The sequence below is a fragment of the Vanessa cardui genome, chromosome 14 (genome assembly GCF_905220365.1).
Source record: "Vanessa cardui chromosome 14, ilVanCard2.1, whole genome shotgun sequence".
NCBI classification, from domain to species: domain Eukaryota; kingdom Metazoa; phylum Arthropoda; class Insecta; order Lepidoptera; family Nymphalidae; genus Vanessa; species Vanessa cardui.
In genome coordinates this window covers 5,367,459-5,511,637 of record NC_061136.1, presented here as the reverse complement: position 1 = coordinate 5,511,637, position 144,179 = coordinate 5,367,459, and the positions used below count along the sequence as shown (strand labels likewise).

Sequence of the window (144,179 nt, the reverse complement as noted above, 5' to 3'; positions counted from 1 at the left end):
TCTTTATAATTCATCTCGTGCTCAGCGGTGCAGGAAAATATCGTGAGGAAACCTGCATGTGACAAATTTCAGAGAAATTCTGCCATATGTGTATTCCACCAACCCGCAGTGGAATAGCGTGGTGCAATATGTTCCAAACCTTCTCCATATTGGAAGAGGAGGCCTTATCCCAGCAGTGGGAATTTACAGGCTGTTGTTGTTGATGTTGTTGTTGTTGTTCGCTGAACTACTTTATCGATCTGTTAAATTAATTTGACGTATAGCACTGTCGCTTGCTTGTTATAATACCACAATCTAGTTTTTCCTTAAGGACACCTAGTGAGTAAATAAAGCTTTTAATATGGCTGTCGAGGAGTTTCTTTATCTGGGCGTTGTATCAGGTCATAATTTGCACCAGAACTGAATCAACCTGTACAATTTAATTTTACTACACACACTTGTGTTGGTGAAAATTAAAATGCTTGTAAAGAAAAATTAGCAGAAAAGGTTTTCTTTTTATAATAATCAATCACTAAAAAGTGCTTCCTAAGAAGACGTCAAATGTTAACTTGACTTTTCTTAAATAATTAATAAATTATTGTTAAAATTACAATGTAACAAATAAAAAGATATAAGAATCTCTACACATAAACTCTAATCAAACAAACTCTTATACAGTCCTAAATGATAAAATCCTATATCATATTAAGTTTGAAAACAAAAATAGTTGAAAAAGTATTTATTAAAGGTTTTATTTTTTAGGAGGAAACATTATAAAATATTCTCGTAAATGTATTTCGAGTTTAAACCATATATTGAGAACAACTATTCGGAAGTCATACATATTTGTAAGCATCCTTGTCGCTTTCGTTGGTCTTCATATCACGTATGACGCTGGATTCTAGCATGTGCGCTATGAGTTAATCAAAGATAATCTGATTATTATTTTGACAATGAAACGAAAATGTATAACAATTTCTCATCTTTCCCTGACTTTGAAATTTAAATCAGAGTTTAATTTAGAGAATTATTGTAGTTGAAAAAAAGATAGAATAAAAAAAATAATTACGTAACCATTTATTTTAGGAAAGATTACTCTTCCATTAGTTTCACTTATTGAATGCTCTTAATTTGATCCTAAACGGTTCCCAAACCTTTTACCCGGATCTGACACGCATCACCAGTAAAAGTGAGCTTAATTTAATATATGGTATACGTCTACCTAATATGAAAGAAAGTTTTATTTTTCTTATACTAGCTATCGAACTTGGCTTTGTATGCGTAGAATAAGAACCAAAACAAAACATTTATATTGCAAAAAGTTTTGAAGTGATAACTTCCTATGTGTCGGTAAACCGCTTGGTTACGTAACGCGTTACGGCTCTAGTCTGTCTGGCTTCCCTTTCTCTTACGCACACGGCAACGGTAGGAAAACTTCTTCTCTCTTACTCTAACTTACAGCGCTATCCCTATTCTGAACGGTCTTTTTTTAAAGTTATCATTTCAGGAGGGCGTCCCGAGACGCACACATCTCTATTTTTATGATACAGGTGAGTGACCTGTGCGGATCATATCATATTTTACAATCATAATCATATTTTACCAAAACTTTAACGAATCATACGCATGAATCAGTCCAGTATATCAGTCTATCAGTAAACACCGTATAAAAAATAATTTGTGAGTTTATTAAGCGGCAGTAAGAATATGAATGATTCTTATTTTATCAGACAATGCTTTTACTCACCTAGATATTACAATAAAAAGTTTAAACCTTAATAAGTTTACTTTTCTTAATTAGTGCTGGCTATTAAAAGCAAATACTTTAATCATTTAATTCTGATAAAATACTATATTAAGTTTTTTTCTAGAATAAAACAAGATGAACGAAGCAAGGAATTTTATAATAATGTTTAACGATCGTATTAAAAATTCTATTATTTACGGAATGTGCGGAATATCTTGTCATAAACTTAAGGACGCCGCGTCGGTTAGATATAGTAATTTGTCGTTGCCCCGGGAGGAAACAGGAATCTTATTTAAGGGCAACATTAATTACATTAATTTTCTTGTGTTTTCCATCTATATGATAATTTTATTGATGTCAAGATGTCTCCCTAATATACCATATAGTTATTAGATATTTTATTTTTTTATTATTGGAATACTTAGATGTTTACACAGTTTGGCTTTGCTGTATACATAAAAGTCAATCTACCGTCAAAAAGGAAATCCATTGTGTTATAAGGTTTACAAAGAAAATCAGATGCCGTTTTTGACAGTTATTTATTTCATGCATTTCACACAATAGTGTATGGGATATGGTGTAAAATTATCATAAAATAAAAAAAAATAAAAAAATTGTTTCCAGTCCAAAGTCATTTATTCATTCTATTAGGTACATCATTATTAACTTCATATATTACTGTATTGGGCCAAGTTTTCATATATATATTTTTCATATATATATATAATTTAAAGAATCATTCTTTTACATTCATATATATATATATATATATATATATATATATATATATATATATAAATATTATAAATAGTATGTTTTTTGCCAAATTTTAATATATCAGCTTCAACGTAGTCGAAGATAAATTTTCAGTTTTCCGGTATACACAAATTGATACGATTTCAGTACAAGCGATTCTTTGTGAGTACATAATATCGATCATGTTATCAATCGAGTACTTTACAATCCAACATTTTTAATATTTTCTACTAATTCTAATGAATCGATCTTTATAAAACTTGATTGATTAATGATGATTCTAAATTTAAACTTATAGCGAGAACCACTGGATAAATTTGCTTAATTTTTATTTCAAACATCGTGAGGAATTGTGCACGTAGTAGACGAGAATCTGTCACCTGTATTCGCCATCCTACTTTAAAGCCACGTGGAGTTAATAAGAAAGATAAACGTGGAGAGATAAAATGGAAAAATTGAAAACGCTTGATACGTCAAAAGTAAAAATAATAAAGCGAATACAACGCGGATATAAGTGAAGAAGTTCTACTTTGTTGACGAGATAAAAAAATATTTCAATAAAAATTGGCGTATACTCACTGACAAAGTTAAATATTCACAATTTAAATTTAATAAAATAAACATTGTAAAATAAGATAAGGCGTGAAGTTGATTTTTCCGAGCGACTTGACACTCAAGCGAGCAAATTTATCAGTTGTAATTCAATTTTAGTTTTCTTGTGCGCGCACATCAAAGAAATTCAATCTCATTATATTAAAAAATATTTTTTACAAGGACTTTCGAATTAAGCTACCACCAGTTCCAAATTCGATGAACCAGCAAGAAACTCAGTAGTTACTTTACTTTAACAATTAAAATTCAAAGTCATGTTTGTTCAATACAATTATATTGGTATACTAACTTTTGGGCATTAAATAAACGTTACATTAACAGCCTGTAAATGTCCCGCTGGGCTAAGGCCTCTCTTACCTTTGAAGAAAAAGTTTTGGTGCATATTCCACCACGCTGTTCCAATGCGGGTTAGTGGATACAGATGTCGCTGAAATTCATTGAAATTAGACACATATAGGTTTCCGCGCGATGTTTTACATAACCGCCAAACACGAGATGAATTATACACACAAATTAAGCACATGAATATTTAGTGGTGCTTGTCTAGGTTTGAACCGCCAATCATCGGTTAAGATGCACGCATTCTAACCATCTCGGCTCATGTGGTCGGTGGACATTAGTCGCAGCATAATAAATTTTTAAATTTTCACTTTGCAATGAATTTATCATCATTAAAATTGTAAAATAATTAAGGTATTGGTATTTAATACATCTTGCCTGGAAGTCAACAAGTATTAGCTCCACGCTTTTTTATACACCGAAATAAGTATTAAAATTGATTCATAAATAAAATACAAATCCTTTTAACAAAATACGAGTTTCGATTAAAGCATAGAGAATAGACGTTATGCTTTTCTGAATCGATTCTTCATATTGAACTGACGTGAAACATTTATATAATGACAATTCAAAAGCGGTTGTGTGTAATATGTGTGTAATGCACATTATGATTGATGATACGAGATGTCTGACGTTTAATTTATATAGTTGCAAAATGTATCAGAAGCTTTAAATTTTTCTTCTCATGATAAACGTAAACACAATGGAGTTTTTGAAAGGACGAACTTAATTTACAAGGGAAATTAAATTAAGTCATTATAGTTTTAAGGATACATGTATCAAAATTTAACTTATATCAAAGTTTTTTAGTCTTTATATTCGGCAACAGCTCTGCGTAACAAAAGTAACAGCCTGTAAATTCCCCACTGCTGGGCTAAGGCCTCCTCTCCTATTAAGGAAAGGGTTTGGAACATATTCAACCACGCTGTTCCAATGCGGGTTGGTGGAGGAGGCCATTAGCCCAGCAGTGGGAAATTTACAGGCTGTTACTTTCTGCATAACAAAGATGTAACTCACATAAATGTTACATAATAACTTTGTTGATTATGAACTTGAGCTGCAGTTACATTAAATATGAATTTTATCAACTGGTCTGTAAGAGTATGATCACCTCTATCATTCCTTAATAATTTGAAATATTCTATGAGTATTATAAATTATTAAATAATAGTTAAACATTACCTTGAGCAGTCAAAGAGGATACAACTATAAAGTGTAATAATGTATTACAAATCACGAAAGTCAAATTATAGTATTTAATTAGACTGAGTATAAGAAATAAAAATGAGAACGTAAACATTCTACCTGAACTAATGTATACATACTATTGGATATTAAAAAAATAGGAATAAAAGAGGTTTCATCATTTTAACGCCAAATGAAGATGACTTGATGCAGTATCAAAACGAAATATATCATTGGTTTCGAATTTCCTAAAAAAATTTTTGAATATACGCGAATATTCGCGTTTGATCTACTAGTGTTTAATCAACTTTATATTTACCGTTAACGAATGTTATCATACAAAATATTTAATATATTTTATATTTGCGTATTTTTAGCAATATACTTATCTTCGTAAATAGCGTTACGTCATAACATATTTTATAAGAACATTTACGTCAAATTAATAGTATAACATTAAACTAGAATATCATTTATTCTACGGCTTTATCGATATTCAACACACGTCGCTTCAATCGAGGTAATTTGTAAATGTCTGAAGCATTTTATGTACCAATTTATAAATTAATGTCAACAGTCTTAAATCTGCCTTCAATATTCTATTAACGTATGATTAATGATAATGTTTTATATTACCTATGTATATTAATATCATAAATGCGAAAATAGCTGTTACGTGGTTTAAACCGTTAAATCGATTTACATTTAATCTGGTATAGGTCACTTTTTAATTCACCCCTCAAAGGAGTAGAATTCTCTATTTTACCCCCTCAAGGAGAGGATGAGTTGTTTGCTATAGGTAAAGTTTTAGTGTCACATATTTCTTTACGACTTCTTTGGCTAAATACTAGCTTAGAAAGCTACTAAGTTTATTGCGGTTCATTGCCGGTTGAGACACATAAAAAGCTATCGCATTATTTAATTTGTTACTTAAAATTATCACAATTAAAATGTCAAAATAATAACAATATTTAAATGAATACTTTACGAAACCGAAAACCAAGTAAAGCAATTTTAGATAAGTTAGTGGGGTTTACCATCCTTCAGATCACTTTAAAACTCAATTTTAGTCTGTCACTTTTTCAAAAACTAATTGCTATTATCTACGCTTTAAAACGTCAGTAATATTTGAAAATACTATTGTTACTTACATTTATAAGATAGTAAATAAATAAACTCTAAGGTGCCTGTTCCTTGCTAGATATTTAGACGAGTGTGACGAGTTTTTTTTTTCTAATGGTATTAGGGCTTTGTGTATACCCGTTTGGTGGTTATCACTCATCAGATATTATATCAAATATATCTATATCAAACAGCACTACTCAGTATTGTTGTTTTCCGATTTGAAGGGTGAGTAAGGCGGTGAAACTGCAGGCACAAGGGAATACCGTAGTTCCCAAGACTGGTGGCGTATTAACAATATAATGAATGGTTAATAATACTATATGTATATTACAGCGGTTAATAACCTATATATTAAAAGGTTTTTATTTTATAATTGTACCGATGTTTATACTAATTTACGATACTCAGTGATGGTGAAATCTGTTAATTGTGGTTTTAATAAGAATTCTGAGGATTATTTGAAGAAATTAGTCTTACCGAGCGGAGAAAGTAATTACACGCAGAGCGAATCGCAATTCTTACGGTTATTTTGTATCCTGTGCGTAGCAAGCGTGTAGTGGAAAATCATCCATTAAAGAACTAAGCTTAAATGGTATATATCCTATATACAGCTCACTTTTTAGTTATTTACTTAATTTGTACATAGACGACGAACATCCCATAGTACTTATATATACCACTGGATATAAGATAAACTGGAATTTGATATACGGTTACTGATTACAATATTTACTTAATTAATCGTCATGTAGCTGTCACCTGTCTATTAGATAATTTTACTAATTACTTTTAGGATGACATTTCAACACATCATATGTTAATTTATTTATTTACTCAAAAACAACAACAACAGCCTGTAAATTTCTCACTGCTAGGCTAAGGGTTACTCTCCATTTTAAGAAGAAGGATAGGAACATATTCCACCACGCTTTTCCAATGCGGGTTGGTGGAACACTCACGTGGAAGAATTTCTATGAGATTAGACACATGCAGGTTTCCTCAAGATGTTCTATTTCACCTCCGAGCATGAGATGAATTATAAACACAAATTAAGCATACGAATAATCAGTAGCGCTTGCATGGGTTTGAACTCGAAATCATCGGTTAAGATCCACACGTGATAACCACTGGGGCATATTGGCTCATATTTTTTTATTTAGTCTTAGATATAAATTAGTGTTGCTGTGTTCAGATAACTTGGAGAACACAAGGATTAAACACAAAAAGGTATATTTAAAAAGAGGTTGTATTGGTGTTTAATTCTAAACCAATAATTTAATTTTAGTACTGATTTAGTACGTTAATTTAAGCAATATGTTACTAGCGGTTCTAACAAATGCCCACAAATAACATAGAATATTATGTAATTATTCATACAATCTGCGTGTTAACATAATTCATGTTTTGTTGGTATGGCCTAATAATTTGCATCTCAATTATGTTTATTATAACGGGAGTAATGTTGGCAAATTGCACTAAACATATGAATTTTCCTCGTGAAATTGCAAACATTAACTTATAATATCTCATAGTATGCGCCTTCAGATAATTTATTCACGGAGACCTTATTAAAATTGTCATGAACGTAAGACATTATTATTCGTATTAGGCAAGATGTATCTTGTTTTATTTTGATTAATAATATTCATTTTGTACGTGAGCGTTTAATAATGTAACACTAACAGAATTTAATAAAATCAAAATCAAAATAAACTTCATTCAAGTAGGCTTTTACAAGCACGTTTGAATCGTCATTTTACAATAAGGTTAAGCAACCACCGGTTCGGAAAATAGATTCTCCTGAGAAGAACCGGCAAGAAACTCAGTAGTTACTCTTTTTCAACATTTAAAAAATACAAAGTCAAGTTAGTTAAATACAATTACTGAAATTAATATATCCTGCTTGAAAGTAAACAGGTATTAACTCTACGCTTTTTTATCATCTATAAAATCTTGTATCGAATAGTAAATAAAAGAAAAGATATATTATCAAACAAGTCTGTTGTAACGGATATTTATCCGATTTTCACAAATACTCAACAACAGCCTTTAAATTTCCCATAACTAGGCTAGGGCCTCCTCTCCCTTTGAGGAGAAGGTTTGCAACATATTCCAACAAGCTGTTCCAATGCAGGTTGGTGGATACACATGTGGCAGATTTTCGTTGAAATTAGACACAAGCAGGTTTCCTCAAGATGTTTTCTTTCACCTGCGAGCATGAGATAAATTATAAACACCAATTAAGCATATGAATTTTCAATAGTACTCTCCTGGGTTTGAAATCGCAATAATCGGTTAAGATGAACGCGTTCTACCACTGGGCCATCTCAATACACAGTGATGTCAAATAAAATTATTCCAAATGGGAGATGTACAAGCTTTGGTTAGACCGACATTATTATGAGCATAAAAATATATTAAGTACTACGGAAGTAGTATATAATATTTACGAAAATTCAAAGAATTCGTCGTTATATCAAAGCAAAGTCCATAAAATACTGGGAGAATTTCTTCTTAAGGAACACAATAAAAATATTATACGCTAAAAATATTTGAAAGATATGAAATACAGACAACAAAGAGGTACAAGAGGCTGCCTTAGCGCTAAGGCAATAATCTCTTCTTTAAGGTAGAAGAGAGAAACGAAAAAATCTATTTATGACGTTTACGTTCTCTTTGTATTGTTATGCATTGACCGAAAGGGCGTAAGGCTCTAATTGTAGAGTTGAATTGACAAATAATTTTTAAATTAGCTTAAATAAAAAATGGCTACCAGTCCCGGAAATCACTTCAAACGAATGTTAAATTTATAATAAATACGTCAGCTATGAAATCTGTACGTCTGGAATTACTCTAGCTCATTCAGTCTTCATACCAAATTATAACAGTTTTATTATATAGTATTTCTAGATAGATTTACATAAAGCTCTACCACGAAGTTAATGAAGCGATTACTAGTTTTCTTACACTTACGAAAATTTTAATAAAATGGTAGGCATTAAATTATAATATGTTTCCATGAGTTAGTATAGACTTAAAAACAATTCCAATGCGGGTTGGTGGAATGCAAGTGTGGCAGAATTTAAATGAAATTAGACTCATGCAGGTTTCCTCAAGATGTTTTCCTTCACTGCCGACCACGATATGAATTATGAACAAAAATTAAGCAGATATATATAGTGGTGCTTGCCTGGATTTGAACCCGAAATCATCGGTTAAGATGCACGTGTTCTAACCACTGGGCCATCTCGGCTCGATGTATAGACTTATTGATTGTATATAACTAAAAAAATATATTTGTTAAATAAGTTTAACTTGACAAAATTATCTGCAAGCTTGAGAGAAGCAATGTCGTTCAAATATGTTTCAATATTCATATTAAAACTCACGTGCAATAGGTACAATTTGTCGCGTCGTTAAACATAGATAGACTTTGCTTATAAAGTGTTCTTTATTTTCAACAATGAATGTTATTCAAGTTTGAAAATTTATTAAAGTGATATTTTTCTTCCACTATAATTACAGAACTTTTATTATACTGTACTATATACGAAAGGATATTTGGATGCTGTTAGTTAGGTTTTGTTTGTATTTTCATTGAGTTCAATCGAATCGATAATGTTCCTTTTAGTTTATAGATAAATAAATAAATAAATAATATGATGATACACAACATCACATACTTTAGTCTGATCCCAATATAAGTAGCTATAGCACTTGTGTTATGGACAATCAGAAGTAACGAAGGTACCACAAACACCCAGACCCAAGACGAGATAGAAAACTTATGGTAATCCACATCGACTCGGACGGAAATCGAGCCCGGGACCTCGGAGTGGCGTACGCATGAAAACCGTTGTACACACCACTCGACCAGGGAGGTCGTCGATGGACGAAGCCTGTATGATTATATATTGTATAATATTTTGAGACATATTCTGTCAACGTTGTCGTAAATAAATTTGTCAATCCGGTTCCTATCCATGCGAACGTTGCCAAAAATTTAACCGATACACGTAAACTTTGTACGAAAGATTTCTCGTTCTATATCATAAATTCTCATACAATAGCAAGTGCCTATCGTGAACGTGGATGAGAAGTACCGAGGATCGGGCTCGGTGGAATCATATATGCTGATCATGATAATGACGTCACGTCATTCGATTTACTGGACAGCGAGACATCTGTATGTCTGCTCTATATATGTATGTAGTATATATATGTATGTAGCTCTGTAGCTACTTTATCATTTGTAATCACTAAATGTTATAAAAATAGGTCCTAGGGCAGCGTCTATCTGTCTGTATGTTCGCGTTAAACTCCAAAACTACTCAATGGATTTTTATGCGGTTTTCACTAATGGATAGATGAATTAATAAGAAAGGTATATAATTGATGGTTTTGGGTAAATAAGTTGAAATACATCGACAATTGTTAAAAAAAGGCAAAAAAAAAATATTTATAAAAAGACGTATGTCCACCCGTGCGAAGCCATAATACAAATATACGCGTATATACATATTTGGACTGTACAAATCGGATAAATCAATTATGTTTAAAGTCGGCTCGAGAGGCAAGTTCAAAATTAATGTTTCAGATTTTTTCACGTCCATATTTCTTCATACTTTTCCGTCACAAGTTTATCGAACTTTAAAAGAACGTTTAAAGACACATAGTCGCCAAACTTGTATAATTGTGGCAATTTGCTTTATGGCCGTATGCCAAGGACGCGGAAACTTTTTTAATAAAATCTTTTGCCACCTCCCTACTGAACATAAATTTGGATATGACATATCTGTTGAAAAAGTTCTAATAATTTATATATTTAGGACAATAGCTCGGATGAAATGCTTCGAATAAAATCGAAATATTTAAATATCTAATGTCATAATATCATAAATATTTTTTCATCTGATTGATGAGAGAAAAAAGCAGTTAATAGTTTTAAAACACTCACAAAATTTGGTACCTGGAAACAATGAATTAGTATAATATTACGGAACCTTTAATGTGGAAGTGTAACTTACATTGTTTAAAGTACACTTCTCAGTAATTTTGTTCTCCTTTATAAAAAAACAATACTAAAAAAATAAACATTAAATAAAACTACAATATAGAAACAATTCTTTTTCAATAACATTTCGTATATTCAATTAATTTTGATAAATATTTTGCTATTAAATCTTATTTATTTTCTTCCATTTTCTGTTTTGTAATTCGTTGTAAAAGTCATGTCGGATATAATAATTGTCTGACCCTTATTATCGAAGTCCTCGTTTACGCAACTGGCCGAGTATACTTTGACTTCTGGTCCAGAAGTCAAAGTATACTCGGCCAGTTGCCTATTTTTCCAGCCACGACAAAGCACTATTACTTAAATACCACGTTTCTATATCCAAATGAATAAAGTCAGAATAACAATACCTAAAACAACCTCAAAAAGGAGCTTAATTTTATAATATAAAAACGAATTAATAAATAATTTATGCGCATTGATAAAAATCACATCAATTTCCCTCAAAGTAAAATTGCCGATTAAATACGTTTCATTTCCCTCGCAGAAAATACCATTAAAATTCTTACTTTTTATTATATTTCTTCGTTTTCTCAAATAATCATAAATTTTGCTCCAACAAACTTCGCAATTTAAGACCAAATGATCTGTATATCTGTTAATTACGAGGTAAGAATAATCACCAACCTCGGACCGTGCAAAAGTATATTCTTATTCTTGGTTATATAAGTGGCGCTCTACTGGTGTTTGTGAGAATAGTTTCATAACAATATTGAAAAAGTAAAATGTTTCAGACGCAAGAGTTTTGTGTATATACACGTGCTTAGTCGGGTCACGCGTCCGCAGAGTTTATCTAAAAAGATTTGGTCCTTGAGGACCACGAAAAAGGGTAGTACCAAACGAACTATAACTAGTTTTCTCACACAATATCTTTATAAATTATAGTCTATATATTATTCTGATATATAGACGAGGTACATTATAGTAAAGTTTCTTTACATTCTATACTATATTGTGCATGTATTATACATATAAACCTTCCTCAAGAATAACTCTATTCGTTAAAAAAAATAAGACAAAAAAATTAAAGATCTAAGCATACAGACGAACAGCGGTAAGCGGTCATTATATGAACACGGTATATTTTGAGGGCTTGGGTTAATATTCTAACTAAAATGTAGGGAAATAGTTTCCTTTTAACTCTTTTTTTCTTCCTTGTCTGTGTATATAATAAATCTACTGCTTTTATTGTGAGCCGAAAGTTAGGAAGTTTGACACGACGCCACCATAAGTTTTACTCTTATATTGGCCAAATATTTTCCAGTTTAAGCAACAAAGTATGGATACGATTAATTTACAATTTATTTAAATTAGCGTTTATATTTTAAACTATGGGATATATGTAACTAATTCCCAATTTATTTTCCTTGATTCACAGTAATAATTTTCTATTCAATTACTTTATTCATAATTAGCTTTATTATATAAAATTATACACAAAATAAGCGAACAAACGATCCAAATATAAGACTATTATTTCAAATTATCTCTTTGTCTCATTTGCAGTTGGACCTTGGATTAATAGTGCTTAATTAAAAGTATAATACCAACTTATTGCCGTCACTGGTGACAGGAGGGCTGGTCTATTTTTTGCCTAGAGGATCGGAATTGCGATTCAACGGGAAAATGCTGCTGGCTTTCTTGCTACAACACCACTATTAATTTATATTTTTATAAAGCTACTGTTTTTTATAATTATATTAGTATTTAATTAAGGCTTCTATAATTCTATTATAAATACATATTAACAGTTACAACCTAGAAGCAATTGTCAAACTATATAATCCGTCACGATATTAGTAAGTAATCAATATTGTTAATTATAAAAAAAAAAAAATATTATTATGATTTTTTGTAAGATATACATCTTACAAAAATCTAAGATTAAATATAATATACAAACCACAGTATAATGAGCCGAGATGGCCCAGTGGTCAGAACGCGTACATCTTCACGGATGATTGCGGGTTCAAACTCAGGCAAACACCACTGAATATTCATGTGTGTAATTTGTGTTTATAATTCATTTTGTGTTCAGTGTGAAAGAAAAAATCACGAAGAAACCTGCATTTGTCTAATTTCATAGAAATTCTACCACGTGTATTCCATCAATCCGCATTGGAACAGCGCGGTGGAATATTTTAAACCTTCTTCTAAAAGGGAGAGGGAAGGAGGCCTTAGCAGCAGTGGGAAATTTACAAGCTGATCTCATTAAATATAAACCAGAAAACTAAAATTAATTTCCCATTGAATTGAATATTAAAATTTAACCCACGAGTATATTTGAAAACCATAATGAACGAACCGCTCTCGTTAAAAAGGGCGGTCACAGCAAAATAATACAAAACACTGTATCCGCATTGCATTCATTACTAGAAGTTTTAATTAATTGTTGATTAATAGGCTCTCGTTGTGAGGGCAACATTGGCAAAAAGCTCAACAAAGTTCGTTTGATTCTCAGGCCGTGCACAGCGGGGAAACAATATAGTTTGATGCAGAAGTTGCACCATTGCATTAAGGTTTAAGTGAGTTATAACGAAGTATAGAGGTTGTATATTTTCATACAACTGCCAACTTTGGAACATCCCTCGGGGCTAAAAGGGATGCATGAGAAGTTACGAAAGTTTGGTAATACGGGCTCACTAATGTATTGTAAGAGAAAAGTTTAGTTATTGCTAAATGTTATGTCCATATGAATATTAAACAGCTATTGTCATGTTGGTTAAGTCTACTTTGGTTTGTTATTTAATAACAATATATGTATATTATAATCAACGAACAGACTGAACTAGAAAACTTTATAGATTTATAAAATTTGGATGTGATTTTCGTTAAATAAAAATAGGCATAAAGCAAGATTGACATTTTGATTTTAATGGTACACGAGACTGCAATATTGAAATTATATTCTTTAAGCAGAACTGGGATAGTAAATACTAGTAGATTTTAAATACGCCCACCTAACTTAAAATTGTAATAAAGAATCAATCACAACAAAATTGTAGAACGATATTAAAATCCCAAAAATAGTGTCTATTAATTTTTATTCGTTAATATTAATTTTATTTTTAATATCAAACCTTTTTTTAACCTTTCAAATCACAAAGAAACTCAGGCAAAAATCACATTGCGTCACAAAACTCATATCCACTATTTAGTATGTACGATCAACAAAAAATAATTTTATGTAATTAAGAAAATAAGAGTCTATAGTTTCCTTTTAATTAGAAGATTATCTTGTAGTTAATTCGGCCTCTTTTTGTATTTTACGAGGCAACAGCAATAAAATTAAAAGGCTTTAAGGGCTTTAAAAGATTCGCCTCGATTGATAATATAATTTTAGAAGGTGAACCTTTGCTCTCGCAAAATTTGTGATCATTACGCCTTATGATAATTTTCAAAGGAGTATTTATAAACAGTTATATAAGACATATAAAATTATCAAACTGGTTTTGTTTTCAGAAATACAACTGTTAATTTTAATAAGAGTTATTTTCATATAAAATGTAATTAATCGTTCTGATAGAAAAGGTTCATTTATTTTACTTTTTTCTGATTTGGGTATAAGACTACAGATTCATTTAGATTTTTGTATAATGTTAAATTATCTACTGAAAATGAGGTACCCATTAAAAAAATCATGAGGCACTTTTATGTCTGTTTTAAATTAATTGGAGTAAGCTGCCTTGTTAGAGCAGATTGTGCGATTCAGGAATCAAGTTCGGATGTGAATCCCAGGTGGACTGATAAAAGTGTTTTGGTTTTTCTGCCAAGAAATTTTCAATAGCAACCTGAAGTATGGAAGTTATCTCTAAGACATTCGGTTACTTCGAAAGTCACGTACTTGTGTTGGTTCTGCAACTGATTTGTTTTCGATCGTGTGCAATTGCACTTACATTAACCTGCGAACAGACAAACAATTACTGTACTTCTTGGTAGTTGGCTAATCTTTTCTAAGAATTACCGCTGTATATAAAATTGCTCAAGACTTCATTTTATATTCCTTTGTGATATAATTTCAAAGACAAGGTTATAATTTTATAACAAAATCAAAAATACTTTATTCAAGTAGATTTTTACGAGCAACTTTGAATCGTCATTTAATAAACTACATATATTAAGTGAAGATACCACCGGTGCGGAATGCAGATTCTACCAGAAGAACCGGAAAGGAACTCAGTAGTTACTTTCTCAACATTTAAAAATACAAAGTCATGTTAGTGAAATACAATTACCTAAATATAATATATATATATATAATCCCTCATGTATGGATCCCTCTGATATGAGTATGTGTCATGCTCAGTAGAGAGACCCAACCTTAAATATGCTACATAAACTGTGGTATAAAAATAAAAACTTTAAAACATATAATTAATCCTGCCTGAAAAGCAATATATTAGCTCCACGATTTTGTATCATCTATATAATCTTGTATTGTAATATACCTTCTATACCAATGTATTTATTACAAATGATTTGAATTTATGAAACAGCAATGTTAAAAATAGTTACGTATAACAAATTGAGTATTGTAAAGAAAATTGTTTTTAAAACTTTGTGTGTTGGAAAATATTTATAGAGATATGAGATCTTTGAAAGAATATGAGGAAATCGAATCCCGTTGCTTGTCACATTCATACAAGTACTTCTGTGTGGGTTTAGAGCGGTCTAAGTGAGGACGGAGACCGATCGTCGTGATAATACAATACAATTTATTTATAAAAGAAAAATAGCGGTTTCTTTTTAAATTAATATTGATTTTGAAACCTTTTGAAAATTAATATTACGTTTTCAGATATCATCAATTGTTTCAAAACCTATTAATTTATCTCGCTTTTCTGTTTTCGTATAAATATCATGTACGTGCTGAGCTTTTCTTTTCATTAATTTAATGATTTGTATAGAATTTTATGATTTGTAAAATTTCAGTCTTAATTAACAATATTGCATATAACTGCTAATATCATAGTTGTGCCTCAATATCTCGGTGAGGAAAAGGTTATCGCATGAAAATAGTTATAAACAAAAATAAAGCAAATTAAAATTCTGTGGTACTTGCACGAGTTTTTACCCACAATCATTAGTTAAGACTAACGTTACGTGTTTATGTCTTAAAGAGTTTTTACCACGCAGCCACCTCTGCTCAATGTCGAATATACTAATATATACTTGTGTACAAATACAAATCAATAGTAAAAATACCTTATGTACAAATACTGAAAGCGTGGAGAGGAGGCAAATATGAATTACTTCTTTTATTACTATTTCTTTCTTCTCAGGGAATCAATATTCTATACATTGATTCCCTGAGGGAAAAGATAAACCAGCCAATTTATAATCGGTACAAGCAACAAGACATATTATCAATACAAATTATGTGTGTTAACTTTTTTTATAGAACAGTTACAGTACTCCAAGATACAAATGTTTTATGACCAAGTATTTATACAATAGGAACATAAACAATTTTCGTTTTATGTCACGGAAATGCATTAAATCTATTTGCAACAACGTTTCGCAAAATCATTTTACATTGAGTATATTTGCTAAACACTCCATCTCCTCTCAAGATTTTTACTTTAAAAATTTTCAACTTCCATTTTTCACCGTCCTTACAAAATACTTTGCAAGTCACTTATATTATATTTAGAAAGTTTAAGAATTGTTAAGTTTCGTTTTACGCAAGTTTTTAAGATTTAGTGCGGTTAAGTTTTCATATTTGACTACCAGTAGGGTTATATTTTTATATAACATACGTCAAGGTAAATAAGGAACATTTTCAAAGTAATTTTCTTAATTATTTGTCAAAAAAAAATTCTTAAAGGACAGTATAAATGTCATTATACAATTTAAAAACGTAGTAATGCACATTTTAGATATAGCCCACAATATTAGTGAGTTTTTGAAGCGAGTGAACTAAAATATATATTTCGGAAAATAGAGTGACGTAAACTATATGAATATTTTCCTATCCCATTAATAAGGTACTGAGAAATGAGTGGGCGTAATTTTAGGCTTATGTGATTAATAGTCTATTTTTGTAATGATCAATCATCAACCATCAGTTTAGTAAAAAATTCAGTATTTGTATTATGTTGTAGAACGCATTCAAAAATAAATAATTGAAATTAATTATATTTGAGTAAATGAAAAGATTGTCAATTGAGTAAAATACGATACAAACTTCAACCGACATCACTGTTGAATCAGAGTTTTAATATGCGTGTGTTCCTTTTTCTCAAAGCAAAGTTCCAAAGCCTTACTTTTTAAAAATAAATAGATTTACATTCACTCCCGAATTTACACATAAAGGGACTTTAGACTTTTGTATTTACATTTTGACTGAATATTTAAATTACATCGTCATAGTAAACATTGAAGGACAATACACTTTTCTACTTTTATACACAAAAGACAGTTTTAAATTAAGAGCTCTTCGAAAGCTGGTCCAATTTACTAAGTGATGAGATTTGTGAAAGGTGGCTATGGAAAATAAACACAGAATGTTAAATAATATCGTAGAGATTTATCAGTCATAATATGATTAAAATTACAAGTTTAATGTAGACATTAATCCACTTCTGTTCAAAAAAAACTAATAACGAATGACTTTATAAAGGTCAACTATAATAATAATTTATAATAATAATAATTTATTTATTTAAGCATCCTTTTGAACAAAAACAAGATGTGAACGATAATAACTGCGATAGTAATAAAACTGTGATAAACTATTATTTGTACAAAAAATAAAATATTAATTTAAATAACGTTGTTACTAATAATTAATATATTTTTTTTTATTTCGATTCCTTCAATAGTTAATTATAAATATCAATTAGATTAAACCTTCTGAATTAGTATAAAATAAGTCTGATAAATATTTCAGAGTAAACTTTTTTTTTCATATCAATAAATATGAAGAATATGATTAAACGCTGGCAATACTTAAAAAAATAAATTTCAGAATCTGTAATGTATAATCTGCCTTAATTTGAAAGCTTTGAGTACTTTTTGATTTCCCCTAATTGGATTATAGGATCCCTAATGCAAATTCGATGTAAAATGTGTAAGAGATATGAAAAATCCAATTCGTACATGAATTATTCATTCAAAGATTAATTGATTGATTTTAAATTAGAATATTTTGAATATATCGATTTAGCGATAAATATATTCCACACAATAAATTTAACGTTGGAGGTTGTTTATATTACATGTTTGTAGGCTGTGCTGTGCTAGATAGGTAAAGTCCATCAGTTTCTTTAGCACGAAACAGCAATCAGCAGAGCCAAGATGGTATAGTTGTTAGAAAGCGGGCATCTTAACTGATGATTGCGGGTTCAAACCCAGGGATGCACCACTGAATTTAAATGTACTTAATTGGTGTTTATAATTCATCTCGTGCTCAGCGGTGAAGGAAAACATAGCGAGGTAACCTGCATGAGTTCAACAGTTTCAACGACATTCTGCCATATGTGAAGCCAGCAGCGTGGAGCATGGTGGCATATGCTCCAATGATGATAGAAGGGCTTAGCCTAGTAGTGGGAAATTTATAGGCTGTTGTTGTTGTTGTTTGTTGTAAAACATTAATATTCTTAGACAGTAAATAATATCGGTTAATATCAGATACATCTCATATTTCATTATTAGGATCGCAATCAAATTGCCTGTCTCATCCTGTTTAACTGGTTGGGAGAACTGATTCTTTACTACTGTGAACTACATCATCATCATCATTATACTATAAATTAACAAAGAAAATTGTTTCAATAATAATTATTGTTGTGGTGTTATTTTAACGATTTGTTAAACTACTCTAGATAGCTCTGTAGCATACATTTATGTGTAAAAAAAACTACCACGCCGTTTATGTACATATAAAACTTCAGTATCACACTTTTAAAGGGTCTTCTCTGTTGGATATGAGAAGGATAACAGCTTGTAACACGAACAGACTTTAAGATAATTAACATACAGAGATTATCTCGACGCCAAGATCCGTATGAGAAGGGAAGAACGTTGTACGTTGAAACCATAATAATATGTGTTCGGCATAAATTATATAAGCGTAGGAGTATTGAAGTATTCAAATATGTTTATTTATTCTTTATTGCTCTTTTGTTAATAAAACTATGATTATAATGATTACATAAACGTGACATTAGTGTTTGATTTTGGATTGGAAATAAACATTCGTTCTCTCATCAAATTCTATATATATATATATAGGTTATATAAATAATATGATATAGGTAGGCTTACGCGCAAATGGGCCGCATGATGGTATATAAGTGGTTACCACCGACAATGACAATGTCGTTGTAAGAAATATTGATCGTTTACGGTGTCAATGCGGCACCAACCTTGGGAACTGAGATGTTATTTCCTTTGTGCCTGTAGCTCCACTGGCTCACACACTGCTGTTTCGTGGTAGAATATCCGAATAACGGGCAATACTTACCCAAACAGGCTGGCACAAAGTCGTAGGGCTTTGCCCTTAGTTTACAGTTCATCACACTAAATTTAATGTATATATGCTTATAAATAATATATATACTAAGCTTCAAATTATTATTATGTATTAAGTACTTGATTTCAAAATAACAAGAATTAATTGACTAACATGTTTTTATCTTCCGTAATAGCAATAAAAACATTTTAATTTTACAAAGATCTGTAAAGTTTAAATAGATATAGTATATCATCGGTTCTAAATATTATATCTGCAGACATTTATAATCTGCTCACCGCAAAATAGTAGACAACAAAACGACAGCGATAAATAACGTGAAAATTGAAAGAATCTTGAAAGACATTAAGCCGGTTTGTCAAAGAAGCGGACCAAAGTTGTGATATGAAAAAGTATTACAATGTTCGATGTTGAATTTTCTATCCGTCCGTCCATTTGCGGTTAACCTGAACAGAAACCGGTTAGATTTATGGTGTTTTCATACGAGATTTATGATTGTCGTTTATTATTCAGTATTCACGTTACAATCGGATTTATGACGCACTTGTATGAACTATTTCATATTGTTTTATATTAAACATGATTCTAAAACTGGATCGCGTGTTGATAATATTGTTTTATACACATAAGGTTTCTGAACTAAGTATTAAAATTGATTTGAATATGATAAAGAAATTTTGTCATTATTTTCACTTTATATTTGAAAAAAAATAATATTAATAAGTTTATAATTTATGATCGAATATATTTTTGAAAGAAATAACTATGACAAAGCCTCCATATAAATATCGAATATTTACTTGGTTTAAGGAATAAGTTTTTAATTTCTTTTTTGTGACTTTGACGGTAATTTAAGAAGTCTAAATTATTATATTTGGATAGTTTTTTTAAAGTGTTGTTTTTGTTATTAATAATTAAAAGTTACAAAATATAGAAATAGTAGTACATTACTTAGATTACTGTTTATACAATCATGAAGGTCATAGCTACCCAAACTTACGGTTCTTTAATTCCACAAATGGAATAAAAGATAATATGTTTATTTCATAGCTAATATGCAATCCATCTCCAAGAAATTGTATTACGACCACTGGCTTTTGTTGAAAATTTTAGGTTATCATCCATGAAGATAATATATATAATTTAAATTCAAGATGGTATGATATCGTTTGAGTAATTATTATTATTTCAAGCTAAAATACTATGATCCTCTTTTAATTTTTTTTTTTAATATGAGACAACATCACAATACATTACTCTAATCCCAATGTAAGTAGGTAGAGCACTTGTGTAATGTAAAATCAGAAGTAACGACGGTACCACAAACACTCAGACCCAAGACAACATAGAAAACTAATGATAATCTACATTGACTCGGCCGGGAATCGAACCCAGGACCTCGGAGTGGCGTACCCATGAAAACCGGTGTACACACCATTCGACCACGGAGGTCGTCAATCTCTATTCGTGGGAATCGAAATCTTCAGGTTGAGAAACTCTGATTTAGATTATTTAGCGAAGTATCACCATTGAACGTGTAAGGCTTGAAGAATATTATAAAAGAGCGAGATAGTTCTTTGACGTCTGTACAAAGTGTTATGACACTTCAATCCGAAACGCGTGATTGGACGCTCTACAAAATTACATTTTTTTCTATTTGATCTTTCGGTTGATTCGTTACACGTACAACACATTTTTTTAAATCGATTTTTGGTTGTCGTGATTTACATTATGTCTAAGTTAAGGAAAAACAATTGAATTTTATATATTTTATAAGGAGGTCAAATAATAAAAGTATTCCAGGAAGGAACTGGTAAATGGACCGAGTAAAGATATAGATATTAAAACTGTAAGACATATTAACCCTTTCTTATGTCACCAACCTTGGGAACTAAGATATTATGCCTCTTGCACTACACTGGCTAACTCAGTCTTTAAATTAGAACGCGACACTACTAAGTATTATTCCTTGGTAGTATAATCTATGACGAGTTGGTAGTGACTTTGCTACTAATCATATGAAATAATTAAGTGTTCGGTACTGTCCATACAATACCGCTGTAAGAAATAATTACACACAATATATGATGAGTGGGTGTTATACCCAGACGGATTTGCTCAAAGTATTACCACTGAGACACATGCATAACATTCATAATAATTTTACTCACATTTTTATAAATGATAAATTATCTACTGAAAGGTATTCTGCTGTCTTGCTGAGAAGTATTGAATAGAAAATTTCAGTCATTCCTTAGTCCGGCAATGGTCTGATATTTGTTACACATACTACTACTGACCACTTATTTCTAAATAAAGTAAAAAAATCACACTCAAAGCTTTAGTAGCGCAATGGTTTAAGGGTCGTGTAGAGATGTCGACAGATTAGGTAAGTAGCAGGATCGCCTCTGATCGCCCCTTGGTTTATCGTCGTCCACACTCTTAACATAAGTTTGAAGCTTAAATGGAGGTAAAATGCAGTAACAGTAATTCGTTGGATTGCAACAATTATAAATATAAAAAAATATATAAGGCGAAAAATCGAATTTATACACAAAAGTCAAAAAAAGTTATATGTTTTCAGGGTTCACAAATCTATGTATTAGGTTCTTTAACCCATCATAACTACACATAATTCCGTGAACACACTTGAATGTTTTTATTGCATGATTCTTTACATCATCTCTAAAAATACAATAACAAATCAATATCGTAGGGAAAATGAAATTTTTGAATTGACAAATTATTTACTAATTTTTACATATTACATTTTGATAATAATGAAAAACTTGAGTATTACTTGCTAACTAAAAATTAACGTGAAAATAAAGAATAATAACTTGGTGGTAAGGCTTTGTGCAAGCTCGTCTGGGTAGGTACCACTCAAGCATCAGTAATTCTACCGCCAAATAACGGTACTCAGTATTGTTGTGTGTCTGGTTTGAAGGGTGAGTGAGCCAATGTAACTACAGGCACAAGGGACATAACATCTTAGTTCCCAAGGTTGGTGGCACATTGACGATGTAAGGAATAGTTAATATTTCTTACAGCGTTATTTTCTATGGGTGATGGTGACCACTTACCATCAGGTGGCCTATATGCTCGTCCGCCAACCCATACATACCATAAAAAAAGTAAATTATGGGCGTAGGTAATTAATAAATGCACTCCTTAATAAGTTAGCAATGTTTGTAGGAAGCTATTGCTGTTATAATTTCACATTTGACGTGTTGTATTTTTAAGGGTCGAGTTTTTTCTACAATTTTATATTAAACCACTTTTGAAGTTTTCAAATATCAAACATATTGCGCAGCAAACACGCATAAACAGAGTTTATAACTACTTGTAGTATTCCGTTAAAAATTTAATAAAATTACTAGTATCAGAATTTTATTTCGATATCCGATGCAAAGTAAGGTAACCTTTATAACTATCCGTATAATAATCAAATCAAGTTTTACTTATAATTTATTTTCATTTTTGACTTTCAATTCTATTAAATAGATAGAATATTTTACAATATATATTCGCTTTAAAGCTTCGGTTCCGTAAAAGCCAAGTATACGAGCTCTCTCAAGATTAAATTTTGCAGAATACTCGTAGGTAAATAAAATTCTATTCATTTGAATAAAACGCTACGCAGATTGTTACGTTCGAACAAATTACAAGGCGAAGATTGTCTACTTAAAACTTTTGTTTGAGAATGATTCTCACAATTCTTTTGTATAAAATTACATAAAATTACGAAGCTAAATATGTTTACTAAGATTATTCTATTTTGTACACGCAATCGCTCTATTTCCATATTACCTTTACAAATTAAAATGATGTTTATTTCATTATATACTTTCTTCTACATATTCATATACTTCCTACCTTCCGTACATCGGAGATTAATAATTTGGGAGCGAATAATTTAATTAAATATTTCTTAAATAGTTTTGATAAATTGCTATTTATTTATGTAGTGTAAACTATTTATGAAAGATTGCTCCCATTGGGTAATGTTTTACTTCGCAATTTTAATATAGAATCAGTGGCGTAACTAGGGCAAGGGCCCGATGCATAGGAAAAGCATCGGGCCCTCACATCCTCCTTCCGATCCCTATTTAACTTATATTTCCCTTTACAGTTGTAGATAGAAAAAAAATCTTGTGAGCATAGTAGAGGTTTTCTAGCTTCAAGAGCGGATGAGTTAGTAGACCTGATCTATTCAAAGCTTAGGTTACAGGTCCCTCTGAGCTCCTAGTGTCCTACACCACCTGACCCTACGATAGCTACGCCACTGTATATAATGTTAAAAGACCTTCAATCGTACATACATTTTTTTAAATAATTATTATTAAAAACAAAACACGAACGCATTATTTTTAAAATAATATGCGCGGATCTTAATGTTGTTCAGAACAATTTATGTTAGCATCGACCAATGGAAGATGTATGCAAACGGTGATATAATAATGCAATATATGAAAACTCTAAAGGGAAATTGAGGTATTTTTAGCAAGATGTCCCGTTGCAATTTATCATGAAATTATCTTTTAAACCGAGTAACATCCGAAGCAGGAAATTAAACGTAGATAGTTTCGCTCCGCTGTAATTATCCTCACAGTTTCATCTCAACTTAAGTACGTGTTATAAATTTTTGATGCGGGTTTAAAATTTGAAACGTATTTTTCTTTTCGAATTAATAAAATGCATTTAGAAAAATATGTTGTTCTTATTATTACTCTTATCTTATTTTTATTTATCATTTTGTTTTTCTTAGCTTTTGATATATTATATTTTTGTAGCATCATAATATACTGACATCTATGTAACTTTTAAATAAATTATTTTATCTTAAATACTAATTGAACGCAGAAAACATGATAATTATTACATATATAAAAGATAAAACATAAACTTTTTTTGGATTTTGAATAATGATTGCAAATGTACATATTTCGATCGTACCTGTTTATAAATCGTGATGCAATATGAATATATAATTATTAAAAATATTTAAAAGTATAATGTTAATTGATTTATTAATGTACATACATAAATATATACAAAAAACACGCTTCTGAAAATATCTATACCAATAAATATTATTCGAATAGTTTTTGAAATATCAAAGCAAGTTTTTTCAATAATATATTATTTATAAATTTCTTTGTTATAATGCTTGTATAAATGTAATTTACATATCACATAAATGTTATTAATGATAGTTCTCACACTTCACGAACAGTTATTATAGTTATTCTTGTACCCTTTTCCATTATAGCGGGTTAACGCATTTAATAATGTTGACAGTATGTTAGAATTCAGATACACAAGAGCCGAGATGGCTCAGTGGCGCGTACATCTTAACCGATGATTGCGGGTTCAGACGCAGCAAGCGCAACTAAATTTTCATGTGCTTCATTGTGTTTATAAGTCACCTCGAGCTCAGCGGTGGAGGAAAACGTCGTGAGGAAACCTGCATAATTATGTCTAATTTCAACAAAATTCTGCCTCGTGTTAATCCTATTCTTCTAACCTCGTTCTCAAACGGAGAGTAGATCTTAGCTCAGCAATAGGAAATTGAAAGACTTTTATTACAATTTATTATTTATACATATTATTAGTATTTATTATGTACAATATTCTTAACATAATTAATTACTTTTAAGATATTTTGTTTATATTTATATAAAATTAATTAATAAATGAAGCTCATGAAAATGTAAACAATAAAAATAAAAATTGACATGCGAATTGGCATGTCATTATTTGCACCTCGTATCTTCGCGGTTGAATTTCTCTCGGACTTCTGAACCTGTTTTCATTTGAATATAATCTTTATTGACATACTCATAAGATTGAAAGCTATAAACTATATTTTGTTCCTCGTACTTAGAGCTGGAGCGCGCTAACTCAGTTATCAGTGTGGCATGAACGCGTTAGCGGGTGGACGTCTACGTCGTAAACGTGGTCGTAGCTCGTAGCACCACTACGTAATCCATATTAACTACACTCGTAGACAATTGAATTTAAAAACCCTCTCGACAACGTAGTAAAAAGTATTGGTAATTGAAGTTTCTGTTTTCTATCAAGTTAGGAGTTTTAAAAACTTTTTTGTTATTAAGTTTTTAGTTTAATGTATTCATTTTAAGTTATCTCAGAGATTATTAAATGTAATTCCAATAGTGTGTCCTGATCTTTAAGAAATTCGGATATGAATGGTGAGTTTTTCAAATATATTATTTAAACTTAGAAAAATATATTAGTATTAATCATTGATGAAATTTATTTAGTCTAATTAATTATTTTATTTATTTAAAATCGAAAGTCAAATCATAACGTATAAATGTTAATAAGCGTTAAATACAGTACTTTTTTTAAATTTATTTTACCTAATTCATGTACATATATGCAACTGATATTAATTACTCCCTCGTGAGAATAAAAGCAATTTCATTAACGCGAATCGTCAACTGCGTCAATCTCATGATTTCCAATAACAATAAAATTGCAACGTTGTGATGTTCGCGACACGAATGAGTGATTGACTCTTAATTAAAAGGCCGGCTCTTATTATTTTTAATCTTCGTTGCAAAAAGATAAATAAATAGAATTGATGTCAACGAATTAAAAATTTTTCGAGATTTTTTTTTTATTCTACAATTAAAATTTTTATCGAGTAAAATTTTACTATCTATCGTTAAGCAAAGTCGTATGATTTAATTACACAATAAAAACGAAACGCTTTAGTAGTAAATAGAAACACTAAAAAATTTGAAAAAGCGCTCTAAGCGCTTCAAATGTTTGTACGAATGAAAGGAATTTTTAAATATATATATAATTTTTAAATTAAATCGTTAAGAAGACTAGAATGAAAGCCACACGGATTTAAAAGGATTAATATTATTATGTAATAATTAAATTAAATTACACAAATTAAAAAATGAATGTAATTTCAATGAACAAACATAGTGAGAAGAATACAAGTAATGCATATACGAGAATTATTAGCGGTTACAGCCGCAAAGGAAGCCTTTTATAATACTCTAACACAAAGCTAATTGTGGCTTTGTTTTAAAACTAAGAGTAACAAGAGTTCAGTTATTAAGATAGACTTGTGTGTGTGTGGTATCTTTACATATCTGTGTATGTGTTGTGGTAATTATTTCTGCAGCGAATGTCACAAAAAATGTGACTCTGAATTCGTAATAGTTATAATAATTAATATGTTCCTCACCAAAACAAATGCTATGATAGACAATTTTCACTAAAAAAATTAAATCAAAATGAAAATTCTAAATAGGTCTTTGATGTATGAATTATTCATAAATATTACTCTCCGGCTTTCTAAGTTGAGGTATGATGCGCTGCAGAATAATGCTTAAACCAACCGTTATTAATTACTGGACGTTATGTATGTATGTATTAAAGTGCTTCTAAGAGAAAATTAAAGATACATTGTCATGGAAATATAAACGTTGCTTCTAGCTATAAAGTATTTTTTTATACTTTATAGCTAGAAGCTACAGCTAAGCTAAGCTAGCGCTATGTTAAATAGCGCTCAATAATTAATTTAAAACGAAATAAAAAATAAAATATCGAAAATAACATTTCCAGAAATCACAAATTGATTCAATCAGGCTTGAAGGGTGAGTGAGCCAGGGTAACGACAGGCACAAGGGACATAACATCTTATCATCAACATCAGCTCCCAAGGTTGGTGGCATATCGACGATGTAAGGAATCATTAATATTTCTTATAGCGTCATTGTCCATGGGTGATGATGACCACTTATCATCAGGTGGCCCTTAAACTCGTCCGCCAACCTATATAAAAAAAACATTGAAATTAAATAGATATAAATTTTCAAATTATATAATACTAAATTTTCAAATTATATAATACTAGTTGTTGCCCGCTTCGTTCGCGTTTAAGGAGTTGGTTATCATGTGTCAGGCAAAAAATAGAATGCAAGTTGGCTTCATACCGAATTTCATCAAATTCGGTTCAACGGTTTGGTCGTGAAAGAGCTTAAGACATACATACAGACAGAGCTACTTTCACATTTATAATATTAATATAGATTATTCATTAACGCTAATAAAGATAATATGAGAGATGACGTGAGAAAACGCGTCACAAACGCTCTGACGTCATCCTGTTAAAGTGCTTATGGTGTTAAGAGCGAAAATAATCACTATCATATTCAGCCTTATATCATAATGAGCCTTGTTTGTTTTGTTCGTAATAGTTGCATACTTTTTTTGTGAATATCATGTTACTATGTGTTACAAGCGAGGGCTCTTAAAACTATAAGAGATATACAACAATTGTTTTTATATAAGATATGTAGATATCCAAACAATATTATATAAAAAGCTCGCTACTATACGTAAATATAAAAACATTTTATACTAGTAGTCACTCACGGCTTCACTCTTGTTTTACTTCACGGGCGTTGGTTATCATGTCTCAGGCAAAAAAGTAGGCTATGTCCTTTCTTGGGAGTTCAACTTTGCTTCGTACCAAATTTCATCAAATTCGGTTCAGCAGTCTGGTCGTGAAAGCGCGACAGATAGACACACAAAGTTACTTTAACATTTATAATAATAGTATAGATTAATGTATTTTATCTCTGGTTAATGAAAGCATGTGTTTGTAATTACTGACTAAAAAAAAACTACTAAAGAAATATACATTACATATAATAAGATTAGATAGAGCGCATTTCAAAAAAGGTAATAAGGTAAACTCGCTGTATGGTCTTTCATATACATTGATATGTCGCAATAACTATATTACATTGTAATGTATAAGGTATTGACGAACACGTGACCTTATTCGATAATCTATATTAATGTAGATTATTTAGAACAAGAATGCAGTTAAATTAATTAAGTTCATCCATGCGAGGTCAGGCCGGTTGCCAGTTAATTTATAAACGATATAATATGAATCAACTGTCCTTAATAACGTTGAGGTACTTTATAATGTGTTCAGAAAACTAAAATTATTTAGAAATATAGATAAACAAATATTATATATTTCAACAAATATTCGGTCTATCATACGCAATACTTATACATGTGATTTTATTTCTATCTAAGTATCGCATGCAATCATGCATTTTATTTGAGTTGTCTGGAAGAGATGGTTAATTAAAAGTCCGTAAGTCCGCCCATTGTATATCATTCGAAATTAACATTTATTTTTTGTTTTTGCAATTTACTAATTTTGTTTTATTTTGACATTTTCAACGAGTAAAGCCGTTAAACCACAGTCAACACACGTTATCGATGAATATCATTTGATACTGAACTGGGTCCACAAATTAAGAGCCAGCGCACATCTCACCAAGCATAGTATATACATATATGGAAAATACTTGTACAGTTTTAGCGAGCAAACGCGCTTAAGAAAGTGCGCAAACGTGGAGAAATGCGCTTGTGCGTTACTTCTTGTATTTATCTCTAAGCAGACAGTAGTACAAGAAGTTCTTTTAAAATATATTGGTTTTATATTATCACTTAGAAATTATTTAGATATATACATATAAGTTGTTAATTAATCAATGGACTTTAAAGTAGGCTGCCATTTGGAATATTGCGAGATTAAGTAAAAGTTATTGGGTTTTACGAAGTATTCTCGAAGGGACAACCTGGTGTTACAAAATTGGCAAATACATTTGCGTGCCTAAGAATATAAATATATGACAATTTTTATGAAAAATAAGGTATAGTTTAAATGGATACCGGTTTAAACATATAAACTACACCATTCCTGTTGCAAAAATAGGAAACGTTTAAAGCTTATTATATTGCACCATAATCCTCAAACATAGATTGGTGAACATTATTAATAAATTTAAGATTCACAAATGAATTTCTGTATATACGATCGATGCTATAATTTCATTTGACTAAAATACCTAATGACTGAAGTTTAGGTATGTGTAAACAAAATAAATGAAAGTGTAAACAAATTAATGTAACATTATACTAAAGCACAAGTAAAATCGAATACAAAATAATAAATTAATGAAAATTTCCGGAAGTGTGAAACGACCGGTCTTTCTGTTAATACATCAAATGTCCTGTGTCATTAATTTTTTTAATTATTAATTTTGATGTATTAACAAATTGTTAATTATTACTACACACACTACTATGAATTATTTGAATTTTGTTGCTTCATTTTAATGTTCCACGCTCTCCACCTGCCTTTTGTTTCATAATCTTAGGTATTGTATAAAATATTCCTAATTTCAATAACAGCTTCGTTCGTGTGGTATCTAGCTTATAAGACTGCGGTATTGAAGAGCCTGCAGCTCGGGGTAATTCATAGTTTTGGCTGTGCAGTAAGCACTCAACAACTCTCCTGCCTCAAAGGCCGCTGGTTCTACGAGATATACCCTGTCTGCCACCTACAATTCGGCCTTTCGTCGAGCTATTTTGATGCAGATTTCGTCAATTCTGGTTCGGGATAGGGAAATTCCGAGTATAGCCTTCTCTACAGTTCTTTAATTGACTTTGAGCCTTGACACTTAGTAAGCGAAGACGTCTCTGTTTCGTAAGTCATTACTGGCATCACATACTGGTAAAGACTCTTGTCTAGAACCACTGTGACATCTTCTTGCTCCAAAGCAAGAAGATGTAACGTAGGTTCCTAGCCTAGTTAGATTTAAAGATTAACGTCATTAAGCATAGTGCCTAGGTCTACTTTATTACTTGTGATAGTATTACTAGTATAATTATACAACGAAACTAGTGAATCAGACTAGTCCTTGGTATTAGCTACAATTATTATAATTCTTTAAATAGGATAACTCGAATTAAAATAGTAAATATTATTTTAGCAGTATTCGTACATAAAATATGAAAATATTTTTGCTCTCATTTAATTTTATCACGTTACATTAGTGTGAATAAATGAAAAATATAAATTACTCGTGCGTGTAGTTTTAAAAGATAATGGTGGGCAGGCATAGAAATGCAGAGCGATTCAACATGTCCCCATTTCAATACAATGCACATAGAATACGAAGTAAGCAGAAACGCTATGTTAAACGGAATATTTTATGCGTATATGTATTTTTTTTATAAATTAAAGTAGAATAAACAATGAGCCAAGGAGAGATTAATTTTAAATATAGAACAATTATTGTAGAAGCAAATATTTTGAAGTATTTTGAAGCAAGCCTTTCTGTTTATTGGTCTATGTCATTATATAGGATTTATATACATAACGCGTTCTCACAACAGTACAATACATAATATGTATGATAATACTTGTATGTATAATATGTAGCAAGTACTACGCGTTCAAAGTGTTACCCACATTGAGTGGCTTCCACTTAGGTATAATAACCTAATTTTAATCATAACTTGCAACATATTTAAGCCTGTATTTTGCTTAATCCGATGAATATTCATAATTGTTCCATTCATAGGTGATTATGGAAACTTGCTGGCATTATTCGGTTATGAGTAGTTATAACATTATCATTAAAATTATTTTAAAAAATCAACCTTATGGTAAGATACACTATTTTAGGTAGATTTTTTAAGTCATAAATTTATATCAAGACAAAATTAAAACATTACAAACATTAAAAAAACTGAAAATGAAAATTAAATATTAAGTAGGTACGTATAAGTTATACCGCGCCTTTAGTTTTCATTAAAATATTTTTATATCGATACAGATTATTTAAAAACAGAAAATATGACTTCGTTTCATAAAAACTTAGTATGTCGTAAAATAAATTTAACCCCGTATTGAGGAAACGAGACGACAAAAGTGCTTACCCTCGCATAATGGCCACTACTTACTGTAGATGGGGCACTTAGAATTTATTAACATTGATTTCAATGTTTCAAATGAATAAACAACTTACTATAAAGGACCAATGATACAAACTTATTATTTTACATTATAAAGAAACTAGTAGTAGCTTCGCTCGTATTTTAGAGTGTTGATCGTCATGTTTTAGGCAAAAAAATTAGTATATCCTTTCTTGGAGTATCTTATATAATATATATAACTGGGCGAGGTGACTTTGGTTGTGGATTTGGATAATCAATGTATTGAGTAGATGGCAATAATGTTTGATGGTTGATTTACTTTTAAGAGCGGGTCACCCCGAATGGAGTTGTAAGTGTCACGGCAACGCGAGCCGTTATGTTTTGAAAAGCGTCTTGCATGCGATGGTGGCTTGCAAACCCATTAGCTCTTAATCGAGATGATTATTGTGATGTACGAGTATTGTATCAATGAATACAGTAATCAGGCGATATTAAATACGTTTTATATTTATATCTCCATTGCACGCCCACATAGTATAACTGGATCTATCCCCGAACCCAACTGTTCGGCATCCTGTTCCTCTGACATATTTATTGGGGGATCATAAAAGCTCCAATCCTTCATTTCAGTTCAATCAGTCGAAAATCTAAGAAGATTTACACAGACAGTTATCACCTATTTTATCCCCTTAGGGGTGGAATGTATCAAAATCCTTTCTCAGTAGACGCCTAAGTCATAACATCTAACTGCATGCCAAATTTCAGTGCGATCCGTCCAGTGGTTAGGGGTGTACATTAATAGATCACTATGTCAGTCAGTCACCTTTGAGTTATACATATTTATATAAAATACTAAGTTAAATGGCCGTAAATCCTGTCGTCTTTGCCTAGGCTAAAGCAAAAGTTGTAAGGTTTTTCTGCCGGAATATTCTCAATAGATGTTTGAAGATGGGTGAATCTTGCTTAACAAAGCACTTGAAGACATTAGTTCTGCTCCAAAATTCTTTCCGGTCCTGTCATATTTTTATATTTTTTCTTCCATCAGAATATGACGGTGAGAATAGATAGAGCTCAAATTGTATTTTAGCTTATAGTTGTGCACTATATGACTTCAATACATAAAGTAGGCTTGGAGTATTCAAAATCTGTCACGAGTTATCATCATTTATATAAAGATGATTGTTTTTTGATTTCGTGTTCACAAAAAATAATCAAACCTAAACGGCTTATTTACACATTACAATTCTTTAGTGGTTTTGTGTGTATGTTATAGTTGGGTGGCCTATCTTTCATCAGGACAGATATGGGCAATAGATTTGAAAAATAATAACAATTATAATTATAATTGTTATACATGAACAACTAGCAGTTTCTCCTGCCTTTGTTCACTTGAAAATTGAATAAATTCACAGATTAACATACTATTTATACTACATTGGTGTGTATTTGATTTCATATTTTTAACTTAGAAAGTGACGGACTTTCAAACAAACTTTCAACCCCCTTTTAACCCCTTTGGGAATAAAATGTTAGTAATTTCTTCCTTCGTGGGTGTCTACTCAATAAAAATATTCTGCTCACCAAATTTCAAGGCCCCGTACTTTAATAGTTTACGCTCAGCGATGAAGAATCAGCCAGTACATTATATATTATATGCTATGATGAAAGCCTCAATTGGATCCACGTAAAGTCAGTGTGGGTTGTTTATGAAAAACTAGCGATTCGCCCCGGCTTCGCGCAGGTGCAATACTGATACTTAATATACTATAGAATTTATTTATTTACCACCTTAAATTAGAATATCCGAAGATTATCAATGTTTCTTAAATATATTGTTCATGTATTATATACAAACACCTTCCTCTCGAAACACTCTATCTATTAAATCAAATCGCATCGAAATCTGATGCGTAATTTTAAGTATCTAAGCATACATACGAATAGAATGTAAGCGACTTTGTTTTTTACTATGTAATGATTAATTAAAAATCAGACTTTGATAAAAAAAAACCACGTCACGATAAAGTTATATTAGATACAACATTATTAATGAATTTCCAATATTGCTTTCGCGGTAGCTGAATTTAATATTTCTTACGCCATTTTTTATTAAGCGTTTACACACAAACGACTATAAATTATGCACTAAACAGCATTTTAAATTGTGTTCTAGTTTACTGCTAAACAGAATTAATAAGTGGTTTGAGTGATATTTGGTCTTACTGCCTTTATCTACTTTTTGATGCAGATTTGTAATTAAAACAATTGCTGGTTAGTGTTAGGCTTTGTGTGAGCCTGGATATGTACCATACATTAATCACTTATTCTACCGTACTTAGTATTGATGAAGATAAGATCAGTATAACTGCAGTCACAATGGACATAACGTCTCAGTTCCTTAGCTTGGTGGCGCATTGTTCTTATATATGGACAGTGATGATGAATTACCATAAATCATGGCTCATTGCTCATCAAAATGGTTCATTTGCCAGGTAGCCTGGCATTGCATGGAATCTAAAAAAAATTGATTGTAATTTATTTCGATATCAAACGTTGGATCTTATAAGATGGGAGTATTGTTTAAGATTTATCCTTAAGACATGTTATACGAATAATTGTCAAATCTAATTTGGACAAGATACAAGAAATCGAAAGTCTCAAGCATAGATGAGTGTTCTCTAACTTATCCTTGTCTAATGGGAAGGAAATTCGACACGACTGGAGTCTGAAGTCAGATTGAAGTCAGATGTTCTGTGTTTCTAAGTTTTTTTTTGTAAAGTAAACTAAACAACCCATTATACTGTCATGATTAAACGAATTTGAATAAAAACTTCAAACAAAATTGGCATATATATATTTAATTATTAGTTATTTCACATTTAAATTTGTTCAAAGATAATTTAATACTAGCTAATCTTACAAGAAGATCAAAACGATAAAGCGCAATAAATTGCACTTTATCGTATTTAATAAAACAATAGTCAAAATCAAATATATGTAGAACAGTTTTGCTGTGTAACGGTTTTTTATTGCATATGAATTTCATCTGATATAATATCGCGCAAATTGCTACGTGTGTGCGTAGCCTTAAACGTAAAAATGTTCCCCTATAATAGCCCTCAATGCTGCCTAAGTAGCCAATCCCTAACGTTCAACCTAATGGCCCTATCTTAATGTTGATATTATATTTTCGTTATAGTGGCTTTCTTTTGTATGTAAAGGAAAAATGTGCCTGATGACTCTGTAGTTTATTTCCTATAATATATTATACGCACCGTTACAATACGGTTACGATATGGTCCAGTGTAGGAACACATTAATCTTGACTGATGATTGCGGGTTCAAACCCGTGTAAATACCATCGAGATAACACGTAATTAATTGGTGTTTATAATTTATTTAACTTTTGGCTATGAAAGAAGACCAAAGTTGGTGGTCAACTAAATATGCAGTTTCGTGCTTTATGTATGGGATGAAAATCGGTCGTATATTGTGTATTCATCAAAACGTCTGAATAGGAGAAGCTAGGAGAGAAAACTTTACTCAGCTGTGAGGCATTTGCGGGCCGTTCTTTTACGATTTCGTTGAAAGTTGTATCATTTCATTACCATATTTAACGTTTATTTAACGTTTCATATCAATTACTATAAAGAAAATTGTATATAACAAAATATAAATAAAGTTTTCAAAAAGGTTCTTATAACTATGTATTATTATTCAACACAAAAATTTAATAATGCAAATAATGTTAAACTAGCGACACGGATTAAAGATTATTTTATTGATTTTATTTACAATCGGAATGGTTATTATCTCTGTGTGAATAGAGGTTGGATATACTACCTTTAATGTATATACGAAATTGTTTTGCTTCATATTTATGGATTGGTTTTGCTTAATTATAAATTCTTTTGATCATCAATTTCGATGTTTCACATATATCGAAAGTCCAGTAACGGCCAGACTTTTTATCATGACAGGATACAGATAGCCTATATCCAAAATCCACACAATACGTGACGTTTAACCCACAGTAACGCTTCGCTGGAAATATTATACACAATTCAATATCAAGCAATAAATCTACTCTATAAATCAAACTTATCAAAATTTCCTTGCCCTTATTCCATTTATTTTGAATCAACGCAGTTCATTTTTCTTTCCCATTCATCTGTATATCGGATGGACTGGGTGTTAACATTTGACATTATGCGGGCAGATTTAGATAATCGAGCAAAGAAAATAAAAGATAATCGCAATTATTCTGTTAAATGAAAATAACTTTAACTAATCTATACATTCAAAGAAATAAAAATACCATACAATGCTAATTTAGACGAATTCATTTAATAAATATATATTTGAAGAGATGGCTAAAAAGCCATAAGTCCGCCCGTTGTACAACACTTTTAATGTACTTCTTTTGTTTTGTTTTTTTTTTTGTATTTTATTAATTTTGTGTTACTTCCTTTTTTTTTGTTTTTTGTTTGTGGTGTGCAATAAAGAATAATTCATTCATATTTATATATGTATTAAAAATGAGTATTAGTGTGTAAATATTTGTACGTAAGTTATCGTGCAGCATCGCCTAGCCAGATGTTTTTAAAAATCTCTCTGAGATTAGTTTGACTGGAAAAGCTGGCTAATAAGTCTGCCCATTGTATGACACATCACATATTTGCTTATATTTTTCTTTTCTTTTATATATTTTTTTGTGTTTATTCCAACATTATCTTCTTAAGTATTACTTTGTGCACTGATATACTTTTATATTTATGTACTAAATTTTATTAGAATATACTAAGAATAATTGTACATTAACGAGATGTTTTATATTTATAGGTAAATATATTTAAAATTTATTATTTTTATTTCAGATTCACAATGTGGCCACGAGGAATAGAAAATATGAAGGTATGTATTGCTTAATCACGTTTATCAATAAATTGAAATTTTAATTTAAAATAAACTTGAATTTTTATGAATTATTCGCTATTTTCGAATAGAATTTATTATTTTAATTGTTCAATATGATAGCTATGCATGTATTGATTAAAAAAGAAATTACTGGGTTACCTTTTTGAGAAGAATTGAAATTCCATTTTTAAATGAATCCTATGTAAACTGAAAATTTATTTATCCTGGTATAAAGTCTCTATCTCTACATTATGTCAAATATTCATATTTTATATTAACTCAACAGTCATTTTAAAATAGATTTGTGTAAATATCATACACTTAGTTGCATTAAATCTTCATGTAAACACAAATAACAATCAAAAGCAGTTGCTGTATAAAGCATAACGGCGTGCAATAGTGGCGATAGTACTATTAGTATTTCACCGCTGAATTGCAATTCCGATCCTCTCGGCAAAAAATGAACTAGTCCTTCAACCAGTGAAGGCAATAAGCCGAGGTTATACTTGTAATAAAGCTTTTTGCACTACTACCCTAAGACTTTAAAGGCAAATAGGACAAATTCATAATTTGAAATAAGACACGAATATGGCTTCAATATTTTCTGCATAATAAATACGTCTTCACAATTTTGTATGCATATAATTTATTAATGATTATCACTTTGATAAAATCAGTGATAATAATTGTATGTGGCAAAGTATCCGTTTTTATGATAAAATTCCGCAGAGATTTTTAACTTTGCCGTTTCGTAAATTCAAATCATTTGTAAAAAATACATTGGTAGAAAAAGCATATTATTCGATACAAGATTTTATAGAGGATAAAAAAGCGTGAAGTTAATACCTGTTGACTTCCAAGCAGGATATATTAATTTAAATAATTGTATTTAACTAAAATGACTTTGTATTTTTTAAATGTTAAAAAAGAGTAACTACTGGATTTCTTGCCGGTTCTTCTCGGTAGAATCTACTTCCCGAACCGGTGGTAGCTTCACTTAATTGTAAAATGACGATTCAAAAGTGCTTGTAAATCTTACTTGAATAAAGTTTATTTTGATTTAGATTTTTTGATTTTAGAATACTACTAGATATTTTATTCATTTATAAACCAAAATGACATCAGTATAATACATGTATTTACTAGTGTATATACAATATGAATAACCAATTTAAATGCAAATCAAACCACTCCGTAAGCGAATTACATTATCGCGTTGGACAAGAAAGCATTTGGAATAGGTAGTGTTATAGGCCTTAGACACCTATTCTATCAAGTTCATTATACTAAAGTGCCAAAAGACAAAGGGTATATATGATCAGGTTAATTATTAATATCACTTGTAGAAATTACTGCTGATGATTAAGGCAATGCATATTTTGAGGTGTCAAGCGGAAACAAGCTTAATAAATGAAAGTTAATATAAATACATACGAAGTAAGTTACATAGACCTATTAAGATCACTACGCACATTATTGGTGTTTTTTTTGGCTTGCATTTAAAAAGTATGTAATGTTAATAAAGAATTACGCAATTGTTTATTTAAAAAAAAAAAACAATGTGATGCATATGGATTATTTTTTTAAATCGTTGAACCAGAATCTCCAATAATAAAAGTAAATTACAGCCAAAAAATGTATGCGCTCTATGTAATACTATTTAACTATCAGGCAATGCAATAGTTCACAATGTTATCGGGCATTCTAAATTAAGTTTTAAAAAGGTAATAAATCAGGTTTATCAATAACTCAAACCACTCGTAGCAGCCGTTCGTTCTTTATTCAAATGGTTACCTATGCCTATCAGTTATTCTACTGCCAAATAACAGTATTCAGTATTGTTGTGTTCAGGTTTGAAGGGTGAATGAGCCAGTGTAACTACAGGCACAAGGGACATAAAAACATCTTAGTTCCCAAGGTTGGTGGCGCATTGACGCTGTAAGGAATAGTTAATATTTCTTACAGCGTCATTGTCTTTGGGTGATGGTGACCACTTAACATCAGATGGCCCATATGCTCGTCCGCCAACCTATACCATAAAAAAATGCCCAGCAGAGGTGTGCAACTTGGTAACTGTGACGACAGAGCGAAAAAAAGGTTTTAGTCTATGTATATTGGTATCGATTGAATTCTATGTAAAGAATGTTTGATAATATTAATACACGTGAATTAAAAAATCATCCTCATAACTGATACAATGACAAAGCTCATAGTACACGAGCGACATAAAAGAATTAAATGTATACTGGTGCTACTGAAATGTAATTAAATAATAAGTTCTTAATTTAATCTTAAATATTGAAATCTTAATAATATTAATCAGTAGTAATCTTAATAATATTTTATAATTTAATTAAATGAATGTTATGGAAATCTTGGTCGATAAACTCAAGTTAAGCTTTTCTTAAGTTTAGTATCTCTATAATATATATAAAAAAGTAGCTTGTTAATTTCATTTTCATTTATTTGCCTTTTTTATCGATGAAAAGACTTGACTACTTAAATTCCTATTTGAAAGAATAATAACGATATTTTAAGAAAAAAATCAACATAAGGGTTGTATTAAAGTTAAATGTTAAATTGGTCAATTAGTTTCAATGGCAAATATAAAACAATATCTTTAATCTATAACTATTTACTACAAATACGTTGCAATGAGTCCTTAAAACTCAAATATCGATATCGATGATTCTAGAGCTTCAATAAACTATTAACTATTGGGAAAAACGGATGACTACCTTGACTGTGTATGCATTTGTTTATTTCAGTCCTCCCCTATGCATCCCCGAATAGAGTACAAAGGCAATCGCTGTTGGACTGATTATACTGGAACCTTTGGTTATTTGCTATAAAAAAATAATACACTCGTTCAAATTTTTTTTTCAAATTTATTCGTCAATTCGTCGTTTAATATAAAATGTAATTTTACTTAAACAAGGTAGCCTAACGTAGCGTGCGTTTAATTATGCGTGCGTTTAATTATTCTATTAATTTGATTGTCATTTTTTTTAATATTTATTTTTTAAATATTATGATGTAGCTCAAATCTGCGAACAAAATATGACCTTATATTTTATTTAGATTATTAAATTATTTTCAAAGATTATACATAAATATGTCTTATCTCATTTTTGTTGGCTACAAAGCAATCGATTTTAACTATTATTAACTAGTTTTTTAATTACCATCACCAATTAGCGTCAATAAAGCAATACACATTTTTCATACATGTATTTTTGTAAACAAGTCCTATTGAAAAAATATAATAATATATTCGTGTTCGAGTGTACATGATCTATATATACTTGTAGCTGTATACGTTGACGTGTTAACGGCCAGTGGACATCCGTAGATACAGCAGAAATAAGCGTTTCACTTAACAAGATATCGGGTTTTGGCAGGTTATATTTTAAAGCGGTTTGCGAGGGGAAATTGTGGAAATGTATTTTACAACGATACGTATGGCGTGTCGAATATACGCTTAAAGCTCGTGCACTTTATCGACGTCATAGTAACTCTGTAGGTATGGAAAGATATAGTACGACACAAATGAGATGTAGCATCGGAAAATGCAATGGTATGAAAATAAAACCAATTACTGTCGATTTACACAACCAATAGGAATAGCTCCCTATCGCGCCATTTGACGCTATTCGTCGCTGCAGATTCTCGAGTCAGAGAAAGCAAGTGCATGTAAATCGACGTGTCAAATCGACGAATATATTAGGTCATATGATATTACAAGTTATTACGTTTGTGCAAAGATCATATTCGCATGAGAAATAAATATTGATAATTTGGGCTAGGGTACTCAATTCGGATGTGATCGGTTATACGAATTTTGCCGATGCTACATCTAAGTTGTGTCGTACTATACGTCCATTGACGTGATGTAATAGTTTTACTGGGATATTCTTCTATTGTCGTTTTGATGGTAAAATTCTGGAAAACTTTATTAAAGTAACGTTTTATTCAGTGTAGTAGTAAATAAAACAATAAATGTGGTATTTTTTATTCTTAATATATTTGAAGTATTTTATGAATGAAATATACAGTTCTTGATAGTTTAAACAAAATGACAAATCACGAGGCCTTAGATTATATGAACACGATAAATTTGCAAAATGATGGTTTGATGGTTTGGTTCAATTGTTTACAAGATACAGATTTCAAATCGCTAAAGCGTTCATTTATTCCACATTTATTCCCCTATAAATATTTACTGATTCCATTTTTGAATGCAGTTTTTCCGTGGCGATTAATGATATGAAATTGTGACGGTGATTGTAATATGACACATTTATATCCTAGTCTTATAGAACCCTTGCATTAAAATATATATATATAAATATATTGAGCGTTATTGTAATTAATAAAAATCCCATTTTTTTAAACAAAAACCTTATCCAAAACACGAGCATTTTACATTACATTAAGCATCTCTTCACTAAGTCTTTTAAAAAACTGCCGTGTCTTACACTAAATTATTCAAATTCTTTATTTTAATTAGTATAGAAATGGTGATAAATTATTTTTTTAGATTAAACAACATAGTATTTCTTTTGGTTTTAAATTTACTCCTTTAAACAATATTCTGTCTCTTTCTATTAGTAATCTTAAATGTAATTTCTAATATTTTAAATAAAGTTTATTTAATAAGCTGTGCTTATACATACGCTTAAAACTTAAATTTAATAAACAGGCAGAATATCGAATAAGTCATAGGTATAGTTTAACAGAATGCTAAGAGAAAACTAAGTTCGTGTACATAAGTCCTAACATAACTTCTAAGTAACTCATTTCAACTCAGACAATGCAACGATAGGACGAAACGTATAACTCATTTAAACATACCAACAAAAACATTTGTATAACATTTAACGTTGCTTATACATGTAATTCTATTGAATTGAGCTGTGATGTCTCAGTGGATACAGAGTTAGACTGAAGACTACATATGCGAACCGTCACTGTTTGTTTTTTACGTACCTGTACATGGCGTATGAATTGCTATGTACTTAATATTTATCTACCTAAATACTTTTTTTTATTTGAACATCACATACATTATTCTGATCCCAATATGTGCTAAAGCACTTGTGTTATGGAAAGTCAGAGGTAACGATGGTACTACAAACACCCAGACCCAAGACAACATAGAAAACTAATGATAGTCTACATCAACTTGGCCGGGAATCGAACCCGGGACCTCGGAGTGGCGTGCCATTGAAAACCGGTGTACACACCACTCGACCACGGAGGTTGTACACGTAACTATTAATCGCAATCGAAAAGCTAACTAAATAAGAATCCAAACTTACTCTCATAACATAATCGTCAAGCAGTGTATTTTCTATAAATAAAAAGTGTGAACAATTTTTAATAATAATAAATCAGTTTTCAAGTTTAAGTGTTAATATCATTGTTTATATTATCATTAAAAAACCTAATTTTACAAATCCATCATGTTCCTATAATCTAAAGCCTGATTTGTCATTTTGTTTAAACCATTAAGAACTGTATATTTCATTCATAAACTACTTTGAATATATAAAGAATAAAAAAATACCACATTTATTGTTTTATTTAATACTAAACTGAATAAAACCTAACATAAATAATTCCAGAATTTTACTATACGAAACGACAATAGAAACATATCCCAGTAAAACTATTACATCACGTCAATGGACGTATCTTTCCATACCTACAGAGTTACTATGACGTCGATAAAGTGCACGAGCTTTAAGCGTATATTCGACACGCCATACGTATCGTTGTAAAATACATTTCCACAATTTCCCCTCACAAACCGTTTTAAAATATAACCTGCCAAAACCCGATATCTTGTTAAGTGAAACGCTTATTTCTGCTGTATCTACGGATGTCCACTGGCCGTTAACACGTCAACGTATACAGCTACAAGTATATATAGATCATGTACACTCGAACACGAATATATTATTATATATTTTCAATAGGACTTGTTTAGAAAAATACATGTATGAAAAATATGTATTGCTTTATTGACGCTGATTGGTGATGGTAATTAAAAAAATTGTTTTATAATAGTTACAGTCGATTGCTTTGTAGCCAACAAAAATGAGAATAAGACATACGTATTTATAGTTTTTATATAAATAATTGAATAATACATTATAATATTTAAAAAATACGTAGATATTAAAAAAATGTCAATCAAATTAATAGAATAATCAATCGCACGCTACGTTAGCCTAACTCGTTTAAGTAACATTACATGTTATATTAAACGAATAATGAGAATTGCATAAACAATATTCATGAATAAATTAAAAAAAAAAAAATTGTGAACAAGTGTATAATTTTTTATAGCACATAACCAAAGGTTCCAGTATAATCAGTGCAACAGCGATTGCCTTTGTACTCTATTCGGGGATGCATAGGGGGGGGACTGAAATGAACAAATACATACACAGTCAAGGTATCGGTATTTCCCAATAGTTTGAAGCTCTAGAATCGTCGATATTGATATTTGAGTTTGAAGGACTCATTGCACCGTATTTGTAGTAAATAGTTATAAATTAAAGATATTGTTTTATATGTGCCATTAAACTACCAAAATTAATTGATCTATTTAACATTTCACTTTAATACAACCGTTATATTGATTTTTTTCTTAAAATATCGTTATTCTTCTTTCAAATAGGAATTTAATTAGTCAAGTCAATTCATCGATAAAATGGCAAATAAAAGTAAAATCAACAAGCTACTTTTTTATATATTATAGAGGATACCTAGAAAAGCTTAAGTTTATCGACCAAGATTTCCATAATATTAATTTAATTAAATTATAAATTCAAATTCAAATTCTTTATTTGTAAAATTTTTGAAAACAAAAATTTCGCCACCAGGCATACAAATATAAATTGGTACACATTATTACTTTACATTAATTGAAATATAAAAAAATAATTAACTGCTAAAACATAAAAAAAACAATAATAATAATAATAACAATATTATATATAAAGTAAGATTTCAATGTTTAAGATTAAATTAACAACTTATTATTTAATTACATTTTAGTAGCAGCAGTATACTTTTTTTTATTTCCATTTTTATTTCGCTCGTGTACTATGTAGTTTGTAATCGTCAGTTATGAGAATGATTTTTTTAATCAACCCAGCAATAGAGATTGAGATTGTAACGGACTATACTATATACATGAGAATGAATGTGATTGATTTAATACATTTTTTTTTTAAGTATGTTGTAGAGCAACTATCCGGGTTCAATATAAGTCGTCGGTGAACCATATAAAGCACGTATTAAAATGTAATCAAAATTGGTCGCGTTGTTTTGGAGATATTAAAAACATGCATACATACATACATACACACATAAATACATATACGGAAACATAAAAACATACATAGAGATTACATTGCATAGTAATTGAATACATATACATGTAATAAATAAGGATGATAAAGGAATGGCATTATAATAATAAACATACTTTTTTTTAATATACATTATTGTGGATAACGTTCGTGTAATAAATAATATGTTTCATGTATTGATTTTAATGTTAGACCGCGCCGAATGTCATACTCATCGCCAGGCATATATAGGGGCTATGATGCCCAGCGACTCGGTGCAATTTGAACGCGCGGAGCGACGCGCTCGCTGCACCGGCCGCGTGCAATAATACAAATTATTATTACAAATGACGGTATGGCAGGCCGTCATATAAATGAATGTTCTCAATGAGACATCATATATATTATATAAAATTTAATAATGATATCAATATGATATAAAACGGTTTGATGGTGGCCGTATTGGAAATATTTAATTGCAAATACGTATGTACGGGGCGATACATGCTGATGTCAGAGGTTTACCTCAATGACTATTAATTATGGAATATACTATATTGAAGAGTTTACTCTTCATGTAAAACTGTGTCGATCGACGGACGCAAGTTCGTAAAGCGGTCGTTCTAAGAAATCTATAAATATTGTCAGTAAACAGATTGCATACAAGCATTGTTTTGGTACGATCACAGGTTTGCTGTGATGATTGACGAACATAAGTTCGTGTAACAATTAAAATCTAAACTCTTCAATGTAAAACTGTGTCGATCGACGGACGCAAGTTCGTAAAGCGGTCGTTTTAAAAACTCTATAAATGTTATCAGACATATGCATAAAAGCATACTTATTGGTACGATCACAAAGACGATGATCTATTTGTTTTAAGATTATTATTGTTTAATAACAAAACCTTTATAATATATTTGTATTGTGCACATGCATAATGATCGCGCACGAATACTGTACTGCATATGCTCTGGTGGATTCTTGATGATTCGACGCTTGGTTTGAGGCTGTGCGGCTTGATCGCTGCATTAGTGTCCCTCGTGGCGATGTCGTCTTGAATTTGCTTTGGTGATACAGTTGCGGGGTTTGAGGTTACTGTATAACGTCTTCGGCGATACGGTAGTGTCCCCCCTTCTGTTGCCGAGGAGGCTGCCTATGTGAGATGGTTTCGGGGTTCGAGGTTACTGTATAACGATATGGTAATATCCCTCACTCTGTCTTACTGGGTTGCTAGAGTAGTGTATGTACTATGTGGTACTGAGCTATGGCTGGTTGACGTTACGATGGCGTTGTTGATGTCTTTCATCAATCGGTAGTACCAGTATCACGACCGAATGCTGCAGGGCGTTGCGGAGGCTGTAATAAGCTGAAGTGATACGTTCATGCAGTGACGGGCTCAAATAATGGATTTCATCCAGGCTGCAATAACTATATACACAATCATGGCGCACTAATCGTTTTATACGAGAAGTGTCGTTTGTAGCAAAATGTTCGTCCTTTTAGGGACGCCCCTTTAGTTTAGTGTTAAGAATATCATACGAGACATGAAGTAGGACACCTAATTTAGTTATAAGTCTGCATATCACATTGAAATTGATTATCACATGCAATTAATGATCTGTGCTTTGTGCTGGTTTGGGTAAACTAGTATCGGGTGTGTGCCTGTTGTAGGTTGAAGTTAAGTTTTATATCCACTTTAGGTTTAAGTAAAACGAAATATGTGAAGCGTATAATAGGTTTATAAGCTAGTTAAAGAAACGTACGGTTTAGATATAAGTCTTAGTTTTAAGTTTTAGTTATAAGAGAGTACGGCGATAACGATCACACAACTATACGGTTATGATGTATATTCATACTTTATAATCTACTACGGTAGAGAATATAACAAATTGTGTTATATTCACTCGTATGATTCCTACGCGGTAATCTATGAGTTTCATCGAATTTTATTCCACTATGTTTGGAATTATTACGTATTATATATATACGATATAACAACACTCTGCGTTAGTGGATATTTGAACGAAATACGTATTCCTTACATTAGGCCGCCTGACAGTGCGCTTGAACTGGTATGAGAGACAGTGATTTGATGCTGTGATAATCCAGGGTTGAACCCATGGCTACAGTTTTCCTCAGCGATAACTGGTTTACTATTTATGAGACTTTGATCCTCACATTGATTATTATTTTTGTGGCATTGGCTACTCTTTATACACCTCAGTTACGACTGTGAAAACTACCGAACCACGGTTTAGTTTATAAGTAAGACTATGAGTCTTCTATACACCTCAGCTACGGCTGTGATATCTGCTGGACTACGGTCTAGTTTATTAATAAGACAATAATATTTTATACACCGCAGTTACGACTGTGAAAACTACCGAACCACGGTTTAGTTTATTAGTAAGACTATGAGTCTCCTATACACCTCAGCTACGGCTGAGATATCTGCTGGACTACGGTCTAGTTTATTAATAAGACAATAATATTTTATACACCGCAGTTACGACTGTGCAAACTACCGAACCACGGTTTAGTTTATTAGTAAGACTATGAGTCTTCTATACACCTCAGCTACGTCTATGATACCTGTTGGACTTTAGTTCCACTTTATACGTATATTATTTTACAAAGTGTGTGCGCACTATAAAAGTGCACGTCCCATGTTCGAGGAAGGTTCGCCGATCAATGGTTGGAATCTACTGTTGATGGCGGGCGCGGGGCCAATTCAACCTCCCCCCCACTTTTATATTTTTCAGAATTAGTTAAATATAAAATGATGGGTTGGAGCGACATCCTTCAGCTACTCGTAAGAGGTGCTAAAGGAAATGGGACCGGAATCTCATACATCTGATTATTTATTATTTTTTTTAATTAAACAAATTATTATTATAACACGTATTTAAATGATTAACCTAGTTTTATTTGACTCCGCTATAGTCGATTGAGCATGTGATCTCTGACGCTCTAAAAGAACACGGTTATTACGCATACATAACGTATATTGGGTCCAAACCATCTGGACGAAATCACGAGCCAAAACGCAATTTAAAATAAAAACGTAAAATTATATATTAATACTTTAGGTAGGGACTAGTTACAAGATGGAGATCACTTTTAGACTCGTACCGTGTGGTTATAGCTAAAATCTAATATGATGATAATTACTGAATGACACGAATTAAATAAAATTAAACAAATATTCTTTACATAGAATTCAATCGATACCAATATACATTGATTAAAACATTTTTTTCGCTCTGACGTCACAGTTACCAAGTTGCACACCTCTGCTGGGCACAGGTAACCATTTGAATAAAGAACGAACGGCTGCGACGATTGGTTTGCCAGATTGACAACGTCATGACTACCACCGCCCATGGACATCTGCAACACCAGGAGGCTTGCAGGTGCGTTGCCGGCCTTTGAGAAAGGAGCAGGCTCTTTTCTTGAAGGTTCCCATGTCATATCGGTTCGGAAAAACCGCCGGCGAAAGCTGGTTTCACAAAGTGGTTGTGCGAGGTAGAAAATGTCTAAAAAATCGCGCTGTTGTGGATTTTCGGACATCAAGGTGGTGCGGGTGAAACTTAGAATTTTGACGAGATGTCCGAAGGTGAAATTCAGCAGCCGGGATTAATCCGAACAATTCCTCGGAACATTCCCCGTGAAAAATTCGGTAGAAGATGCAGAGTGATCCAACATCTCTTCGCAAACCCAAAGGATCAAGAAGATCGAAAAGGGCTTGATCGACGATAACTCGAGTCACTCTACGTTGGATGCGGTCAAATGGAAGGAGCTGGTACTGGGGAGCACCCGCCTAGAGGTGAGAGCAGTACTCCATGTGAGGCCGAATTTGCGCCTTGTAAAGTTTCAGGCGATGGGCCGACGTGAAATACTGTCTCGCCTTGCTGAGCACACCGAGCTTCTTTGAAGCCAATTTGGCTTTGCCTTCCAATTGACCGCGGCACTGAACGAGGCTCAAAATATCAACGCCAAGTATTCCGATACTACCAGTAGCGGCTATCGGGATGTTCTCAAATCGTGGAGATACGACAAATGGTGTTTTTTTAGCGGTTAACGCGCAAACTTGCGTCTTTTTGGGGTTGAAATGGACTAAGCCGGCCCCAGTTCGAGATATATATATTATATTGCATTTACTCGCAGCATTGTTTACTCCAAAACCGTGTCATGCGTCCTCATCCTAAAAGGACCATTTTCATCGTAAACAGTACACGTTGAATTTTGCTTTAAATTTGTTAAGCGCATCACTTGTTTTGGAAGTGTTTGTTTAGGAAGCTACTTACCATTTGTTTGGTTAGTTTGTTGGTAGGCAAAGTGGTACCCATTTGTAGCATAACCTATGATAAATATTATTTATAAAATATAACCAGATTAGAATACCCTCATCTCGAATATACATCTGACTATGATAAATACGGAAATATTCTGTGTAATTTAAATTGCAGACACATTTATTTATCTTTATAAAACTATATTTGTCTTTTATATAGGTAGGTGACCTAACATTAACCATACCGGTAATTTTAATCAACTCGAAATTATTCAATTAATAGTCTTATCTGATTGATACGGGTTTAAGTTGCGCATAAACTATCAAATTCTTTTTAAACACGATTTATCATAATCAAATGTCGAAATTTTATATTTATTTATAAGAATATTTACTGACAATAACAACAAATGAATTACGTCAAATTTATACCTCTTCACTTTTAACTTGTAACTTATATATGCATGGTATAGCATATCAGCTTTTGGAAGTAGACAAATAACAGCCTATTAAAATCCAATCTCTAGCAACAATTTCTTATTAATGAGAACGATATAGACCGTAATCCACCAGGCTGCATCATAGCTGAAGGGCCATCGTTTAAATGTATTTCATTTTTAACGGTTTCGACATTTATCTTTTGATTATATTCTTTAATAACAATTATGATAGCATCATCACAAGTTTTCATACTATTATAGTATCTAGATTATGTATGTATATCTGTACATATATCTCGTTGTACATGTACAACAACAACAACAACAACAGCCTGTAAATTCCCACTACTGGGCTAAAGGCCTCCTCTCCCTTTGAGAAGAAGGTTTTGAACATATTCCACCACGCTGTTCCAATGCGGGTTGGTGGAATACATATGTGACAGAATTTCCATGAAATTTTTCACATGCAGGTCTCCTCACGATGTTTTCCTTCACCGCTGAGCACGAGATGAATTATAAAGACAAATTAAGCTCATGAATCAGCAGTGCTGGCCTGGGTTTGAACCCGCAATCATCGGTTAAGATTCACGCGTTGTAACCACTGGGCCATCTCGACTCACGATGGTTGTACATGTAACCGTGTGTAAAAGAGAAATGAATATTATCCCTTCACATGAAATATCGCTATCACAAATCGAAATCTTCCAATTTAGATTGAAAAACGGCTCGTTCCGCTTATTTGTCAATATCAATGTCGAATTGATATACATTTCGCTAAAAATATATGACGGCATATTATTCCTTAAATATTTGATGTTTGATTTACTTTATGTGTCTATCAAAATCGTTTGGGTTGAGTCTGAGATTTTTATCCCTTCCTATTTCTATTTAATGATCTTTAATGCAATTCATTGGAATGTCGGTACGAGTAAATATTCTTATTAATACGTGAAGAGCCGAGATGGCCCAGTGATTAGAAGGCGTGCATCTTAACCAATGATTGCGGGTTCAAACCCAGGCAAGCACCGCTGAATATTCACATGCTTAATTTATGTTTATGATTCATCTCGAGCTCGGCGGTGAAGGAAAACATCGTGAGGAAACCTGAATGCTTCCAATTTCATAGAAATTCTGCTATATATGTATTCCACCAACCCGCATTGGAACAGCGTGGTGGAATATGTTCCAAACCTTCTCCTTAAAGGGAAGGGAAGCCCTAACCCAGCAGTGAGAAATTCACAGGCTGTTGTTTTTGTTGTTGTTATAAATATTCCAATATTGCATATGATTTATGATTAATTATTAAATCGATAAGGCGATGATGGTATTTGCGTCTTTTTAATTTTAAATAATTTACGAATTACATAATCAGTCCAGTAAGAAATGTTTTGACTTAAAAAATAAAAATCTACTTAAAAACTATAAACATTTAACATTAAAAACAATTATCGTTGCTGGTATTCCAAAAAAAAAAAACAATTCGCAATCAAACCGAGACAGTTGAAAAACAATTATGCAAAAATTTAATTAACTCTTAGCAAACAATTGCGACCTCACTCGACTTGATAAAATGTATAAATATTTATTTCTATAATGAAGGTCGGACTGGCTACCTGATGCTAAATGGTCACTATGGCGGTTTTTCTGCACGGTATTACACAGAAACTTACCTTCCAAACTCTACTGGTATTCAACAATTAATCCCAAAATTTTTATTGGCCTAAGCTGGGTTTTGTACTCGGGACTATAAGGGAAATTCTACAGAAATCTCGGGATAATAGATTAATGAAGCCAACAACAACAACAACAGCCCGTAAATTCACACGATTTTTTTTTTAATTCAAAGAAACTGGACTACGCATTTTTAAATAGATTTTCAGTTCGCTTAATTTCCTCTCAAATAATGTTGTAACATTATTTTGGAACAAAACACATTTTCAAACCTAATAGAGACCTTTTATGTTTACTTAAATACTTGCACTGTAATAAATCTATTGCAATCAGCTGTATATTTAGTAACAGTGACCGGTCAGGATGATTACGTATCCCTTGTCAAAATGGTCCACCTTATGATCTGTCTTCACTATCACCCCTAGATATTTGTACTATTAGACTAATATACCTACCTATCTATACTATGAATTTATAACTTCATATAAAAGTGAGTAGGTAGTAACGTCTTAGTTTCCAAGGCTGATGACGCATTTATTTTGAAAGAACTGGTTAAAAATGTATACAGCACTATCTGGTGAACCATTTGCCATTCAATCTACTGTACAATAAGCACACATTCAACAACAACAACAGCAGCCTGTAAATTCCCACTGCTGGGCTAAAGGCCTCCTCTCCCTTTGAGGAGAAGATTTGGAGCATAGTCCACCACGCTGTTCCAGTGCGGGTTGGTGGAATACACATGTGGCAGAATTTCTATGAAAGCGGTGCTTGCCTGGGTTTGAACCCGCAATCATCGGTTAAGATGCACACGTTCTAACCACTGGGCTATCTCGACTCTCAACTCAAATGAAGTCGTCACTCGCTATTATTACTGTTAATACTATACTAATAAGTTGTAACGTGTGTGCAGCACTCTCTTCTCACACTCTCACTTCTCCAAAACAAATTTCAATATCAGCTAAACTGCAAGTCTTACCAAAAAGTAAAAGAAGTTGCTTATTACGAAAAAATACTCAAGCCTTTAGTTAAGTCGAAAAATATTCTATGTTAAGTGCATTTGTTTACAAGCTTCGAGAATTAATTAAATCGGATGATTTTCATGTTTATATATCTCATATGGGACTTCGAATAAATGAAGAGGATAAATTTGACTAATTTTTACCAACGATTAAAATTCAATCAACACAATCTATTTTCAACCGACTTCAAAAAGTAGGAGGTTATCAATTCGTCTATATATTTTTTTATTTGGCTCCAAATATAACAATAACTACGTTATATAATCGTAAATCGACTTTTAAGTAGTCTAATATTTTTAATTTCATTTTACTTAGGAGGACTCTAAAACATATGTTGAATACGCTTTTATTTTTATTACTTTTTAGTGCATATTCATTGGTGTTAAAATAGTGTTGTTAAAATTTTTATTTATAATACTAGTAGTCGCCCGCGGTTTCGCTCACACTGCTGTTTTGGTTGTCATGTGTTAAGCAAATAAGTAGCATATGTCCTTATATGTCCTTTCTTGGAGTTCGAGTTTGATTCACACCAAATTTCATCAAATTCAGTTCAGCGGTTTGGTCGTGAAAGAACGACAGACAGACAGACAGACAGAGTTACTTTCACATTTATAAAAATAAAATATAATATACATAATTATAAATGATCGCTACTTCTTTTACCTAACATATGATAACCAACATCCTTAAACTACTAGTACAAAATAAAGTCAAATGAAGTAATCATTATTGAAACATATAATTTGCTCTGATAAAATATTCATATATAAATACCGTCCCGTTCCTTATAATTTAATTAAATGAAATCCATTTACCATTGCCTGTTTAAACTCGATTGAAACCGATGATCTATAATCCTCTATCATTACTTATATAACATGGGACGCAGTGGTTATACGTCGAAGAAACCTTACTAGTTCAAATCAAGTCATTCGAGGCAAACGCAACTCGACACCACTCCCTAATCCTCTTACAGGCCTTTTTGCGTATACTGCAGACTTTTCAATATTATTAATATTATCAACCTTATTGCTATATACATAAGGATATGTATATGATATGATATATATTCGTGAAGGGTATTTTATATTGGAAATTTTGTATCGGCTGATATGCGTCTTATGCGTACTCATTTCGCGTTCACGGATCATTGAGCCTTCAGATATAGAGTAAATATTTCGGTTATCGCGTCTAAATTGAATATCGTTTAGAAATATGATAAATTAATAGAATACGTTTTGGAATAATTAATATATAAATGAGTTTATATTTAATGATTAACAGAGTAACAAGTACCTATTTTAAATTTTTTTTTAGTTATTAAAGTCGTAAAACATGATTCAAAGAAATTAATGCCAGACATATTTGATCGAGTATGGACCACTATGATCTATTTTGTTTGTATTTGACCCACAACACAAAGGTTAACTGGAAGATATCCCTTTGTGGGATAAGTCCGTCTTTATACACTTATAAGTTTTTAAGGTATATAGTTTTCCGTATTTTAAACATATCCGAGGCATTCAATCAACAAGGCAGTTCATATAACTGACCATATTACTTTCGATTAAAATTTACTAACAATAAACATAACGTCATTATAGAGCGTATTTGTAAATCTTATATTGGAAAAACGTAAGCCGATTTTTGTCCCAGTGATTATGGGGCGGTAGGTACTTAAAAATTCGGTTGTAGTCTCATTTTGAAGAGCTCTATAAATGTGCAGAAAACAAAGAGGATTCTTAATTGCAATTTACCAAATTGTTAAAATTTAACAAAGAATTAATTTTAGAGAGAGGAAACAAAGGTCACTGGCCATTTGGAGAGTGGTTCTACGGCTGTATAAGAAAAAAATAAAAAACGTAATAGAATTAAATAAAATTGTTATCGACAATCTCCAATTCGAAAGGAACCAATGTATTCTATTTGACCTTAGAAATTTCATTTAAATAAGGTTTCATAATTGGCGCCAAATGTAGATGAGTGGCTTGCTTACAATGAAATGAAATCAAAGATAAACCTGTCATAGAATCGGAACTTTCTAAAAAATATTTTGAATAAACGCGGAGTTTCGCGGGAGAGCCACTAGTAAATATTTAATATAGGAGTTCGAGCATTCCCTAACAACGTTAATCGAGTTTAATAGAAGTGAGTTTGTGATAAAACTTGTTCAATTTATGTTGTTTCGGATTGGGAATTTAAAATAACGTTTGAAATGTTTTTAGGTTTGATTATTTTATAAACGAAGTCGTTTATGTTGACTTATTATAAATTAGATTGAATTTTTATTTCGTCTCATCGTTGGTTTTATTTATTACCAATGTAAGAAACACTTATCGTTTCGTTAGAGGTTCAATATTTTTTCAAAATTGGATTCAGAGTCTAAAGGAATATAATGTGTTGTTTATCGAATGGTAATAGTACAGATTAATTAATTTAAATTTAATAACACGTATATGTAGAACATAACAAAAATAAAAAAGCTTTTGGTAGGTCTTTGTGTAAGGCCAGGTACCATTCTCGCATTATACAAATATTCGACCGCCAAATAGTAATAGTGATTTTTGTGTGACGGTTTGAAGGGTGAGTGTATCTACGCAAAGGACATAGTATGTCATAACAGTGCAAAGAATGACGCCTCAATCACGCAACAGTAACTATGAGCAAGGTGAAGGTGGTGAATTTACCAACAAATAGCTCATTTGTCCGTTCACCTGCAAACACCATAAGAAAAATGTCACCCTACTTAGAAAACGCCTTCTCTTTTCTTGCACATGGAAGGTTTCTTAACTCGCTAGTGAAGGAAAACTTTGTCTTCACTACCAAGCACACTAAAAATTATCAATTAAAATTCACTACCTGAAAAGACAAATACTCGTATATGTTTTTTAACCGACTTCAAAAAAGGTGGTTATCAGTTTGACATGTAACATTGTCAGAATTTAATATATAGTAGTAAGAGTATGATGATCCATTTAGGCTTCCAAGTACGTGTGCATAATTTATTAACTGTATGTTTGTCCACGAATTTTTCGAAAACTAAAAGTCGTAATTTAGGTACACTTCAACTTAGGGAACAGTATAAGTTTCATTAAAGTCGGTATAGTACTTTCATAGATATATACTTTTGGTTCACTAGCTATTTCCAATTATAAAGTCCGTTTTATTATTTACTTAATGGCGAACATCAATAAAGATCTATATATAAGTATAATATTCACTGAGACATCTCAATATTCCCAATTTAGAATTACATAGTCATAAATTGACAGCAAGAATATTATTTGCTTCTACACGACTCAAGACACATTAATATGCAAATGTTTCATCTCTCATCTCATTAAAATGTTATGTGATCTTTATTAATAAAGCGTCATATTAACACAATGTCATCTAAAATGACGTGATAAACTACAAAGTACGGCTTAGTAAATTACGGACGATATAATTCGCTCGTTTGAATATTTACGATTTGTCATTATGTATGCATATATAATAATTGAGATTCTAAGAAGAGATTTAGTGATAAAATTATTTTTTACGACGATGATGATGATATCGTTCTGATCGATTTCATCGTCAATTTAAATGCGGTCAATCTTAAGGAGGACCAGCCATCTAAAGTAAAAGTAACAGTGAATGCACATGTGAATCCACTAAGCCACTTTGGAGCAGCATGGTGGAATATAAATTCTCCTCAAAGGGAGACCTGTGCCTTTGCCTAGCAGTGGGTACATACAAACACAGGTACACTCTTAATACCCTAACCACAAAGTCCGATGGCACGGCAAATCCGGCACGACCGGAAAAAGATCAAGCACTTTTCGAGGCAGTAACTATTTATTTATTTATTTAGAACTCGGGCCTTTTGGCATCTTAAATATGTAACTATACCTTTTCAGAATATTCATATAATATGTCGATATCAAACAAACGTTCTTTTGGCATATGTTATTCAATCAGATATCCTGTTTTTTACACAAACACACGTACGGTAGAAAATGGGAAAATAGAAAAATAAATGGAATTATAGATCGATAAATTTAAAGGTTGATAATTGTCAACAAAATTTAAACCCAATTAAAAATGCTATCTCAACTATACAATGAACCTAGAATTATTGACATTCTGTAACAAATATACGACATTAATCGGTAAGTGGGTTTGATTCCGGAGTTTAAGCGTCTGAGGTATCTGCGGTGAAGTTGGCGTTCGGCCAATTCGAGGTTAGGTCAGGTTCGATAATAATAATAATATAACAATCTCCTAGAAATTGTAATTGAAACTTTTAGTCAAGAATATCAGAAGAAAATTAAAAAAAAAATACATGAATACCATCACAGTTTCAAATACCGTATGATAAGTATCACTTGACATCTGTCAATCGGTTCTAGATAAAAGTAATATATTTAATCACAACTAATAGTCATTAAACTAAGAACTGAATTGAATGAATTTATCAACTACACTATATAAATGAAATGAAATAATTGTAATACTAGAATCAGTTTCAATATTTTGCTCATAGCTGTTTTGCTAGGAAGGCAGTACCAGTGAACGAAAAAATTATCTACACAAGTAACGCAATTGCTTTATAAATATATCTCATGGTGGATGATATTCTCCGACTGTTACGTAGTTAACACTTAAGTAAAGTTAAAACGATATAAAAAAATAACTTGGTGGTAGGGCTTTGTGCAAGCCCGCCTGGGTAGGTACCACCCACTCATCAGATATTCTACCGCTAAACAACAGTCTGCGTACTGTTGTGTTCCAGTTTGACGGGTGAGTGAGCCAGTGTAACTACAGGCACAGGGGACATAACATCTTAGTTCCCAAGGTTGGTGGCACATTGACGATGTAAGGAATAGTTAATATTTCTTTACCATCAGGTGGCCCATATGCTCGCCCGCCAAACTATTCCATAAAAAAGAAACTATTTCAAAACAAAATGTCGATTTCGAAGTCAAGCTATATCAACTTCAAGGAAAGACATAGGATGTGTTTTTGGCCTAACACATGACAACCAATCCAGTAAAATTCGATCGAAGCCACCGGCGACAACTAGTGGTATTAAAATACGTTTAAAAAAATGATATACACGAGTTTGTAACATTAAAAAGTACTCACAAAGAACTCGTTATAAATGCAATATTATGATTTGATTTGAATCTGTTAACTTTTGTTTAAATGAAAATGATTTATGATATATAATATTTGCAGGAGTGGCTACCCAGCGTCAACACTAGAGTTGGCGTCCGGCCAAATGTAGAGCATTCTTTAATCCGGAGTAAATAATAGCAATTGTAAACAATGCACTGCGCTGTAATGCCCTCGCGAATGATACATTGCGAGAAATATTAAAAACTGGTGTAACTCGTTCAACGGAACGAGTATATTTAATGAAATGTTTATGTTTTTGACTAGCGGCCCGTTCCCGCCTCGCGCGGGTAGACACACGTTTAATTTTACCTTCTATTTATATATTTTTTTGTTGCTTTGTTCCGATATTTCCACTTAATTTGGGTTATAATAATGATGTTTGTGACAGCCCCAAACTAACGTTGTCACATTATTTTTGGTATTTATAATGTACCAGTAATAATTACGAAAATAATGTTTTATTCTACTTCATTATATTGACGATCTCTATGCCAAATTTAATCTATAAAAACGGCTATTTGTATGCGTAAAAGATAACCCTTATAGTATGTATGTATTTATGTAATTATTTTTATAGTGTGATAAGACAGGTATTTTGGTCATTCATAGTTACCGCAATGTTATGTGCATCTCGTAAGTAATTTAAAATAATTAAAGGATCCGTTTTAACACCAGACACAAAAAAAGGAAAAAATCAATAAAAGTCCCGTCACTTTATTCCTTACAAAGAATCGTTACGAATGTTGATTAAATTCTCTTGAAAAATAAACTATTTTCAAATTGTTTTCCAACAAAGTTTTGTCTCAGCAATTTCGTTATATCAGACACTATCTAGATATTTCTATCTCAGCTATTTTTGCCACTCGAGTAAATTTTAGCTTGCTATCGGAAATTGGTCTCAAAGATGGGGTAAATGTACTAGAAAGCAACTATTTAGAGAGACAGTTTTGATATCGAAAATATAATAAACCATGGTAAGATAAATCAATGGAAATATTTTATTAATAAATGTTCACATAACCAAAAACAAAATAGTATATTTTGTATCTTTGAGAATTGTTTACTATTAGAGGTATCCATACTGAGCACCATTCGTTAACTCCCGTATGTGTATTAGAACGTTACTAGCTGCACCCGCGACTTTGCACGCGTTTGGGTATACTTTATTTGGACATTGTAACTTTATTTTTATTTTATTATATATAAAATAAAATAAACCTCAGTCACTTCTTATTAGATCAGCTATGTGTGAGTGAAAGTCCCGTCAAAATTGGACCGAACGTTTCAGTGATAAACCGGAACAAATAGACACACAGACACAAATAAAATTTGTAAAAAAATATATTTTAGTATAAGTATCTTGTATACACACATAATATGTATATAGTTAAATGTATATACTTAAAAGAGGTTATTTTAAAATTACAAACAGACACTCTTATTTTATTATATGTATAGATAACGTTTTGTTATTATTTAGATCTTGTGTGATTGATTATAATTCGTTCGTTATTCAGAATAAATATATTTAAAGAATTTTGTATCTGTTTTATATTAGTACGTATAAAAGTGTCAAATAAATAACCTAAAGAGTTGGAATTTGAGATTACTTTGTTATTCACGTGTCAATCGTTCCGTAATAACATCGACTGAATTTGTTAGTAAATTGTATACACTGTTCTTTGTTTATAAATTATATTAGACCATCTCTTTTGTTTTCAGATAAGAACAGTGGCTTCATATATCGAGATTCTGATTCTGATTTTGTTCAATCACCAGGTCTCATAGAAAAGTTTTTAAATACTTCTGTCGAGAATTTTTCAATAGCAATCGAAAGTATGAAGGGCTATGAACCCTTGCATGCATTGCATTTGAAGCCTTGATTGATCTTGATCTTGATATCTCACCAAAAGTATGAAGATGCCGTGAGAAGATTACCTAAGATTGAGTTCATTATGTATCAACTTGGCTGTACTCTGCGTAGGCTCTCTTAGAGTGAAGAAATAAGTAAATGGCATCTCATTTACTTACTTCTTGAACCGTAACACAACAAAATATTGTAGATCAGTGCGGACTAACGGAGCATAAGAGAGGCACTTAGTTCCTAAGGTTCATCCATATGCAAACACATCATCAGTTACCAGATGGCTCATCTACCCAACCGCCATCTTTTTTTTATTCATATGTAGTTACTTATATTAAATAGTTATCTATACATGTAATAAAATTGGAGTGTTTGTTTGTAACATTAAAATAACTAAATAATTAAAATGAATTAATAATTAACTTTTTTTTTAATTTTTGTCAATCTTTCTGTTTGATCCGGCTAATCTCTGGAATGACTGGACTGATTTTGACGAGTCTTTCACTAGTCGATAGCCGATGTAATAACAAGTAACCTAGAGTACAACAATTACTTTTTATTAAATTCAAACGCGCACAAAGTCGAGGGCATAGCTAGAATTAAATATGTATAGGAAGAATACTGTTTCTAAGAAAAAAAAACGACGTAAGTTTCTTTATTAACACAACAAATATAAGTCTATATAAGATTGCGACTTAAACTAATATATTATTGTAAGACAATAAGAAGATTAACAATAGAAACGGACTAAAGATAAAAATGCGATACAACTTACTATGTCTGTTAAAGCTTATTTAAATTGGTATCAAATGGCAATGTTTACAAATTGGTTTGTTTTTTAATCAAACTTGTGAAAACATGTTAAGTGGATAATGGATACATGCAAATGGACGCGTTAAAATCGTTTGAAACAGATTGGCAGATACAATTGAAATCCATTAAATCTTTTGTATATTTAGTTTTTTTGTCATAGCATAAAGCTTTGTTATATTGACTGAGAAATGTTATTATAAAATTTAAATAGTTACGTTAAATTTGTGTGTGTGTGCTTATTGTACAGTAGATTGAATGGCAAATGGTTCAGCTGATAGTGCTGTATACATTTTTAACCAGTTCTTTCAAAATAAATGCGTCATCAGCCTTGGAAACTAAGACGTTACTACCTACTCACTTTTATATGAAGTTATAAATTCAACAGTTCTTTCAAAATAAATGCGTCATCATCAAACTAAGACGTTATAACTACCTACTCCCTTTTATATGAAGTTATAAATTGATAGTATAGATAGGATATTAGTCTGATAGTACAAATATCTAGGTATGATAGAGAAGACAGATCATAAGGTGGATCATTTTGACGAGGGATACGTAATCATCTTCTCCGGTCAATTATAAATATACAGCTGATTGCAATAGATTTATTACAGTGCAAGTATTTAAGTAAACATAAAACTCTTTATTAAGTTCGATAATGTTTATTGTTCCAAAGGAATGTTACAACTTTCTTTAAAACGAACTCACTGGTTACCAGTAAGTTACATAATAATATAACATACATATTAAGCGTACTGCAAAATCAATTTAAATTCTTTTTTAGGATATTCTTCTTTTATAGGATCCAAAAACGACATATTCTTATGAAGCGAGTAGTTTTGCTTTACATAGAAGCATTGTGTAACAAACTACCAACGTAATAAGTAACGAAGATGCATCGAAAATGGTCATGGTTACTTTATTGTTGTTTAGTTACTAGATGTGAATTGAATAGTAAGATAATGTTTTGATATTGGGTGAGAAATTTACTCTTATAATTTAGAGAATTACTCACATATAATAAGATGGGATGGCGATCCGAAGCAATCGATAAGACATTACGTCGTCATTAGACCGTCGAATATATCAACAAAATCCTATTTTTTAAGCCAGTTTTGAGACTTGAACTCAAGACTATAACTTATACTACTGAACAAATACGTATTTGTATTGTTTGATCAACACGTTTCAATATTAGATTGTACAATAATGTAAATTAATACATTAGCTTATGAGCATCCATCATTAAACATATTGCACATTGTATTGTATATAAATATTTGAATACCCTGTCAAAGGATTTGCATAATTGCGTTACACAGCCGACAGGCAAATGATATTAATCCACACGCATATAAATATATACAATATAATAAAATTAAACACAAAATTAAACGTATGAATGTTAATTGCTATAACCTATATTAATATTATTAAATGTGAAAGTGACTGTGTTTGTTTGAACATCGCTCTTTCACTTGAATTTGATGAAATTTGGTATGAAGCAAACTTGGACTCCAAAAAAGGACATAGACCGTGGGCGACTACTAGTACAATATGTGTGACAGAATTTATGTTTAAAAAATATTTAAATAAATTATACAATTTTAAATGTATCGGATCTCAGTAAACGTTATATGAAAAATATATTCTCGCGTCGTGAGCGTTTAATAAAGCATTGTCGTTTGAAAGAGTATTATTATAAAATTGTAGTATAGCATACGAGTCCATACTCTAAGTTTGTACCATTACGATAGGTTTTGAAAAACAACATACGTATACACAAACACTTATTATACTGTGAATGCTAATGAATCGCTTATAATAAAACATTTAATTAAAATACTAACTAGTAAAGCTACTAATATTCTACTGCTTGGCTCTTCTGTGTTTGAGGAGAAAATCATACCGCCGCGCTGTTTCAATGTAACTTGGTAGACACACATGTAGCAGAATGTGATTAAAATTAGACATGTGTATCAGAGCCAAGAATGAGATGAATTATAAACACAAATTAAGCACATGAAAATTCGTGCTACCGGTCTGGGTTTGAACCGGTAATCATCAGTTAAAATTCAGCTTGAGCCACTCGGTAACTTTGAGTAGTAATTAATGTAATCGAAAGCTATATAATGAAAATCGAATTTCGAATTAACTACTCGAATTCATTTATAATAAATTATTAAAACAAATCGTTTTACAATTTACTTTAGTAGGTAACATACGATAACGGTGATACAAAAAAGTTTTTATTCGTTGCCGATATTTTATCTGAAATGGATGACTCGATCAATTTATTAAAATCCTGGAATCGTGAATTCGTTAGTATTCGTTGAGTATAAAAACTGCATTTTTTATATATATAGGTATTTCTTCTAAATCCTTTTTTTTTGTCTATACATATAATAAACTATTACTAAACGCGTGTGTAAATTATTTTATTTACATGATACATATACTAAAATGTCATTACTTTCATTTCATTCATTTCATTTTAGTTTCCGTCTGTTTGTCCGGCTAATCTCTGGAAAAACTGAAACGATTTGACGGTACTTTCACTGCCAGATAACAACGAGTAACTTAGGGTAAAAGAATATATTTTTTGTTAAATTCAAACTCGCACGAGGTCGCGGGCACATCTAGTAGTAAATATTATAACAAGTATCGAACGTCAATTCTATTAGTTATAGCAAACATTATAAATAGAAACTCTATTAATATTAGATCTTAATTTAGTTTAGTGTAAATTAATACATTATACATTGATGGCTTCAATTGTTCGACCATTGTTATTAAACATGCATTATGTATAAATATTTAATAGTCTTGATGGGCGTCAATTGTAAACCACTATTATTAAACATGCAGTAATCTATAAATATTTAATAGTGCGGCAAAGGATTTCCGTAATTGTGAAACAAAGTCAACAGCGAATTATATTAAAATATGTACATAGTAAGGCGTAGGATTATTTGATAATTCGAATTATCACGGATAATTTATAAATTGATTTAGACAATGATGAAAATATATTTCAATTTTATATATTTACTGACTCTATTAACTATGATTCTTTAATATAGTCTTATCGGTCTCACCACTGGTATTTTTTAAGGAACCAAATGTGCCAATGGCTGGCTCAGTAAGGCCGATCGTGTTTCCAAATTATTGTAAAATAATCTAATTTTAAGGTTTGTTTTTGTCGATATCATAATTGCCTAATTTTCTATGCTTCAAGTTCATTTATATCTGAAATCCATACGGCATATATTAAGTGATAGGTATTTAAATAATAATACAATGAATACAAATCACGTCTACAGCCCCGTATTTTTGTTTTTCATCGCAAACTTTATTTGTAAAATGTACTGTTTAACGAGCCGAGATGGCCCATGTGGTTAGAAGTGGCGGTCATCTTAACTGATGATTGCGAGTTCAAACCCAGGCAAGCACAACTATATATATGTGCTTAATTTGTGTTTCTCGTATTCATCTCGTGCTCGGCGGTGAAGGAAAACATCATGAAAAAACCTGCATGTGTCTCATTTTATAGAAATTCTGCCATATGTGCATTCCACCAACCCGCATTGGAACAGCGTGGTGGAATATGTTCCAAACCTTTTCCTTAATAGAAGAGGCCTTATTCCAGCAGTAGTAAATTTACAGGCTGCTACTTTACTTTACTACTTTTAACTGTTTAACAAAAAAAAGTAGACAGCACCAAAGTGACTTATTTAATTACATTATCGCTAAATTAAAGGTTACTTACAAAGAGTCTCGTGATAATTATGACAATTATGAGCCATTGTATGGTGTTGCCGGCTTCAGACATGGTTTTTACTTGTTGTAGTACGTTATTTTCTTACAATTCTGTATCCGTTAAAGTAAAATTAATTTATAAACTGTCTGGGTCTGGTCTGAGTTTCCTATAAAGCCTTAAGGCCAGTAGTTAATAGACGTGAATCTTAAAGATGATTCTGACTTCTGAGTTAAAGCACTTCCGTGTGCTGAATGAGCACGAGATGAATTCATTTCGCGCTCGGCGGTGAAGGAAATCATGGTGATGAAGCCTGCACGTGTTGCATGAGAATCTGCCATGTGTGTTCACAAATCTACAAAGGAATAGTGTGATTAAATACCTACAACGCTTCTCTTGATAAGAGACAGGCTGTTACCCTTACAAGCTTTTTTACTCTTTGGCTATTATTGCCCAAACAACAAGGGACTTATATTGGCTAGTGCCAAATATAGGAGAATCCATTTGTTTGATGAATAAATATCACATGAAATCACAAAAGGTCATAAAAATAGCATAATATCTAAATATTTTAAGCAATTTTAATGTAATTTAAATTAAACTCCAGAAGTAGTATTTGCTTAAACTCCGAAACATCTCTCTGTAATTTATTGTTTCTTGTATTAGTTTAGTGAATGTATATTCAATTAAATTTATCCTGTTACAATCATTAATTTATCTCTTTTTGCGGCTGAAGCATTCGAACAATTTCGCGAGCTGTATTAGCATAACAAGAGACTTGAATTTACCGTGAGTTTCTCCATCATTTAACTGCGTGGAACGCCCATTTGTTACGAACTCTCTCAACTACCTTTGTTACACGCTTTGAACGGCTTTAGTGGTACAAAGTTAGTTTTAGTTCAAAGAGCAAGTTGACTGCGGGCGGAGAGACGTCTTCGCCAGTTTTGTGCGTTTTTACCTACAACGCTCATGTTACTAGTTTGAATTTCAAGTCATTTCCGTTCTTACGAAGTTTCGTTTTCGAGCTCGGTTTTGTATTTTACACTTGATTTAAATTCACGTAAAGTTATAAAGTTGGTTTCTGAACAATATTTATATCCACGTTAAATATGTATTTCGTTTTAATACACTAGACGAATAACAAAAAGATTTTTTGACAGTCATCGTAATAAGCACATAGAGATATCTTCTAAAACAAAAAAAAAAGGAAATTAGATAAATTTCAAATGTAAAAAAGGTTTTACTCTAAACCCGAGTAAAACCTTTTTTGATTGAATAAGGTGAGGTATGTGAGCCTGACAAACCAAATACTAATACCAATCGAAAGAAAATAATTAAAAATCACCAGCCCGTGCCACCTTGAGTTTATCTCAGCAACCCTTATCAAAGTTTTTTTTTGTTTGAACCGGTCAATCGTTTCTCCATTTAGTCTATTGACTTCATTTGCAATTAGGAGCTCGTAAGACAAGACATCAAAGTGATGTAGATCGTAATGAAGTCGTTTTTAGCTTGCAATTTGTTTGAATGAATTTCAATGACGTGATCAGTTAACGAGAGAGGTCTAATATTGAAATCATTACGATTTTCGTTTAGCTTAAGATAAACTTCTTTATTGCACACACGTAAAGTTGACAATAAGTAAAACAAATTGACAAGAGAAAACATTAGTATGCAAAGGCGGTCTTATCACTATTAGTGATCTCTTACAGACAACCTCAGGAGTAAAAAGCTGTTATATTAGTAAACGTTAAGTGCATAGAAGGTTTATGTCAAAATAATAATAAGTAAATGTCCATAATAAGTAAATGGCTTAGATTTACGTGATGACGATTATGACGTCTAACTTTTGCCATAGCCTCCATTTATAAGCTAGATTTCGCGACTGACTTTATTTACTAACAAAAACTTCTCCTTAACTGAAGCCTTATCACTATAGCCCAACATTTATAGATTTTAACTAACAATCGTTCTTTAATAAAGAGTCTTAACTGGCTATCGATATAAATAATAACTTCCTTAAACACATGAGAATTATTTCACAGGTGGCAGCATAGAACCATTTTACACAGAAGTAGCTCCACTTCTGTGTAAAATGTTTCTTGTGCTTATACATTAATAGCACATAAATATCGTACACATCGCGAAGCACTTGTAAACAAACGACTTAACATAACAGAGTTACTGCATCTACAAGGTCTTAACAATCGTTACCTTGTAAGTATACTCAAGTCTTCGATAAATTGTTTTATTGTGTGTACACTTTAATAACATTATAACGCGAACCGTTGTAAGGGGATAAGTTGTTTTATTGTAGCGGAAATTGTGATAAGAGGCCTAAAACCTGTTCGTAAAGTCAATACGCCGCTAATCATACCTAACCAAAGCACATAAAATGTTAGATATAACATTTTATGTGCTTTGCGCCTGTTACATTGTTTTATTCATCTTTCAAACTGGAGCATACTTTTTTATGTAACTCATTTTATGAAGTATGAAATACTAATCATTATAGTATCGAAAAACAAATAGTATGATTGCTTAAATAACTATAAACTATTAATTTAATTGTTGATGCTCTTTTCGTCTGCCTCTCAGAATTACAGGACTGTGTAGCATTCTTGTAGTAGCATTTTTTAATTTAAGAATGACGTTTTAAAATGTGTTACGTGTCTTTTATTATTTATACTTTATAATTCAGGGTTAAGTTAAACCTTTTTTGTTAATAATTATAATTATATGCGGTATTCATTTATTATTTCCTTCCGTAAAATTTTAGCATTAAAGCAGCTTTAAATATTAAGCCAAATTATACTGTCACAAAGATTCTTATTGGATTATGATACTTAATCTTTATTCCATATAATTCGAACAATTGTCAGCTTTAATGGAAACGTGTGCTCATTAAAATATTATTATTATTTATTAACTAAAAATTAAAGCAAATATTTAAACTACATTATTGTAATTATAAATATTATTTGATTATGCTGTAATGTCTCATTTATTTTTTCATTGTGATCTTTTGATAAAATCCTGTCCTGCCAAGAGTTTTAAGCGTCTCTTTCACCATCAATACATATACATATGTTTTTAAGTTTCAATTTATTTTATTATTGTTTAATTAAATCAATGGAATTTGGAATAAATATTAATTTAATTTTTGGGTTACTTTGGTAGCGACGCAATAAATATACAAATAGTTTTGTTTTTTTTTTTAATTTATAATTGAAAAAAAACCACATTATTGCCTTTTTGGAATGAATATGTTAAATATGATCTACTGACTATATACCATTAAATGGAACGTTTGCACAAACATATATAGATAAAATAATTAACTACGAATAAGTAAGATCTAGCAAACATTCAAAATCAGAAACTAATAATATTTCTTAATCAATTACGCTCCTATCAACACTTCTAAGTCCTTAACAGTATTTCGCTTCATATGTAAATTCCACCGAGAACAACTGCCAAGCTCAGTAGTGACTCTTTTCAATAAATTTGCATAAATGTGTTAATTAAATTCAGAAATGAAACAAATGACTTGTAATCCGTCATTCAAATTCAGAAGAAAAGAAACAAATGACTCAAGAATTGTTTTATAAGTTCTAAATTTAAACTTTCTTACAGACATCAACAGTGCTCTTCCTGCTTGTACACTTATCCCTGCACACGGTAGACGAAGGCCACGCTATAAATCCGAGTGAGTATAAACCGTTTCTGTTTTATTATCCAGCCATTTTGTTTGACTCACGTAAGAGCTCCCAACACGATCGTATTACTTTCTCCATTTGTGAGATTCCCGACATCTTTCCTCCTTTCCAAACTACTTTGATATCTCATTATTTCTCTTATTTTTATTACTGACTTTTTATAGTTGTTGGTCAGAGTTTCGGTAATCAATTCAGAATTAGGACTATTCCTAAGAGATTATTTCAAATAAATATAGCTTTCTGTAAGAAATATATTGATCATCGTTCGAAATTTAAATCATATTTATTTATTTTTGTATTATCCTCCCCATGCTTATATCTTACCCTTAGATTATTCTACGACGAAACATAAATAATTTTGCTGTTGGACTATTCCAGCTTAAGGGTAATACGAAATACCACACGAGGGTCATAACATCTTAGTTGCCATAATATTTAGCTTGTAATGAAATTGGCGGTGTATGGAATAATTGATGTCAGTTCTTACATTGCCTTTTGTCTATTTTCTAATATTATATGTGACCATTGGTCTATTGGTCTACCTTTAAGAAAACACAATTAATAGTTTCCTGTTATCTAGATTTATGTGTTATTTATATTGGAAGGCATAAAACCTACCGTGATAGAGATATAGTGTTTTAAATATAAAGCAAAAGAGGATTTTAAAACCTCCTAAAAATGTATAAATTTCTTACTTTACATTAACTCGACGGCTAAAACTTGTTCATTTAAAAAGGGCGACGGGATTATCGACCATTAATAATAATCGTAATTTAGGCATTCAGCTCACCGCGCTATACATTATTAATTTACAAGAAACAATGAAAGGAAATGAGGTAAGATAAAATTGAAATATTTCAAAGATAAAACCCGAACGAAGATTGGTTCTAACAAATCGTTTAGTAACCCTTATTGAACTGTAGTAATACCGAGAGTGAATTGAGTTAATTCTTTATGATATTCCATTTTTTTGAATAAAATTATTATGTAACTTAGACAAAGTATAATATATTATGGTAGTGGTTCAATATATTTATATAACTTCTTGTTGTTGTGTTGATTTGGAAATTTGGGACTATATTATATACTAGCAACCCGCCCGGCTTCGCACGGGTGCAATGTTATGACATCACAGTAATAACTTCTAAAATTATCAGTGTTTCTTTTCTAAGAGAAAGAGACTTTGTTTTATACTGTATCGTGATGTTGATCATAATGTTAGGTGGTAGAGCAAATGATCTACCTGATGGTAAATGGTAACCATCGCCTATAGACAATGGCGCTATAACGCACTGCACTACCACCGACATTGATACACAAGATGTTATGTCTTTTGTGCCTATCGTTACACAGGCTACTCACCTTTCAAACCAGATCATAAAAATATTGAGTACTGCTGTATATAGTTACAATATCCGGTAAGTGATAAAGACCCACAACGGGCTTAGTTACGATAAAAGAAAGGGTGGAAAAAAAATTTGGATCATTAAGTTGAGATATTAGATAATCATTTAAATACATTTTAAATTAAAGCTTCTTATTAAATTGTATGCTCAGTTCGTTCATACTTTGGAGAATGAAGTTAGAATAACTTCAAAGCTCCAGAAAGGGCAGAAGGTCCAGCAGTTCAACATTTAATGCAAATTATAATTCAGTGACCTTATTAATTATCGCCGTCTTGTGATAAGTTTGATTTGTTTATGGTTTTAATGCCTAGGCGGCTAATACGAAGGCCGGAGTGGTAAGAAAAATGCATCATAAATAATTATTACGGATTCAAATCAATTTTTCAAATTATTATTTTGTAGGTATTTTGATAAGAATTACGTAAAGTTTAACCCAAAAATGTAAAATTTGATGATACAAAAGAATTTTTCGGCTTGAACTACTAATAGAAATTTAAATTTTTTTTATTTTACATCGGGTCTAGTGAAGGTAAACCTTAACAAATTCGACGAAACGTAATATTTATATTCAAAAAAATAAGCATTTATTAATGTAAATATTTTTTATAACCACATTCTACAGGGGCAAATTTTATTCGCAGTTTACTTCGATAATATCTGTTTGAGTAGATATTCCGAACGCATAACAGAAAATGAGGATCAAAATATGATCCCAATTCACATTCGAGGCACCAATGAAATGCCTCTGACACGAAAAAACATTTTTATGGTGATATCAAATAGCATCCCATTCAAGCAAGTTATCTTCCAATTTCTCTTTAAAAAATTCCTTGTTGAAATTTTCATTTCACGGCACGGTAGATTACACAAGGAACTGACATAGTCTCGAAAGATTTTTACATAAAATATTCATCAGGACGATGCTGAGTCCCGCTCGCCGCCCTCCCTATATTTTTGTGACATTTTATTTGTTCGAAGTGTTAATATTATGATTATTACACCTATTATGTTTTGCATTTGCTACGGTTGTATTTGATTGTACCATTTCAATTACCGTCATTATGCGTGCTGATGCGACCTACGCTGGTCGGTTTTACTTAAAAATTGTATGGATGTCATTTGTTTAATATAAAATATTATTACTCGTGAAACGTGGAATGGTCGTTGTATATTGCTCAATATTATTTTAATGAAAATGGTTACATTTTATTTTATAGATCAAAATACTACTTTCTTTTTATGTTTATCAACGGGCGTTATTTATGATATTATTCGGTGCTTATTTTGGCATACTATCTGTTGGTATGAAGAAGTTTACTACACTTTTAAATTCAACTTGAATTACTTTTTTAAAATATTTCTTAATATAGATTTTTTTTTATGACCACATACATACCTTTAGATAATAATTAATATAGTCTTGATTTATAATTTTAATTCCATTACATAATTAATACGCTTTTGGTTTTGTGTTTAAGATTTAGTGGTTAATATTAAATATTCTTAAGAAAGTGTTTTAAATTATTAATAATTATTTAAAGAGTGCTTTTATAAAAATAGTAAGTTTTTTAGTAGATAATCTTAACGATTCTACTGTGAAAAGTGTATACAAATTATAGCGCTTTTACGCGAATAAAGGTCTCATCAAGTTGGGGTTCTTTATTCAAATTTAATTTCATTTACTTCAAATAAATTTTATTTTAAATTTAGAATTAATTATGTTCCCCTTTTCATAATTTTATTTGTGAAAGAGGATTTACTTAGGATGTTTAATATTTACTTATCCTTCTATTATCAGGTTGCTCGTGCGTTCGCTTCACATCAACCCATGGCAAGGAAAGAGGAACGTTCAGTAGTCCAGATTATCCTCGTCCATATCCACGAGGCCTCTGCCTCCTATACACATTCCACGCGGAACCACATCAGATTGTTGAACTTGTGTTCACCGATTTTGACATTTACAAGGAACATTTGGAGTAAGTTATTACTACTTTTTTATCTATACTACAAATGGAATTAGTAACGAAACCTATTCACGTGTGTTACATTTTATTTAGGATACTGCTACAAAAAATACATATACATGCACACATGCGTAAATAATAGTTTTTTTTTAAAGTAATGTAACAAAAAAACACACACACAATCACGAACATTTCAGTAAAAAAAAATTTTCAACAACTATAGCGGCTTCTTGTGAGACTATTATTACTAATTAAACATTACATATACGAGTATACTTTTTGCTGGTCGATCTTTTTATATACTCACATAAACATTCAAGTATAATTACGTCTAGTTATTTTCAAAAAAGATTATTTGAAGGAAACATAGTAATAAGTAATTAGACATAATTTGTAATTTTATATTTCGGTATATTTGAGAATAAATTCGTCCGGTTTTCTTTTATAACCATCGTCTTAAAGATAGGTCAATATAAATCAAAGCCCCATTATATTGCCAGCTCGGTTAACCAGTTATTTAGTACCAATAAATAAAAATGAGTATGGTTATAATGGGTATTACAATTTATTAATTTGATTCGTATCTAATTTGTCTATCGTATTTATTTATGTGTGTGTTTAGTTGTAGCTATACATGTGTGCTCAAGGTGCTTTATAGATAAAAATATGGGAGTTAAGGTCGGTGAGTTTCTATCGGTAATTCTAGTTGTGATCGAAAGATGAAAGCTTTGATAAAATATTACTCTAGATATCCGAACAACAGAAGTGCAATTCTCTAAGAATTCACTTCGTTTCTCACTCGTGAAATATTGCCAACTCACCGATATTGACACGCCATTTTGATACTGTATCATATACATTTTATGATTATTACAGTCAATGTCATATAACACATACTGACTTGTCATATAATAATAATAGTGTTCTGTGTTGAGATTCGAGTGTCTTATTTTATTATTAAAGCTAAGACTTATATTTTCACTAGCCCTAGAGAGATGTATATAATTCGGTACAGTTAAGCTGTACAGTACGGTACTTTGGAAATAATTGTGTATGCATGATTTATCTCAGGTCAGATCAGATTTAAGACACAGAGGAATCAAAATCTAATGCGATCAAATTAGAATGTTCACCTGTGCTTAGGAACACACTTGCACATATAGTGAAACTGCATATACATAATTATCACCGTGTGTTGATTTCCAAATAATAAGTAACAAATTTATTAATTGTAAAAAAACTTAATAAGCTGTTTCGGTTTCTCTTAAAACTTTAGATAAAATCTCCATACATTGGTGAAGATGCATGTTGATTTTTAGGCTTCATAAAACTACGTTTGTAATTTTAAGTTGATATTTGATAGAACTCAACTATTCGAAAAACTTTAACCTATTTGAATGTCTTAAACCTTATATAAAAAGTACATTTCCCACTGCTGAGATAAGGCCTCCTCTTCCATTAAGGAGAAGGTTTGGAACATATTCCACCACGCTGTTCCAGTGCGGGTTGGGAATGCACATGTGGCAGAATTTCGATGAAATTCGACACATGCAGGTTTCCTCACGAGGTTTTCCTTCACCGCTGAGCACGAGATGAATTATAAACACAAATTAAGTACATATATATAGTGGTGCTTGCCTGAGTGTGATCCAGTAATCATCGGTTAAGATGCACTCGTTCTAACCACTGGGCTATCTCAGCTCTAGAAAATATAAGGTTTATATTATTATATTAAAATCCAACATATAAATCTCGAAAAAATATTTTTTTCTAGAAAAATAATATTAAATATTCCTATAGACTTAAAATTTCATAAAACTTGTCGCTGTAGATTTAATTTTAAAGCGCTTTAATACCACGTCCTGCCGTCCGAAAGCGCAGCATCAACTTTTTTCCCAAACAAACATCTACACGGGTGAAGCCGCCGCTATAAATATATAACTATGTAGATTTTTTCATTTCCGTGTCAAACCAACCATGTCCTAATTTAATGACTCGGTAAGTCCTTATTTATTTATGTAAGTAGGCAGACTATTTATGATAAGTGGTCACTGTCGACCATAGATATTAGTATTGTATGAAATAGTAACCATTTTACTTGGTGGTAGGGCTTTGTGCAAGCCCGCCTGGATAGGTACCACCCACTCATCAGATATTCTACCGCTAAACAACAGTACACAGTATTGTTGTGTTCCGGTTTGAAGGGTGAGTGAGCCAGTGTAACTATAGGCACAAGGGACATAACATCTTATTTCCCAAGGTTCGTGGCGCATTGACGATGAAAGGAATAGTTAATATTTCTTACAGCGTCATTGTCTATGGGTGATGGTGACCACTTACAATCAAGTGGCCCATATGCTAATAAAAATAATCCTTAAGACGTGTTCCTTGTGCCTCTATTTACGCTGGCTCAATCACTGTTCAAACCACAATATAACAACACACCGTTTTGTTGTTTAGTGGTAGAATTTTTGATGTGTCTCAAAGCCCTATCACTAAGCCTTTATATCAGAAACATGATTTACGAAATGACTTTTACATTTAAAATATTATTTTATTTGAGGCTAAATATTATTTAATATTAAATTTTCCTCTTATACGTCGTTGAATATAAATCACAATGATAAAGAGCATGACAAGATAAGAACTGAAACGATCTCATTAATAGACGAGGCTTTTGTCTCTCTCGGGACTTAAATCCTATCTTATTAAGATATTACAATAAAACAGTTCGTACAGAGTTATCGGCCTAACGGAGCCAAAAGAGAGCATTTAACCTCCATGTACGTTCTCGTATATTTATGCCAAGCAGACTCATTGGTTACTATCTAGCTTATAATGAAAAGCTGGGACAGTAAAATGCAATTGGGGTTTACTTCGAAAAAATTTGGAGTAAGGAGTTTGGAAATTAGCAATGCTTTCCCTTTGCATTGTAATCCGTTGATTCTGCGCTCGAATGAATTCCGATCGTTTTCGTATATCGTGTTCGCACTTGAACTCCCATCATTTGCGAGGAGAGCGAGGAAGTAGAGACATAACACACAAATACACACACACAAAATTATAGTAATTTGAAAAAATAGAATTAAATTTATGAAAACTTTCAATTTTGTCTATTCTATAATTTTGAATTAATTGCTCTGGGAATCGGGATTGAGTTAAATTGGCGCGTAATAAATAGTATATTCATTAACAAAGTCAAAATATTCATTTAATATAGTTACCCCTAATGTTTTATCATAATCAATACTGATAAATCTTCTCTGAGCTTCTTATGAGTGAAACATTTCTGCTTAAATTGTAATGTAACCTGATTCAAGTGATCCAAAAGAATATCAATACCTTTTTTTTTTACGCTGGAAAAACGCTTTACGCGCTTCCCCCACGTGATGGAAAGTGGGGGGGTGCGTGGGACTCCCCGGTTTCCTGAACGCCTAGTGCGCCCAGGTCCACCGGGTTTACCCACTAAAAACCAGCGGTACCCTCTCCGTCTTTCGGTGGGCGCCACGGGATCGCTTACGCATGCCACCGTGACGCCCTGACGGTCGGCCCGCCTATGCGGCCCTCCAATACCTAGAGGGGGTTCCCAGGGTACTGAGACCCCCCTGGTCCCTGCGGCGCCTGTTGAGGCGGGAGGAGAAGGTGCGCATAGCGCCTCTTCTTCCTCCCCGGTCTTCTGCAGCGGCGTCCTCTTCCCGCTCCCGCTCCGCAGCTTCCTTCTGCGACATCACGCTTTCGCAGAAGGAGCGCATCTCCGACCAACACGTCTTGCTCGTCTCACCGAGCATTTCGTTGACGATGCTCGACAGCGAGAGGTCTCCGCCCATAGACGCCGCCAAGGAGTGCCTTTGGGGCCCCCACGCGGCACTCTCACTCAGGGTGTGGTGCGCCGTGGCAGGAGGGTGACACCTCCCGCCGTGCTATTCCGTGCAGGTACTTACCGAAGCATCCGTGCCCGGTAAATACCTGCGTCATCCTGAAGGTGAGCGTGCTCTTCTTCCTCGCGACCCAACGACTCAAGTGGGGACACGGATCGCCTCCACTGTCGCCAAACCCGCCGTGGGTGACCCCAGGTCCTCCTGCCATCGGGCGATCAGGGCTTGCTGGGCTAGAGCCCTGATCCGCCCGACCTCCGCCGACCCTGGACGGTCGCCGCGGTTCCTCGCCTCAACCCGGAACCGGTACACCTCCGCGAGCATCTCTGCCTGGAGCTCCCAGGGCGGATCGCCCGCGAGAAGTGTCGCCGCAGTCCACGACAACGTACGGTACCCTCTGACGCCTCTCACCGCTATGACCCTCTGCGGCTTCCGCAGAAGGGCCCGATTGTCAGCGGTGAGGGCGTCGATCCAGATCGGGGCACCGTACAGCGCCATCGACCTCACTACGCCGGAGTACAGACGCCGGCATAGCGATCCCGGCCCCCCTACATTCGGAAGGAGGCGGAATATCAATACCTTGTCAATATTAGAATGAAACAAAATTGGTAACAAATATATAAAAATTACTAAACAAATTTATATCATAAATTGGAAAATGTACAATGTTCTGATTGACTTACTGCTAAAGCACTATTTAACCATCAACGTAGATATAAGACGTATAGACTTGGCGTTTGAAAGAGATCTTGAAAAAGTACGCATTTTGAAATTGAGATAGATGGACAGTCTTCGAATTCATTTATAGATATATTAAAAGATTTATTTTTATACGTACCAAGACGTACATAAATAAATTCATATTATATAAAACACTAATTATTTATTAACATATACGAATCAAAAATAGTTTTTGTATAAATCTTGACCGCGTGGAATGATAGCAATAATGCTAGCAGCATTTTCTCATTGAATCGCAATTCCTATCCTCTGGGCTAAAAACGAACCAGCCCTCTTGTCACTAGGGACAATAAGGCGAGGTTTTATACTTTCACGTATTAGCCACATCACGCATCATAATTATATTCTACACACCAGTATTAGTACAATTGTTAATTATCGTGTTTCAATTAAAGTACACTACGACGAAATATTTTAGTTTCACAATGGCGATGTTAGCAATAAAATAAAAATCAAAATAAACTTTATTCAAGAGGGCTTTTAAAAGCACTTTTGAATCGTCATTTAACAATTAAGTGAAGCTACCACCGGTTCCGAAAGTAGATTCTACCGAGAAGAACCGGCAAGAAATTCAGTAGTTACTCTTTTTCAACATTTAAAAAAATACAGTCATTTTAGTTAATATAATTATTTAAATTAATATATTAATCCTTATATAACAATGTCTATGGATGTTTGAATTCGAAGTACTGTATATAAGAAACGATAAACATGAAGAATCATCGCATCACAAAACCAAATAACCGATGAACGCTACTGAAACCGGTAAAACGCTCTGTTTACAATTTCAGCACATTTCGTAACCATAAAGCAGACGATGTAAACGGTCGGAGGCAGCTATTGTGAACGCAATAAACTTCATTTGATCATAAAATCTGCCTTCGACGTGTAAAACTGTGTACAGATAAGCTGAATAAACGTGACTGAATAGAAACGCAGTGTTTTAGAATTATATAAACCGAACGTCTGGAATGAGAGCGCATTAACCTTTTATTGTTCAACAGCGTACGATGCAATTTAACGATAGGAATACAAGAACAGCATTGGTGTAAATGCCTTTTGTTTAAAAAAATCTGAAGATCGTAGCTTTGCATGTTTTTTTTTTCTTTGAAGCAATTGAATAAGGATTTCTTTATGAAATACATACGCGACAATCAAATAGGCCACATAGTAGTAAGTTACCAGTCATAGATATTGGTGCTAAATGAAATATTATTAGGTCACTCATTCACAGGTCACCATCCGGTTTGAATGAGTGACCTAATAATATTTTCACAACAAACAATATTTTTGTTTGGCGGTAAAATATTTAATGAGCGGCTGATACCTACCCAGACTGGCATACACTAAACACTATCACCACGTAAATATACTGGCATTTATATTTTTTTGTCTTCTAAACAAATAAAGCACTTGCTACGTTGTTATTGTAAATTAAATTATAGGTATATCTAATAATTGTAAACTACAATTATAATAGGAATCAAAAAGGAAAGTCAATTATCCTGCTGAGTTTTTATCACCAGCTCTGATACATGTTATTTCCGAATCTGTGTTAGATTTTATTAGCCATTGAAAAGAAAATAAATTTGACTTTAAATAAAAAACTAACAATTTATTATTATTAATAGCCTATAAATTTCTCCTCTCCCTTTGAGGAGTAGGTTTGGAGCATATTCCACCAAGCTGCTCCAATGCGGGTTGGTAGATACACTTGTGGCCGAATTTTGTTGAAATTAGGCACATGCAGGTTTGCTCATGATGTTTTCCATCACTGCCGAGTATGAGAAGAATTATACACATAAATTAAGCACATGAAAATTCAGTGGTGCCTGGGTTTGAACCCGCAATCATCTTAAGATGCATGCTTTCTAACCACTGGGCCATCTCGGCACATTTATAAATTACGGTAAAAAATACGATACTATAAATTGCAATTGTATCTCGATTCATTCGTAATATAATACGAATTTCATTTGCAAAGCTCAGAGAGAAATGTTGGGAATTAGAAAATATTTATTATTGTAATCACAAATTGTGACTAAATGGAACACGAAATAGTACATTAGCGTTACTTCGACCATAATTTCAACTAATGATTTCCGGGCCGACTATTAATTATTTAAGCCTATAATGTACCTAAGTGATCAAGAGAAATAGACAAACTATTCGTTTTCATTTTACTGCTACAATGGACAGTTCTTTTAAACAATACTTAAAACTTTTTTTGCTATTTTGGCTACAACCACAACAGCAGCATGTAAATTTCCCACTGCTGGCCTAAGGCCTTCTCTTCCTTTGAGGAGGAGAAACATATTTTTATTATTGTTTTATAATTATTATTCCAGCTATTTATATAAAATTGAAATAAGGAATATGTTCATTCTAAAAACCATGTCGATAAATTTTTGTTTGTGATGTTAGAATAGATTAAAATCTCTTACTGTAATCTGATGGAAACTTAAGTGAGCCTAATGTGATACAGTAAATAATGGTAGCAGGTCGATCAACAAATATTAATGCAATTGCAAGAGTAGATCACATATATGACAAAATTAATTATTCCAATTATAGTGGAATTTCGAAATAGTATCCAGGAGAGTTCTGAGATAACATTCCTCATCAGCTTTTTGCTCCACTGTTGAACATAACAAGTAACATTCGATGGACACCAAAGCGAATTGGAAAAATAAAGGCATTTCAGACAATTTCCTCATACGATAAAGATGATAGGACTACAATTAACTTAGGAGATTCTGAGTTGCCATTGATTGTATCCCACGTGGAAATATAAGTTGTAATTGATTTTATTCACAGAAGTTATTCGTATGATGCGATATTGCAACAACTAAATGGGAAACACTAACGTGCAGGTTTAGCCTTATTGTGCCACATTTTAAGGCGATACATTGAAATCGAATCGATTAATAACATAGTATTAGCCCAGATAAAATATTTATCAAGCTAGGTATGGAGTGTTGTACTAAGCACTAGATTGTTTTTATATTTAATCAGAAGTGTTAGTTAAGTAAAGGCAGCTTCGTCTTACGCCGAAGCCGTAATGCGTAATATGAACGGGTGCTACTTATGCGTTGCTCGTGTTAAAGAGAACAGCAAATTCCACGCTAGATAACGCTTGACTTTAAGTTGATAGTCTTAGACACATTCAGATTACTGTGAAACATACTCTATTGCTAGAACATAATGTACGAACGTCCTAAAACATAAATGGTAATAAGTATGACAAAGAATTATATACTAAATTTTCAGTAAAACGTATTCTAATAATATTTGTTCTGATAGAATTTAAGTTTCGTAAAATATTATAAAATCGTTAATCATAATTAAACTTGTTATTTCAATTTAATTATGACTTATTATGTTTTGCTTTCTCCGTATAAAGAAGTGATCTTTCATTTCAGAAATACAGCCGATTTAAGGAATTTTATGTTGCGATTGCTATCTTATAAAGTTCAAAATATATTAAATTTCTTGGATTTTATTAAACATTTAGGAAATGCAAATTGTGCAAAATATTATAATGTATTTTATTTTTAAATTAACTTCCACTTAAAAGAATTAACAACGCGTCGGTTTACGGGCGCCTAGCGGTTCAAATGGGGTAGGTTAGGTTAGGTTATATTATATTTATGTTATGTTATATAGCGATTGCACCAACTAAGTTAATTAAAATTTATTATGCAAATACGAACATTAGTATTTTCATCAATTGAGATTTTACTACTTTGCTTAAAAATACTTTTTTTAGTCACAAATATGCTTAACTTAATAATAATAATATACAAAACTGAAGTTGCTGTTAAATTACCCGAGACAATTTAGCCCCACAAAGACTTCTTAGGTACATAACTTTCATACTATTCTATCTAGCTGTCTTTCATCTACAAGCGCTGCGTGCAACTAGGTTAGACTTTAATATACTGACAAAAAGCCTAACAAAAGCTAGACAGGCCGGACACGTAAATATTTGCCCGGACACGACCGTAAAGTGTCGTACATTCGAGCGTTTTCTCGAGCGTTTGCACGCGCCCTCTAGAATATATACGGGTAATACTACATGGCGAATATTGTACAAAAAGAACAATTACATACTCATCCAAAAATAGAGAATATATAATATATGACCATTAAATATTATTATTAAGTCTTTCATAAGTAAAGTGTTTAGTGGATGATGATGAGCTGAGATGGCCCAGTGGTTAGAACGCGTAAATATATATATACATATACATATACATATATATGTATATATATATATATATATATATATATATTTATATATATATATATATATATATGTGTGTGTGTGTGCTTAATCTGTGATTATAATTCATCTCGTGCTCGTGAAGGAAAAACCCGCATTGGAACAGCGTGGTGGAATATGTTCCAAACCCTCTCCTTAATGGAAGAGGAGCTTATCCCAGCAGTTTGAAATTTACAGGCTGTTACTTAGTGGATGATGACGATGATGATGACCTTCTTTTGTTTGGACATTAACGACTTCTATTACGGGAGAGAATTAGAACACATTTCGAAATTTAAAAAAAGATATAAATTTCTATATGCAATCTATATCTCACTACTTTACGTATTCAATATTCTTTTATTGCCAAAATACCGAACTATACCAAAGCGACCGTCGGCAAGTTTCGAAACTGTCGATTTGAGCTAACATGAAAGAACTCTACACTTCACTTGTTCGCGCAGGTGTGTTCGACCCCAATGCGTTTCTGTGCATTAAAGTAAAAATAGCCTCGCAAAGTTCCAGTCTTGTTTATATTATTTATCATTTTCCCGCACATATTGCCTATAAAGACTTCGAAGATTGCTTAAAGGAGATAGAACGTCTACTAAAGGAAATTATGTTCTACGTTTCTACGCACATACTTGGCTTAAATACCCACGTAATACAATTTTTATCACATATTTTCAAATTCGAATTCATTTTTCCATTTCATGCGGTTTTCACTAATAGACTGGGAGCGATTCATGAGAAAGGTTTATGTATATAATTTATTAAGTTTTTTTTTGTAAATAACTTGAAATAGAACGTCAACTAAAACATTTAAACATGTCGGAAAAAAGCAACAAAAACTATACATACGAGTAAAAGGTAAAAATATTTTAAAAATCTTATTTCCCCTCCCCCATGCGAAGCCGGGACGGGCCACTAGTGTTTTCATAATATGAGAGCTTAATATCGGTTCGGTATTAACAATATCACTACATAAACACAAGAACCTAAGTACAATGATAAATAAGAAAATTATAGTCAATTTGTTTTTATACTTAATTTCCTGTACAAACATACCTTTCAAAGCTCCTCCGCTTTCCTCACGGGATGTTGCGAACAGATTTCTCATGAATATTATAACTGATATGAAATATTTAAATGTTGCCGAAACATCGTGTAGGTACCTACTCTTAGTTTAACGTAATTCCTTCATACAATACCCATTGGGACATTCGATAATATTGACAATAATTTAATCTATGTCGAAATTATTATGTATTTAAAATTCATTGTTTTTTTTTTTTTGTTAACGGGCAGATACAGAAAAACCAACGATGCATTGCATATTACGTATAAACAAGCGCAGCAACCACATCAAAGATATTTATTGGAAATAAGTTTTTTTATGCGGTTTACACTAAAGTAGTTCAAAAAAATATTATAAAAATATTAAAAGGTAAAAAAGCTGTAAAAAATACGTTAAAATAAAACGCTCCTGTTTATCGTTTTACGAAATCGTTTCTTTGAAATACGTCCCATATATCATCGCGTTGCGGTGACATTCTAGGACTAATCGAGCGGCACTAACAAACGGTAGAATATACAAAAGGTATACCATTCTATTCAACTTATTTATACTTAATAAAAATAAACAACGGGTTACATTTATATTTTTCTCCGTATTCTTTATAAAATGCAATATATTATTTGCATTTCTAAGACTTTAAGTCTAAATGGTGCATATTAATTTCGACCGTATTGGCTATACATGCGTAATTTGAATTAAGAACAAGATATGTACTGGACAAGTTTGTGCTCAAACATAGGTACAAAGGGAGGACATTCAAACAAGGCAAGATCGTACGTGCTTTCAAGAATACGAGGAAATCAAAATGAAATATTATTAGAAGGATCTTTACAAAGTCATCAGGCATTCTAAATTTAAATCTTGATTGAACATTTCTGGAAGCATATCACCCTAGTACCAAAAACCGAAATCAAGCAGAAAAATGCAAAAATGTATTTAATTCTGTTAGTTACCAGTATCGTTTATGCGGAAATCTTTAAGCTACTTTTATGCAAATTATTTTTATCTTTGCGTATAAATAAATATATGTGTATATATACGAGAATGTTACAGAGAAAATGATAAATTCGTCGGAGATAAATTTTAAGAAAAACTTATTACTCAGTGTAAAAATTCTCGCTACATGAATAAGAGGAAAAAAAAGTTTCTTTCGAATCGCCTAATTCAGCTTAATTTTTCTTAGCAGTTAACAAAAAATACAAAACGCAGTCGTCCTAATTGGACTACGACGTTTTAAATAGCAGGGAACGTTAAAACCAGTTTGTTTTTTTTTTATTCGCCTTGTTTTAAAAACGGTGACGACTTCGTAACGACACAAAATAAAACATTTTAGACAGTTTAAGTCCACTAACGCTATCGTAAATTTCATCGCAATAAAAAACAGAAGGTAGTTTTGCGTTCCGAAAACCACCAGCTACAGAGTTTATGAAAGAAAATAAATTTTGTTAACATATTATTGGTAGTTTAGCTTTTGTTTTAAAAACAAATCTAAAGAATGAGTTTGTAAATTTGATTTTAAATCGAATTATCAAAAAAAATAATTTAGTATTAACAGTGTATTAATTGAATAGTGGTTTTGCCTCTTTACGCGCACATTATCACTTCCTTTGCGTGTGCACTCGCTCGTTTTGCCTACTCGTAAACCTTACCACGCACGTTTTCGTGTAGACATGCAGACTTTTGCTTTGCTCAGTCAAACTTTTTCATTCCACTGAAATGCATACACGTCAATCTCTTGATAAGTTATTGTCAATATTTAATACTATCACGACAAGAGACTTTTCATAAATTAAAAATTTATAGTTTTTTTGTTTTCGTTTCGTTATATGTTGATTTTAAAGAGTAATAATACGTTGACTCTTTAAAATAAATTTGTAAATATACATGCGTTTAGTTAAATATTGCTGTGTTCCTTCAGCTGTACACAAAAAAAAAAACATTCAAATACAACGTTGCCGCATAATATGTACAATAAGAAAAAACAAATTAATTCTTAGTATTGTCTTATAGTGTAGCAGGTAAGGTGTTGTATACTCGTAGTTAACAGTGAATCGTCATTGTAGTTTGTTGTATCTTAAAGCAAAAGATTTAATGTTATTATTGAATGTTTATCATAGTCGTTATACTATGATATATTTATAATTTTAGTGAGACTATCTACTTGGTTAGTGGAGATGTTTTGATGTCATCTGTTATGACGCTGTCTCACCTAATCTTCGTACACATTTAATATTACCTGAGGCCGCTTTGTTGCTTGACGTAACAAGTGAGTTGAGTTACCTATTTGAAATTGGTTGGCATCAAAATGCGTAGTCGAGCAAATTAATGTATATAATTTAATGTCGCGATGATTAATGCTATCATTTTATTCGAAGACTTTCTTATGATAAATGTCGATGCTCATTGTAGGATCTAATTAATAAGATGAAGTTGGTCCTGTAAAGTTATCTCTTGTAATTAGTCTGTTTGGCCTGAGTAATAAGTATGAGCCTGTAAATTTCCCACTGCTGGGATAAGGCCGCCTCTTCCATTAAGGAGAGGGTTTGGAACATATTCTAACACGCTGTTCCAATGCGGGTTGGTGGAATGCACATGTGGCAGAGTTTCGATGAAATTAGACCCGTGCAGGTTTCCTCACGATGTTTTCCTTCACCGCCGAGCATGAGATGAATTATAAACACAAATTAAGCACATATACATAGTGGTGCTTGCCTGGGTTTGAACCCGCAATCATTCGTTAAGATGCACGCGTTCTAACCGCTGGGCCATCTCAGCTTAGCCTGAGTAATAATATAAGTGTAAAAGTGAATTACTTTGTCCGTTATAGTTTAACGTCATAATTACTCAACCCATTATGATGATATTTTATATACGATTCATATATGGGGCGAATCAGTCTGAAACTAGTTTATAATGTAAAGTTAATTACTTTGGAAAATGTTGAGTAACCCATTAATAAATGTAAACCACAGTATATTGATTATTTGGTCGCAACCACTGTAAATGTAATTGCCGAAGGGAACTTATACGAACGCAATATTTTGCCGTGACCTGTTAAAACGTTAATGTTAAAAGCTTAACTAGTATACGTATATCGATATCAAAAATCAAAACTCTTATATTGTTGATTAGTTTACACCTGTGGTTTTGTTTTAGGCTGTTAGTTGTCAAGTATTAGGCGAAAAAGAAGCCTATGTCCTTCCCTGGCATTCAAGTTTGCTTCACACCAAATTTCATATAATTCGATGAATGAGCGACAGCCAGACACACACAGACAGAGTTGCTTACACATTTATAATATTAGTAAAGATTATCTATTTTTATCGTAATGTAAAAATGTAACCGTATTATTTAATAATAAAACTTTGAAATCTAAGCTGTCGTAATAGAATGAAATTGAGTCAGCGTTAATATGAAATATATTTGAAGGGTTAGAGTGAAAAGGTGAAGCATAAAAAAGCCGTTGACATAAATACCGGTCTGGGGCGAGAAGCCAAGAAAATAAGCCAATGAATATTAAGGCTTATTTACATTACCATATTAAAAAGATGTACACGGTGATCATATACTACATTAGTAACATACATTTAATTTTGATCATAAATCTAAATTGAAGTAAAAATTAAAGAATTGTTACTAATATGCCTAACAATTAATATTACACTACAAAATTAAAAAGTATGTTTTCTATTACACTGCTTGGTTGCTACTTAACGTTGGCTGTTTTAGGTTAAAATATGGGACAAGTTCTCGGCATTAGAAAATAGAAATTTTAACATTAAAAATTGTGCTTTTAATTTTCGAATGAATATTTAAAAATATAACTATTACATAATGTAAGTTTATGCAAGTAATATTTTATATAACAAAATAAACCCTATCTTGTTGTATAAAAACACTTTTAAAAACAACTTACATTAAGGCATACGTATACATTTTTAATTAAATGTGTTTTATTTATTCTTAATATTTAAATTATTTTAAAATGAAAAGTTTTGATTGAAACGGCTTTTATTTCAATTGTCAATGAAAAATATTATTTCATATGTATGTTACTTATTTATAATACGATTCTTTATAATGTAAAGTTACTATCGTTATAAATAATTGTTATTTAGAACTTGAATAACCACAGAGAACATTTCATATAGAAATATGTATACGATTAAATTATACACATTCCTCTATGCTCTTTATCATCGATAGAAGAAAGAGAGTAATATAATAATGATATTTATATCTTATGCAATATAATTAAAAAAGCCCTATAAACTAAGATTAACACAAACTGGCTTTATTAGTAACATTCACGCAATGGATATAATATCAAGCATTTAAAAGGTAGAGTGTTTCTGAAAAACATTTTTCCTATCTCATTGGAAAATGAATGGGAACAATAAATCCTTGGCGTGACAGATATAGATGACAGTGTAATTACGCGATCCACCAGGCATTCTAATTGAAACTAAGCTCCGGTGGATATAACGATATTTTTGCTGACCACGATTTAAGTTAATTAGCATTCATCGAGTGCCTCCAGTTTTTCATACGATATGCGATTCTTTTATTTCATTTCGTACTTATTATATATTTTCACGAAACAAACAAATAGAATGGTACATATCCATGTTGGTTATAGCAAAAAGTAATATGTAAATGTCCTTCACTAAGTACAAGTTTCCAAATTCGAAATTCAAATTTATTTACAAAAAATAGAATCATTACTTTTTTTTGAGTGTCAAAATTGTACCACAGGTTCAAAAAGAAACAACTCTGACATGAGAAGAATCTGTGAGAGTTCAGCAATGATAGATTCAACAAAGTCTTATTCGCATTTCTCGAAATATTTTAAAGAAATCACAATTTTAATCGTTGATTCTTAATACATCCTAGTCGATCGCAGGCAAAACCATGCGTTTTTTCAACACCCTTTTACTAATTTTGAAGCCTATGTCAGGCTTTGTTTTGATTTTATGTCATTGTTAGCTGATGACGTCAGATCGCATAATTTGCATTTTGATTTTTTTATATGGGCTGAGCGCCGCTCTGTATAAGGCCAATAAATTTTAACGCTCTCTAAAGTTAATTTGTTGTTAAATATATATAAATCACAACAATTTAATATATTTAATATTTCAATCAAGACTCCCCTTTTTTTCTGCACATCTACGGCTAGAGCTCTTGCAGATGAGACCATAACAGATACGAATAGCATTTGTCCCATAATCACTGGGACAAAAAAATATATATTTAATTTGACTTGGTTTTACAGCTTAATATACTACGCTGCTAATGCAACTTGATATACACATGTGAATATTTAATAATAATAATATGTTAACATATTTTATATTAAGGAGCGAAATGGCGCTGAAGTGCCACTGTCAACATCAGTTCTGTGATTTTTTTAAAATTAAATACAAAGCAAGAAGTTGAAGTAAAATAAACAGTATCAAATGTACGAAAGTGCTCCAAGAACACGCATGTGAATATTTATTTACCTTTTATTGGAACTAGATGAATTATAAACAAAAATTAGACGACTGAAACGAGTCTTTGATACTTGCTCGAATTAAAATCCTCAATCTTCGATTCAAGTAAAAGTGTTTTAGCAATTGGATCACCTCGTTGCATAACTAAGTTCTTTATTAAAATTAAAACACTACAAAGTATGAAACAATGATAATATTGCTTATGGCATCCCTGTCTAGATGAATTTCTAAACGAATATTTTTCGAAATGGTACATCCACTTCGAAAAATATTTCATACAGATAATATATCCCTGTCATACTTCTATGTTACATACAGGCCAACGTGATAAGAATATCAATGTATAAAACACGACGTAGACGGTTTTGATAAACATATTATATGAACTTTAAATATAAACGAAAACACGTTGAATTTAGTCTACAAAATAGACACGTCGACAGTTTGATTAGAGTATACACGACTGTCTAATCAACACAACTTCCGAATAGAGCAATCAAAAATTCGGCTTTTATAAAAAAATACATAAAAACATCGATATTGTTGAATACGAATAGCAGCATTCAAATTGGTGGAGATTACAAATCGACAAGCAAAAAAAAAAAACTAGCTTGTATGTATCTCTAATGAACGTGTTTTGGTACAATTTCGTATATATGTGCGATGTACGTAATATTTATTCCATTGAACTCGCTTCCAGTATAGGGTACACAATTGTGTTTATCATCAAAACGAATGATAGTTTATTTAAACAAAATCGATTCAAATATTTTATTGATAAGACGATTCACGACAAAATTCACGCAAATAAAAAATGGGACGAGACTGCGAAGCACACGTGAAACACACATTATATGTGCTATTGGAGAGGCCAGGGTGTCCAGCAGGGGACAAAAAATGCCGTTGATGACGATGATGATGATGATAAGACTATTACCTATTAAAAACCTTTCTCGTATGACGTTGCATCTTCTAGCACAAGCTTTGGTACATTGTTAATAATTATTTCAGTTAGGCTTTAAAACCATCACCATATTAGTACAGATTCTAGATTTCTATTTACAAATCTATACGTAATTAAAACAGGTATAGATATCCTATTTGTAATATAAATACTTTTATTAAAAACTGTTAATAATTATTATTTATGGAATATTTATAAGTAATTAAAGAATACGGATACGAAAATAGCTTCAAATAATATCGGTGTCGTAAAAGTTAAGTACAAAAAATTCTCTATCGATATTAATTATCTGAACAAAAAACTTTTATAATTTATTTATGTATTGATAAATAATTACGCAAATTAATATTACATAGGAAATCTGTATTTAGTTAAGTAGATAGCCAGATAATATTAAACAAGACAAAACGAATAGACGATACATTAATGTACATATATTGTACACTAATGTCGGAGCTATATACGCTTGTTCGCTGAGTTACAACTACAAATCCAGAATACCCGTGTTTATAATATTAACATTAATTTAATGTACAGATTTCGTATCACAATTTAATTAATATAATATATCTGTTTTATCTATAGCAATGTTATAAATGCGTAATTCTGTTTGTCTGATTCGTTTTCACGCCTAAGCTACTGAATCAAATTTCATGAATTTTGCTAGAATACAAGCTTGAACCCAAACCTTTTTACCTAGCGCCTACTCTCCGGTTTGAATCTTAAGTCACAAAATAATTCGCTGACGAAAACTAGTAGTTCCATATATTTTAAATATAAATTAGGATCTTTAACATATTATTATTGCGTATTTTGTTAAAAAACCAACTATAATTTAAATCAACTATTATTATAACTTATTTAATTATGACAATGATATATGGAGAGAGAGCATTCAAATCGGGCGTAAAAACAGGTTCATTTTTTATTCAATCTCTCTTATAATCCTCTTAGTAGGACTATCAAACCCGGCCGGACAGAGTACCAGCGCGCTCTTCGGGAGTGTATACTTTTCAGAATTTTTGGCAGAGATTTTTTTTGTGGCCCAATGCTTAGTATGATTCGACTGCCTGTGGACTAACAGCTTTAGACAAATAATTCATGTAAGATATCAGCAAAAATAATAAAAAAGTAAACTTTAATTAAAGATAAATTTAATAAAAACTAAACTGTATTTAAAATTTAATTTTATAAGTACCGAGCTGTCTAGATATTTCTTGCATTGTTATTTTAGTATTATTCGTCCTTAGTATTATGTTAAAGACAGGGTTTTTAGTAAAAATATTAGTACTCTGCGGAGAAACAAAGTAAAACGTATCTACCTTTTTAATTACTTAACGTAGACTATAGTGATGTTATACTGGCTATCACAGGTCTGTGACGTCACATCTTATCTGATACAAAGTCCGAACGTCTGAACGTGTAGCTTCCAAACATGGAGCATGGCACGGGTACATACTTCGGATGCGATATGTGAAAACCGAATTCATGTCATGGACGGCCTACGTGATTTACGGTCTAGAAATCCCTCATAACTTTGTTCCCCAGTTTCATAAACTATAAACTATAACAGTGGCAATTTTGATCAGATTCTTAACCAAATTTGACTTTTGTTTGTAACTGGTCCATTTTTCGAGCACCGTCAAAGACAAAACGTTCGAAAGAGTTCTCATTTTGTTTTTAGTTCGAAATGCTCTCTGACGATTGGATAGTCGACTTTCGAACTCAATTCGTCCTTTCAAACGTCAAATATTCATTTCCATACACGATTCAGTACGTTATCTCTCAAAGTTTCGAAGTTGATTTTATTACTCTCTCTGATAAACTCTAAGATGGCCTTGTTTTCCAACACGTTGTTTTGAACAAAAGCTTAATCGTTGTGAGACGAGTTTCGAAGTCTAAGATGTTTCGTTCTGACTTATTTCGAAATTCATCGTCTGAAACCGATGGAATATTAAACGAGATCATATGAAACTCGATATACCTAACGGGAACTCTTAGATACAATCAATCTTATTAAGGAATGTCACGCAATTCCCAATACGCGTCTTAATTGATTGATTCCATTTAACGCAAACATTAAACTAGAGGAAGCTTAAATAATACCTACAGATAGTCTATGTACGTAATATGTTCTTAATATGAGAAGAGTCGAGATGGCCCAGTGGTTAGAACGCGTGCATCTAAACCGATGATTGCGGGTTCAAACCCAGGCAAGCACCGCTGATTCATGTGCTTAATTTGTCTTTATAATTCATCTCGTGCTCTGCGATGATGGAAAACATCGTGAGGAAACCTGCATGTGACAAATTTCATAGAAATTCTGCCACATGTGTATTCCACAAAGCCGCATTGGAACAGCGTGGTGGAATGTTCCAAACCTTCTCCTCAAAGGGAGAGGAGGCCTTTAGCCCAGCTGTGGGAATTTACAGGCTGTTGTTGTATGAGAAATAACAGAACAGTTTTGTAATTGTAAAATTTTCTTAGAATACCGTCGGAAAATACGATGCACTAATTTTTAAATCCAGAATAGGTATTCACAGTGTCGCAATACGCTTTTACCGGCAAATTATTGTCGGACGAGAGGACTCGAGCGCCTTGTCGAGGTTTCACTGCTTTTATTTCTCACCCCGATGTGCTTCGGATTGTTTCGAAAAAGTTTTCGTTTTCTGTAGTTAATTTAATGATTCCAAAATTGCGGTTCCGACTCTCGTGTTCACTGGTATTTGTGCATAACATTCTTTGTTCTTTGTTGTTGTAATTTTTTAATTTTAATTAATGTAGGATTTCACATCCCTTGCAATACTTCATGCAAGTTTGAAATTATTGATAGTACTTACTGATACTATGAGGTTGTCAACTTCTTACTTGAATACTTTTTGTATATTTTAATAAAAATATATAACCACATTACATGTATATTACATATATTTAAATCTTGTTAGAATAACAATAATCTTGGGTATTTCATTTGTCTAATTTTTTATTTCAATTTCATATTGTTTTTCGAATATGAAATTCTAATAGTTTTGAAGCATATGCTCATAAAACACACGTAGACTATATTTGCTCACCGAATGAATGTATTAAAAACAATACGATAAATTTCGAATATTTCAAAAATAGAACGTAAATTTCGACAACGTTTCCAAATAGGATCGAGAGAAGTCGACGCTGTTTTTCATTTTTATAAAACTAACCACGTATAGATTCCAGAATAGGTGTTCGAAGTTTGAAAACGAGCTTGTTCGTACAAATTATAGTCGGACGAGAGGTTTCTGGTGCTTTGTCGATGTTCAACTACTTTTATTGCACACCACGATATCTGTATTTCGAATTGTTAAAAAGAATTCGTTGTTTGCAGTTAGAATATACGGCTGCTTGGTTACATGATATATATATTTTTTGTAAATTTTCCGTTCTGATTTTGTATGGTTTTTTGATGCAAATATAAATGTGCCACGAGAAATATAGAAATCTATATTTAAATATTATAACGTCTATCTTTAATCGTATTTATATAAAAATAAATATTTATACCTGTGTATGAATATGTAATAGAATTTCTCGTAAACGATTGGATCGATTTTTTTTGAATTTTTTGGTGTTTATTGAGTAAATCTCTAGGTAATGTAGATTAGATTAGACGCTGCGTTCGAATTGTTTATTTTTTATTAAATATTTCCTGGTAATATAGATATTACTTAATAGTATATAATTATACTTATACACAAAAGTTTTCATTTATGATATTTGATATTAGAATTTTTATTCGCCTACAATATGTGTACGCTACTAAGTCCAGTTAATCCCTTTCTTAGTATAAATCTTATACCACCGAGAAGCCTTGAAGTATAAAGAGAGGGGTCAAATGTGACGACGGTCGTAAAGCCCCTTGCCGTCTAAGACTTTCAGAGACTTATTTTTCACGAGGGAAGCATCTTTTAAACATAGCTTATCTTAAAGGATAGTTGAATCATGAATAGAGACGTCATTTAAAAGGGAAACTTTAAGTAAACCTGTTTTCATATGTTAGTTCATTTTTAAATACGAATATTCTCTAATTCGTATTTTTGACTTTGCTTTAATTTTATTCAATTATTAAATTAAGTAAGTAATAGCCTGTTAATAAGCCCTTGTTTATCTACGATTCTATCATTTTGAATTTTTGGAGCATATATCATTTTGCTTACACATGAAAATTTCTTTGCGGTTTTTTTCTTAATTATAAATATTTATAAGAAATTTTCACATAGGTATATATTGAATTCTTGAACCCTTTGATAATATTCACGCGTTATAACCAAAAGGCTATTTCTAGGCACGCTATAAAAAATTCTGTCATTATGTTACGTTTTCATTTCAATCATTAAAAATTGTACATAGAGATTAAAGTGAAAATACATTTGAATTTGAATTTACACCTTTAAAGATTAATCACTTACGCGAACCACGAATGTTACCGATATCCGTTTTTAATTTTGTTGTTTGTCTGTATTTTGTTAAGAGCTTAGTGAAGAGTTGATGGTGTATCTATACATAACATTACAATAAAAAATATTATAATTGTTACTTAATATAGAGGCACAACATCTTATTTATCAAAAATGTCACATTGATTCGCAAAGAATTACCTTGAAAAAACAGATAACGAAGAAAATATCCGCGAAATAGTTATAGTTGTTTTTTTCACAAGATTATTAAGTTTTTGGAATCACTCCGGTTTTATTAACATCGAAATAAACTCTCGTTATTTAAGAATATTTGCTATATATTGCTAATAATTATTTTTATATTTTACAAATCAAAACAAAATGTTAATTTAACACCCTTATGAAGCCAATACCAAAATTACCAATAAAGCAACTTTATTTTATAAATAATTTAATCAATAACCTTTCTTTCAGCTGTACACGTGGAGACTATCTCAAAGTCTATTCTGAAGGCGGTACTCATGGTCCCGGTCCACCTGGAATCAACGAATATTCAGCCTGGTCGAGGATTCTATGCGGAAACAGAGCTGACGCACCACCTGCCTTATATTCTCACGGACCTCTGATGGTATTAGAGCTTCAGAGTGGTGAAAAGACGTCAAACGCGTCTGGTTTCATTGGCACATACAGGTTTATAGATAGACGTGAGTATTTAATGCCATCGACAACTGACAAATCAGAACATATAACATAACAATACCTATATGTATATTATGATCTAGGTTCAGGTGTTAGGAATCCAAAGTAACGTATGTGCTATTCCACACTATAATCTATCTCTGTGCCAAATTGCATTCGGAAACGTTTCGTCGTTCAATTCAGATTTCAATCTGTAATCTTCACGATTTATGTCTTCTAACCAACGCGTAATCTCGGCTCTGTATGTGAAAAAATAAACCCAAATAGTATAGAAATATTTTGCATACATAACTATGTTTCAAACTCACCGTGTTAAGAAATTCAATACATCACTTAATATAGAAAGCGGATTATGTATTTTCTGTTTTATACAAACAAATAAACAGGGTGACATTTATACAAATCGCAATTCACAAGTGTGGGATACAATAATGGAATTCATAAATATCTTAAGCTCCGTCGCCACGACGGCGCCAAAGCAAAACTTGATTTAATGTCCAGGAATACTCAACACCTACTCGTAGATCAAGTATATGAAAAATCAATAATATGAAAACATCCCGCCTCTGTAAAGTCGTTTCAATAAAACATCCCACTACTAAAATAAATTGTATTGTATTTATTTATGGTATGAAAAATTACATTATTCGAACAATTCAATCTTATTTAAATAGGATTTAAGACTAGACAAATGTCTATTCTTAATCAAATTTGAATAGTCTGTGAGACAGGTTTTAATTAAATTTGGATTAGAAGTCAAATAATTGTGGTATAGTACAAAAATATAAAATAAACAGAAGTTTGTTACCTAAACTAAGCCGATGCCTCCCCTCTGTTAAGGAGAAAGTTATTAATTCATTCAATCAAATCGGAACTTGCAATATTCGATTAAGATCTACGTGTTCTATTCGCTAGAGCACATCAGCTATTTGTCATGTATTGTTTTGAATATCATTATAGAAAATACTGAAATCTTACTAGTACGATTTAAATTTCTTATTAATATAAATCATTAAAGTCAATTTAGCATACTTTACATGTAAATTGATTATTATTATTTAAGTTCAAACGCATTTGTATGAATAATAAATTAAAAAATATAAATTTTCGTATTTTTTAATAATAAAATAAATTGTCATAAGGAAACTTCGAAACGGATGGAGCTAAAGTCGTCGACACACTTTGCGATTATGTATTTACATCGCAACCAAATAGACCTGCACACGGGCGACTATATAGTCCCCGATATCCTTCGAGTTACCCAAGCAACGTGAGATGCAGTTATCATTTCAACGCAAGGTAAAAAAAAACAATTGATAGTTGTGTGTGTTGGGTGCATAATACACACAACACACACACAAACAAATTAAATGAAAGCTATAAAAAACAATGATAAAAACAATAGCTGAATGCAAATGTTATCTAATGCTTAAAAACAGCTTGTTTATATACAATCTTTTTTAATTCGATTAGTTGACACATAATAAAACTTTACAACTTGCTATTTATTTAAAATTATATTTGCATATGTAATATAAATTCGAATATTCGTTTATTTATGTAAATAAACGCATTCAAGCGTGCTTTAATTTCCACGTTCATAACATTCGGTCAGAATTATTCTCCACGGCTAAATTGGATGCATCAGCCGGCACAAGCTTAATTATTATAAACAAGATTTATCTCGCGAAATACCACGGAATGTTGCGAAACTAATTCTATGATTTCCGCTGGATTGCGGTTAATTCTCTTCTTTAATGTGTACGGTATCATTTAATGTATTTTTTCATATTTACAGAAGATAATATCTGGTTATGTTTTTCAGAAAACACGAAAGGATTAAGTTGATATTCGAAGAATCTTATTTACAGAAAGGAGATGAAAGGTAACAATTTCAATTAACTAATATACGCTTCTCTTCATAAAAACGGAATCATTTGGTTTTATTATTTTATTAGCTGTGCCCGCGGCCTTGTACGCGTTTGAATTTGACAGCAAAATATATTATTGTAGCCTAAGTTACTCCTTATTATATCAGTTATGTGCCAGTAAAAGTCCTGTCAAAATTGGTCCAGCCGTTACAGAGATTAAACGGAACAAACAGACAGACATTTGGTATATGTAACCTGTGCATTGCATTGCATATGCATTGAGTAAACAAGGGCTATTTTAATATTACAAACAGGCACTCCAATTTTATTATATGTCATCGGATTGTTTTTTTCTTTTAGTTGCTTAAATCGAGCTGATATTATCAAAGTGTTCGACGGTAAAACATCCACAGCGCCAGTCATTGCAATGCTCTGCAATGAAATAGTAGGTGAGATAAACAAAGTATTATATTGATTACAATTCAATTACTTTAACTATATGATGGCCCAGTGGGTAGAACGCGTGCACCTTACCCGATGATTTCTGGTTCAAACCCAGGCAAGGACAACTATATATACATATGTGTGTGCTAAATTTGTGTTTATAATTCATCTCGTGCTCGGCGGTGAAGGAAAACATCGTGAGGAAACCTGCATGTGTCTAATTTCATCGAAATTCTGCCACATGCCACACCAACCCGCATTGGAACAGCTTGGTGGAATATGTCCCAAACCCTTCCGGGCCGTAGCCCGGCAGTGGGACATTTACAGGCTGTTACTTTTACTGTTATTACTTTAACTGTGACATAATAAGTTTAAGTGGATTATCCACATTTTTATGAAAACACTTTGCATTTAAAATTATCATGCATATAAATATTAGTATTTGCACTGATGAAACTGAGTTTCATTTTATACTGGAAAAATGCTTAAGCCCTTTCTTATTTGAAGTCAAATTGTTCTTTTTTGGACGCTCTAAGCATTTTAATTATATAATGGATATATTTTGGATTATTATATTGTATGTTAAAATTAAACGGAATCGGATACTATGAAACATAAATGTTTCCTTACCCAATACAAATGTGTACATAGGCTGTACCTTTCAAGGTAACAGTGTTTTGTTTTTAGATGATCGCCGTTGAAATACCTAATATCATACAAAATAATATATGAACTTGATTTTAGCGAATGAAGCTAGATTATTAGTTGCTGATTTAATAGTAAATTCTTTGAAATAACTATTACGTTTTATTTTTAATCGAACTTGATGTACGTTACATAATTTTATATGTATATAACATTGTAAGATATACAACTTTGAAATTATATTGATTCAAGCCAGTTACAACTGTTAGCTTTTAGATGTATTTTCAAAGTAAAATTTGTATTTTATGATTCGTAATTTAAAAAATAATAAAGGTTTTGGTAAGAAATAACATATTAATTGGTTTATTAATTTCAGGATACGAAATCCTATCAACGGGACCAGAACTGTTAATTCAATTCACAGCAAACTCAAACGTACAGGGACAAGGGTTCAAAGCAAGTTACCAGTTTTTGATGGAGGATAACTCTAGCGCAGGTTTAGTAAGCATAATCTGTAATGTAATCTGACATTCTTAAGTAATAGCTTTATATCACTTATCTAATATATTTTACTTTGATCCGATTTGAAGGGTGAGTGAGACAGCTATAATGGACTTAACTTTTTAGATTCTCTGATTGGTGGAGCGTTTATTAGGAATTTATGATTCTTTTTTTGAAACCAAATTATTTTTACGCCACTTAGAGTAAAGTGAACTAGCAGATATTTCTGTCTCTTTCTATTTCGTATGGTTTTAATTCATACACGGACAATTTTAACACTATTTTTTAACTTTTTCTGGTTCTTCGAAATAAAGTGCATGTCACAACTTTAGTGGGTTCTAATGGAAGTTAAAATCAAACGATTTAACCTCGGAGTAAAAATATATTATTCACTTTTGATACAGATACACAGCGTTCGTTCGATAGTAAAAAGTTATATACAAACAAAAATATTTATGTAGGTAGGTAAAAAATTAAATGTAATGTAAAATGAATTAGTGTATGCGGAATTGCTATATTTATTTAGTAGGTGCTTCCTGAAGCCGTAACAGTGGACAATCTCATTTAAAGTGCCTTTTTTATAATAGGTTTGTTTTTTACCTTACCTACAAAATCACATAGATAATTAGTTTTTAAAATTATCATATTATTAGAATAATCTCCATAGTAGTAAAAAATAAAGTCGCTTTGCGTATGTGAGCTTAAATCTTCATGAAAGTACGCATCAGATTAATACAATTTTCATCAATAAATAGAGTAATTCAAGAAGGTTTATATGTATAATGTGCATATTATAGTAGAGAAAAACCTATAATTTCCATTTTCATAACCGGAAAAAACACTAATGTTCCCTTATCTGTATGTATTCTTTAATCTAAATGTATATATACACTTTTTTGTACCCGTGTGAAGCCAGAACGGATTATGAAAATGATATTCTAAATATGTGACGCAATCTGTTTATTTACAGACGTTGAAAATAATAGAAAAACAGGTGTGGTTGATGGATTACCCGCTTTGGGACCAGCCGTCAGCGCCGCAAGTAAGTTAATAAAGGTTTCGTATACAAAACAAAAATTTTATATAGTTTTTTAGGGTGGCTCCGAAAAAGAATGAGGTTATCAATTTATCATTTTTTATATGTTTTTGCGTGAATACTTTGCTGTGGTTATCTTTTTTGAGTATAAAGCTACAAATATACTTTGTGCCTCGAAACATACACTATTGTACAATTGATTTTTTTTTTTTTTTGTTTTTATTACTGTTGTTGAGAACTGAGTTAGTAATGTGATTATGTACTTATCGTAAGGCTACCTTATATAAAACAATAACTAACTTAAAACTATTTCTTATAAAACCTTTTTAACAATTGTGTATAAATATTTAAAAAATATATGAATCTCGAAATCTAAAAACTGAAAGTATAAAAAAGCTATCTCTTTTCAATTTTCAAAGTATAACAAGGACAGCAATATCTCATTTAATAGGTTGGAGTTTTGTTAAGCGGATTCGACATTAATGTGATTTAAAAAAGTATATAATTTGATTACGTTGCTCATAAGTCAATCCGTTTCAGCGTCATCCTGTCATCAAGTATTCAGGTCTGATAAGAGCAGCGGCGGTAAATTGGTCTCGCCTTTATACCCTTCTTCTTATCCTCCGAAAACACAATGTCATTATGACTTTCTTGCGAGAGGAAGGGAACGCGTCAGAGTAGTGTTCGAAGATTTCAGCTTACAAAGAGTCACCGGAAGCATTATCGAGTAAGTATGACATTATATAATCATTTACTTAATCGGTTTTAAAGGATAAGTGGTAAAGTAGAACACACAGATAATGTATATGGTATGTTCGGTTTTTTTTAAATAAAACCTTTTTACATTTTTTTTCTTTTTATAATTATAAATAGTATAATTAAATAGACATAGTATTTGTGTTTGATGTGTCATTTACGTTTTACTATTATATTCAGAATGCAACAATAAAAATAAATTCAGAAAACAATTTCACTGCATATCATTTCTTAAAGCAATCTTGTAAATAAAATTCTAAGCCTTTCATTTTATCGCAAGTTTAACAAATTGTATAACACATGTAATATGTATTAAAATAATTACTCTACAAATCATTACAGCGTTGGGAGGTTGCAAGAATGCCAGTAGCATTTAAACGTTGAAAAGCAATTCTGATTCTCTGAAATGTAATCTCTGTTCGGCCTGCAGTGCGTTTTTGTCAGAATTAACTATAGTAAGACACAACTTATATGCAGCAACGGTAATATTCGTAGAACCGATCACATCCGAATTAAGTACGCCATCCCGAATTATCAATATTTATGATATTTAGACAAATGTAACACGACACGTGTAATATCATGTAACCTAATATATTCGACAATTTGACACGTCGATATGCTGTCTCGGGTTGAACTGACGCGAGAATCTATAGCGTCGAATGTCACGATAGGGAGCTATTTCTATTGGTTGTGTAAACGAATTACGCCGATGCTACATCTCAGTTGTGTCGTACTATACGTATCCTTTTCGAGTAAAGTTCATAACCACCTAATGATGATACGTTATTTTGATACGTAATTCCTACGAATATTATAATAACTATTGTTAATTTCGCATAACACATTCTGACGTTATGACATTTGTGTTCCGCTTTGGTTTCGAGCTTCTATAATAATAAGCACTGATTCTCTCTTTCTGCCAACATTGATTTCATATTCAAAAGACGAGGATAACGCATTTTTATCTGATTCCATAATTATATGTATAAGTAAAACCCACAAAGATTATGTTTTCTTTTTAATTGTCATATGTAAGTGAACTCGCAATTAAGCTATATTGGCTATTTCGAATATTGCCTTAGAAGCTAGGTAATTTTTTAAGTTAACATATATCCTGTAATTATACCTGTATTTACACTTACTCACTCACCCTTCAAACTGAAAAACAACAATACCATATTGTCTTTACACAGAGCCCTACAATCAAGTATGAAATATAAAAATCGTGAAACGAATAAACGATTTGTTACTGGAAACTCTAATTCAATTATAAAATATGTAATAGCTAAACGTGAAATTTGTAAAACTTTACCATAAAAACCAACCCCCATTTTGACCTCTCGAGGGGTGAATAAAGAAAAGTAACATATGTCCTTCCGCGGAACTCAAACGATTTCCATAGCAAATTCAATCTAAACTCTCAAAGATAATATTTCAACGTAATTGCTACGATCATGCCTTGTACATGTATATACATTACAAGATACTAGAAATGTACATATAAGATGATATTTAATAACTTTTTTTTTCCCTTTATGTATGCATTTTCAATTGGAAGAAGTTCGTAGAATATAAATAGCTAAGCATAAATACCTTTTAAGTTTCAAGTCTGTAGCTACACGGATAGTTACGAGAGTGTTTTGAATATTAACATCTTGCTTCCCTATGTTTTATTCCCTTGGTGATGAATATTTCGGAATCCAATTTTAAGTTACTGTTTTTGTAGTAGGAATATCTCGGGCAAATCTAAGAATAACTAGTATTAGCATTGAGCATGTATTTAATTTTATTTCTAAGTTTAAATATCGTTGGAATTAAAGCTAAAATCGGTATTACCTATTTATTTTTGATGTCGTTGCCCTCCATTCCTTGGGCATTAATTCCCATCACGTTTTATTGGGATCTATAAAACTCTCGAAATTGGAATTTGGCAGACATTATGCTCAATTCAGTTTTTATGAAATTTGACCAACAAGGATGAAAGCTGGAATGTAAAAGGTGAAAACAAAGATTTTTGTAGATGATTCATTCACAGGAACTTTTCAGATAAACAGTGTAGTCTCTGCCTTGTCGGTCCATAACATAAGTAATAAATCAAGTTACGTTTCTTTGCTGCCGCCTTGAAAAATAAGAAATCAGATACGAAACCTTTCACTTTTATACAATAATATCCTTTATACATTATTTTATGAGATTTACATTACATGGGTCACTGGTGTTCACCAACGCCTACAAACATTGGCGCTGTAAAAAGTACTAACCCTTACTTACATCGCCAATACGCCACAAACGTTAAGAACTGAGATGTTATGTCCCTTGTGCCTGTAGTTACACTGGCTGACACGTTTTCAAACTAGAACACAATAATGCCAGCTATTGCTAATAGGCGGTAGAATATCTGATGAGTGATATCTACATTGGCAAGCTGGCACCGATCTCTAACCTACGTATTTTATGTGTGAATATTGGTTATACTATGTACTATCTACGTCAGTACACATCGTATTTTTTTTTCAAAATGTATAAGTAGTAGTTATAATTAATAAAGATTATTCAAGTGGTTTTAGTATATATACTATAAATTGATAATTAAATTCACGTGATAAACAAATATATTATTTTGGCACGCATTAGACACAAATTTGTTCTCGTAAAAATTGGTTGCCACGGTTATTGCGGGTTACAATTAACGGCAGCTGGTACGAGCGGTCTGGATTTATTGTTCACTGATATAGCCACAAATCGCTTAGTTTTGTTCGGTACGGAACCTTTATACAGCCACATAGCTGAAAAGCTACCACAGTGAATGCATAATGTTCTTGATTAAAATTTAAACACATTGTATTTGTATTACCTGACGAAATTTAATGATATTTTGCTCACTAGCTGTCACACGCGTAAATACCTATATTATAGTAGAATATTAGACACAAAATACTCACAAACAAAACAATACATCTGACAAATTATAATGTAAACGGTGTTTTATTTACAGAGAACGTTTACATTTAATAATATTTAATTAATTTTGATAAAAATACACACCGTATAATTTACTGCGTGCTTAAGTTATTTTTGGAATTATGTGGGTATAGCTATTCATTTTACCTTCAAAAGGTACTGTTGAGTAGAAAATGATGTCCTCTTTCGGCTCCAGTGGCCATTCTCAAGGGAGACGCAGGACATATTACAGGATACAAATGTGCGCAAACGAAAATGCGCTTTCTATTTCTTCGATCTCATAATCCAATAGGATTGCAAATCCAATTCAATCGTATAGAGGATAGGTGAAGCATAAAGCGGCTTAAATACTCATACATCATTAAATCTTAATATTATTGCTCTTTAAATAAATGTTATGATATCAGCTTCATATTGAAAGAGAAAGTTGTGTGTATAAACTATATTTTTCTTTTTCACTCATTCTTCGTTACTTTTTTGTTTTTCTTTTTCACTTTTATTGTAGTAACAAGCAATAGTTATTAATAGTTGAATAAGCATGTACTGTTTGCTTTGAAATTATTTTACATAATCCATTGACGTATAAAATTTTATATGTATGTAAGACCAGTGTAAAAATCGCTAGGAAACCTAATAAATGAATAAATATCGGTATTAAAAGTTTTCTAGTTTTATAGATAGACAATGAGAGAATCAGACATCGGTTAGTAACAATTACGATTAATGCGTTCCTTATCCCTCTAACACATTTGCTCACTGAACGCTCTAATCAAAAATGGAGATGTAAAGTTGAGGATAGAAATTAGAATTAACTTAGATTTAGATTAGAAACTAATCGATTTTAATAAAAGTTATCATCATCCGTTAAAATATAATACGATTTACGCTGAAAATTAAGGACATTGAAATGGCCTTTTCTTTTTATTGTAAGACACAAAAATGTTGACGTAAAACTCGTTTCGATACTAAGAAGGTTATTTATTTACTTGGTGGTAGGACTTTGTGCAACCCGTGCTTTGTGTGTACCCGTCTGGGTAGGTACCACTCACTCATCAGCTATTCTACCGCCAAATAACAGTACTCAGTATTGTTGTGTTCCGATCTGAAGGGTGAGTAAGCCAGTGTAACTACAGGCACAAGGGGCATAACATCTTAGTTCCCAAGGTTGGTGGCACATTGACGATGTATGGAATAGTTAATATTTCTTACAGCGTCATTGTCTATGGGTGATGGTGATCACTTATCATCAGGTGGCCCATATGCTCGTCCGCCAACCTATACCATAAAAAAAATTAAAATAAATTTTATATAATAATTGAAGAACAAGCTTTATCAATTATATACATATATAATAGTTGTCGCCTGCGGCTTTGCTCGCGTTTTAGGGTGTTGGTTGTCACGTGTCAGGCAAAAATACGTAGCCGTGTCCTTTGTTAAAGTTCAAGTTTGTTTCACACCAAATTTCATCGTCATCGTGACAGACAAACTGACAGATAGACAGACAGAGTTCAATATTAATATACATTGGAATACATTTGGGTATAATTATTTAGTACAAATAGAAGTGACGTTTTATATCAGTAACATTTGATTGGATTGACACATTGGAATGGATATTTTTTTCAAATGAAATTCTAGTCAATTTTAACGATGATCACGATGAAAAATATTTCCTTAAATTTACATATTTTCGCTTTGTATTAGTAACTGCGGACCGAAACGTAATTGATGTTTGACTGACCGCACATACAGTTAACAGAGAATTGTGTTTGAATTCGGCAACGTGGTTCCATCACTCGTGAAGCAAATGGACATGCAACCACAATTCACCGATTATAAATTTACTACCTCTATTTGCAAGTAACAAGAAATTATTGTTGGGAAAAAATGTTGAATCTAATAGTCGTACCAACATGATGAATGTGAGAGATTGTGATATCAGTTACTCTCTTACGTAAAAATATGGCTTTGGACGAATTTATTATTGATATAGCTTAGATATGATTCAACACATATGCTACCTAATATCGAAAAATATAGAAGTCTTTAATAAATACATATTTTATGGAAATTTCTTGAAATGTTTTGACCCAATAAGAAACTCGTAATTTTTTTTTTCAAAATAAACTTTATTCAAGTAGGCCTTACAAACACTTTTGAAACGTCATTTTACAATTAAGTGAAGCTACCAGCGGTTCGGAAAGTAGATTTTACCGAGAAGAACCGGCAAGAAAATCAGTAGTTATTCTTTTTTAACATTTAAAAAATAAAACGTCATATTAGTTAAATGCAATTATTTAAATTTTTATATCCTACTTGGAACTCAACAGGTATTAACGCCACGCTTTTCATCTATAAAATCTTATATCGAATCATATGCCTTGTTTACCAATGTATTTTTTACAAACGATTTCAATTTACGAAACGGCAAAGTTAAAAATGTCTGCGGAATTTTATTATAGAAACGGACACCTTGCTCCAAGAAGGATTTATTGATTATTCTTCTTAATTCTCGTAAAAATATAATTATTCTGGTTCGGTAATGACAAAAGTAAAAGAAATTGAATTTACCAAAATTGAAAGACCTAATTAGATAGCTATAAATTGTAACTTTTACTATATTTTTATGTATTTATATACGACCTCTTATCAGATATTCTACTCCCAAACAGCAAGTGACAATATTTTTGTATTTCGATTTAAGGGTGATTGAGCTAAAGAGTAACGTATGTAGAGTATAGAACTATAAGTAAATGGGAACATATAATTTATTTATTTATTGTTACATTGTAATATACTCGTAATATACAAATTTTATAGAAACACAACAGATAGACCTCAAAATGAAATAAAAGTATTTACGTGGATTGAGTTACTTTTTTTTTAATTTAAACAATTTTATTTTCGGTAATTCTTCAATATTTATAACAATCGAGTTGCATTGTTATTTGACAGAAAACGTTGAATGTGAAGCAGGAAACGGGCACGCGACCACAGTGCACTGATTATAAATTTATAGACCATTCGTTCCATTTCATCAAAATCACGAATTCCGCTTTTATTTTTTATACGAAAATGATTTTTATTTTTAACGTAATAAAATTTTATTATTTTGCAAGAACGAAACAATGTAAAGCTGTAAAGTATTAGTAATAAAGTTTTATTTTGAAGGAAGGGAGTTTAGATGATCTGTTTTCACGCTTTGAGTCAGTTTCTCGTAAGGCATTTTATTTTATTTTTTATTGTCTTTAAAGTTCTTACGGTACTTTAAATAAGATCTAGTCATATTTCTTTCAGTAATGAGATTTCATAATTAGTATTGATTGATTTCTGGACAGGATATATAAAAATACATACTCATAAAAAAACATAATCTGTAATTAACATGGTGGAAAAGAGTTACTGAGTTTCATTCCGGTTCTTCTCAGTAGAATCTACTTTTCGAACCGGTGGTTGCTTTAAATTTATTTCGACACTGTAATAATGATTTCGTAGTATTTTTATAAGAATATTTGAATAAAGAATATATTTTACTAAAGTTTCTGAATTCATATACATAGGTGTTTTGCTATTTATAAATTCTTAAATTGGTTTAAGAAATAAATGCTTTATAGTAGAATATCGCGCTAAAAACTGAATCGCTACAATAAAAAAGAAACATGTTTTGTGTGAAAAGCACTTAAAAGGTTTTAGGTCAAGGCATTTTTCATGTAGGCAAGTTTAACCCGAAATTAACCCTAATGACCGGTAACAAAATGCCAGCATACCCTTTTTTCATGAACACCATTTGTATTATTTATTAATGTAATTGTGAGAATGTATATTTTCAGGTTATTACAATTTCCTTTCATCTATCACAAAAAAACATCACGCGATAGGTCAATAAAATATTATTAGGGGAAAATTGTTTTCCTATATAATAAATTAGTGTGGGTTACTTGATGCATTTAATCTAATAATTATACATGATAGCCGAAATGGCTATTATATACTTTTTTAAATAGCCCTTAATTGTTATACAAAACGAAAATTTAAATGCTTACTTACGTATTTACGGATTTTCGTCTCTAGACTGGATTTTCAATGAGATTTACGCTTATTTTATTCATATTTCACGATTCACAATATTTCGACAGTTTACAATCTAACGAGACAGATTGTAATCTAACGAATTTTGTAATCTTACGGTGACATATACAAACATAGTTTATAATTTGGAACTATATATTTCCAAAAATGATAAATTATGTCAAATTATATATCACACCGTAACTTTGAATAAAATGTTTCCATTTATCACATATAGTTAATATAAGTTTACAGTCTTGTTAACGTCAGAACCTATGTCAGGCGTAGTTTATTTTTCTTTAAAAGCCTACACTACTCAAAACTAAATGTACTACTAACTTCTTCTGTTATGATATTAAAATTGGTATTTATTCGTAATAAATCTTTTGTTATTTTTGATTATAATAATTGAAAAAAAAATTATACTTAACTCGAACATTAAAGAAAGTTGAAATTTGCTTGTGAACTTTGTAACTTGTAAGAAAAATACCTAGTTTAATTGGCAAATAATCTTAATATTTTTTGATATGCCATACGGAAAGGTAATATAGAATTTTTCAATTAGATCAATAAGGGTACATTTATTTTACTGGTGTTATTTCATCAACCCATTAATTGCAGCTGTGAAAGTATGGACTCGTTAGACGTATTTTTATACGTCGACGGTCGGCTGGAGAAAATGGCATCCTACTGCGGCAACGACGTACCGAAACCACTAATGTCGAATGGACCAAAACTATCAATCGAATTCAGGGGCATCTACTCGTCGAGATACAGCAGAGGGTTCAAAATAGCTTACTCTTTTGTTGAAGGTACTTTTGACTTTTTACTTCTGAATAAGAATTATCAATACTTTAATATAAAAAGTCAAACTTTTTAATATTAACAAAAAAAACATCCCTGGGAAGATTAAGCGAAAGAATTTCAGCAATTTTGATGTTACGTTCGAATCAACTCGGTGTTAATAAACAACAAATTAAAATATTAATACTGTGTTCCCTCTCGAAACATTCTTAGAAATGTTTTCTTTTATTTTATTAAAAAAAAAAGTTCGAAACGGCTTACGTATAAGATATACGAAAATAAATGAAACATTTTCCTCTCAGATTACGCTATAGCAACGGGAAAACAGCTATTAGAGTTTCCATGTGCCTTCGTATACAATAGCACGGAACGGCGGAGGGGAGTTGTGACGTCACCGAATCACCCCGGCCTTTACCCGAGGGACACTGAGTGCAATTACTTCTTCTATGGTCGGAAGAATGAAAGAGTGCACCTACGTTTTACTCACTTTGACGTCGAGGGAGTAGTACCGTAAGTTATTATTTAAATAAATAATTTCCGAACGGAATTCCACCTTAAATAAATTTGTTTGTGATATTCTTCGTCTTACTATTATTAGTGTAGTAGTGTCATGTAGTCAAAATTTACTTAAAAAAACCATTTGTGTGATTTTACATAAAGTGCTATTAGAGCAATTTATGTTATGTATTATATATAATAAATAGCAACATAAATTAATAAATTTATTTTTAGTATTTTCTTTGTGCTGTTATTTTTTATCTTTTATTTAAAATTATCCGACTGAATAAGGAAATTCTTAAATTAAAAAATAATAATATTTATGTAAAAATTATTAAGTAACAATTTTTATTAAGCATACTAGATATTAATTATGAAATACAGTACCTTAATAAAATAGGTTCTATGAAAAAAAAACGATTAATATTATTTTTAATATTAAATATTTTTCATATCTCAATCTTGGTTTACGAAGACGACTTAAGTTTTTCTTAAACATAATACCGTTGTTTCATTTATGTCGGTAATGAACTCTGGTTTTGATATTTAATTAAATGAGTATAAAGCGAAGGCGAAAAAAAAATGTTACGTCATAATTTTATGTTAATAAAGTATTATGTCAAGAAAATATATTTTTAATTCAAATGAAAGTAGAAATTCGATATCCTCTATCAATGACTTTTTAATTTATTCGCCTTAAACAATAACAACAACAGCTTGTAAATTACTCACTGCTGGGCTAAGGCCTCCTTTCCCTTTGAGGAGAAGATTCGGAACATATTCCACCACGCTGTTCCAATGTGGGTCGGTGGAATACACGTGTGGCAGAATTTCTATGAAATTAGACACATGCATGTTTCCTCGCGATGTTTTCCTTCACCGCCGAGCACGAGATGAATTAAAAACACAAATTAAGCACATGAATGTTCAGCGGTGCTTGACTAGGTTTGAACCCGTAATCGTCCCGTAATCACTGGACCATCTCGACTCATTCGCCTCGCATTATATTTGAATATTATAGTTTTACAGAATTATATCTTTGTTTAAAACACCTTAAATAAGTACGATTAATTTGTGACGTAATAAATGTACTGAAAATTTAGCTTAGATAATATAATAAGAGTTCAATTTTCAGATGCGAAGCAGTATCAGCGAGTGACTACGTTCAATTCTCGAGTAAGATGATTGATAAGGGAAGTAAGAGACACTGTGGTCAATTGAGGGAGCTCCAAATCGCGTCGGAGGGTAATTTCTTGAGGGTCACGTTCCGGTCCAACGACAGACTAGACGGCACTGGCTTTAAAGCTGAATACATTTTCCTTAAAGATTCAGAAATGCAAAGTATAAAACCGGACTCTAGTGGTGAGGATTTTATACTTTCAGATAAGACATGCTTTGAATTGAATATAATCTTGGTTGGTTTTAGAAGATACGAAGTATCAACTTTGGGCTTAAATTTTGATTGATGTTCGTTACTACTGAATTATTGAATTCCATCGTAATATTTTTATTTCCTTCGAATAAAAAAATAAAAATAAATGATGACACAATATTTTAAAATTTATGACACTTCAAAGAATAATTATAATAATTGTTGATTTCATCTGATCTGATCTTATTCTGGTTAATTTGGATAGAACATAACCTATATTAATTATATTGTATATTTCTACAAGGAAAAGAGTTGTTTTGAAATACTGTTTGCGTTTATATTAATGTTACTAAATATTAAATTGACTGAGTAGCAATTCGTCTCACATAATAAGTAGAATTTTTACACGTTTCTGACCAAATATTTATAGCAAAACATTTCACGATAGCGACAATTTAACTGTATTTATTGAGAGAGAAAATTATTCGTTGAACTTTGTCCACCACAGTGGAAGAAAAATTGGCTCGTCGCCAGAGGAAATATTTCATTTAGTTCCTTTTACATTCGAATGTTGTTAGAATACCTACGTTTGTATAAGTTTTTACTTAAACGTAAACGTGAAATAATACGAAAATGAATTAAATCGTTCGTTGTTTTGTTATGATGAGACATATCTTCGATCTATCACAAGAGCCTAATAAACTTGGGAAAATATATAAAGTTAATTAATTAAAAATAGTCATCTTCAAGATGAAGTAATATAACTTATTATTACAAAAATTAAAATAACATTTAATAACTATTTATAATATTTAATAAAGATATGTGAACCCATACAATTTAGTTCATTTATATTTAGAAGATAAATAATATCGGAAATTATAAAGATTTGTTTAAAATTACCAGTGTAACTATAGGTACAAGGGACATAACATCCTTGTTCCCAAGGTTGGTGGCACATTGACGATGTAAGAAATATTTAACATTTCTTACAGCGTCATTGTCTATGGGTGATGGTGACCACTTACCATCAGGTGGTCCATATGCTCGTCCGCCAACCTATACCATAATAAAGTAATTTTATTAAACCTATTTTATATATTTACAGTCAATTGCATACATAATTAATATTTATAATTTTAAGTTTCAGGTACATTCGGTGCAAAGAAGAACACATTGGGGCGAATGATTCTATTATATTTCATTTATTTTTTATTTAAAGTATGAAATAAAACAATACCTTATTATTAAGAGAGAAAATAAATTACTATTGTTGATAATATAATTGTTTTATTTTCATAACACTTTGGAATTCTATAAATATTTTAATTAAATGCTTATTTTTAGTACTGATACCAGTAGGCATCAAAGACATCATTTTCTATTGGGCGAATGCTTTGAAACTTAACATGGCGGTATCTTGCAGAACACCTTCGGGAACGATATCTTGATTTAAATCCTACTACTATTATAAAAGCGAAAGTTTGTATGTATGGATGTATGGATGTTTGTTACTCTTTCACGTAAAAACTACTGAATGGATTTGAATGAAACTTTACCACAATATAGCTTATACATCAGAATAACACATAGGCTACAATTTTTGAGGTTTCTAATGTGTGATCGTAAAAAAAAAACACATTTAAACACAAACACAAGATAGATCAAAACAATGTACTACAGTATTGTACAACTTAAAAAGGTCTACAAAAAAAGTCCGTGATGGTATATGTTTATCTCTTAGGAATAACCCAGAATAACCATTTTTTATCCTTTACTTTGTACGAGAAATAATGACTTATTTACGAAGCGATTTTAAGCGATTACTAGACTAGACGGGACGAAACCTGAAGTCCACGCGAACGAAGTCGCGGGCAAAAGCTAGTAATAATAATAATAATAAACATTTATTGAGCAAATTACACTACTTTCACACAACATAAGCAACGAAACATAACAAAATATCACTTATCCTAAAATACATCAAACAAAAAAAATAAATAAAATAATAATAACTAAAAATACAACTACAAAAGAACAAGTTTTGAGTAAAAAATTAATAATTAAAATAGTATAAAACAATAAATAGTGTGCAGCAGTGTAATTTAGCCAAAAGGAGATCCACTCAGTGAAAAATAGAAACATAGTTGCTTCTACACTGATTTTCAGTGGTCTGAATTTACAAAGTATTATTTATTTTGACTGATGATTATTTAATAAATTTTCAAAATATAGTTCGATTCTGTAATTCGATTTTTGTCTCATTAGATAGTTTTTGGGCGTTAAGGATAACGCATTTAATTTATTATTATTAAAGGAAAAACTTAAGGTACTTCAAAATGTATTCCCCTTAAAAGCTTATTGCGTTTGTTTCACTGTCATGCGTTAACTATTCAACCGATCATGTTAATTGCATATACATTGTCAGGGGCATAGAAAAGGACATAGAGAACACTCCTTCCCTTCATGTAACAGTAACAGTAACATATTATTGATCACTTTTAAAAAATAGTGATAATCGTGGTATGTGCACGATACGTAAAGATAAGGTTATAACGCCAAGTTCCCGACTCCGCAAAGTCAATAAATCTTTTGTGGGACAAGGTACCTTTAATTAAATTCTGCAGATATTTTTAACTTTTTCATAAATGATGATACGGTGATGGAAAAGCGTGGAACTAATACTTGTTGGTTTCTAGCCTGGATGTATTATATAGACATATAATTATATTTTATTTTGTATTTTAAAATGTTGGCAAAGTGTAAGTGATGAGTTTCTTGCCGGCTCTAAAGAATCTGCATTCCGAAACTGTGGTAGCTTCACTTAACATAACTTCGCAGTAGGCAAAAGCCTACTTGAGTAAAGTATATTTTGATTTGAAAAGTCATAGGCAGTATCTAGTAATGAAAAACAATTTTTTGATTAAAATATATGTACATAAACCATTTCAGTATACATATGACAAAATACTGCTCATTCGTTTCGTTTTGGTTTAAAATCAAATGTTATACATTTCAGCGGAATATTAGAAAGTTTTCGAACAAGTTTGAATGTTAGCATTCAATTAGTGTCGTTGGACATTTGAGGCGCCTCGCTTTGGGACATGAATACCATTTGTAAACTTTGTTGCGCTGAAATGAAGTTCAAAATCATTTACGAATATTGCTCAAAGTTTGATTTTGTCACTTTTATGTTTGTTACGAATGATTAATTGTTCGTAAACTTACTGTGATATTCGTCAACAATCTTTAAATTTCTTATAGCAACTGACTTTTTTCTAATTAATAAAATAAATAATTATACTAAATTTAAACATCACCATCATCATAGCTAAAGTAACATTTTAACTATATATATTTATATTATAAAATAAAACCTTCTAGAATCCACTTCAAGAAATAAATGTTACATTAACAAAAATAATGAACAAAATATAAATAAAACAAATAATCGATCCATAAGAAATTAGTTCTAATCTACATTTACATAAAAACCAAAATTCCGTGGCTGATAAAAAACATAAACTACTTTGCAAATTGTGGGGCCCAATATTCACCCGTCTGGTACCACCTCCCACATAGCTATTCAACTTCCAAACAACAATGCATTGTATTGCTGTATTTCGTTTTTAGTGAACAAACGTAATTACAGGCACAAGAGAATCCGTCAGCTTTTTTCTTTCTCTTTTGACAACATCAAACTTATCTATTTATCTTTCTTTGTACATTAAAGCATATTGAATGAGGTTCTATTACTGGGTCAGACATTGAAGCCAGCATTAAATAGTATGTAGGGCATATTATGTGTATAATTAATCTTATCATTGAAATGTTTTTGTCAGGATAAAATTAATAATACGATAAATATAAATAATAATAATCTTGTTGATGTTTTCAAAATTGATAAATTGAATGAAATATACATTTGAGTACTTTGAGAAGTCTTACTTTTCTTCAGTCTGCATTAACTCTTAAATTATTAAGCGATTACATGAACATTATACACATTTTTATAGGTCATGAAAATAAAAAAAAATGTATTTGTTTTGATTTTGTTATATGTTAATCGTTATAATTATAAAACAACAGATACTTTTCGTTCTATAACTACTCTGAAAGGGACAAAGGGGTACATTTCATCAAAGGACAATTTATAGGGGTCGGAGGTCCGTTCGAGTTCGTGTACTCGATGCGGGCAGAACATGAGATTTAAATACTTTAGAATTGGCTTATGGAAAATTTATTCAACGTTCGAATATGTAATGTTGATTTAATCAAAATTATTGAACAAAGAGGTTGTATATATCATTTATTTTGATTTAAGTCGAGTGTTTTTTTATTTCATAGAAAACTTTTTACTTAATATAGTTTTATAATATTCTATGAGTATGTAAAAGGTGTCTCATGGTTAATGAAGCTTGCTAATATCAAATATTAATAATTAATCAAAGGATAATTAAATTGCATTAAACATACATACATATACTTTGTACAATTTAATTAAATATTTATATAATTTGTTGTTATTTCTTCCCCAATTTCATATTCATTTCTTTTTTCTTTTTAAAATTTTATTTGTATTATATCTGTGTAAACAATATATAATTGTAATATTGCTGCAGAAACAAGAACGAATAATAAATACAGTAATTCATTTTTATATTAGGAAAGAAGTATTGCTGTTTAATGCTGGGATGTCGTGTCAATAAAATAATTGAAAACAAAATGTTTTTGTTTTATTATGTAAGTATACGTCATGTAATGTAATATCCATTTACTTGGTGGTAGGGCTTTGTGCTAGCCCGTCTGAATAGGTACCACCCACTCATCAGTTATTCTGCCGCCAAATAACAGTACTCAGTATTGTTGTGTTCCGGTGTGAAGGGTGAGTGAGCCAGTGTAACTACAGGCACAAGGGTCGGTGGCACATTGACGATGTAAAGAATAGTTAATATTTCTTACAGCGTCATTGTCTATGGGTGATGGTGACCACTTACCATCAGGTGGCCCATATGCTCGGCGGCCAACCTATGCCATCAAAAAGATCTATATTTATGTATAACTTATATTATATTGTTATACACACACATATAACCAATCGTGTATATCTTATGGTTACCTGTAAGAATACAGTAACGTTAAGCCCGTATTTCGTGTAATTTTATTAGCATAAAAGATGTTTAACAACATAGTGCATAAATAAATATTAAATTCTCTCGTATGTCTATTTTCTGTTTAAATAATATGACGAAATTTTCTATTTTTCTTCGAGCACTTGCGTTGGATTTCATCAAGTCGAGCAGGGAAGCCATCTACAAAATATAACGGACGTAGCGATTCTTATTTTATTACAGCTTTCTAGTAAATTAAAAAGAGAAGAGCTACATAACATCCTTTGCAATGTAAATTTATTGCTCAGTTAACGAGAATGCAATGAGATATATACAAAGTGAATAATCTAAATTTATACATTGAATGTTTCAAAAGATTTTTCAGGTAATAACTACAAAGAAATGAAAGGGAAGAGGTATCTCTCTGCGGTCTATTTCTAGTCCCATACGATAAGGCACTTAAATCAATATTGTCTACATAACTGACTACTAAATGAAGTTCAGTTGACATTTTGTTTTTCAGCTGCAAGCCTCCCGCTGTTGCAAATGTCTATTGGCGGTGGAAATCACTTTCTATTAATGAGATTCCTGTTTGTTTGTCACATAAAAAAGACGTTCAAAATTTTGTTAATTATTTTATTTAATTTTATTAAAAATTAAATAAAATAATTTTATTATAAAATTTTATTTAATTTTATATTAAATATTTCTTTCAAATGCTATTTTAAATCAAATCAATCAAAATAAACTTTATTCAAGTAGGCTTTTACAAGCACTTTTGAATCGTCATTTTACAATTGAGTGAAGCTACCACCGGTTCGGAAAGTACAATACAAATAATATGCCTTTTTTACCAATGTATTTTTTATAAACGGTTTGAATTTACAAAACGGTAAAGTTAAAAAAGTCTGCGGAATTTTATTATAGAAACGGATGTTTTGCCCCAAGAAGGATTTATTGACTTTGCGGAGTCGGTTTAATGTTCATGTTCATAATCTATTAGCAACTCACAAACATAGTGACACAAAGTGCAATAAATATACAACAGAATGTCTTACAACATTCACAGTTTTTCAGTCATTAGACATCACTTCAGAAACTAAAATTTTCTGTGTTACTCTACTATATTGTGCATGATTTATATATATAAACCCTCTCGAAGTATTCTATCTATTTAAAAAACGCATCAAAATTCGTTGTGTATGTATGTATGAAGTATTATACTATGTAATGATAATAATGATAATGATATGGGTATACATTTTTGTTTATAACCTGAAAGACTGATCTTTTCTTGAAATTGTAAAGATTCAAGATTCATACATTTTTAATATCTTCGAAATATTACGTCACGATTTCGATATCGTATGCGTTTGTAAGTTTCGATCGTTCTAGAGTTTTATTGAAGCGACACGCAGATAATTTAATATATTAATTCAAAATTTTCGGGGATTATCAAAATGTATTTTTAGTGATAGGATTAAATTGATAAACTGAGGACTAAGATATTATGTCCTTTGTACCTGTAATTAGTTAGTTAGGCTTACTCATGAATCCAAATGAAACAAAACAGTATATACCAACAGTAAAACAACAGTATAATACAAACAGTATAACAGTATATAGTAAGTATTGTGGTTAGGTAAGTATTTATTCATCTCCAGTATTTTATAACGATGAAATTTTGCCACGCGTGTTTCATAACAGTGTGGAAGAATAAGTTCTATTTACAAGCTATAGGAAGAAGTGGGAAAATCGTAGATATTTTACGATGTTTGATAATGAAAAATAAATAAGGGAATAAAAATTTTGCAGCAGCTGTCACGGAGATAAGTGCGCCCATAAAACTTTCATATCAAACGTTGAGAATTAATACTACTGAGAATAGTTTCTGAAATGGCATTTACTTATAATAATTTATACAAAAATCTCTTGTTTGAAATGAAAGTTATGTGGACTAATATTATAAATGTGAATGTAACTATGTCTGCTTGTTTGTTACTCTTTACACTTTGAGCTCCAGAAATATAAAGCGATAGGTTTTATTTTAAAATAATTTGAAAAACAACCGAAGACATTTTTATATCATATATTAAATAATAATATTTTTATTTTGTTAATATTTTTCTGATAGTACGATAAACGCAACTTTTCTTGACGTAGCGAAAAAAATTCGGGAGGGTTTGAACCCCCAAACCCTGCCTACGGCCATGTATACAAGGTATTTGCTATTAATAAAACTTCTTATAGTGGAAAATTTTATTATATTTGAATTTCCTTACAAGAACATTGTTATGTTCATCACGTATTTAAATTGAGGACAGTTTTCCTGTTCAATTAATGAACATAATATACTAATATAAAATGATGTAGTATCAATCAATCAAAGAATGTATAAACTCACAGGATAATCCTAAAGATCCCAATTAATCTGCGAGACAAATTTTTACTAAGTCACAATAACAGCCTCAAGACATGAGTGCGATGGACGCACACTGAAGACTAAAACGCCACACTTTACCAGAAACACGTAGAGGTATTTAAAAGAAATATTATTAGTGCAATCTCAATTATAATTAACCTATGCACACTTGAAACAGTTGCCATTTGGAGTGAAGCAAAAAAGTCCACAGGGCTTCGTTTTTTTTGTCCAAATCAAAATCAAAATATACTTTTATTAACACTAAGAGAAATTGTTAAGAAAATATAACTTAAAAAGTACCAAGAATGCTTGCTATCTATACTACTATATAAATCTCTAGAGTCTGTCTGTACCTACACTCAATTTTTTTTGTCGAATTTCGTCATAGGTATTCATTTTATGATTGACTGATATCAGTTTTACCATTTTTGAAATTTTTGTCTGTCTGTCTGTCTGTATGTCCCGCTATAACTCGAGAATGGCTGAATCGATCTTTACAAAATTTGGTATACGGTAAGAACTCGTGATTGCGCAAATGATAGGCTATTTATATATTTAAAAAAGATGTGTTTGTATGTCTACTCACATTTTGATTCAGATTGTCACAAAAGTGAGTACGTATAAGTATTTTTATTAGATCGACCGATAAAAAATAATACTTATATGTATAATGTATAATGAATTAAAAAAAGAAAATCTATTCAAAAAGTATAACAACTAACTTAATTTCAAGAAACATAAAATAATCATAACAATTAGAGTTGTCATTTTAAAATAAGATAATTATAAATTACATGTACCGGAAGAAGTGATTAGCTATTTTGATTATAAGCAAGTGAACAATAATCATAATTGGTAACTTCGACAACGATTCAAAACAACAACTTATTTATATAAATAGAAAAGTGGAGCTGTACTCTTCACATTATTTAAAATGCCACCGAAGAAAAAAAAATATCGGAAAATCGACGAGATATGCGCAGCGTCATAGAACCAAAAGAGCTACTGAAGCAACACACCAATAAGAAATACGTTTAGACCTAAATAGAACCCGAATTTCTACTTTGAGAGCTGCTGAAACAGTTAGTCAACGTAATGATCATATTCTAGAGTTAATGAAAAAACTGACGAGCGAGTCCAACAGCTGGATGATCAACGATTAAAACAGACTGAGTCAAGAACTGGTACCAATTAATAATCTCAATAAATAAACCTTCAATTACGTTAAAGATTCTGATTACAAGATGTATCCTAATGTGATAATTGGTTCATTGAATATAGCATGCCCATATAAACAAGTTTAAAAAAAAGTGCTGATATGTGCACTCCACTGGCAAAGTTTATTTGTCACAACTGGTTAAACACCAGAACCTCTTTTACCTACGTAACTGGAACTACTAAGAAGTCTATATATTTCCTTCAGCATATTATAAAATACATTTTATGTTTTCAAGTGACATCATTTGGAGCAAGAAATATTGTACAATACAATAATTTCGCGTTTACATTTAAAGAGAAGGACAAGTATAATATCAGATTGGTTTATTTCTTCCAGTATCTGAAGAAAATGCCCAGTTTCTGCAAATATAATTTCATGGATAATGTAGAAAAAGACATTGATCGACGATAGTTCGATTTACGATACAATTCATCGATAAGTTACCGCTTAATTAAGTTAGAGATGTCAACACTGCTCTAGAAGGTGAAACAACAGATGATTTCAAAGTCATTATTAAAGCAGATAGAACGCAATCGAATGAGCATGAAAGGCGCTTTAATGCTCCCATGACTCCTGAACTTACAGCTGTAATTGTCGGTACAGAAATTACAAAACGAGATAATGTTACTAAGCAAAACCAAGCAAGGTGTCGCTGAAATACACTGACCGTATGACGATTACTACGATTGTTCAATACCGTTTCTGCGTGCAGAAGATGAATGTCATCTCGAACTGTATCAAACTAATCTCAAGAGTTAGTTATAAGGATTTTTATGCGTATCGTATAATGATTAGAGATAATCAGTCTAATCATATTCTGAAGTATAGTCAACTGTTTCAACAATTCATTGTTGATACGTACGCTAACATAAAATAATATCAACTATTATAACAATAATCGTAATTGGTAAAGTATAGAAAACAACAACAACAACAACAACAACAGCCTGTAAATTCCCACTGCTGGGCTAAAGGCCTCCTCTCCCTTTGAGGAGAAGGTTTGGAACATATTCCACCACGCTGTTCCAATGCGGGTTGGTGGAATACACATGTAGCAGAATTTCTATGAAATTTGTCACATGCAGGTTTCCTCACGATGTTTTCCTTCACCGCTGAGCACGAGATGAATTATAAAGACAAATTAAGCACATGAATCAGCGGTGCTTGCCCGGGTTTGAACCCGCAATCATCGGTTAAGATGCACGCGTTCTAACCATTGGGCCATCTCGACTCAAGTATAGAAAAGTATACTCACAACTTTATTCAACAATGACGCATTAGTTTAAATGTAAATGTAAGCCTAAGACAAGCTTTGAGTAACTTATATATATAAATAGAAAACTGGAGCTACACATTATTTACAATGCCAGAAATACGCAATTACGATATAGGTTATCATAACAGGATGCATCTTGATGTGATTATTGGTTCAAGGAATTTAGTGTGCCCATATTGTCAAGCTATCAAGTTTAAAATAAACTGCTGGTATGAACCACCAGAACCTCTTCTTTGTCGTCAACTGTCAAGTGTCGTAAATGTCGTCAACTGTTTCAAAAAATCATTGTTAACATGTACGCAATTAAAACTTCGAGTCGAAGAGTTAACGAGATGAAACATCGAATGATAAAGTAGCTGTTAATATTGAACAAAGAGCAATACTTCCATCTTCGTATACTGGAAGTCCAAGGCCATGTGAACGAATATGCCCATGGATGCTTTGACGTATGGTCGCAAGTTTTGACGTGTTGGTGTGATGCAAACTTTTACAGACTATAGAAATTTACATAATAAGGTACAATCAACTTTACATTAAATGCTTAAATATATATATACAAATATGAACTAAAACTAGTAACTGTATAAATCTTGACCGCGTGGAATGGTGGCAAGAATGCTAGCAGCATTTCCCCGTTGAATCGCAATTCCGATCCTCTGGGCAAAAAACGAACCAGCCCTCCTGTCACCAGTGGAGGCAATGAGGCGAGGTGTTATACTTTTGATGAAGCTTTTTGCACCACTACTCCAAGGGCCAAGCGTTTCGACAGCAAATGGAACAAAAAAGTAATTAGATATAATACACGCATATTTAGTTATTTTTTTGGCTTCAGCTTTTTCCGCAGCGGCACCGGCTCTTAACATTGTTTCTCGGATATGAGATGGGGCCAACGTGTCAACACATGTAGCGTCCCACACAAGGGCCCGACCTCGTTCCCAGGGAACCAATGTTAATCCATCAGGTCTCTTACCATCATCACGACTAATTCCACGAGGCTCAGTAAGAGCAGGAACGTCGATGGTGGCAAGAGCCCTTTTTATTATGTCATTAAGAGAACCGTGGCGGAAAAGCCTACCTGAACTCCTTGGGCAAGAGAGACCATGTAAACCGAAAGAGTCTACCTGCTTTCCACACGGGCATCTGTGTTCAGAACACAGAGGTGTTCCCAGTCGGAGACCAATCGATATGCGAAAACATTCATTATCTAAAAGTGTCCCAAGATTTTTAGAGGGTAATGAATTCAACCAGTGACTAGATAGACTCTTTAGATGATAACGCTAGAAGCCTGGCACGGTCTTGAGCACTTGTTAAATTTTGTGTCAAACTGTGTAGTGTAGCGTGAACCAATGAAGAATCCCAAAGTTTTTGTTTTGTAACTTCCTTAGGGATATCATCATTAGGGCACTTTACCTTCCAGGTCTCTATCGCCTCAGTACATTCATGATTTTTACAAATTTTGATTTTAAAATTTCTGAACAAAGGTCTGAAATGCTATGTACAGAAGAGAGAAAGGCCGAGAGGGCAACACTTGATATTTTTCTCACGCCGATGCCACCAAAAGGAATGGGAAGTGTAGCTTGAGTCCAAGAATATTCATCAAGAGATAAATTTAGAATTTTTTCTAAAGCTTTTTTAAGGGTGGCATCGATTTCATTGGTAAGACTAGGATATTTCCAGATTGGGCTCGCACGTAGAATGTACATTAATTTTGGAACAAAAAGGCAATGTTTTAAGATTGTATAAGCTATATGAGAATTTAAAATGCCCAGTCTGTCAAAATTGTCCGAAAATATTTTAATTTTTTCGTTAAGAGAAGGCTCTATGCCCTCATCAAATAGTGGTGCACCAAGGAGGCATATTCATAGCATATTCCACGCTGCTCCAGTACGGGTTGTTGTAAAATGTGGCAGAATTTAGTTTAAATAGGCTATTTGACTGGTTTTTAAAATCCATTTTATATTATTTAGTTTCTTTACATCGAGATTACACGAACGAAAAAATACTCAGGAATCATATGTTTCCGGATTCCCCAAAAATGGAGATGTGAACTTAACAAATAAGTTTATGGGATTCATGAACATCTACAGCCTATCGAGAATATCATCGAAGAAGGGGAAATAAATGACGAACATTAAAAAATGAATTATTTTTTAAGACATTGAAGATCTCGCATGTTTCTTTATTCGTTCCTGGCATATTTGTGCATCGTTAATCGCTGCGATAAATGACTAACGACCAGATGAGCCGAGATGGACCAATGGTTAAAACGCGTGCATCTTAACCAATGATTGTGGATTCAAATTTAGATGCTTGCCCGGGAACGGTGGACGGTGACGGTGATGGAAAACATTGCGCGGAAACCTATTTGTGTCTAATTTCCAACCCGCGTGGAGCAACGTGGTGGAATATGCTCGAAAACTTTCTTCTCAAACGGAGAAGAGGCATTAGCCCAGCAGTGGGAAATTAACAGGCTGTTAATGTACCATTAATGTAATGTCCAGCGAAGCGGGCGGGTAAAGCTAGTAAGATATAAATGGAAATCGCTTTAAAATTCGAACGTAATTTCTCAAATTTTACGTCCATATTATAAAAGCGCAACGTCTTCAAAATTGATTTGATTGAAAGACAAATTGTAGAATGCTCTTGAAGACAAATCGCTTAAAGTGCTGCATTGCTAAATTCTAATTTGAATGCAGACAAACTAACAAAGCACCGACTGTTGCTAAAGAAATTCTCGTATAGCTTGAAGCGAACTTAAATGTTAATTTTGTTTAATGTTTGCTATTTCAACGCAACTTTAATATATATTTTCATTATCAACTTAAAGATAACATCTTGAAGTTACAGTATATTTTTGACTTTACGATATTACGTATAAGATTAACTTTCGTGGACTTGCTTAGTGTTTGAGTTTAACTCCTTATATTATGTTAAAATCGATGGCATTTGTGCATAAAATATGTGTTTACTAATTTGTGTAGAACAAACTTAGTAGTAAGGAGTAACAGCATGTAAATATCCCACTGCTGGGATAAGGCCTCTTCTCCTTATGAGGAGAAGGTTAGGAGCATATTCCACGCTGCTCCAGTACGGGTTGTTGTAAAATGTGGCAGAATTTAGTTGGAATTAGACACAATTAGGTATTTTTCCTTCACTGCCGAGTTCAAGATCCATTATCAATGCAAATCAATGATATAAAAATTAATTGGTGTTTGCCTGGGTTTGCACCTACAATCATCGGTTAAGACCATCTGATTAAATACCACTGGGCCATCTGATTAAATGCCCTTTATTGTGGGCATGGAGGAGTATACAATTTGGCGTACTTGAAGTTAAAGTGTAAAAATAGTGAAGTTAGCGGGAAAAATAATTATTTAATTATAATGTAATATATAGAATATCAAACCCCTTTTCAATTTTAATGAATTAAATGTTGGTCTTAAATACATTCTTATCCATCAGATAGTGTTTAAACTTTGGGTTCAGCGAAGACCCTCCACCAATAAAGCAAGATATTTTTCTTTGTATGTTTCGTCCTTTAATATTTTATGCGAACCCTATTCTATCCTTACGAAGCCAGAACGGTAGCTTTTTCTGAATAAATAAAAAACATTAACTGCTTACGTTCATACTAAAAATTGAAGTGTTTTGATATTTCCTTGTTTATATAATAAAAAAGGTCCTTTTTTAAAAAAGACTTAAAAATTCTTCGTCATTATCATCATAATAAATAGCCCATACCGGTCCACTGCTGGATCTATAGGGCTCTCAGGCTGGAGATAAGAGGCGAGGAAATAAAAATTATTGCATACCGTTTCCATCCCGATGTGCGTCAATAACGTTCCTGTCAATAACGTTTTACTTATACAACGATTTCAAGACCTGTTATATAATTTTAATAGGAAACAAAGGAACTATCAGAAAATTTGTCATTTGTAGTGCAGTGGTTATTTTCACAGACATTCGTAATACTACTAAGATTTTGCAAGCCCCTGACATTTCCTAAGCCTTGTCAGCCGCTGTGCCTTAGCTGTTACGTCTGAATTATACTGGTCAGAACAGTGCCTTACTAATCACACTAAAATACCAAGTAACTAAATGTACTTCTGTCGTTCAAAGACCTCTCATCGTAATTAGGAAGATGATAATAATCTTCATACGCCATGCTCATCCATAGTGAATGTGTGCGTAGACAAATTGTCATAATGAAAAGTTTGATCTTTATCTACATAATGATATCAATTATATTAAACACTTTTAATTATGTTTTGGTATTCTAGTGCCTTTTGGATATAGGTCAGTAACCTCCTCGTTGTATTTGCGACTCATGGTGAACAGGTTACTTCTAGGTACTCTAATCCTCATGGTTTTATTGCACAGCAACCCTTCGGGGAATAGCCTTTCCCTGGTGACACTGTCATAGACTGAAAGATGACGTCAGATCAGGAAGACCACTTGTCTTCATTCTGCCGTATTCGGTGATGATCATGATGATGTTACAGAACACCCTCTCTTCCTTGGGGTCAATTTCGCAAAATTGATGTATAACACCGAAGAGGATATATATTATGGACCTGATGTTAAGTGATCTCAAACGCTCATAGACATTTGCGCTGTAACAAATATTAACTATTCTTTATATCATCAATCCACTAAGAATTATATATATTCCATTCCATAATATAATATATTCCACTAAGATATAATGTTCTTTGTGTCTGGAATTATGAATTTATCTATACGGTTATGAATACATTTCAATATATAATAGTTTATTTCTTAAACACTGTACATTTTTATTTTTATTTATACATATTTGTTGTGATATATAATTAAACAAAAGCTTTAAAAAAATAATGAATTTCATAGAAGGTCAGAAGCAACAAGTGAAGCTAATAATATTTTATATGAATGAGGAAAATGAAGTAATGCACTTACGAAACATTCGTTCCTCTGTGAATTGAAATGATAATCCCTTCGTAATGATAAGGATTTAAGGATCAAACTCACTTACGAGGTTAAGCGAATCGGACATGCCGAGGGCATTTGTGACAGAAGGACTCTGAAGTATTTCCCTCTCGTCTATCATTTGGTCTCATGTTCTGTAGTCTGCGTGCGATCAGAACGGGATGTGACCTTTTTGAACTGATACAACGCATTCCGACATTGTTTCGTTCGAGAATTGTCATTTGAAATCTTACTACGACAAGGTTCCATTCCAAAGCGGATTATACTACTAAAATTTATTTATGTATTTGACCTTGAATGATCATTGCTGTTTATAAGACGACAGTTTTTGTAAGTTTTACACTATTTTTTCTAACTTATTGAATATAGTTATACTTCTTATAGTAGATATTGCTTAGCAATGATCTCAGGTTGGACATGACGTCACAGTTTTAGTTTCGTTTAAATACATCAGTGTGCACCAACCTTAATATGATCAAAGATCCCTTTTTATCAAAATTTTACCCGCTTTTTATTAACGTTGTAAGAAAGCAATCCCAAGCCTTAATTCTAGCGGAAGAGGGAATTGGTTACCTTCCGGCATTGTATTCTGCTCGTTCGTCTGCATCCACCTGCGCTTAATGAACCGAATGAAATTATTACAGATTTTTCTCGTATTCTTTTCTGTATAAAATATCATATTTCTTTGTGGTTTATAATAACAATAAACGTTTATCATTTCAAAGACGTGATCACACGACTTTATATGCTATCTTTTATGGATTTTGCTTTCATTTAGATATTAAGACTGATTGAATTAAATAATTATTAAAAAATATTACATTATGAAAAATTGCATTCGATAGAACTTTTATGATATTTGTGGAGTATTCATTGTAAGAGACTTATTTTCCCTTATATATAATCAATTAAATATTTGTTTATCCATTTGGAATGTGGTTACAACTTTTATTAAATAAGTTTTTAGTGGTGATACCAGACCTGAGGCTGATTTCGCACCAATTTTAGGAAGTCCGACTTTGGTTCCAAGAACATATTCCTTCTTTGTTTGCATTTTACTATCATCGGTTTAGAAATTTAAACATCGAATTAAGTATACTGAATATGTCAACAAAACTTTTGAAAATATGTTCAAATCGTCGTTTATTATAAGTGCGACCTTTAAACCTTTGAAATGAGTGTTATTTTATGTAACCCTTCTAATATAAATTAAGTGATATCTTAAGTGAATCTTCCTGGTGGTGCTACTCCAAGGAAGGCTGTTCCTTTAAATATTTGCGCGATCCACGTATAATAGAAAATTTGTTTATTTCCCCCTATTTCAAATTTATATTATTATAGTCCGTCTTAAAAAATCAATTTCCATCAGTCTGTTGAAGTGTGTTCTTATTTATCTATACTAATGTTATACATCCAAAAGTGTCAGGTTTTATTTGAATTGAAACGTTCTTTTATCCCAAATCATCCACGATATGCCAAGCTGTCACAATTTTTAATTAATTATTAATTTACTCAAACACCTGTAACTATATTTTAAAAACTGTAAAACTTATGTAAGATTTGAATTGTATTAAAAATCTATAAAACCAAACCATATTTTATAATAATTTATTTGTAACTTTACCTTTGTCGGCCGAGGCTGTCGTCAGGCTCGCTAAAACATGAAAAGTAGCCTATATCTTTCTATCTTATTTCATACCAAATTTTATTAATTCCGTTCAATGGTTTGGAAGATAAAGAGCAATGGACAGACAGACAAAGTTAATTTCGTGTTTATAATATGAGTATAGATTATTTTGTATCAAACAGAGCGTTCTCTATCCATCATTTTTTTTTATTTACATAACTTTTATAATTTCTACGTGATATGCATTTGTAAATATAACGCGTGAATCTTAACTTTATCATGAGCTCAATCTAAGTCATCTCGTGCTCAGCAAAGAATAAACACACAATGAAAAATCAACATACAGTAGAGCAAATATGTAGAGTAAACTCCAAAGTTTTCGTTAAGACGTGAGAAGGCCAGGAGGCCTGAATGAATCAGAACAAGTAAATTAAATATATTGTGTTATAAAAAATCAGATTTTTGCATAAACTTGCCTATTAAGTATTACCATTAAGATATCTTATAAGTTTGTCAGTAAACTTTATAATCAATAAAAAAAGGTGATGGTTAAAATAGTTTGAATTTTTTAAGGCTAAGTCGTCATCAAGCCCTCGTCCCTTCACCTTATAGAACAGTTAACGTGCCTTTACATTTACACGAAATTTTTAACTGACATCTAAATGTATCCAATTAACAGCGATTAACTGAAATTTCAGCAGGATATCTTAGAACTTATTTTTTTTTAATATTTGACCTTTGTGTATTTGCAACGAAAACCCCCGCAAAGTATTTGAGTTTTTTTTTATATAGGTGGCAAACGAGCAGGAGGCTCACCTGATGGAATGTGACCACGCCACGTAGTACCACCGCCCATGGACATCTGCAACACCAGGGGGCTTGCAGGTGCGTTGCCGGCCTTTAAGAAAGGAGTACGCTCTTTTCTTGAAGGTTCCCATGTCGTATCAGTTAGAGTGATGGCTCAAACATATTTTAAAGCAAAAACCACTTTGTCATTTGCCTTCGGATTACTAATTATAGTTATAGGGCTTAGGGTCATAGGGCTTATGTATTGAATTGATATTCTTGGCAATATCCCATAATCTTCTTCAAGTGAATGATTCTTATGTAAGTCATTTGTAATATTTTTGAACAAGATTAGCACTTTATAACTACAAAGTTATTTTTAACGTTGAAGGGAAGGGTTGACATACATATATTTCATAAAGGAACAAATCATATTAAAACATCATGTATTATATTCAAATACGTTTTGTAAATCTCGTTCCTTGAATACTAATGGAGCGGTTCGCATGAAAATTGGGTTACTCGTCTTTAAGGCCATGGCCTACAATGTGCGGAAGCGGACGTGAGAACATGAAAACCAATAGCTATTAATACGCGCCTTTTTATTAAAAAAAAATAAACTGATTTAAATATTATTAATACCCTAACGACTTCGCACCTTTGACTTCGACCGGTCCCGACTTCGCACGGGTGCAATACTGATACATTATTAACACCGATTTGATTCGGAAGTAGTATCAAAATTGCTGAAATTCTTGCGCTTAATCTTCCCAGGGATGTTTTATGTTAATAATAAAAAGTTTGACTTTTTATATTAACTAGCGATGATGGTGACACTAAATATACCTACTACAGAATTTGGTTGTTTACAACATCACATTACAAACACTGTTTATTTTCTATTTTGTCCATGTAATACCAAAACCTTCCTCTCGAATCCCTCTATCTTTTAAAAAAATCGCATCAAAATCCATTGCGTAACTTGAAAGATATAAGCATACATAGGGATATAGGGACAGAGAAAGCGTGTTTGTTTTATACTATGTGGTGGTTACAAGGATAAGTTGAAATATAAATAACAGATGTGGTCCAAAATCACGTACTTGTTTAAGCACAGTGAAATAAAATATGCAGAATTAGGTGTGGCAAAATATTGCTGATCTCGGTAGCTAAAATCCTCTACAAATTTATTTATTCAATAACGAAAGTATTCAACTTACTTATTGCTAGTCTAAATAAAGACTTCCATGAATTTGGACATCCTTTACAATTTTTCAACATAGAAAAGGCTGTTCATCTATGAATCAAGTAATTGCATAATAATGTCTTTTTTTTTTGTTACAGACACTTAGTTTTAAAAGTATTGTTGTTATTATTTATTTTTGTATTTTTTTATTATTTTCCTATTCTCAGTACCTTTAATGTTATATATGAGAACTGTTATTGGCCTAATAGTTATTAAGTATTTGTTATTTTTGTTTGTCAACGGTTGTATGTTCTCCAATTAAATAAATAACTTTGGCAGGGCAGCATTACTATAAGGCTTATTGGTCACAAGCAGTTTTAACGTATTCTTTGATCCCCTTGGATACCGTATAAAATTGCGTTTGAAACTCAAATTATTCGTGACTATTAGACACTTGATCCTCTCGCCCTACCCAACCACCAAGGGAAGCTAAATGATCTCTTCGCCGTGATGACAGATCTCATTTAACATAATACAATTTTCCTTGAATAATTTAAATGTTTGTTCGTTATTGCGTATAGAGGTACTAGGTTAATTTTTTTTACACTTGCATATTTCATGCAAGTGTAAAAAAAATTAACATCCGGGTAGTATCCTTTTGGCCGAAACCTAGTACCTCTATACGCAATAACGAACAAAATGTATCACAAGTTTAATCTTCTTGATCACAGAGGATAAATGGATCCATAATAATTAGACGATGATGACTACGTTATTTTTCAACATAGAGGGGATATTACATTTAAAAACAAAAGTGAATTACTAACACCCATTATTTTAAATTAATAAAATATCTTTAAGAAAACAAACAGAAAAAAAGTGTTGAGCTTCCAACACCAACATAACCGAAATTCTGTATTAATAAAATAATATTTTGCATTCGTTTTGGTTCTCTGAATATTATAATGTCACTAGCTTCTCTTTTCTTTAAAAATATATTTAAATTCACAAAAAATTGTACTAAAACTTAAAATTTTCTCACATTTTATACATACAAGTATTTTTACCTAAGCGTAAAAATGTAATGCAAGTTGATCTTATTATAATAAATTTTAGTATACATGTATAATGTTTATAGTATATTATAATGCGTATTATCTATTCTCAATGCTGTTATGATATGACCTTTAGAAACTGCGTTACGCAGCTCACTGAATTCGTATAGCGTCAGAAAAACAGAACAATAATGCTTAGCCATTTAGAGTGAAATAGTTTTTTTAAGAATCAAAATTTAAAAAAAAAGTCAAACGTTACGGTTATTATAAGTGTTTCTTGGCACTCCTCATTTTTACTACTTAAATAAAGAGTATCATAAAAATATGATCACGGAAAAATATATAATCTCTTTATTTTTGCTAGCGGTACTGACATGAATTGACGTCATGCGGTGTTCTATTCTAACAGCATTTTAAATGGATAATATTATTTATCAAAGGAGACTTGGCTTATGGTCTGTGAAAATATTTATTCTGTATTTATAATATTATATTAATGTATTTAATGATAGTATTTTGATAATTCGAAATCCAGACAACTAACTTTCCTACCAAATATTGAGAGTATTTATCAAAATATATTGAGTCTTGCAACTTCGAACTCATGATAGAGTATCTCCATTGTGAGTTTAATTTAATAGCCCCCCCACTAAAAAAAAATTAATAAAAAACACTTGAAATAGATAACGAGAGTTATTTATTATATTTATAAGCAAGGCAATAAATAAATCAAAATCAACATATACTTTAATCAAGTATGCTTTTATAAGCACTTTTGAATCGACATTCAACAAATATTTTAAGTCAAGCAACCAGCGGTTCGGAAAGTAGGTTCTACCGACAAGAATCGGCAAGAAACTCAGTAGTTAATCTTTTTTATCATTTAACTAATAGCCTTACAATAGTTGTAGCTGTAATTGTTTATTCTTTAGCTTGGACTAAGCTTCATGAATCTTCAGGACAAAGAATATTATGATAGATATTATGATAGATAAGAATATTATGAGATATTAAACGGCGATCTAAAACTACAAGTACCACGTTATGATCTAACGTAATAGAAGACAACAACAACAATAACAACAACAACAGCCTGTAAATTCCCACTGCTGGGCTAAAGGCCTCCTCTCCCTTTGAGGAGAAGGTTTGGAACATATTCCTCCACGCTGTTCCAATTCGGGTTGGTGGAATACACATGTTGCAGAATTTCTATGAAATTTGTCACATGCAGGTTTCCTCACGATTTTTTTCTTCACCGCTGAGCACGAGATGAATTATAAAGTCAAGTTAAGCACATGAAACAGCAGTGCTTGCATGGGTTTGAACCCGCAATCATCGGTTAAGATGCACGCGTTCTAACCACTGGGCCATCTCGACTCTTGGCCATCTCGACTCTTTAATAGAAGACTGTGAAACTGTAATCACAATAAGTCAAGACGCTACAACAGTCTTATCATAAGTAGTGATCCTCCTCAAGACAACTTTACTCGAGGCTTGAGACAAAGACGAATATAATCTAATAAGTACAACTTATTTGATGAAATGCATGTTAAAATTTATAACAACATTTCAAGAATAGGTGTTCCGATAAACCATCGCTCTACTTTTAAATTATTAATTTTGGTACTCTTCTAATTGACAAACTTTCTTATTTTTTGATTAAATAAATAGCACGGTAATCTATACATATAATAAAAGTCTATTTGTAATATTAAAATAATCATTTGTTACTAAATGCATGCACGCTAAATGTACCGTGTAAAATAACATTTTCTACAATTTTTGTTTGTCTGTTTGTTCCGGCGAATCTCTGGAACGGCTGGGCCGATTTGGACACTTTCACTAGCAAATAGCTGATGTAATAGGAAATAGATTAGGCCACTTTTATTTCTGAACTATATATAAAGCTTCAGTTTTATTTAAACGCGCATGAAGTAGCGGGCACGGCTAGTGAGACATAAAAAACATTGTACGACATTACTATAGTTGACATGACATTTCTGGTACTACTGAAGTTTTAGGCTTACCAAATAGAATATAGCGTATAATCGAAGTAGGTGACCAGTTTACTGTTTGATTTCAGATCTAAATTGTGTGATATTATGGTATATGTAAATGTAAGCGGATACTGACATTTTCCATAGACCTCGATACTATATATTGCATTGGTTTCATCAAAATCAACATATCGAAATGATGAGTCACATTCGTTTTAATTGCTTTTCACAAAAATAAAACTGAAATACTTGCTAGACATGAAATTCTTTAAAATCGATAGTTTAATAAAAATAAAGTTATTTAAAAACTTGTCTATCAAGAACAATTTAGCAAGAGGTGGTAAATGAAACTCTCAGAGCTCCAATGAAACATTAGTTTTAACAAAAACGACACCTACGACATTTCAGGAACAAACGTAAGTGAAAGTCGACCATTTCCAATTTCTTTTATTTAGTATGTTATATGAAGTCATCGAGGCGATCAAAAGATTTGAAAACGACTGTCTTACTGAATCGTTTGATGTGGGACCAAAATACTACGAAATTTCTTCAACTTGATTTTCTTGGTTTTTCTTTCTCTGAACTGAGTTGGGTTGTACACAATGGACAGGTGTATTCATAGCTGAACATAATACACAAACATGTCACAACATTACATGGCAAATACTTTTAGTACTCATAATTTTTATAAGCGTGTTTTTCCAGTGAAAAATTTGTCAATATTTAGACAAATTATGAAGTATGTCAAAATATTTACTTATTTTTTTTATATATTGGTTAATAGTTTTATATTTTTATGTACCTATGTGAGCATATTGCGTTTATTTCTAGCAAAAAAATGACCACAGAAGTTATTTAAACGTTTTGACCTCGTTTCGAAGTACATAGTTGGAGCACACCAGCACGCACCTTCACCGAAGTTCAACCGTTTCGCGCGAGTTAGAGGAAACATCAAGTAATTATTTCTATATATTATTCTAAAATATTAAGAATAAATATTTTGCGACGTTTTCTTTAGTAATAGAAGACAAGTGACGAGTAAAATCCCCTGATAGAACTACCAGCTCCTTTGGACATCTGAAACACCAGGTTCTTTTTACGTTACCGGCCTTTCAGGAATAAGTAACTCTTTCGTCAAGGTTACTAAGTCATATCAGATCAAACACCGCCGATAACAGTCATTAGCTACGTTAAAAATTTAAGGGAAACAAAAATAATGATTCTGAATAGTTTATTTATATTATTATTATTGGTATATGTTGTGCATTTCAATGAAAGTTATCTACAAAACTTATCAATTTAATCTAGCGTTTATAAAACCCTTCAAACTTACTAATGAAATGAATCAAATATCTATATGCAATGTGTTGAAATATTTGAAGTCTTATGATGACGAACATAAATGATACAACAGTAGATTATCACGTGCGCTAAGATAAGAGTATTAAAAACAATAGTACAAGCAACGTGAACAGCTTATTTAATACCCGTATAAAGGCACGTTCTAGCTGAGATCTCAGGGAAGATTAATTGGTACTCTTACTTAGATAAACCGTGCGAGTGTGTTGACTAATCGCAAAATTTAGTTGTGAACGTTATGTCTTCAAAGCAAGTCGTTATCCTTGTTAGGTATTTCACCTAGCTTCAAAGGATGTTTAAATATAACGGAGTAACAGTTTGAAACTTTGTTAATCAAACGTAATTATCTTAAACGATAGCTCTTAATGTTAATTAACAAATGAATACTGTAACAAGAAGTTGCATTACATATTAATTGGTATTAGGAAACTAACACCCTCCATGTTCCACTGTTAAGTTAAGACCTCATTTTCATTTTAATACAAGGATAGGAGCTAAATCCATGACGCTGCTTCAATTTGGATTAATGGGAATAAGTGTAGCAGTTTACAGCAGCTGGTTTCGTCATGTTTACTCTCAGCGCTAAGATTTCAAATACAAATAAAGCACACGTTACCTCAATGGTGTCTGCCCAGATTTGATCCCGCAAACTTCGATTAAGATTCGGATTTTCTAACCATTAGACCCCCTCTGCTTAATTTAATTTTGTATTTCGATTATATCAATGACAGTTTATGTACTAAATTAATTGTACCGCAAACCTGCTTTAAGATACGGAGTACCTTCTTTGTAAACATATCGAGGTCACCAATATGTACAGAGGCAGGTTATTAATGTAAACGAATTAAATTAATGGAAAATAAAGATTTATATTATGAAGCGGCATTGCGTTGCGTCAAAATTTAATTAAAGACTAATAATTAAATACCTTCTCCCAGGAAACTTGTTGTTTAGTTTATCTTCATTGTTTACACAATGTTTGGCACTGTTTTCGTTAAAATAATTATTATTGTGTATTAATATTATTCCTATTAGATATTCTGTGCCAATCAACCTTTGGACTGTAATATTTAGTTTAAACAAACTTAATTAACCGTAAACATAGTTTCTAGAGCACTTATACATAGCTTTAACGAAATATTGAAATTCATTTTTTTTTCGAATACATTTTGATTTGTTAAATATTATATAATTTTATTCAACATATTATTTTTTGATTTTTGGTATTTGTTAACACTAATTGTAAGGTTTATGTATTGTCCGTCGTAGTTAGTTGTTCAAAATGACACTAAAATATATTGTGCAACAGATAATCTTAATTTTATTTATAAAGAATATCGAATCTCATTATTAATGAAATCGAACAGGGTTTATAAACAAAGTAAATAATTCGTTACATTAATTCTTCAATTTAGATTCCAAAGCTATGTATACATTTCGGAATGTTCATGAATTCAATTATAATTACATACCTGTTGAGCTATTCTCTATCTGTAACAACAAACTCGAAACTCCCCGGCGAAACTAATCATCAGCGACCTTGACTACAATAATTATAATATTCAAATTACATAAGTAATTATCTAAGACGATTCGCAAAATGCATTTATAAGTGAGATACGAATTATTTTAAGAAATCATCGTTTGCAGTTAATAAGATTTATTATATCTACACTTCTATAGACTATAGACGACCTCCACGGTCGAGCTGTGTGTGCACCGATTATATGGGCTACGCCATTCTAAAGACTCGAGTTCGATTCCCTTGTCTTTGAACCTTGGCTCTGGTTGTTTGTGGTACTGTTGATACTTCCGATTTTCCATAACACAAGTTCTTTAGCCACTTTCATTGGGATCTGATCCCTGTATGGTATGTAATGTATGTGATGGTGTCTAATATTTATTTATTTATTAGTCCTTCTAAAATAAAGATACATTCGTTACATTTCGAATATGAGAGATGAGGTGATGTGAGTGAATGTGATCTGATGGTGAGGCATCAGACATTATGTGTGGGCAAAATGTGGGTACTGATTCCAAAAAAGCAATCCTAAATCATGCAAATACTAAACATTTATTTTATTTTACATTATTCACTTTAAAATATTTCTAAAAATAAGTCGTAAGTTTCTAGACGTGTTGTTTGTACAGTAGCTAGCACTAAAGTCGCGTCGCCGACTCCCACTGCTCCGTCTAGATTTCCTCGAAGCGTTATATAACACTGACAATTCTTACGATACGTTATCAAATCCTCTTTCAATTTTTGAAAGTTTTCACCAAGCCGCATTAGAATAGCGCGGTGGAATATATTCCAAGTCCTCTCCCATGCTAGAGGAGACCTTAGCCTAGCAGTGGGATATTTACAGGCTGTTATATCAACTGCTTCTCTAAATCTCTTTTCAACCGACTTCCAAAAGGAGGAGGTTATCAATCCGTCTGTATTTTTTTTTTTATGTTTGTTACCTCATACCTTTTCACTGGGTGGACCGATTTTGATAATTTTTTTTTGTTTGAAAGGTAGTGCTTCCCGTGGGGTCCCATTTTTTTTTATATTTTTTTCCGATTATGGTATTCATATGAAAACGACATAAGTCTTAAATTTGCATTATGTATATGCGCGACAAATAGGTGAATAACTGAAAATCACGTTAACCAATTTTGATAATTCTTTTTTTATTATAAAATATATACTTCAAGGGTAATTTGGTGAAAATTTGTTAAGGTTCTGAGCACAGGATCCATGACAAAGTAACGGAACGGAAGGGAACGGAACAATTCTGAGGAGCACGTTAGCGATACTCAGTCGAATCTTTTATTTATAGGTTATTTGGATATTTGAGTCACCTTCCGTAAAGTGGTTATGTTTATGTAATTATCATAGTCGAATATTATAATCAACTAGCTACCACCCCGGCTTCGCACGGGTGCAATACTGATACTAAATATACTACAGAATTTGTTTATTTACGACATCACATCACAAACTTCTAAAATTATCAGTGTTTCTTTACTATATTGTTCATGTATTATATACACAAACCTTCCCCTTGAATCACACTATCTTTTAAAAAAAACCGCATCAAAATCCGTTGCGTAGATTTAAAGATATAGGGACAGAGAAAGCGACTTTGTTTTATACTATGTAGTGATGGAACTCCTATATGGCTCACAGGTAAGGTGCGATATGGAGCAGAATTTCTTACTATCTTTAATCAAATTTTGTGTATGTGATGTGATGTTATATGATGTACGAAATATAGTTGGTCTTTTTCAAAGTTTTTTTGCTGAGTTCGATTACAGCTCTTTCGAGGGATCCTTGTAGTTTACGCCGCGTGACGTATTAAATCCGCATTTTCGAAAGTCTATTTTTGCTTTATTCGCAAGTTTCCTTTGAAATTGTCCTCGAAGTAGTTTCTGACTCATATAAACGGAACGCTTAATCTATCAATATTAAAAAAAATTAGTTAGTCAACATCAGCTTCACTTAAAATCAAAAAAGAAATAAAAATTTTAACAAAAAGAAAAACCGACTTCAAACAAAACACTATTTTAAAACAAATGAATATGCACGAAAAAGTAATAAAAATAATTGCGTATTCACATATTTTTTAGAGTCTTCCTAAGTTAAATGAAATGAAAAATATTAGACTACTTAAAAGTCGATTAACGATTATATCATGTAGTTATAATTATTGTTATATTTGGAGTCGGTGTCAGCTTATATAAATAAAAATTTTAACAAAAAGAAAAACCGACTTCAAACAAAACACTATTTTAAAACAAATAAAAATGCACTAAAAAGTAATAATAATAATTGCATTTTTAACATATTTTTAGAGCCCTCCTAGGTAAAATGAAATGAAAAGTAATTAGACTACTTAAAAGTCAATTTACGATTATATAATGTAGTTATAATTATTTCTATATTTGGAGTCGGTGTCAGCCAAGAAAACCCTATAGTATATGATATATTTCTTACAAATTACCTTTTATACGATAATATACTGGGTTAATCAAGGGGCTCGTATCGCTTCTTTCTTTTGATTGTTGAGGCTTGTGCCCGTCGCTGACGCCGGCTCCAAATATAACAATAACTATAACTACATGATATAATCGTTAATCGACTTTTAAGTAGTCTAATATTTTTCATTTCATTTAACTTAGGAAGACTCTAAAAAATATGTTGAATACGCAATTATTTTTATTACTTTTTCGTGCATATTCATTTGTTTTAAAATAGTGTTTTGTTTGAAGTCGGTTTTTCTTTTTGTTAAAATTTTTATTTATTATTTTAATGATGTATCTCAAACATCCTCTGTGCTTGAGAAACATCATTGAAGAAGACTAGTGTATCTAAATGTACAAGAAGTTCAGTTAGAGAGCTACATAATGTTATTTTTCTTTCCCAAGTCCGTTTCCATAATGTTGTAATAATAAATCTCAAGAAATTTAGCCGTAACGATATATTGCCGCTAGTTCCCCTTTTTTAGACACTACGAAAGGACCCTTATCCAAACTTTTATACGGTATGATTTATGCCTTGGCTATTTCGGAGTACTGTTACATTTTTAATAAAAAACAGTAATAATTATTACACGCTTAATTCTAATACATTTTGTTTGAACACATTAAATTAATCTGGTGTCGTCCAGTGGAATTATTTTTCAAGCTTTATTGTAGTTTAAAATTTTTGCAATTATAGTTATGGTTGCAACAACTTGGAACTTCAAAATTGCTTGACATCACAAGCGTGTCTCGACCTTTATATTCTTCTTCAAGTTAATTTCTCCAGTCGTCTTCAAATTAAAATGAATAATGATACAGGTATAATATGATCAAAATACATTGACAACTATAGTGCTCATCTTTAGAGTCCATCGAATGTCAGCATTTTTAAATCACTTTTTAAAACATAGTAGAACATTTTTAATTATTTTTTTATGAACGGTGGACTAGCTAGTGTTCATAAAAAAATCGTCTACGAATCATCTGTTATAAGACACTGGTTTTTAAATTCTAAAAACACATATATAATCTTGAAAAATAAGAGAACGATGGTCACCTCTAAATAATTAAATTGTTACTATGAATATCTGTTCTACCTATTTATATTTTTGAAAATGTCTTTCGCTATTGACTATGTCATTAAATTTATTTTTTTTGGCAGACAAGTTCCTAACAGATTTTTTTTGCTGTAGGCAACAAGGTAAAAAGGAAAACCTGGTTCTATTTCCATTATGCAAAGTTAAAGATCAATTTGATCGCAACGTCCATAAATCAAAGGCGAGATAGTCGAGAGTCGCAGAAAACAAAGACTGTTGTTTTTCATCGGGTGCAGAAACATAGAAATCAGAAAAAATACCCAAAACAAACAAGAAAAGAACCCAATCTCATATTTAAAAAAATCATAGATACATTTTTTTAACAAAATAAATTTATCATTTTCAAAATGGATAAGTCATTTACTACACCAGAACTTAAGAGAGATTGCGATGTGTTAATTAAAGAATACATTCTTAAAACAAATAAACATCTATTTAAAAATAAAAGTCCCACTGCTCAGTTAAGGGCTTATAATTATGACAAACTCTTTGGTGTCTGATGACATAAAATATTTGGTTCTGAAAATCTCACCATGAGTCCATTATATGTTATAAGTGCTCTAATTTAATACTCAAAAACTAAATTATATATTATTTTCCTTTCAGCTGAAATCCTCGGAATGTCTTCGCGTTAAGAAATAATAGTTCAAGGAGCTTAAAGATTTACCACCTCTTTTTATTGCATCCAACGCTGATAGGAGAACTGCTTCATTTTTCACCCCGAGAATCGGAATTGCAATTGAATGGTGAAAATATTGCATGATTTTCATTTATGCTACCATTTCAAGTTTTGTAATCAGAAAATTAAAATTAGCTTTAATACAATTTAGATTTTTGATTTGTATTCATTAAATAGTTTTTATACCATTAAATATTATTATGTTCATGTGAAAGATTTCAGCAGTGACAGGCATTTTCAAAGATTACAATCAGAGATACTACTTGCTCAGGACATATCGTAGTATATTGCGCATGCGCAAAGGCACAAATTCAATCTTATAATCCAAAAAATATGTATATCCTACAGTTTGATATGATCAGAAAGAAATAAAATGACAGTAATATTATATCCTGTTTAAATAAAGTAAAAATGGAATCTGGTTGTGGTTTGTGAGCAATAAATACGAAGCATATTGATGCAAGAATATGTGCAAAATTTTTTGGACAAAAAGGCAGAGAAGAATGTAACGTAATTTATGGGCAATAAATTCAGGGTATGAAAATTTCCTTAAAGAGTTTGGCAAGGATGTCAAAAGTGTCGCCATTAGACTATTATTTAACGATTCTGGCAAAACGCCCAACAATTGGTTACGGTTATTTTGATGCTTCTTAATAATCATGAAGTTGGCAACAACATTTTAACGTACTTGTTTTTAAAACGTGCAGCGAATGAGGCCATTAAAATGGTGATATGGTTTTTTGTGTGACATTGGTAACCTTTTAATGGTTTGATTTGAACGAGACGCAGAGAACACAGCGTAGAAGAAGGATGTAGTATAAATAAAATTTTAACAAAATGAAAAACCGACTTCAAACAAAACACTATTTTAAAACAAATAAAAATGCACTAAAAAGTAATAAAAATAATTGCATATTTAACATATTTTTTAGAGTCCTCCTGGGTAAAATGAAATGAAAAATATTAGACCACTTAAAAGTCGATTTACGATTATATAACGTAGTTATAGTTATTGTTATATTTGGCCCCACGGGAAGTACTACCTTTTCAAACAAAAAAAAAATTATCAAAATCAGTCCACCCAGTGAAAAGTTATGAGGTAACAAACATAAAAAAAAAATACAGACGAATTGATAACCTCGTCCTTTTTGAAGTCGGTTGGAAATGCTGCATGATGCGTTCACGCAAATAATTTAAAATATCTGTGCTATCTGCGTTTGTACCTACTTCGAAATAGAGCTCAATAAATTAAAAAAAAAAATCGTAACTTTTCGGATGTGATAGTAGTAATTACCATACAAAATAGTTTCTTACTTGTTCTAAGTTTCATCCAATTACTTATTGTCAATTGGGGTTAATAATTAAGCAAATTATGTGATTATACAAAGTCAGATTCAAATGTATGTGGGATTGGGTAGCTAAATTAATAAATTATGGTTTACCGTAACGCATGAAATATTTAAATGCGTAAGTACATTCAGCCAAAATATATGTTTGCTAAATGGTATAACGTCAAAAACAAAATCAAAGTGAACGATTACATATAAATAAGTATAGCTTTTTATTAATATACTCATTTATTTTAATAATTGTGATGTTACATTTTGACATATTATTCAATTTTTGATATTTATTAGTTCTGAATTTCTGTATAGAACATAGTTTCATAAGCGGATGCAATAATGATTCTAGGTAGATAATATAGTAAAATAAATATAATATTTTTGTTGTCGACTGTACTATATGATTATTCGGTGTTCGTATTCAGTACAGAACGCATAATAAACCAATCTAATAAATATTTGCTACTTAGCCCGGTCAGACTGTACATTCTAGTGTATGTGTCGTATAAAACTTGATAGCACCTTATTTCTCTGTAACGGAAATATACGCACTAATACAAAAATTAATTTACACTCATATTGTATTTTTTATCTTCTGAATAAATGGTTTATTTTATCGCGATTTACTAGTAGCAGCTAAGTATGCTCACATCTATCTGTTGTATTGCCTATCGTATTTTGTATGTATGTATATTTACTTTTAAATTGTTAAATCACTAGCCCACTATGTTTTCTCTTGTAAGTCTCTTTCAGTAGGGTTACCTGGAAGAGATCACTACTTAGTGATAAGGCCGCCCTTTGCATACTTTTGTAGTGATTTTGATTTTAAGCTTTTTTCTTGTATTTTGTTTATTTTCTGTGTGCAATAAAGCTGTTTATTGTTATTATTATTATTATACATATGTTGAGACGATGGCCCAGTAGTCTGGTGGTCATACCTACATGATTTCAATGAAATTCTGCGACATGTGAATCCATCAAACCTATGCTCCTAATCTTTTCCTCAAAGGGAGAGGAGGCCTTTGCTCCGTAATGGGATTTTTTTAATTTAAATAATGTATAAAATATTGTTTCCATGTGACATAAAACAATTTAATAAAACCTACTACTATAAAAACATTGTGGTTTAAAAATGCGTAGGTAATTTCTTTGGTTGATCCAATTCGTTGTATCGCCATTAAATGATGGACACGGTATTAGCTGTTGAATAGATAGAAAATACCCCCATGTATCGGTGTTGGTTATTCAAAAACGATTATTAGTATTTCTTTTACTTTTACACAATAAATCTGATTTGATTCACTACTAATAAGTCGTTATTTTTGAATAAATAAATAATTATTATCATAAGAACCGACTAAGAAAATTTCACGAACATTGCTCGGGTCAACTGAAATATTCATCATACGGCCACTGCCGGCATCCTGTCCCACTTTTCTGTATTCCCGTATGTATCATACTTACGGAATAATTTATTATGTTCTGTATTACCTACATACGTGGACAGAGAACGTTTTAAAGTGAGGCGTTATAAGAAAATTTAATAACAGCAAGGAATATTAAATTTCCGCTGTATGTTCTACAGTACGGTCTAGAAAGATATAGTGACTACAGAATTGTACAATATATTTATTAAACTTTTTATCGTATTTCTTAATAGAAATACGATAATTTTTTTATATTCATTATTCTATATTATCTATATTCATTATTCTATATTCATTTTAGCACATTAATATGTGCTAAAATGAATATAGAATAATAATAATAATTTATACATACATACAAATAAACTTGTACATAGACAACGTTTGATGCCTGAGTAAATGATTACCTATATTTATAGGGGTCAGAAATGGTACTGTAACATCCATACTATTTTGGCAAAATATGTAAAGTAGTTTGAAAATAAGAGAACTATACCCAAACACTATAAGTAATTAATTTAGGTGTATTTTGTAGCTTTTAATAATATATGCTTTCAATAACGTAGCCTTAGCTTGCAGTGCTTAAAATATAGACATAAAGCAGGTCTGGTCTCCAGGGGATAAACCTTAGGTAGTCATGATAGTACTACTTACGTGACACTCTATTATAGCTCTTACAGCTATCGCTATAAAGTCTAGAATTTAATGAGAGTGTCGATAAATCTTTAAGTAGCTACGATAAAATTGTGGAGTTACCGAGATTTGTGGCATGTAGTACCTACTAAATTTCGCCACAATCACCGCATCAGCCAATCCGATCGATTTAATTATACCTTATGAACGAAATGAGAGTTATACATATATTTTTTTCTTAGTAGAGTAGCATTGCGTAGAATCTATACCGTTACAACTTAAATTTGAAAATTACGTCTATAACACCTCAATTAGAAGTATTCTGTAATCATTTAATCATTGTATCATCATTAGATTGTACAAAACAAAATCGCTTACCGTTGTCTGTATGTATGCTTAGATCTTTAAAATTACACAACGAATTTTGATGCGAATTTTTAAGAGATACGACACGTGCGAAGCCGGTGCTGGTGGCTAGTTGTGTAAAAATGGAATATGTTAATCTGTTATCTATCGACACTTTAAGGACCCTGTCACAGACATAGGTAAATTCAGTGTATACTCGGTGTTGAAACCTAGGTAAGTTCTCCATAGTTGATTTCTCCATGAGTTCTTCATGAGTTTGAGTTCTCCATGCTTGATTTTTGTTTAAAATTCATCTCGTATTCAGCAGCAGAACATCATGAGGAAACCTGCATCTATCGTATGTAAATCCTGCTGTCATTACCCAGCAGAAAGACAGGCTCCTTCACAGTCAACTAAATTGATTTTCATTATAAATATCTGGTATATTATTCATACGTTTTAGTAAAACTTTTCAGTTTAGTTAGAAAGTATTCTCGTGTCAAAACAAGTTTATATTGAAAGTTCGATAAAACTAAATTTAACTAAAACGTACCTGTTGTAGTGAAATGTTTCATTTCGGGTCATCTGGGATTGGCATTCACATAGAACTTATAATAGAATGTGTATATATGTATGTATGCTTATATGTATAAATAATTGAATATTCACATTTACGATACAAGTTATATTAAATTAAAATAAATAACTTAATGATGTAAACAAAATGTTTGATCACTCTTTTCTATTTCTTCGTATTTGTTTGCTTAAGAAACTAGGTATAAAGCTATATCAATACTCTTAATAAATTTAATTAAATCATTAAGTATTTTGTTCTTAAATTTATTTTAATTCGCTTGTGTAGCAGGTATTAATGCTAGTGATATTATTTATCTAAGAAACATTAAGGACTGCTTTTCAATGTCTATCTATCCTGCTAAATAGAACTACAATGTAAATATATGAGTTTTCGAAATAGACATTTTTCATATTTTGTAATAACTGGAGAAAAAAGTGATTTGGATAAATTGGAATTCAGACTTTCCATTAGCCTTACTAATAACTGAAAATATGGTTTGTGCTTTGATATGATTTCAATATACCACATATTTAATGATTTTATTTGTAGAATCGGCTTGGTAAAATTGACACCTCAGACCAGAAAAGAATTTGGGAAACTGAATTCAAAACCTTCACGATCCATATGGTAAAAAGAAATCCAATCCTATTCAGCGGTAGAATAAATGATGAGGGGTGGTACCAACTCTAACGAACATACACAAAGCCATACCAATAAATAAAACACGCAACACGTCGTGCAGTAATTCGTCGCCAACTCAAACACATATGTACATATTATAATTATAGGGTTTATTCATACATGTGAGAGACTAACATTAATGACATATAAAATGTTTAAGTGCACGCGATTATCACAGTAAAAGTTCAAGTGGCAGAGGTCATTACGCCAACGGGCCATTTTGAGTCATTAAACCGTTTGCGCTAACGACCGAGGGCGAGCCGATTCAATTCCATATGTAGGCAAGCCAACCTTAAATACAACGAGGAATTAATGTATAGGCAATATTTTTAGATAAATTTGAAAAAAAAGAAGGCAAAATTGGTGAATTACATCATAAATTTAATGAAACAAAATTATTTTGGTGCTATTTCAGTATTTGGAACTGATAAAGAAGATATTTCTAGAACACAAGAGAAATATCTATGAGCATTTGGAAATTCAGTGGTTTTAAACCACAACCTTCGTTTAACATTCAGACATTTCAACAACTAGAATATTCCAGCTTCCATAAATATAAATGCTTGATTTTGTTCATTGTTTTAGATATACTGTACGAAAAGATAAGCAATTAGGCGCAGGTCACGATATATCACGTCGGACAGGTAGCATGTTGTCGGGATGACGCAAAATGGTATTGGTAAGCGATTTTGGGCATAAGTTTAATAGTTACTGTTGAATTATTAATTGTTCTTTTTTCGAATACGATAAAACGGGGTGAGATCTATTTCAATGTACAACAATACAAAAAGTATATCATGAGTACTTTGGGTATTAGTATTATGAACCTTATGCTGCATTGTTTCACTTTGACAGATAAGTGAAGCCAAATACTGGAACTGAAGTGATTATCGTTGTAACATACTTGGCAATTATTAAAAACATATTAATAATAATTACCTGATTAGAAAATTATTAGTGTTGGGATGCTTACAATTAAAACTTGATTCAATTGATGGTAGGTGAATCAAATCACTGAAACAACGTCTGATGATGCCGCTCAAATTGAAGGGAAATACTACAAAACTGTAATTAAACCTGTCGCCATATATGAATCGGAATGATGGGCAATGAAGAAGTAGGTTAAAAATAAATTTAATATTGCAGCGATGAAGATATCGAATTGAATATGTGGAGTAACAAATGGATAGACTAAGAAACGAGTATCTAAGAAACCTGAAAATAGCGCCAATAACAGAAAAAGTGGGAGAAAATAGTTTGATTTGATATGGATATGTGACGCAGAAAGGAAACACGTGTTACTAAGAAATTGATGAGTATGAGTATTGAGGGAGTTAAGGGAAGAGGAGAACCTAAAAAAATATGGATAACAATTAGATGGTAACTATGAGAGGAGAATGGAAACAAAACACAATACATACTGTGTTGACCCCAAATAGATTGCAATACGAGCATGGAAGAGACAAAAATACTTATAGAATATATTCAGTATAAAGATATGAAATCAGTGATAAAAATAGTTTATTTTCAACATCTGACAATATAAAAATTTATCATCAAAAATCTGAAAGTAATTCTGTCTGACTGTTGCTATTTCAGGATTTAGTTATTGAACTGAATCTGATGAAATTTGGTTTAAAACTTGAACCCAAAAAATCTGCAAGGCTATTTATGTGATGCCTAGTATCTGACGACGAGCCCCTAAAAGTGAGCAAAGCTGTAAGGGACAAGTAGTTTATTATAAAGTATTCGTTCATTTTTTCCTAACGTAAATGAGCTTTTTTGCAGTTCTTTAATTTTCGGCAGTTTTAACTTGCTTCAAGTCGCTTAAGCATAATGACTAATAATTTAAACTTAGAAAAATGAGTAGTAACGTGGCCCTTGAAGAATTATTGTAATTTTTCTTGAATATAAAAAGGACTTTTCGTTATTACAATTAGTCATTTAAAATTAGTTGTACCTGTGACCGGCTAAAATTACGTGCTTTAAATACATTTAATTAAATGGACTGGGAAACTGGTCACCTGATAGTAAGTTGACAATGTAATAAATATTAATCATCTCTTAGATTGTCAATGCCACCGTTCTTGGAAACTACGATATTATGTCCCTCGTGCTCAGTTATTTTATAAAATAGATAGCAAACGAGCAGGAGGCTCAATGATAGAAGGTGTAGTCACATTTCATCAGGTGAGCTTCCAACTCGTTGAATCTACTATCACTCATGAACATCCGTAACAACAAGGGCCTTATAGGTTCGTTGGCAGATTTTGAGGAATAATGGTTTTTTTAAGTCATATAATTTGCAATGATATGTTATTTTGAGGTTTTTGTACTTTTAATGTTACAGTTATTTTAGTCAATGTTGAATATCACTTTAGTCATGGCATTGATAGAGCTCTTCTGTAAAATGAATATGATTACATGAATTACATTTGGAACAAGAACTTAATATTTGGATATATCATTACACACATTACATCTGATATCATAGCGTTTCAACTATCATTTGTAAGTACCTAATTGCTAATCGAAGATTTTTTAACTAAAAGCTATAAAATCACTTATGTCTATCACGTCGACGATATAATATAATCGCTTATGATAAGCATTCGTGCTAAATTTATTAATATTTTTTCAAGGGGAATCTTATTGCTTTTCTAAACTGCTCAAATGTAAGAATTGGTTCAATAAATAGTTATATTAAAAATCCCATTTCTATTACTTATTTAAGGTTGGTTAAAAAGGAATAAAAATTTAAAACTGAATTTGAGTTGAACAATACTTTATATCCATATCTACTCTATATTTAACATGTTAATCCATACATATACTATTTCTGTCAGACAGTGATTTCTCGAATTTTAATTGTATAAAATTTTGCTTTGACAAGGGCCTTTGTGCGCTGCGAGATAACGTCATGAGCGCTTGAAACAACTTATAGGTACGGATAGGCCTTGATATTAATTAACAAATATGATACTACAACAAAGCAAATAGGTAGGTTTTACCTTGTATGTAATTATAGTATATGTCTTTCACTATCACTATCACTATCACTATGTCTAATGATACGATAGGACGGCAAATCCCAGATAAACATTTGAAATCAAGACAAATGACTATACATGCTTTCCGGACGGGTACTTCAACTGTCAACTTCTAGCCGGGTTATCGAGTTTTTCAACAGAAAATTATTTTTACCAGCCCAATCTTGGGGTTTAACTCAGGGCACTTCAATACAGCGACTATACTAACGAGTGTAAGAGAGTCAGTTATACTATCTTGCAAATAAAACCGTCTGCAAAAATCAGCCATTTATTACGTACTAAAATCTTCTCCGAAACAAGCTGTATCTTCTGTTATAAGCTTAATACGGTTTTTCTTCGAAAAAAGGTCTTGACATTAACTAATATTATATGTGAACTAGCTGTGATTAGTAAGATCAGTTACAACAACAACAACGACAACAACAGCCTGTAAATTTCTATGAAATTTGACACATACAGGTTTTCTCACGATGCTTTCCCTCACCACCGTTCTCGAGATGAATTATAAAAACAAAGTAAGCACATGAATATTCAGTGGTGCTTGCCTGGGTGTGAACCCGCAATCATTGCATAAGATGCATGCGTTCTAACCACTTGGCCTTCTCGGATCAACGCAATAAAAATATATTATAATGTTCCGTATTTCGTGAGGTAGTTCTAAATAGTAATATTTTTAGGAATATTATTGTTTGATCATTTCACGTATGTCAAATATCCCGTGACGTCAATGTTATTTTTTTATTTCTGAATCTCAAGGATCTGTATAAGAAGATAATTTATCATCCGATGGAATATTAATTTCCTTCCCCCAAAATAATTTCTGAATTAATGCACCTGTTAGCTTCTATCATTATTTTATCATCATCTCCCATTTGGTATCATAAAGGAGTTATAACAGAAATGATTGAATTCATCTGTTTTCATTAGTATAGTCTTTGCGAGTCTGATAGCGAATTAATCCTTTGTTTGCTATAAATTATTCAATTAAAATTCACGGTGGGCGCGAATCCGTTCAGCTCGGGTTAATTTTGAACGCTGATATGCGTAACATTGAAAAATTACTTTATGTGTGTAAATTAATTAAGACTAAAAATTTACAAATTAATAATGGAATTAAAATGGTATTCGGATTTTTTGTCAAGAATAATGATATCGATATTATACATTTTCAACCGACTTCCAAAAGGAGGAGGTTATCAATTCGTCTGTATTTTTTTTTTTTTTTTTTTTTATGTTTGTGACCTCATAACTTTTCACTGGGTGGACCGATTTTGATAATTTTTTTTTTGTTTGAAAGGTAGTGCTTCCCGTGGGGTCCCATTTTTTTTTATTTTTTTCCGATGATGGT

At 31.6% G+C, this 144,179-nt stretch overlaps 1 protein-coding gene across 1 annotated transcript; it reads left to right on the top strand.

Moving 5' to 3' along the window:
- The first annotated feature begins 25,219 nt into the window (after nt 1-25,219).
- Nucleotides 25,220-107,266, top strand: LOC124535455 (suppressor of lurcher protein 1-like). Its single transcript, XM_047111678.1, has 15 exons — nt 25,220-25,505; nt 35,967-36,003; nt 66,031-66,103; nt 69,318-69,495; nt 90,805-91,034; nt 92,172-92,328; nt 92,855-92,914; nt 93,261-93,349; nt 94,366-94,485; nt 95,461-95,532; nt 96,067-96,253; nt 103,936-104,126; nt 104,421-104,628; nt 105,752-105,978; nt 107,133-107,266. The coding sequence occupies exons 2-15, from the start codon at nt 35,974-35,976 to the stop codon at nt 107,213-107,215; spliced, it is 1,905 nt and encodes a 634-aa protein (XP_046967634.1). The 5' UTR covers nt 25,220-25,505; nt 35,967-35,973; the 3' UTR covers nt 107,216-107,266.
- The last annotated feature ends 36,913 nt before the right edge of the window (nt 107,267-144,179 follow it).

What these genes read in the sequence shown, in the direction of transcription:
- LOC124535455 (XM_047111678.1), top strand. Translation starts at nt 35,974, where the DNA reads ATGTGGCCACGAGGAATAGAAAATATGAAG. An exon ending in GAGGAATAGAAAATATGAAG is followed by an intron (nt 36,004 to 66,030) that starts GTATGTATTGCT and finishes ACTTTCTTACAG; the next exon opens with ACATCAACAGTGCTCTTCCT. An exon ending in ATTTACAAGGAACATTTGGA is followed by an intron (nt 69,496 to 90,804) that starts GTAAGTTATTAC and finishes CCTTTCTTTCAG; the next exon opens with CTGTACACGTGGAGACTATC.